The sequence below is a fragment of the Typha latifolia genome, chromosome 15 (genome assembly GCF_019914945.1).
Source record: "Typha latifolia isolate L0001 chromosome 15, TyphaL0001v2, whole genome shotgun sequence".
Classification (NCBI taxonomy): domain Eukaryota; kingdom Viridiplantae; phylum Streptophyta; class Magnoliopsida; order Poales; family Typhaceae; genus Typha; species Typha latifolia.
Window position 1 is genome coordinate 1,540,096 of NC_133100.1, and position 144,179 is coordinate 1,684,274.

Below are 144,179 nucleotides of genomic sequence, written 5' to 3' on the forward strand. Positions count from 1 at the left end.
TCCGTCCAAAGCGGACGATCACCGACATATATCAAGCCGTATTACGTGTACTCAAAATTTCCTCCAAAATAACTTGATTCGCAGAAAATCCGACGTGGAATTTTGAGAAGCACACGTCTGACAAAGAAGAGATTGATAAATATACTATCTATCGAGGACACGTGGGATTCCAGCACAGTTGAGAGATTATCGGGGGGTATTATTGGGTACGCTTGGTAGTTAGGATAATAAAATTTAGTTATTATTCGCTGTTGGGGTTCGCTCGCGCGGGTGAAAAGGGGGAACAAAAACGACTGGTGGAGGTAGCGGATGGCTGGTGCTTATTCTTCTTCTTCTCTCTCTCCTCGTTTGTGGAGAAGAGAGCTCGGGTTCTCCTTCTCTTCCTCTTTATCGCTACCGTTCCTTCTTCGTTTCAATACCAAACCCTCGCCCTCGAGCGCGATCGCCGACGCCGGGATTCAACGGTGATGGGAGCGCCGGCTCCGCGGACCCGGTGATGTCGTTGTCGGCGGCCACTGGGAGGGAAGTGAGCAGCGGTGTGGCGACTGAGGGGTCCGCGTTGTCCGGTATGAGGCAGGGGGGTGATGAAGGTGAGGGATTAGGGTTTATCTTCTTTCTTTTTTCCTTGATTTTGGGTTCTGACTACTGTAGCAATGCTGGGACTGTCTTAGCGTTCTTTGAGGTAGGGTTTCTTATAATGGATTTGGCGTCGCCATTGTTGGAATTCATATGTTTTAGGTTGGTTAAATGGGGTGCGGTATACGCAGTTTGCTGTGGGGAAACTGAATTTTGTGCCAAAAAGGGATGTTTTTGACCGAGTTTTCTTGTTATTCTTTGCTATTTTGTGCTAATTTCTGGTCCTTCTTCACCTATCTCTGTCAGTTTTCTTTAGATGTATCAATGTTGGTTCGTTATCTTGTTCTTGTTCTGATGGATTGGGAATTAAGCTAACAATTTATTGATGGTGTTACGACTGTCGGAATTTATGTTTTACCTTCTCCTTTTGTTTAGTAATATCCAATTCAATTTGCCAAATTTGCTTTCTTTTTATCTCTCTTTCTTTTATTTTCTTTTCCTCATTTTTTGTTGAATGGACTAAAGGAAGTTTTATCTGGATCTGATAGCAGAAGCAATGTGGGAACTAAACTTAAGAGGAGGACACGAGTCGATGGAATCCGGACCTTATCCCGAGCGTCCAGGAGAGCCGGAGTGTACCTATTACATTAGAACTGGGGTCTGTAGATTTGGGATGACGTGCAAATTTAATCACCCTCCAGATAGGACGCTGGTAATTTAATGTGGTTCATTTACTTAAATGTTCTTTGAAAGCTATATGCTCTCTCTAGTAATAGTATCATCTTGCTTTTGTCTTTTGCTCAGTCTCCTTCTGTTTATATCATGAACTTGTCATTTAGCTTATTTTGTTTTCTCCATTTGTGTGCATGTAAATGTGTCTGAGTTGTCTTATTATGCAAATTATAGAGATCCCATTCCCAGCTTCTAAATCAACAGCTGCTTCCCAATAGCTCTAAAGTTTCCTTTAGTTGGAACCAGCTGCCAGCAACACTTTCCAAACTGCTGGGAGTATGTGGAACACCTTTACTATTGTGATGTAGTTACAATTTTGCTAACTTTTGGTACAGGACCGCAAGCAGTTTATTCCTACTTCCAGAGCTCAAAAGTTAAACTGTAACAAGCAGAAAGCTTTCCAGTCATCCTGAAAGGATGGTGTCCTCACAATGTTTATCTTTATCGTTTTCAAAATTACTTGGCGATCCTTTTGTGGGACATCTATATTAATATGTAGTACCTATCTTGTATGGCTCCTTTAAAACTTCTTCCTGCTTTTATATGCTTATTACAATGATCTTATGTAAGGTTTCTGTTGCTCCTTTTAATTGTTAGGCTCTCTCTGCTGCAAGAATTAAGGGAGGGTATCCTGAAAGAATTGGCCAACCCGAATGTCAGGTGAATCCTTGATTTCTCTTAACCCCTTTTGAAAGAGGTTAATCTATTTTTCCCCTTCTGTTTCTATGTGTTTGAACATGTGGCATTTTTGAGGGATTATTTTGACAATTTATCATTAATGAACTGAATGGATGTTGATTGTTTGTGCAGAAGATATTTGGGTCTCAACTTCAGTTGTGTATAGCTTAGATTCTTTGTGCATGTACTTGTCATATTTAGCATACACACTGGATTTGCAGTCAGATGTGTCAAATGTTACCAACTACATATAGGCATTATTGCTTTTTTTTTTTTTTTTATCAATCTTTCAAGGAGAAAAGATTGATGGTTATTAGGTCAGTAGATGACTATAGATTTAATTTTCTACTTTAGTTACTTACATAAATAATTTTAATGGGAATTTTTTTTTATAATTTTTGGTGCAATTGTACATCAGCTCACACTTGAAAACTTGTTTCAGAACCAACGGAAAGGGATTACCTTCCATAAGGGGGAAGTTTTCCCCTTGACTGATTGCAAGAAGCCGAATCTGGCAAAATGTGCATCAAAATAATTGAAGCATATCTATGAATGGTCAAAAGTATAGTCATTCAGAAGCAAATGTAGCAAAAATGCATGATATTTACTTGAAAGTATGTCAAAAATGAAAGTAGATTAGCGACCTGCATTATATCTGAGATAGAACTGTAAATCCTTAAAATCTCTTCACTTTCATCTTGTCAAGCAGAAAATAAGACAAGGGACTTTCTAAATCATAGTTATTGTTGCTATGGTATTACTCATGAGATTTAGATTTGGACACAGTTAATCCATAAGATGATGATCCCCGAACTACCATATATCATGAAAGGATCCTTATCACCTAAATAGTGAAATGAAAGGTACTAGTTGTTCAATTTGACTGATCTTTGTAGGGCTCTCAGCCTCTGATTACTAATGGAAATGATAACTTCCTTTTGCAAAATTATTCCAGTTTTATCCTCATTTTTGTTTGGAAAACCAGATGCATGAAAGTACTAGTACTTTTGGATATACTATGATTCCTATCAGTACTGTGCTAAATAAGGAAATTAATATGGACATGCCTAGACTTCAACATGCTGTCCTTCTTTAAGTCACTAGTTTACATAATACAACACATAATGCTATGTGTTTATCGTCATGTACAAGGATGGTAATCCTTGCTCTTGGACCTTCTACAATTTTTGAGTATTCTCTCCTAATCCATAAAACTTGAAAAATAAATGGAGAAATGCAATTGAAGTTTGTTTAACTAGGATACCGAGAGAGATTATGTATATATGGTTTTGCATACTTTGTGTTGTCCTTTATAGGTAGGTATGGGCTGATGCAGGCACAAATCTAAGTGGGCCTCTTACTAACGAGGAATTTACTCCAAGAAAATTGTCCAACTAAATATTTTTAAAGTTCGAAATCTTACATCTAGTTGTCAGTCATAAGATTAACTTTCTGGTGGAAAAGTGGAAATGAATAATAATGAACAATCGAACTTCAACTTAAATTATTGACCATATGAATTTGATATGAAGGATCCAAGTATCATGCTTTACTTTGACTAATCAAATGATTCCAAAGAATTGATAATGTTCTGAAGTCATATCCATCTATTAAATCTCTCACGAGAAGCACTAGAGCATCAATACTTATGTTTGTAATGTTAGCATGAGATTTATGACGATGAAGCAACTTGCTGCAATTTGGAGCGGATTGACTGGCAAATGTGTGAAGCATATTCATAATTTTCCAAAATTAATTAGTTTGTTACTTTGTTTTGGTTAATATATTGATTGATTCAAATATGATTTCTTGTGCATTTTATGATTTTTTTAATTTCATTTTTCTACTATTATGATATTATATGTTCTATCTTTTTTACTCTTTTTGAAATTTTTAGGCCTATAATGGTTATATAGAATTAGCCTAGCTAGTTATTATGGATGGGCCTAACTTGGCTCACCCAAGAACCGATTTGGCTCGGGTCAACTCAGTTATGGCTTGGTTGCCAAATTTCCCATTTGATTTTAGTTGAGCATTTAAGATCAGCAGAGAAGAATTATTATAAGGACTTCTTCTAGCTATTACATTTTTGACGTGGAACTAAGGAACTTGCAAAGCAGAAACTTTACTTGATAATGCTAATGTGGAGATTCAAATATTAGGATCTTCTATAGGAGAGCTCTAACTACCTACATGGCTTCTGGTTGGAAAAAAATTGTCTAAATTATGTATATATTTATATTATACAAACATTTATCGAGCTCAAGCTCATCTCATTTATTAGGCAAGTAAGCTTGAATTGAGCTAGAAGCGAGCCCATCTCAAGATAGCTTGTGAGGTAACGAGCTTATTTGACACCCCTATATGTGATAGGTCAAGAGACTCTTAGATCTTTGAGATTTCATTAACGTTTTAGTGTTTTTTTATATAGGTCTTTTGTGAGATTTTGAATTTTCTAATGGGTAGTTACAGAATGGCCATTTTGAAGGTTTCATGTAGATGAGGGGATCAAAATGTTACAAAAATTAAATAAGGGGATGTTTGTGAAAATGGTCAATAGTTCGGGGGGGTGTCGAGGTAATTCTCCATTTGCTATCATTCTAATTTCTAACAAGTTACGCACATGGTCATGTGTAGACTAAATGGGAGCATGCTATGTAAGTGAAGATTGATTCTGTGACATGCTGTTCTTCTCTCTTCTTACTTGTGCTCTAAGATTTCTTTCTTTCCCCCATTGCTTTCAAGCCAGTAAAAGCTCCCTCTCCTACGATCTTGTTCCTGATAAAGTATTCTGTAATCCCTTTTTCGCTATCAGTTCTAGTCACTCTACTTCATGATCCTAACCTTGGGTTAAACATGGTTACTTACCTCCTCAGCTCTGTCTAGTCTGCTAGTTCTTTTATTGCATTCACTCTTATGTTTATATGTCCTAATTTTGCAGATATTGATTTATATTAATTCAACATCAATAGTATGATCCATGATAAGTTTTAAAGCTCTGTGCAAGTGTGCAACATAAATTGTCCCTAGTTTTACCTGCATATGTTATATTCTTATGTTGTTTGTGCTCAAAAAGTTTATCCCTGATTACAGCATCAAATTGTATGCTCTGTTCATTCGTCCATGGGCTGGAAGGACCGCTTTCTGACGTACCACTATTCTATATTCTGCAGTACTTCTTGAAGACTGGAACGTGCAAATTTGGAGCTACATGCAAATTTCACCACCCTAAAGATAAGGCTGGTATTGCTGGGCAAGTGCAGTTGAACATTTTAGGCTATCCACTTCGACCGGTTTGTGCTTAATATTGCTTTGAAATTTACTTTTCCAGTCTTCTCCATTGGGCATTTTCTAGTTCTAGTTATTATCAATGACCACTGTACATATTTGTTTGTTGTTCTGCTTTTAGATGTAAACTTCTGTACTGTTAGTTACTTGAGTTTATTATTGCAGAATGAGAAGGAATGTGCATATTATTTAAGAACCGGCCAGTGCAAGTTTGGAAACACATGTAAATATCACCACCCACAACCATCTACTGCAATGGTAAGTGTGCGTGGGTCTTCTGCTTATCCTCCAGTGCAGTCTGCTACATCCCCTAGTCAACGGCCTTATCCAGGAAGCTCAACAAACTGGCCCTTTTCAAGAGCTTCCTTTATTTCAAGTCCTCGGTGGCAAGGTCCTTCAAGCTATGCACAACTGATTCTTCCTCAAGGATTAGTTCAAATTCCTGGGTGGAATCCATACCATGTAAGTTCTTATATACCTCTTCTTTTGTTCTGTTGATACAAAAGAAGGAAGAAATCCTGAATTTTTTATAATAGAAAACATATATATATATATATATATATATATATATATATATATATGATAGTTTCCCTGATATTAGCTTCTTATATTTTATGTGCCTTTGTATGGGGGTATTTGCATAGAAAAACTCTTTAGTTTTCAAAATAGCAAAAACGGGTCCTTTTATAAATTATGTGCATTTTATTATAAAAAGATATGCATCTAGTATAAAAACTGATCGCACTCAGTTTCAATTGCCCAATCTTATTATTATTAAAACCTATAAGCTTTTTTCTACAAATAGCCTCTTTCTAGGCTAATATGATATGCATGTATTGTTTTCCCCTTAGCACTCTTACCGATAGTGGTACGGCTATGGCATGATCCCCTTAGCACTCTTGCTAATAGTCTTTTGTAAACACAGGACATGGAGTTCCATGAAGAACTCATATTCTTATAGACTTATGCATGGTACTCTTGCTTTTACCATTATCATTTTCCTACTTGTCCAACCTTTTGAGAATTGGTTAGGTTCAATATTTATGTTCTTTGCAACATATCATTTGGTTGTTGCCCTTATCTGCTGGTCTCTTTAATGTTCTTTCCCAAGTAGTAAGTCTAATCCATTTCAATCTTCAATTAGGTTCACCCTATGATTATGTTCCTTCAGGATCTTTTGATGATTTTCTAGTCCACATACTGTATTGTTAGTTGCAGCTAATTATTTGATTCTATGTGATAATTTTCTGTAATTGGAGTCAGAATACTTCATCAAAGAGCATTACCAACTCTTTGAACTTCCATTTTTTAAGTCAAAGATGTGAACTTTGTGTTGTATGGTTAATCTGGTGTTATTGAGTCTTCCAGTAGTACTTGATCAAGATTGTATATCTCAGATTCATTTTAGAGTTACCTAAACATTGGGATTTTTTGTTCAATTTTCTTGTCTTTTAGGTGGTTTAATTTAATCTCAAAATTATACAGCCCAGAATAAAAAGATCACAATTTTTCAAGGATCTGAGATAATGAATTATATAGGGCATATGGCATAATATTTCCCCATTTGTTATTGTTTTTAGGAATTATTGGGATCCCAGGAACGCTGTCTGAGAAGGAAAATAAATAGCAGTCAATTAGGTGCTCTCTCCTTTTCCACTGTTATATAATCTTTGTTAAGCAATGAGATGCCTATATTTATTGGGTCTTTGTTGGCATTTAGTATTTCTAGCAGAACACATTCAAACTGTATAGTACAATAGTAATACATGTATAATACAATATATTTATTGGGTCTTTATAGCTTTATAATATCATGTAGTGACTGATACTACTGATTCTCAATGTCTCTTTGAAATTGTTATTGCTGCTCCTTATGCTGGTTCTTGAATGATACACTTGCAGTAACTATTATTCATACTAATCTATCATCTGTTGCGGTAGACTTTGATGATGTAATGCAAAACTCTTGTATTGATATTCATGTCCTCTTCAGGGACAATTGGGTTCTTCATCTCCAGAGGGGCAGCAACAAACGCCTGGGACTTCTCAGTATTATGGTCTCTCTCGCCAGAATGAAACACCAGGTGTAGGTGCTCAGGAGGTGTTTTCTTCTTATCAATCAGGTTCTGTGCCTATGGGGGTCTATGCAGTGCAGAGAGAGAACATATTTCCTGAGAGACCTGACCAACCTGAATGTCAGTTCTACATGAAGACTGGAGACTGCAAATTTGGTGCTGTTTGCAGGTTTCATCATCCAAAGGAGAGATTAATGCCTATTCCAGATTGTGCACTGAGTCCATTAGGCCTTCCATTACGTCCTGTAAGTTTATCATTATATGCTTAAACTTTCCTTCTGGGCTGATTAAAGATTGGAAAAAAAAATTTAAAGAGAAGTAGAGAACCCCTTAACAAAGTCACAATTATCAGTTTTATGACATTCATCAGCTGCCTCTGTTCCCTGTCTGCTTGGTTATCTCTAGTGCAATGACATGCTGCTTGCATTTATCAGAGATATCAAAAACTATTTGGAGGTATAGGTGAATATTGAATTTTGGAGTAAATGCTTTTTGAATAATTGGTGGCACTTGTTTGTACAGATACTTTGTGGTATTTCAAATCCAATCTCTTGTATGATTGTATCTGAAATTGGAATTTTTCATTGTTGTAGTTTTTTCTCTTTAAGCCAAGTATTGTAAGAGATGCGATGATGGGCAAACTATACTAAACAATGAAGCATGTAGATTTATCTCTGTGCAGTTCTATAAGACTTGAAATTATGACCAACTTCCTAAGAAATCACATATGATTTAAGCACGTGCTTGATCAAGACATGTACATCCAGCAGTCCAGGCAATTTATATTGCGGACATTCAATTTCTTCTTCATGATGACTGCACTTTCTTCATATTCATAGTATCCTGTGAATTATGACAAAAGATTTTAGTAGTAAGTGATTTGGGCCAATTTTCATACTTTCCCTTGTGTCTTACTTGCTGGTATACTTAGCTTATCATAATTTAGTTATTTGCAGTAACATTGATAAAATATTATGCTATAATTTGTTGATTGCTCTGTCCAATTTTTGGTAGTTATCATTTGTTTTGCTAAAGCTGATTGCTGCAAGTTCTCCTCTTGAGTTATATCTCTTCTCTGTCCACTCCTTCACATTAATGAACCATGTTTAGTTTCAAAGGAAACTTGTTTGGGCAAGTGAAAAATGTTCTCTTATTCTGATTCTTATTTAACTAAATTATATTGTTTTCCATTGCAGCAACCAAGTGCTCTTTTGTCCTATATGCAAAAACTTACATGTATAGAAGTTAGCTTCACAAATATCTCAATCTTAAGTCGCCTTAACTGTCTACTATCATGCATGCAATATTTTGATTAGGATGCATATTCTCTTTTCTTTTGTTCTTTTGCATCACCCACATTATACACAAGTGCAGAGATGTTATTTTATTGAAGTAGGTGCCTTAAGAGGAAGGGGAAGGCCAAAACTGATGTGGGAGGAAGCATAAGAAAAGACTTGAGAAACTTAATTTGGAAAGAATCTTATGAAGCAGAGCTAAATGAAAGAGAAGGATTCATACCCAAATAGTTGTGATTATCTGTTTATTGTTGTTACAGTCGTAGCTAGCCAGAGTTGTATGATGTTCCGTATCTTTCTTTCACTCTTGTTGTTTCATGACTTGTAGGTTCTATGCTTGTCTTCACCTGAATTAATAATATTCATCTCTTTTAACTCCAGTTTTATATTGGTGGTTACATGCCCTGATCATTAGAATTAGGACATTCTATCCTATTGATGAAGAAAGGATTTATTGGCCAGGAAAAGCTTATAAGGGATATTCTATCAGTGTAGTTGTTCAGAATCATGATTTGCTCATTTATCAAGTAGTTTGTGGTAAATTATGATTAAAGTGAATAACGAAATCACAAATTTGGAGTCAGTCATTAGTGTAAATTCTAATTATTTACCTCATGCAGGATTTTGATACTTCTTTTGCAGTAATTTTTGTGTGGATACAAATTTCTATTTTCTATATTGTGCAACGATGGCTATTTTGGGATCTACAACCTTTGAGGAGAAAATTGATTGAAAACATATCTACACAATGTCTTTTTTGTCAAGAATATTTGTAGCTCTTTGGCTAGAATTGATAGATTCATTTTAATCTTATTTTGCACTAGTAATATCTAGCCAATGTGCAATAGAAAAGGTATTTCTTATAGTCCTGTTTCAAATAAATTGATTTCCTGGCAATGTAATATTTGTGCAAGTAAAATTTGAAATAATAGATAAGTGTATAAGCTTTAAGATATGTGGTTGAACACCTAAGCATGATTAAGACCAAGTTATGCATTTTCTGTGTGTGGACACATCTATAGTACCTTCTTGTTAGTCTTGCTGGTCTGAACTTCAACCTTACATAAAGGGATCTCATGGAGGTTCTGTAACAGTTTCTGGATCAAGTTACCCAGGGAACAAAATTCAAATGCATCCATCGAGAAATGTGTCCTCTTTCTTTCATTTGCATAGCAATTTAGTAATTTATTTGATTACCATTCACCGTTACCATGTCGATTATCCCTTTACATAATACCCATTGTTTTCCTATTATTGCTTCTTTCTTGATGTTGCATGTGATCCAAATAAGATGAAAGAAATGAGTTTACTTGTTCCAACTTATATGTAAAGCATGACAAGATATAAAAGATTAAGGATCAAAGATTTGGAAAACTTGTAAAACGATATATGTGAATTTTACATTCTATTTTTAATTTTTAGGCTTCTCTCATTATTCTTATCTTTTGATAAATGATGCAATCTATTTGCGCATATTCTTTACTGTTTTTTCAATCAAAATCATTGGTCACTTATTATGATATTTATGAGAGTAATGCCCATTACCTTTACTTTGTGTCATTTTCTGTTGTGATGATGCTGCTTGTAAGTTGTAACTGCTGTTTTCTTCCGGCAGGGTGAACCCTTATGTGTCTTCTATTCTCGTTATGGTATATGCAAGTTTGGTCCTAATTGCAAATTTGATCATCCAATGGGAACTTTTGCATATGGTCTTTCAACGTCGTCCACCACTGAGGTTCCAACTGTTCGTCATCTATTAGGATCTTCATCAGGGCCTCCTACTTTGACATTGCCATCAGAAGGCCGTGTTGATACTATCACGGGAAAGTCCAGACGGCTTTCTCTGTCAGACTCTCGGCAAATATCTTCTGGTGATGAAAGTATCGATATAGAGGCATCACAGACCTCTTCCAGCATTGGGCAAGTTTCTTCTTTTTCTTAAGTCCATTTGGAGAAAGAACTTATCTGTAAATGGAGTTTCAAGTGCTGGGGGTATACAGTGTTACCCATTGCGAGCTAGATTTTTTTTTCCCTCCAAAACTGATCCTTTGGCGGCAGGTTCATGATTTTCTATCTTCAGTTCTTGATCTTGTAAATCTGCATCACAAACTCAATTAGGAGTCAGAAATTCTTGCTCTCTCAAAGCCCATATCTCTCATTTATGGGCAACTTACCTTATTTATGCTTCTTATATTAAACAATTCCCTCCCTGGTGGTCTCCTTCAAATCTCCCAATAGTAATGTCCTGTAATATCCTGGTCTGTCTATTCTGGCCTTCCTTGTTACTTGCCATTGTTGTCTAGTAGTCTCTTGATCTCTCCCCTTTCTGTCAGTTCTTTTATAAATCCTCTTCCTTTCCCCTTCCTAGTGCTGTATACAATTCCACAAGGCATCTCCATATTCAAAGTCTACATGTGGAAGACAGCAAAGTGAATAAACTGGCGGTATCAAGATACTGGAATCTTGACTTGCAGCCAGTCATCAGAAGATTGTCCTTTTCCTGCTTTAGATTTTTCCAATGTGATTGACTGGAAAAAAAGACATGGAAATACATGCTGGAATGTTGGTTTTAGACGAAAAAATTGAAGTTCTGATTATGGCCCCTTCTGCCAGTTATTGGAAATACAGAATCAGTCGTAAGACTGGAAAAATTCTGTTGCAGCTAAAGCCCTTCGCTTGCAATGATTGTGTTGACAGATCAGGAAGCCATTATAGCAGGTGCCACGATAATGTAACAGTCTGTTGGTTCTCTTTACTTGGTGAATAAATTGTATCAGATAAAAAGTGTTCAACGTGACATGCATTAATCTTCATGTATGATCCAGCTGTTTTTACACATGCTCAAAATTTCAGGAAAAAAAATCAGGTACCATGTTTAATGTATCAGTCTGTTGCAATTATTTGCTAATGTTTGGAAGTCATTGTTGCAGATGCCATGCAGTATGTTAACTTCCTTGATGAATAAGTTGTATCATATTATAATCTGCTCAATGTGACATGTGCATTAATTTTTTTAAGCATGACCCAGTCTCTTCTTTTTTTCCCTATTAACGTGCAATATTCAAAAACAATTTGATAGTGAGCTGTCTTTTGTTCCACTGTTTTAATTAGAACATGTAATCAATAGTAATGAGATCTTAATTGGAGGAAATGGAAGCTTAGATATGCCTTGCAGTTATTTGCTAATGTTTTGGAAGTCATCGTAGCAGGTACCATGTTAAATTGTAACATTTATTTGGTTCTCTTTACATGGTGATGAGTAAATTGTATCAGATTAAAAACCCTCGATTCCACATGTGCACTAATATTTATGCATGGCCAAGATTGCATAGATTGCAAAAAGTTTAAGTTTGAAAGCAATCCATGCTAGTTCTGCCGATCTCATTCTGAGCATGTTGATACTATTAATGAGGTCTTTTAAGGAAATAAAATCTCAGATTTGGCTAGCAATTATTTGCTTGTGTTTCCTGGTTCTCATTGGAAGGGAGGAGAGGATACCCCTCCTTATATGAAGGACGTTATTAGTGTCTGGTCAAGTGCTTTTGATCAACTTATTTCTTGCTTTAATTGGTCGAGGACAATTATCAAATTACTATGATACCGAGTGTTGGATTAGGCCTCCCTCTTGAGGAGTCCTAGTGATTGGTAATATTAGATCAACTATGTGTATATCCAAATTTATTTTGAAGAATGAGATAAGCTTTGTAGGCCTCTGTAAATACTTAAAGCATTATGGCAGTGCATGGTGTTAGGAGATAGGGAGGTCTTAGTCCAAGTTAAACATGATTTGGAACCTAACCCGACTTAAAACCTTAAATTTATTAGGTAAAAGCACAAGAGCCTAAGTAAATTATTTTCTTTTCTTTTTCTCTCCTTAGAACCTAACTCTACTTCAAAAAACTTAGCTACTAGATGAAGGCTTAAGAATCTATATAAATCTTCTTTTCTTTCTTTCTTTTTTTCTCTTCTCAATATATGGGTTTAGACTCTCTTATGATACTCAACATGCGAAAGAGCTGGTGAGCTGCCCTATAGAAGGCCATAGGGAACCAATATATTGATGATAGTAAAAATATAGTAAGAGATAATCTATTATAGGTTGTTGTGTATGAGTTTTTATACTAACTAATTACATACATGTGAGTGTTTCTTGGATTGGTCTATCTGAGATGTTTTAGGGGTTTTCATATCAGGGTTGTTCTATTTGAGATATTTTAGAGTTGTACTTTGTATCCTACAGATATGTTGTAATCTTATAATATTTTTTTTTTCCCTATTGAGAGAGTTTTCCATGTAAATCTTTTTTGTATTGCTTTATTACTGTTATTTTATATCCTTTTCTATGTGTGGAGATTGGATCAAACATGGAGTTCTAGAATGCTTTCAATGGTTGGTGTTAGGTTGTACATAGCAAAAAGTATTAGAATGAGGGTGAGGTGAATTCATGAAATGATGGTTTGAAATCTAAGAGTACTTTTTGAAGCGGTATAGTGCAACCAATTTGGTGGCTATAATAGACATGTAGGTTTTTCTAGAGAAGTTGCGGTAATGCAGTTGAGCTTGGGTATGTGGGATTAATGTTCGAGCTAGATTATACTTGGTGGAGCAAGAGTTCTAGTTTAGGACAAGGGTCCATAAAGTTGACGTATGAGCTCAGATGAGTGGGTTTGTTGTGATTCATGAAGAGAGCAACTGAAGGCATGAAAGAGCTCAACTCTTGATACCTACAATATGACTAGAAAAGAAAGAGTTGAGAGTCACAAATTAGAGTTGAGATCATAGATCATGTGATGATTGTAAAGATGCAAAGTACAAAAGAAGCTGTTAGGTAAAAGATGTTTCTGTCATACATGATTTATGCAAAGAGGCACACAGGAGATGCAATGGTATATCAAGAGCTACTTGAAGATTTAGAGTATGCAGGACACAAATATGGTTTAACATGAGCACAAGAGCTCTAGTGTGCTCCCTATAGGAGGCTTATAAGGAGTTAAAACATGGACACCAATAAAATACTTCCAGGGAGAGTCTTCTGTGGTCTGTCTTATATGAGGTTTTTTACTAATCAGTTACATATATCAATGTATTTCTTAAATTGGTTTATTCGATAAATTTTAAAAGAAATTTAGATGAGGGTTGTTCTATCTAAGATGTCTTCTATATCTTGCATAGCGAATTTAATGTTGTCCTATAATCTTTTTCCTATCCAGAGGATTTTTCATACAAATCTTTTTTGTCTTGCTTTAGTGAGATTAGATTACACACAGTGCGAGAACATTTTTAATGATTAATGTTCGTCTATGAACAACAAGCAGTATCACAGCGAGGATGCAGTGAATCTCAACATGATTTCTTTGTTTAAAATGTAGTCCATGAATACATATTTATTGAACACACAAGTAATATTTACGTGATGAAATCAGGTGGATGAGCATTTATCATCCAAATTATGCTTTGAGAAATTTAGAGCTGCCAGCTTTCTAGCTTTTTCTCTATTCTTTTAGGTTAAGCATAAGCTTGATAATTATCTATTACCTTTCACAACCTTGTACGAGTTGATAAATATTGCAAGCAGCTGCATTTGAAGGGTGTAAAATTGCTTGTATTTGTGCACCAAATAGCCAACAGCGAGCCTAGAGTCCTCAGGTGGATGGATTTTACCTGATATCCAATTGTATTTGTGCACCAAATTCTTATTTATTCTCATCCATTGTTATTGATATATTAAGTTTTGGATTTTTTTTGGTTTTTTTGTCTATCCTTGTAAAATACTCAATTAACTTCTGACACCAAAATCTTCTTCAATGTAAATGTTTGTAAGTCTTGAGAAAGAAATTTTTTTTTCTAATCACCAAATTATCCTTATTTTCCTCTCTTGCATACCCTACTCCTATAGAGATCATCATATAATTTAAGGTATATTTGCATTAGTTAGGTTCCAATCAAAATTAACTGAGGCAATATCACAAAGTTAACCAAAGAGGTATGATTATATTATACCACTTAGGCTAATATAAGTTTTTCAGAATTAGGTTAGACCTAGCTGCATTTACACAAAATAAAACCCTTTTTATGTTTTGATAATAATAAGATTAGACTCTCATGTCCACCTTATATATAACTTATGCTCAGTTTTAGAAATCAGATTCATTTTTTCTAAGTAAAAAGTATTTATATTGATTAACTGCTACGGTTATAAAGAGTGCCGCTAATATTCAAAACCTATACTTTTAATTAAGTTTGTGAGCTAATCCGCAGACTTATTCACTTTACGGTAAATACGATAAAGAAATTAAAAAAAAAAAAAGAGGAAGGGGAACAGAGGATAACAAATATTTGCAGTAGTTGATGATATAAAATAGTCCAGTGAGCTGGATGAATCCATTGCCATTACTATAGTTTATTTTTGTTCTACAAATAGCCAAAACCTATAGAGAGAGAGAAGGGGGGGTTTTAATTCCAGTCTCCTAGTGACAGTTGGGAAGTGAAAGAAGGGGCTCATAATTGCAAGGAAGATGCCTCAAAGCCCTTTCCTTATCAAAAACCTGTCTCCTTCCCAGAACCCTCAACACCTCTCCTCTCCTCCTTAACTCCTCCTCCCTTCTTAATCCCATTCACATCTCCTTTACTAGACGTTTGTAACCTCCCCCATAGACTCACTCTTAATTACTCATTAAGACCTCAGTCGCCCCTATCTCCTCAAATAAGATAACATTCCCCTCCTCTTCAAAGCAAAGCAAAGCAAACCATAGCATAGCATAGCATAGCTTCTTTACAGAAGAACAGATGGCTTCTTCTGGTTCTACTACAACTCTCTTCCTTCTCCTCATCTTCTTTGTTGCCTTCATTGCCATTAGACCAACTGTAGCTCATGTGGGTCTCTCTCTATATATATCTTTACCATCTTTTCTCACTTCAATATTCTTTGCCAATTGAAGCATTCTTTTGACATATATATATATATATATTTTCCATTTTGCATTGTGACAGGAGGAACAAGAGTTTCCAATGAAGCCGGCGATGGGGGCATCGGGGCTGAGATCAGTCCTAATCGACGAGCCTCGCCGGCGGCGGCTGAGCAGCTTCCAGATATGCTCTCTTTGCACTTGCTGTGGAGGCCCAAGAGGCCTCTGCTTGCCTTCTCCTTGCTGCTATGCCATCAACTGCAACATACCCAACAGACCATTTGGCTTCTGCTCCTTTACTCCAAAGATTTGTAACTGCATTGGCTGCCATGTCTAGCTCTCCCTCTCCTTAATTGCCATGCTGTTTGCTTGAGTTGAGTCATAAGCAGTATAACATTGTGATTTGTGAAGAAAGGATAGATTGTTTTCTTCTCCTCTTTCTTTGATTGGTGTAATGGTTTATATGAAATGCTAATGCTTGAACTGTAAAACTTGCTGCTGGTTTTAGGCACTGCATTTGTTCTTCTTGCTATGGATAGAGACAATTTACAGAGGTTTTTGATTGAGGGGGTTGTGTTAGCTAAAAATGATGTGGTCAAGTTGGGCCAACCAGAAAGGGCAAAGTGGGTGGGAGTTGGACAGGGGGCATTAAAGCCTTCAATTATGTTGTGGGGGAGATGGGGGTGTATGATTCTTGTGAGGTAGGGTTAGTGACTCATATAGTTATTTAACAAGGGAATTTTTCATATAACACCTTACTTTTTTTTTAACAAAAATTATAATTTACCTGCGATATTTTCACATTTAATAAATATGTGCGGAGATGGGGTTGTATGATTCTTGTGAGGTAGGGTTAGTGACTCATATATTCAACTAAGGGAATTTTTTATATAACACTCTACTTTTTTTTAACGAAATTATAGGTTACTTCCTATTGAGCCTTATGATTTAGTAAATATATGCAGAAAATACTCTGGGCTAGATTCAAACTAACGCCGTGAGAATACTCGGTTAAGTAGAAATACTTTATTTTTAAAATAACTAAAAGACTCTTATTTTTAAAATGACTAAAAATTGCCCATAGTATAACTTAGTTGAGAGTATATTTATAATTCTTTTAGTACAGTTAACTTAACCCAAAGAATTGACTAAGCTTAACTAACAGATCTAACACCAAACGGGATATTTTTTATACAAGTTCACTAAATTATATTGCTCGATCTGTAGCTAGTAAAAATATAAAGTATAAATTATAATTTTGCTAAAAGATAAGGTGTTATATATAAATTTCTCTTCAATAAATGATGGCCACTTTCAAGTGTTAATTCTTATTAAATAAATTGTAAGATTGTGCAGTGCTTATGATAAATGGACTATTGTTGTTCTTGTAATATAGCTATTCATAAATCAAGAAGAAATTCTTTTGTTGTTTATATCATTATTAGGTATTTTTAACACTCTCTTTGTCTGCGTCTCTAATACTTACATACATACATGCATATAAAAAAAAAAAAAAAAAAAAAAAATATATATATATATATATAGGACATATAAAACTTATAATATCAGATAATTAGTTATCTTAAGAACTTAAAAGTATTATAGATAATAAATTAATTAATTACATACCGTACTTTTACCGACCGTGATGGTCAAGTCATGATGAGAGTATTTAAAGATTTCTCAGTTGCCGTAAAAGAGAGGTAATTGGACGTCTAATGCTAAAAGCATCTTGAAAGAGTTCTTGACTGCTGGTTTAAAAAGAAAAGTTTTTGACTACTTTAAGTTTAAATTTGGTTTTAAAAGTTAAATACGAGATTATGTGTATTTAAAAAATTGCTTCTTGGATCAGTATAAATCGTTTTCCTATTCAACGTCTTATTAATTTTTAGATAATTTAAAAAATAAATATTATATTTAAGAAGTAAATATATCTAATTTCATATTTAAGTTTTAAAAAAAAATATTTGTTCAAAAGTTTCATCTTGAAATAAATTTGGTAGCTTGCCCACGACCAAAGATATCATTAGTTCAACTCTAATCTTAAATAATATTATGAATAAATTATTTGGTGGTCGGTAGTTTAATCAGTTGATGACTCGGCAGCGCGGTTAGTTTGAGTTTGACAATATAACGGCTTGGAGTAGGTCTCGGCTACGTTTAATTCGGAGCAATTGTTCGGTGACGCATAAGTGCCTAAGTGTCTCTGTATCTAAAAAGAATTAATATTTTATTTAGACTAAATCTAGTCTTAGGGCTCATAAATGATAAAAAAAATAGTATTGGGATCTTTTGGTTGGGGGTCCACCTTAGGAGGAGATGTCCTTTCTATTAATTATTTTATTCTTTTTTAAGGGAGAGACCAACTTAGAGATGATGATGTTTATTTATATATATATTAAGTTTTTGTTGTTGGATTGGTGGCATATGGACTAACACTCACTGAAGAGGCTGTTACAAAAGTGAGTTTTTGACTAAATTAGTTCTATTTTAAATTTATTTTATCTAAATAGATTATTTCTTAAATTTATTATTAAGTATGGTCTAATTTACTGTGGTTCTAATAAAAATATTGAATTGATTACTATTTTATCCCTAGACAATATTGTCTGGTCCTAAACATTAAATATGTCAGCGTCTTATGTATTTAAATTTTTTTAACTTAATCTTTTAGTTGTTGAGGAAGATAATTGTCAGACGAAAAAAGACCGATCAATTCAGTACTTTTGGTAGAGCTACAGTGAATTAGATTCCACTTGGTAATTAGTTTGAGAGACATAATACTATTGAAAAAGAAAAAAAAAGACATTGGAATATTGATATATTGGGATTATCTAATTGAGATTTCTTTTTATAATTTAAATTTATTAAAAACAAAGTAAATTAGGGGATTTTTTAGATATTAAAAGCGAAATGTAAGATAAAATGATAGATATTTATACGGTAGGGTGTGAACGATAATAAAAGTAAAAGGAAATATATTTTCAACAAATTTTCTTATTTGTTCTGTTGAAGAATTTTTCATATAAATTAAAAGATAATCACCTAAATTCTAACTTTCATATTTTTCGACATATCTTTCCTAAACATTCTTTTGTGATACATATGTCCTGAACCATCAAAAATATTTCACCCCCTTGATCCCGTAGACAAAAAGGTTAAAAAGACCAAAATAATCCCTAATAAGATAAGAGTATTTTAGTAAACTAATTTTTTTTTCTCTCTTTCTTTCCTCCAAACATAACGGTAACATGTCATATAATTGTTCATTTCAAACTCAAGATAGGTATGGTGAAAATAAAATTTAGAGAAGCTATGTGAAAATCGAATGGGTATTTTTGAAATCATTAGGATTGAGCCAAGAACTGAGCCAAGAAATTATTAGAATTTTGCCCTCCATCTCAATGCTCAAGGAGTCTACGAAATGTGAGTCTACAAAATGATTAGAATTGAGCCAAGAAATTAAAATCTTATGGGTATTTTTAATTGGTTCGAATTATTTATGAACATTCTTAAATGGTTGAAACCAGCAATCAAAATAAGAGATTGTGTTCAAACCAAATATTCTGACTTTGTTTATTCAAACCACTCTCGGGTGATTAGAAACACTTCCTGAAAACTTATTTTTTTTATTTTTCTCTTCAATTTTTTTAAAAAATATTCATAACACTTGTGCATATGCTCATATAAAATTTCTAGACATAATTACATATTTTCATAAGATACTAGATTTATTCTAAAAGGAAAATCCCATAACCACTTGGATGAAACACAGACAAATCTAAACTTTATTCTTTTTTCTATTGGAGCCTTTCTCATGACCATGGAAGCTGTCCTAGTGACACTCAACCTCTTTGTTGCAGTCTTGTAGCTTGTGAATGTATTGCGTCTCCATTTGCATTACAAGACAAAGCATATACTAGTTTTATATATATATCACACCACTCCTATATCCATTCTATCCAGATTGCAATCTTGTTCTCAAACCAAGATAGGCCAATGATTCATGGTCATAGACTCTTCAAGAAGAGCCCAAACTTCTATTGCCACATAAAACTTTTCTGTCAATTTTTGGTTATTCTCACCATGGCAAACCCAAAATGAGTCTGATCACAGAATATTCTTCTTCTTTTTCTTGTAAAACTCCTATTATTTTCCTTCCTAGAATTCATATTAATCTTCAAGAACTAATAAGGTAGCAAACAATGGCAGTCACTCCTTTTCAATTCTCTTCTCTTATTACCACTGTTTGGAAATACTGAATCAAATAACATAACTTGCGCAAATATGAACTCAGGTTGTATTTGCATGACGAATAGTGATCACCAATTTGATCAACAGTTCAATGTATATAAATCAACAAGAATGTGCTATCTATTCAAAGCCAAATCAAGCTAGCTTTTGGGTACAGAGCGAGCACTACATACCTTGGATCAAAATCTATATATGATTCAGAAAAATCTTGCACACATGAATTCACTTCTGCACCATTTAGGATGTTGCTTGGTAGAAGAGAAGGAAAAGAAGAAGATAGAACGGTCGGCGACCGCCGGGACGATATCTTCCATCGGATCCCGACGTTGCTGGGGATGGAGTCAGGCCATGGTGTTGTGGTGGCAATTGAGATGGAGCTGGTGCTTGTTCCAAGTCATCTCCATCACTAAATTGCGAAGAATCATTGTGTTTGATCCAAACCTCCAATGCTACAATGGAGTCAAAGTTAGTAACAACATTTTAACATCTCTGAGAAGAATGCAGCAAATGCTCACCCTGCTTAGATACTGTGTAGTTCGAGTCATCAAAGCTAATAGGCCAGAGGAAGTAGCCAAGCAATTTATAACTTCGCGCGAATTCGATCTTCTCTTCGACTACTTCTAGGCTATCGAAGCTGACCCAGAGGCTGCCGGAGTAGAAGAACGCCGACACCGTCCGGTTATCGTACTCGAAAACGGCATTTGATTCTGTCAAAAGGGCTGCAATCTCTGAATATGCCATGACGCCAGTCTCATTGCTCTTCTTTTGCTTTGGACCAAAGGCAACGACTTGTGCACCTAGTCCATTCTTAGCCTTGTTCTTTAGAGACCAAGATCTCCCATAGAGTGGAATTCCCATCACTATCTTACATGGAGGGATCCCTGCATCCAACCAGGAGATGATGCCATAGCTTGCAGAGAAATGAGAAGCCTTGTCATAAAGAGGAGCAGCGGCTGCAGTAACGTTGCTGTTCTTGTGGTAGCCAAAGGTGATTACATTGATCCAGTCAAGGTTGTACAAGATTGCATCAATTGGGTAGTCATTGTTCTCGTTGGACAAATCAAACAGGTGGTCTGAGAAGTAAACCGATGCAGTTAGAAGCATAGGAGGTGAAGAATTCTCTACTTCTTGATCAATTCTATCTCTCCATTCTGCAACCAAGGCCGCGAAATTGGCCATGTCTTCGGAGGAAGCTGGAAACTTCCATGCCAAGTCTATGCCATCAAATGCATTGGCCTTGGCTAATTCTACGGTTGAGTTTACGAACACTTGGCGAAGGTTGCGGTCGGCGGCCATGGAGGAGAAGGCGGCATTGGACGCGCCGGTTTGTCGCTCTTCGGTGGCGATGCACAAGATGGTCTTGAGAGATGGATTGGTGGACTTGAGAGTAGTCGAGAATTTTGCCAAAAGGGGGACTTGATCGGACGGCGGAAGCGCGACGGCGGAGGTGGTGCGATCAACGGAGAGTGAGTAGTAGTAGAGGTGAGTGTAGAGAGAAGTGTTGATACTAGAAACAGGGGAATAGTGATTTGAAGTAGACAACCAATACCCTGCTCTTATATAACTTGGACAGTCTTGCTGAGATTTTGAGAGAGATGATAGTGAGAGAGTGAGGAGTGAGAAGAAGAGAATTTGTTGCATCTTGAGAGAAGAGTATTGGAAGTGGGCATTGTTTGAGTTGAGATTTGAGAGTGGAGATAGAAGACTTCCAGTTGCTGGAAAAGAATGCAAGGGGTGTGAATTATAGAAAAGAGGGAGATGCTTGGTTGTAGACTGACTGCTGCAATTGGATGAGTGGAAAAGGATAATGCTCCAAACTACTTTAACCATGATAAGAAAAGGATTCATATAAACTTGTCATTGGAGATTTATTAATCACTGGATCTGGAAGTAAGAAGACATGACAGCCTTGCTTTGATGTTCTTGTACTGCTTATACTGAGATCTTCCTTTGACCATCTCTTTTAAGTTTGTTTTCCTTGTAGACAAACTGAGCTACCTCCATGTGATGACTCTCTATCTCTCCCTCTCTTTTACTCCATCTTTGAGGCCATATTTGATTCCCCCACTTATCTCACTAACTTTTAAAAGAATAAGTCAAAGGTTCAAAAAGTCTCTACCTGCTCCCACTTTACATTTGCTTTTGTTCCATACTTTTACATTCAGGTAGAAAATTAACATTCTTATAACTATATGCAGGATAATGGGTTATCTTAATGAAAATTAATCTAATAAGTCTAGTTTTTCAATTAATCTTTCAAATCATATGAGGTGTCCAGTGCTTTCTCCTTGAAAATAAATTAAAAAAAGAAAAGAAAAGGAAAGAAGAATTGTATAACTCCAATTAAACATTGGTAAGTACTAAAGAAATTTAATTAGGAGGAGCATGTTAATCTAATGGGCTAAAGAAAAATTTATTTTAACAGACTGATCACCTACATGGCTTATGGCTACAAGCCATGTGCTCTCAGTACTAAGTCTGATGCCATTAGAGAGTATCAGAGTAGACAGTTGGTTGTCTTTTCTGCAAAGGAAATATTAACAATTATGCCACTCAAGATGGATCTATTGAAAAGAGTCAATATCTTTGGATAATTTCTTTGTCCATTCCTGATTCCTAGTTGAAAATTTTTATAAATCACATACTATATTTTATCTATTTTATAATTTATATTTTATCTTTAAAGTTTTTTATAATCCGAGTCTTACTGTTTTCTTATAATTTTCATTTAACATTTTCTGTTAATTTAAATGGTACCAGTAAAGTAATACTTCGTTATAATATATGAAATAATTTATAAATATCTAAATTACTCGTACCTTCTTTAGAAAAGGGGGCAAAGAGGAGAAAAAATAGTGGTGATGGTATTTTAGTAATTTAGTCAACATTAGTTAGTCAAAATAATATTTGTAACTCCCTAGCCCAGCATAGGCACGTGCACGCCCACGCGCCTACATGGCACGTGCTGCTCACGCGATACTCTTGTGCACATATAATCATCATCTGATACAATAAAGTACAAATATAACAAACAACGATACAACTCAATTTTTATACAAATTATTATCTATACCGTCTCGCATCTATAGCTCATCTCATCAATCTAAAATATCTTCTTGAAATATCTCAAGTTGCTATCACGTATCACATATCTAAGAGGATTAGAAAAGAAATAAAGAGAGTCATAAGCAAAAGGCTCAGTGAATAGATTTTACCACAAATTAGTGATGCCGAATAAAGAGTAAATCATGTACTGAATAATATGAATCAGAAAAAGCATTATGTCATGAATGAGTATATGAATATATTCTCAATAATATATAAATGAAAAGTAGATATCATGTCATAATTGATAAAAGTATATAATCCTCGATAATGAATAAATAAATCTTCATGTCATACTATCATCATAATTCTCTCTCAAATATGACACATGATACATGCCGACCATGACCATGCTATGATATCAAATACAGCCATATATGATGTATATTGACCACTCAATAATTAGGTAATTAGATGATAATAAAATTATATACATTTCTCAACATCTCAATTATCAATGTCAGCTCTATATGTCATCATCATACTAAACCACTATGCACAGTCAACATCCGATACCCGGTCTCAACATCATGTCCGAAGGCTCAGAGCATACTTTGCTACCCATAAAGAGTATCTCAAATATAACCATACCCCGCCACCCGGGTATCAACATCCATCCAGCCCGGGCACCCTCCTAGCTGATAGAAACCTCGTGAGGATAACTCGTCACATATGCCATAGCGAACAACATGCATACTCATGCTAGAGGAATAAGAAGAAGAAAGAAGAAAGAAAAAGAAAGAAGAAAGAAGAAGAAAAGAAGAAAGAGAAGGAGAAGAAGAAAAAGGAGAAGAAGAAGAGGAGAAGAAGGAAGGAGGGCGCGGACCCGGGCCGGCGGGGAGGGTGCTCGGCTCTAGCGAACCCAAGCTGAGGAGGAAGAAAGAGAGAGAGAGAAAGAGAAAAGAATAGAGAAGAAAAGAGAGAAAGAGAGAGATAGCTCACTGGCGTGGCAGTTCCAGGGGAGGTGGCAGCGAGCCGGTGCCGGCAACGAGGAGAGAAAGAGAGTGAGAGAGAGTAGAGTGAGAGAGAGAGGTTTTTATAAAGGGGGAGAGAGAGAGGTAGTGGGGATGTCGACGCTGCGATTGCGGCGCCGACAGACCCACCGGAGCTAGCTGGCCCGGCCTGGTTGTGCCAGCCCAGTATGGTCGGCCACGTCATGCCATGCAAATTCAAATTTTTTTATAGAATAGGCTGTTACAACATTAGAGTATTAAAAGAGAATTATAGAGAAAAATGAGGGATCGAGTTACAAAATTGTTAAAGACGAAGTATGAATCACAATATAGATAAAATATAAGGTAAGATTTATAAAATACCACTTTTTTTATTATCTTTTTCTTCCGGTGGAGGGCAAAAGTTTCTAATACTTAGAAAATTTTCTTTAATAGTACTGATTTTTTATATAAAAAAATTAACCGTCCCTAATACATAGAATAACTGAGTCAATTTTCTTAAGAAATACGGTGCACCCAAATGCAAATATACACGGTGCTCACATAGAATTAACTCCTATACTAATGTTGAGATTTGAATTCATAATCTTTATCGCGATAAAATAAGACTTATATATTTTTTTAAAGAAAAATAAGAATTTAATAGTGTTTCAGTTGAATCGTTGTCATTCGAATTTGAATGTAGGTACACTTAAGATAAGACTTCTGGGTTGAGCCTTCTAATATTTAGATTTGATGAAACCCCAGTGATCCTCAAATGTGGAGAAATAAGCTGGAGATGGTGAGTATGTGGGCAGTTGGAGCAAGTAAATGTGGGATTAAAGAGAGTGTTAGTAATTTCTTTTAGCTTCTAGTGAAGTATTCATTGAGGGATGCAGTTTAGTAAGAGTTACTGTCATTGGATGATTCTAAATCCAACGACTTCTTGGGTGGCGGCTGAGCCTTGGCCCTTGGGATTTGTTCTTAGCCCACATCATTCAAAAAGAAAGACTTTAAACGTAGGGTTTTAGGAGATTTTTACTATTAACTTATGATGTGGCAGCTGCTCTAGATAGAATAGACTCTCTTTGATAATAAATTTTTACTGATGCACCATTCTTATGAATAATATTTTATGCATGCCCAATTTGATAATAAAAAAACTCCAACTTCGCCTTCTCTTTTATGCTAAAGCTTGTAGGACAGACATATGTGGTACAAAATTGTTGTGCTTAATGCCAAATGAGTGAAAGATAGCGGAAGCGATTTCAAACATCCATAAACAAATTCAATAGAAATGGCAATAGATTATGGTAAACCAAATATTAGAAAAGCTAATACCAATACCAAATAGAAAATTCATAATCAAGATGCTAGATGTAGAGATTTTCTAATACCCAAATTAATCACAAATAAGAACTCCAAAATACAGACTATAAAGAAGAAAAAAAAAGAAGACAAGATTTAAGTGATTCAGTTATGTATATATATATTCACTGGCGGTGCAAAGCTTCAATCTACTAATCCAATACAAATAGAGGTACAAATACAAAGTGTTTACCCTCTTTAATCTCTCCCAAATACAATAGATGAGTACTCTCTCATAGAACTCTCTCATCTTGCAAAACTCTCTCATATTTTCTCTTTTGCAAAATGCAACCTACACATCTAATACCATAAAATCAAACTTATCTATTTATAGGGTTGACTTGAGACTGAATAAACATTGGTGGGGCGTTCGAACATCGATGGACCCGTTCAAATGCTTGTGAGTGCAATCCTGGAACACAGGAAGGCGTTCGAACACTTATAAAGCCGTTCGAATGCTTGTAGTGTGCAATTCTCTCGGACTTTTACGTTCGAACACTCTAGGGCCTGTTCAAATGCCCCGACACATGGATCTTAGAATGCTGATCTACAGCAAGACCGTTTGAATGGATCCAATCCTGTTCGAATAATTGTTTTGATTCGAGCAAATCTTTAACAAAAACATTTAAATAGTCCATGCTCAAATATTGCAATTTCATCCATAGGAACAAATCTATTATAAGTATTTAACACGAAATATATATGCTTGACGTTGAAGCAAATTTTTATTTATTTATTATTACCGTAGAGAATGAGATGTACGCTAATTATAGATTAGATAAAAGAGTTAGCCCGCTCGATATAAATTGGACAATTAGAATAATTCTATCTTTATTTAAATCGGAATATAAATAGTCTTTGTAACCGTCTTCATTCTCTAAATCTACAGGAATAAACGATATAAATGCTATAAATTTATAGAGATAAACATATAGTAAAATCTTTTACACCAATATTTCATAATATTTAAATTAAATAATAAACAGATATTGATTCGAATATTATATTTCTAACACAGAAATATATATGCATAGACTATTTTAATATAAATACGAATTCAGCTACAAATAAAAAAATCTCAACCTATGTAGGATAAATCGGACTTATACAGTGTAATGCTTTCCCTCTATTGTATATATATATATATATATATATATATTGCATAAATATATGTTTAGGTAATTAGAAATTTATTAAATAGAAGGCAAGGAAATGAATGAAAGCTTGCAACTTGCTCCAGTTGAGGTTGAGCATAAATATTTACCATTACTATAAATTTAAAAATTTACTTCTTTCTAGGATAACAAACCCAAACTCACGTGCATGACACCTGAGAGACGGTCGTGTCTCGTTTCACCCCCAAACTTCCCTCGTTCGTTCCGCCCCGCCCCCTCCCTCTCTCTCGCGTTCGCGGAGCTTCCAAAGAACAGAAACCAAGCCCGTCTCAGGAAGGAGAGACGACCTATAAATACCCTTACATACTCTCTTCTCTTCTCTTCTCCCTTCGATTGCTCCAAGTTCTCGAGATCTCATGGCCGCCTCCATCGCCTTCACTCCTCCGGCGATCGCCCCGGGCGCCGCCGTTACTCGGAGATCCGCGCTACGTGTCATCATGCCGGCGCCTCTCCGATGCGCCGCGCGGTCTCAATCCCTACGGTCCCAACTGAGATCGGAGCCCGTCGTCGCCGCCTTCTCCGGTAATCATTTCTCCTGTTTTTGAGTTTGGCGGGTTTATATTTTTTCCCTTGGATGTCGCAGTTGTATGGAGAAAGGTAATGGACTTCATTTAAATTGGATTCTTAGAACTACTGACCTGACATTTATGAAAGCTGATCCCTTGGATGCTGTTTTGGTGCATAGAAGTGTGTTTTGGGGCTGGCTCTTGGGCTTTTCGTTAGAACAAATTTGACATTAAGTTCCCGTTTAATGTATGCTGAGTTAAGTTGAATTTGGTAGTATGAGCCCTGGATATGGTGAAACAAGCCCTGTACTGAGGTTTTGCATCTAGCTAATGAAATCATTGTTATGTACATACAGCAAGAAAGCCTCTAGTGAATGCATCTAGCTTGGTTGAGCTCCTAGGAATAGTTTCACTCACCTGATTCCTTACTCATCAAGTGAAACTATTTGTACTTGGTAAACTAAAGTTTAAACTGGATGTTATGAATTCTATTTTTATCTATTATCTTCTCATTGCAGCATATATCTCAATTTTGGTAGTTCATAGATAATGTAATCCCTATAGTTACTTAAAATCCGTCTAGAAGTCAATTTGGATAAGTACCATACTATTTTCACTCCTCTTATCTTGATAGTTCGATTTGTGTGCAACTAAAATAGTATTTTTCAGTTAAAGTGTATTAAGTCTGAGAAGTTAAAACTGCTCTATTGTCATTTGTTTTTTTTTCTTTCTGTGGAACTTGTGTAATATTTTCTAGTCATATCCGCAAATTAAATATACAGGAATAAGAACTCGGGTTGCAGCTGTCAAACAAGCAGTCGTCGAAGAAGGTCAAAAGATAGAAGCTCCTGTAGTTGTTGTTACTGGTGCTTCTAGAGGGATTGGAAGAGCTATAGCATTGACTCTCGGCAAAAATGGATGCAAGGTTAGTAGATTTTCAGCTCTTTGCTGCTAAAGTAAAGATTAAATACTTCTGTATGTGAAATATCAGTGACTTAATGGCCAATTTGGCCATTTTACCAGAAACCATGAGATAGAGAAAGAAAGTTGGGAAATGATTTGAGGCCGTGAGTTATTATCTGAATAGTTTAACAGTTCAATTGGCTTGATAATAAACCAGCTATAATTTTTTATTAGTTTGTAGTATTTTGGTCTGGATTGGATTTGCATTAAGTTGTTAATGTAGACCCCTGCCCAATCCTTTAGTTAATCAGTCAAGTTGCACATCAAAATTAGCCTATTTTCTCTGTGTTCCAATTGGCAATCAGTCAGGTCAGTCTTAGTTTGAATCCAAAAAGAAGGAATTTTTTGTTTTTTTTATGATCAATAAATGTAGTGTGAAAGATAAACTCGGAAAAGCATAAAATTGAGTGTTATGTCAAAGATAGTGCAGAAGATATGATTGACCATCATATTGATATTGGAGTTGTATCATGTCAAAGGTGATACTGTATCTTGAAATAATTCTGACTTGATGTGAGAGTATTTAGGAGGTTAGTGGAGATTAGCTATCAGATTGTTAGGATATTTATTGGATAGTGGAAATATGCAGAGGGTGGATGAACAATGCTGATTGGAAGGAAGAATGAATGAAATTCACACTTATTTCAAGATACACATCAAGTCAATCCTTGTGGTTGTTCCTGTTATTCTTAACATTTCAGACACAGCTGTTAAACTTTAATTAGGCAGGATATACTGCAGAATACTATTAGTTTAGATCCTCATTTTATTCCTGAAGTGAACATGCCTTCTTATTAAATACTTAGATTCTAATTAGGATCATCTGGACATCTGGCTCTTCCATGTGTCACTCATTCTATCTATGTTTCGACATGATTGTCAAAAAAGTACTTCCTATACACCTTTATGCAAAAATGGTAGGTGATTGCTTCTCGACTGGCTTTCAGGTCCTTGTAAATTATGCGAGGTCAGCAAGCGAAGCTGAAGAGGTCTCCAATGAAGTAAGTTAATTACTTGATTTTACTTACTTATGGAAGTATCTATCTGCCCCCAAGTGTTTTTGCTGATGTTCACTGCATTATCATTCAGAATGATTATATTGAAAGCAATTGGACCAAATAATAGAGTTGACTACCGTATTTTATTTTCAATTCATGCCACCGAAATTTTCTGGGATAGGCATTTCCTTATTTACACGCATGTCCTTCTTTATGAGTACATATATCTTGCATTTTCCATAAGGAAAGATAGAAGAAAATCAGAAATGTCATGCGGTATCATGTCCCCCTTTATGTCTATTTGATGCAGATTGAGGCATCTGGTGGTCAGGCCATTACTTTCGGAGGGGATGTTTCAAAAGAAGCTGATGTGGAATCTATGATGAAAAAAGTAAGTCAAAATTTTAAAATTAGACCAAAATTTAATAATAATAATAATAATAATAAATTATTATTATTATTATTATTATTTTGAATCTATGCTGATATCATGGAAGTGCCGTGCTTTCAGGCAACTGATGCGTGGGGAAGAGTTGACATACTAGTTAATAATGCAGGTCATTGGGAAAATGATTTCTGTGTTTGCAGCTTTACAGTTTACAGTTTTATTTCTAAAACCCAACATGGAATTGTTACTAGGAATCACACGAGACACATTATTAATGAGGATGAAGAAATCACAGTGGCAAGATGTAATTGACCTAAATCTTACTGGTGTCTTCCTCTGTACGCAGGTAATTTTCATAATTTCTAGCATTACGACTTACATACCAAACTGTTCATTGGTTCATCATAATAAGTTGTTCTTTTACAGGCTGCAGCAAAAGTTATGATGAAAAAGAGAAAGGTATGTCCACTGAATTTTCCTTTTGGCTTCAATTTGATTAATAAGGGGATCTTTTTTGAGATTATCATGCTTCCTCATTATCGATCATCTTCTTTTGAAATGCTTCTTCTTAATTGGTCTGTGGGATATTGAACGATGTTTGGATTCTACAGAAGCTACTTGTCTATGATCTCGAAAGGGAAGAAAGAAAACTGTCTATACAGTTACTTCTTACTGTTTCTCACATAATGATGCGATATGTCATCTGTATGAGAGAGATTTCTACATAGTATATATACATATATAATAATAATTATTATTTTTATCATACAATGCTCTATTCCTATCATTGACAACTTCTATACAGGGAAGAATTATCAACATAGCATCTGTAGTCGGTCTTGTTGGCAATGCTGGTCAAGCTAACTACAGTGCTGCCAAGGCTGGAGTAATTGGTTTCACAAAAACAATTGCAAGGGAATATGCAAGCAGAAACATCAATGTGAACTTCTCTAATTTTTATCTGAAATGTACATGTCAGGTTTGTAGTTCTCCAATGTGACTTCAATATCCATTCACATGTTACCTAGGTGAATGCTGTTGCTCCGGGCTTCATTGCATCTGATATGACTGCCAAACTTGGAGAGGACCTTGAGAAGAAAATCTTGGAGACTATTCCATTAGGTATGCTTCAATACCTACCTACATTATTGGACACTAGCAGAACAAATCATAAATTATTATCTATAGCTCTACTATGATAATATTATTCAGATTACATTTGGAAACTACTATTGTATGTCTGCCTTTGACAGTTCATTGTTAAGAATAGAAGAACCCTTATTCATTTTTTTTTAGGTTATGATGAATATATTTTAAATGTAGGCTATTGTCTAGCCACTTTAATTTATATGATCAATGCAAAATAAATATTAATTAAACTATTTTAAATAATAATCAATCTAATAGCACTAATAAATATTTAATCTAACAATACTAAATATCAATATTAAATTTAAAAAAAATTGAGAATTTGGCCTGAGGCGTGCCAGTCACTCCTCTAAATGCAATAGGTCCTCTTGTGTAGGGTTTTCCGCCGTGATATAGGTACAAGTTCTCTTTTGATTTGACGATGGCACAGCTCAACAGTTTGGCTTATTACTTAGTGCTCCTCTAATTAAAATTAGAGTTGAAAAGAGTAGAAAAGATTTTGAAAGATAGAATAGGATCTTTTTCTTGTAGTTCTAAAACAAAAGATCTCAAATTGTATATATATATATATATATATGTATACATGTAATATACTTTGGTCATTGTAGAGAATTTAAAAATTACAAACCAACCTCACAATTTGCTCGTTGGTAACAAAGTTCCTATTGTTATGGAATTTGTTACCAACATGACTACATGAGAGGTTTTCCTCCCATTTTATTTATTTTTGTTTATTTTATAATGACTTTTTAAAATTGAAAATTTCAAATCCAACAATTCGCCGAGTGAGGTGTATCATCCATGCCACTTGAAGCCCTAACTTAGGGGAGAAGCTCCCCAACTTTAGCCAATCCGAGGACCTAAATAGTCATGTCATCGAGGGAATGGGGCTTAAGCCCATATATCCGTTTTAGCGATGAATCCTGGCTTGTGATTAAAGTCATCCACGAATAAGTTTCAATGGCTTAATTGTTGATTGATGGAGGGGAACACCGTTTTAGGAGATACGTCACTCTTTTCCATTCCTATGATGGGCTGTTCTATATGGACGAACATGTTCTGTATATATATATATCTCTTAATGAGTCCAATACAGATTTTTCTAAATTGTGTGTTCTGCTATGGACACCTTTTGATAACTCACCTAAGTGAGTAATTGTGAGGCTGTGATTATGGGGCATGGGCAAACTCTTAAAATTCTTATGAGAATCAAGACAAGCGCATGTCCAGAAAGCGCTAACCCGTAGTAAAAACTATATATGCTCCTCATACTCTGTGATTATAGAAGATTGATAAAGGACCTGATTCAAGGCATAGTCCACTATGGATCTTCGGCTCAATACAATCATAACTAAGAGTAGGTTCAAACCCAAATGATACCTATTTTGATACATAGTAAAAAAGTCAGTGTGATTATTAAAACTAATTATAGATTTTTATATTTGGTTGTTTTTCACCCATTTTGTGGGGGATTGTTGGATTTAAAATTTAAAATTTGATAAAATCATTATTAAATAAAATATAAAAAATAAAAATAAATAAAAGGGGAGAAAAACCTCCAACATGGTCACGTGGGTAACAAATTCTGTAAAAATAGGAACTTTGTTATGAATGGGTAGATTGCGAGGTTGGTTCATGATTCTTTTTTTAAACTTTCTAGTTTCTACGATAATTGAAGTATATATATATATATTTCAACTTGAGATCTTATCTTCTAGATTGATAATAAAAAGATTCTACTCTATCTCTCAAAATCATCGCTACTCTATTTTCATCTCTAGTTTTGATTGGAGGAGCATTTAATAAATAACAAGTCGATCTGTTGTGTTGTGCCATTGTTAAATCAAAAAAGGAATTGGACCTAGGTTGGATATTTGAGGTACCACGGGGAGAAATTCTATACGAGAGGGCACCTGTTGCCTTTAGGCAAGTGACTACCATGCCTCACACGTCAGATTCTTAATTTCTTTTAATCTTATATTGTCAGATTAAATATTTATTGGTGCTATTGAATTGATTAGTTCTTAAAATATTAGTTTGATTAATATTTATTTTGTATCAATCGTATCAATTGAAGCGGTTATATAAAAGCCGACCCTTTAAATCTGTTCATCATAATCTTTAAAAAAATCGAATAGGGTTCCGCTTTCTAACAATGTTACTTCATGCTAATTTTTTATTTGTTCTCTTACTATCTGATGCAAGAAAATTAGTCGGCTCTTCGCCACCACCTTTTGAGGTTTGATGAAGGCTGAAAGTTGATACTAGTATAAAATCTATTTAATAATTTAATACATGCTCTTCAGGGAGATATGGCCAGCCAGAAGAAGTTGCTGGCCTAGTGGAATTCTTGGCCCTTAATCCTGCTGCAAGTTACATAACTGGACAGGTATTACTGATCAATTTATCAGCAGTATTAATTACAACTGATGATAGACCTGGAAATACCTGGTCTACTGCTTAGTGGGTTTGGTTATTTATTATCATATCCTAACTTTGCATCTCTTCGTTTTTGTCTATGGATTTTGTCTCTTTGGGTGATCCCAGTGATCCTAGAGAAAGTTCTAATATACCATGATGACAAAATTGCAGGTGTTCACCATAGATGGTGGGATGGTAATGTAAGGCTTCAGCAGAGCTTAGAAACTTCATTTTTAGGCACCGAGACTCAGGTTTATATTTCAGATGTTATGCACTCCTCTAGGTAATCCTGGATGTGCCAATACTGAGAAAGGGTTCTACTTTTTTAATCCTTTTGTTCCATTTTGCTGTACATTTTAGGCTTGTTTCCAGAAGTTGGAAATAAGCCGGCGAGCCAGAAAATTTGCTAATAAATGTTATTATTCCGTTGCCATTTAATAGTGGACTTGTTTAAAACAAGACTCTTTATCTCGTTAACTCAATACCATATCTGTAATCTTCTCTAACGCATTTGTAGCGGTCTAAATGTAATGTTAATAAATTCCCCTTCGCATTACTGTTGTTGGATTAGCATAGTATTCACAGATTATTGATGATTGCTTGTGTTTTGGCTCTCGCTAATGGATGTTATATCCATCCTGGTTGGACCAATAAAGGTTTATTCGAGCAAATAATCTCTTATTCAACCGGATAGTTATTCAATCTATTTCTTTTTTTTAATCATTTATGAGCTCGATGATTAGATATGGGCTAAATAAAAGATTAATTCTTTTTAGATACAGAGGTACTTAGGTCTCATCTAGCTTTTAACTGTCTAGTCTAAATTTAAGCTATATAAATCGTTGAATAATTATTTTGAACTAAACTTTACCGACGTTTGTTTTAAATCGTTGCACTGTCAAGTTATTCTTTCAAATTAATCTCATTGTTGAGTCATTAATCAAATTGAATCAAACTACTAAATAATTTTACTAAATATTATTTGGAATTAGTCGAACTTATTACCTGGTACCTACCAACTAATAAACTACTGGTCGGTGTTACTCAACCGAATAGTTAACATCTTTGTCTATCTTATACCGCAATCAACCCAAAGCACCGACCGAGTAACGTTACACTACAATACTACATCAACTTGCGACGTCGATTCCTGTCATGATTATAGGAATCAATTTGATTCCAGTCATGATTGTAGCAATTTCCTACATTTGGGATACATGCCGGTCTTAACGTTAAGCTCTGGTTAACTACTTTTCCAGCCAATTCAAATCTGCCAAGTAAGCCCGAATACAGCAAAGCTCCTGAACCTTCGGCTGCATACGATCCCCTTCCCCATTAACCGAGGACCGTCCAGAGTTCAGCAAACCAAAGCGAGCGGCAAAAGAAAAGCAGAAAAGAGAGCGTAGGAGGAACCCAAAGAGAACCACTTTCCTATATTCTCTTCACCCTCCTCTCCCCTTTGATCAGGTCCTAGACCAATGGGGGCGCCGTCGGTGCGCTTACCGATCCCTCCTTCGCTTCCGCTTCCGCTCCTCATCCTCCTCCTCCTCTTCTTCTCGTGGGCGGCGAGAGGGGACGGCGCGATGTGGTGCATCGCTCAGAGCGGCGCTAACGTGTCGGCGCTGCAGGCGGCGATAGACTACGCGTGCGGCGCAGGGGGCGCGGACTGCGCACCCATCGCGGCGAGCGGGCTCTGCTACCTCCCCAACACCCTCGCCGCCCACGCCTCCTACGCCTTCAATAGCTACTACCAGCGTTCGAACGCCGCTCCCGGCGCATGCGACTTCGCCGGCACCGCCGCCGTCTCCCTCACCGATCCCAGTGAGTGGTTACCACTACTAGTCGTCGTCGTCGTCTTCTTCTCTCTCCACAATTTTCTTTTTTTTTTTTTTGGGTTTTTTTGCGAATCACCGCCTGCGTTTTTAGATATTTTTGCAAAGTCCACCTCAGACTGACTTGATATTTGCGGAAGACTACTCAAGGGCGCTTTTGCAATTTAATCAGAGTTTTTTGAATTAGCAAAACTGAGTGTTTGTATTCCGAGTACATATGGTTATTATTAATAATAAAAAAACAAAAAAATGTAATTAAATTGCAAAAGTAAAACCATTAATAGAGGTGGTGTTTTGCACATTAGAAAAAGATGTGGCGATTGGAGCAAAACTTTATTTTTTTTGGGTGTGATAATGCAAAGAGAACTCTATTCTGACGTGGCGCGAATATTGAGGGAGATGGCCGGATTGGAGACGTGCGTCCCAGCTGGAAAGCTTTGTACGTTCTGAGGAGAAACTGGGTTTCGCTGTGTGGACTGCACACTGGTAGTAGAGGGACTTTTTAGGGAAACGCTATTAGTGCAGTGAATTAGTACGATAATGTTACATCTTTTAGTTATATACATAGATTCCAATTTTTATCTTAGATGTTCGTTTTTTTAGAGAGAATGGGGATTAACTCTAATTAAATAATTTTTAACCTATCTATGCCTATCCCTTTTAGGACTTATTTTTTGTGTGATTTTTTTTTCCTAGGAAATGGATTGATTAGTAAATTGGCTGGTGATTGATAGTTTGTGTATGTTGATGTATTGCAGGTTATGGATCCTGTACGTACCCATCATCCAAAAGGTAATGATTTCACTGCTGTTCTGTTCATTTATTTACTAGTGGGAAATTGCGGTGATTATGAAGTTATAGCAACTCTTTCTCTCTTTGATCTGTATCTTACTATGATGAATAAGTAATCTGTGGGGCTCTCTTGAATCCTTTCTCCTATTGCATGAATTTCACTAACCTGGAGGCTTTTCTCTGTGCCTTCTAGTTGATTTTGAGTCTGAGAGATGGAATTTGCCTCCCTTGAAGAATTGTTTTGAAGGATGAAGGCATGAAGCCTTTCTTTCTTAAAGAGAACTTAACTGAAATCCTTCAATAATTTTGATATAATTGTCAATCTCATTCAACAATTATGAAGGTATTAGGCTGTCTTTGAATGAAAAATGAGAGGGCTAGTTTGGAATTGGAGGTGAAAAGAGGTACAATAATGCCAAAAACCCAGATAATCAGAGGTTCTATCTGCAATCCCTAGGCTTTTGCAGGAAAAAGGGCTCATATATATGTGAACAAGTTCAGATTCCAGTGGTCATTCTGAGTATCTAATTCGCATGGTGCATTTTCATTTCATTTTCTATATGGTAGTTCCGGTCTTTTTGGCAACCTCTAATAGACATTGGGTTGTCCAAAAAATTTCATAATAAATTATAGGGTTAATGTAGTGAACAAATATCTGGTAGAAGTCGTAGAAGAATTAGCGGTACATTCATGTAGACCCAGGATTTGTTTTATTAGTGATAACTTATTATAAGATACTACATATTTGTTGTTTTAATTTTTGCTATTAAAGTGTCTATAGCTGCTACTGCAAAAACATAAGTACGTATGTGTCAAGCACATGAACAGATGAGAGTGGAGGTGATTTTCTGCCGTTAAAGATTTTGCCTTGGTCAAGGAGCTTTTAAGTGCTTGTAGGGAATCAAGTCGATAGAAACATCTATAATTTATTACTTCAAAAACATTTCTGAAGCAAATTATTATCTGACATTAGCAGACAGAGTGGAGGAATGGTGGTGATTATCTGTGTCAAATTAATGAAAAAGAATATAATGATGGCCAAGTTATAAGATGATGCCAATAATTAACTTGAGGTGCTTCTTCTGTTCGTCTGAACTGTGGAAATGTTGATGGTGGTACTTAGACTTGATAGGATGCACGCTCGTTGGTTTGACGGAAAAATACTTGAATGCCTGAAAATTCTGGTTGCATGAAGCATGCAACTCTTTTCCCTTTAGTATTAGAGACAATTATTTTATATCAGGAAGACTTAGTTGCGCCTTTCATAATTAGTGGCAACCTTATCTTTTCAACCTTCTGATGAAGGATTGAAGGAGTTTTGGCATGAATACATATCATTCTTTCTGACTGAAGGATGTAGAAGGACTTTCTAAAAGATCAATAGAAGACAATTCTAATAAAGTTGCTTTCATTCTCTTCATTTTGCTTCCTACTCTTCATTATTTCATCCTCTCTTTCTGCTTGATTAAGCACCTGTTGCCTCTTTGTTGTCGTCAATTATATCTGTCTTAAGCAGTTGATGCTCAACATTATACATGCAATACTTTGATGATGAGAAGAGATTTAATTTACATCACTCTTTTATTGCCTTGTGGCAATATGATTATCTAGAACCTGTGTTAGATACAATTTAGTAATTTCTGCCTTCAAAATGTTGCTAGATGTCATCAATTCTCCATTCAGAAATAACGTCATTTTCCTCGCCTAAACTTCATCACATAGCATGAAATCTAGTGTTACACGTCTATCAGATTCATTTCTTTCTTTTTGCTATATTACTTCTCCAATTAAGGTGGTTGACAATGACAAAGGAAAAACCTCTAAGTTGATTATTTGTGGTTATGGTGGCCATTCCTAGAGCAGAATGTGTAACAAATAAAGAGTTGATAGACCTTGAATAACAAACATTTGAAATGAGGATATGAGGGAGATCATTGGATCGAGACTTCATCCCAAAAGTCAATCTATGCATGTTAGAGAAAAATAGGTCACTATTATACGGAACTTAAATACCCTCTCACTAATAAATTGTTTATCAGTGCTTATATGTAGAAATGGAGTCGTTAAAGAGCTAACTATCAGTATTTGATCTCCAATTTACTATGTTATAACTTTCTACCTCGATTTATCATTGTATTCCAATTTAATAGGAATCAAACATGGATAAAATTGTTGCTGCATCTGGCATCTGTGCTGAAGTCAATGGCCCCAAATCTACATAACTAATCGTTATTAATTTATCATGAATATATATAATATCTTCTAGTTGTACAGTTATTCCTTCTGAGACTAGTTGGTTTTCTCTATTCTCTTTTTGAATTGCTGCTGGACTTCTGAGCTGAGTATTGTAGATTGCAGTGGCTTGGCATTGTATACAAGATTGGATGCACATTTATTCTGCAACATTTACTAGAACTGGATTGTTCAACTAAGCTAATACTGGTGTATTCATTTTTCTGCAGCACTGCAGGAGGGACAACTGGCACACCCAACGGTAACACTCCAACAACAACAACGGACACGCCAGGCTTCAGTGGCACTGGTGGTGGTCTTGGTGGACTGAGTCCTCCAGGATTCGGATCGACTGTGCCTAATGTAGACTCATCTGGAGCTTCTCTTCTAATTTCTCTCAAGCTAGTGGCTTGCCTTTGCTATCTTCTAGCTTTCTCTTGATGTCAAGGCTGGCTAATATAACACTCATTTATATACGATTCCCCCACAATTTTGTTGGAAAATTAATAGCTTCCTTTGGTTAGGTCTTCAAGCTTGTGTATTGTAATTTTAGATGCAAGGAATGAAATAGTGGGTGGTTCATAGAGAGTGGGAACGTTGAGTGATAAATTTTGTGGGGCTCAATGTTAGAATATCACAGTATTCCTTGAATGTGGCAAATTAAACTGATGGTTAACTCAAATTGAAAGTAGAATGCTGATGGCCTTGGTTTTCTTTCTCTCTCTCTCTCTCTCTCTCTGATGATTTATGGTTTGCCTATGAGAAATTTTTGTGTGCACTACTCATTTATATAATTAAGACCTATATATTATGTATTATCAAAAGTTATTTGGAGAAGTGGATAATTGGAGGCTGTGGATAACTGATAATCTATGAGATCTTTCAAGCTTAAAAATGAGGAAGTGATTAGGTTAAAGCAACCTTTTACTAAGGCTAAGGTCTCAAAGGCAATATTTGAGATGATTGATTAAAAAAAAACCTAGCCTAGATGGCTTTAGTATGAAATTTTATCACAAATTTTGAGAGCTGATAGAACATGACCTGATGAAAATTTTTCATGATTTCTATGATGGTAAAGGAAGTCTGCATAGACTGAATTATGTTATGTTAATGTTAATTCTTAAAAGAATTGGTGCTGAAAAGTTTAAAAAATATAAATCTATTAGTTTGTTGAACTGTAGCTATAAAATTATTATGAAAGTATTGACTATTAGGTTGTGTAGTGTCATAGAGGACTTGGTTAAGAATTATCAAAGTGCCTTTATTAAACAGAGGTATATTTTATGATAAAGGGATATAAGACTTCTTGCTAGATGTCTTGAAGTGTAGATGTTATTTTGAGAATTAAATTCATTAGGTGACGTAGGCGATCATGATTGGTTGTTTAGCAATCATGATTAATGAAGAGTTAGGCAAGTATTTTGAGTGTCACAAAGGATTGAAATGAAGGGATTCATTGTTTTCCAACCTTTTATATTGATAATGGATATCTTATGCAAGATAATTGAGGAAATCAATTAAAAAAAATACGTTCACTATGTGATTTGGGAGAGGATGTGAAACCTAATAAGATTATAAACTTGTAATATGCAGATGGTATGTTGGTTTTTCTCATGGTAGATGAGCATGAAGTTAGTGTTTTGAAATTTATTCTGTATTATTTGAAGCAGTATCGAATTTGAAGATAAATTTTAATAAGAGCTTTTGGTTTTATTTGAATAGCAATCTTGAGAAAGAAAAGAAGTTTATTAACTTACTGAATTATAAATTGAAAAAACTATCCATTAAAAATTTGGAGCTACCTCCTCATGATAGCTAGAAAGATGTGATTGGTTACTAGTGATTAATAAAATTTCAAAGAAGCTCGTGGGTCAAAATGATAAACTTCTGTCATTAAAGGGAGAATTATTTTAATCAATTCTGTGTTGAGTTATATTTCGTTTATACGATCTATCCATTTTTAATATGTTGGTGTGGATAAAAATAATGATTGATATATTGAGAAGAACTTTTTTATGGAAGGGTATATAGGAGGTTAAAAAATATTCTTTGATCTAATAATAAACACTTTTGTATGAGAAAAGAACTTCGAGAAACATGGATTATTGATATTTGATATGAATAATGTTTTAGTTGCAAAATGGTGGTGGCAATTATTCAACTCTAAGAATTAGTTATGGGTAGAGATATAATAATGCAATGATATTATAAAAAAACTAAAGGTAGAACACTTTGAACTTAATAGCTCAAAGTGTGTCTCCTTTTAGGAGAGGAGTGCTGTAGACTAATAAGATCTTTCACACTGGTGCTAGTTGGAAAGTTTAGAATGAGAAGACTATCAACTTCTAGCAAAAACATTTGGTGTGGAGAATAAAATATGACTACTAGAGAATTATTTGAGATGAAAAAGTAACTTTGCAGAATATTTAGAACGGGACTGATTGTTTAAAGTATAAAAGATATCTCATAAGAGAAATAATTAACAAGATTTGATTGCTCTAATGGAGAGCAGTGAAATTAGTCTTAATGAAAGGAGGAACAAAATAAAATAAAGGCTTACGAGCAATGAGATTTATAATATGAAATTTTTATATAGTTTTCTGAACAATGAATGGAGATCATTTCTCACTCTATTCTAAAGATTTGGTAGTTTAAGATACCTTTAAATGTGTGCATTTTCTTGTGGCTGATATGTTAGAATAAAATTTTGACAAAAAATAATTTACAGGATAAGAGTTAGATCGAAAATACATGTATATTTTGCTTTAAAGAGGAGTATATGTATTACCTTTTTATGAGATGTACATATGTGAAGAAACTTATCGGAGGAATAACACTAATATGACTAACACACCTAAACATGTTAAGAATTGATTTATGGACACAAATTTGACACGAAATAAGAGTCTTACTAAGTGGACTCTTATCCAGGGTACGATTCTAATTTTGTGGTCTTTGGCTGAAAAGAAATAGTAGAATGTCTACATTTTACGAAGTTGACTCTTATTTGAGTTGAACTTTGATTTAGAGTCTATGGTTGAAAATGAATAATAGAATGTTTATAGATAAATCGAAAACTACAAAATAACCCTACCATAGAATAACTTGTCTATTTTTTTTTCCTAAGCATGACTTTAGGGGGATAATGCGATAGAGAAAACTAAGAAGATGACCCAAATGAAAGAGATCATTGACTAGTGGATGACGCCCTAGCAATGGAAAAGAAATCTTACTGAGTGTCTGTATACAAAATCTCTTTTTTAGTTATTTTCTTAGCTTAAATAGTGAGAGACATTTTATAACTCAAAATATTTTGGGTTTTTTATGTTGCTTGTCTTCTAGTCTAGTTGCAAGTGGATGTTAACATTTTTTATAGTGTGAGATTAATTCCAGTTTAGTGGTTATTTTGTTTGATAGATTTGATTGAAAGTAAGAGGGATACGCTGATTTTATTTTTATTGTAGACTATTATACATTTCTAAACTTTGTTGTACTGTTTTATTATTTGAAATAAAACACGACGTCTTTTGTAAAAAAAAAAAAACTTTTTATTCGTAACACATTAAATTGTACCATACTTCTCTCGTCTCTCTTATCTCAAGCATATAGTTTGTGGAAAAAGAATATCAAAAATGTCTTAGCTTGCAAATGAAATTAAAAGTAAACTAACCTCTAAATATATGCTTTCAAAAAAACTTGCAAATTAATTACCCAAAAATAAATTACCCTTTTAACAAAGTCTCTGCATCTTTACCGGGTTATCGGGTTCAGGTTAGAACTTGATCATAATCCAAATCCAACAAGCAAAAATATAAAACGCTAACCTCTTCCCGTCTCTTACCGTCTCTCTCTTTCCAATCCCAAGGAGTCCTTCATGGTGAAGACCCGGAAACCCATCACAGGCGGGGCCGGCGCTGGCGCTGTCGGAGCCGCCGCTTCGACCGCCGGCGACTCAGAGGTGGGGTTCGCGAAGCTCCAGGGCGAGGACTTTGAGTACTACATGCAGACCTACTCCATCGTGCTCGGCCGCAACAGCAAGAAGTCGGAGGTCGATGTCGACCTCGCCAGCCTTGGCGGCGGCATGAACATTTCCCGCCACCACGCGCGCATCTTTTACGACTTCCCCCGCCGCCGTTTTGCCCTCGAGGTCATCGGCAAGAACGGCTGCCTCGTCGAGGGCGTCCTCCACGTGCCCGGAACGCCCCCCGTTAAGCTCGATTCCCAAGACCTCCTCCAGATCGGGGACAAGCAGTTCTACTTCCTCCTCCCGTCACGATCCATTTTCGATGCCCGACCCGTCGCCAGAATGCCCATCTCCTCGGCGAGCCACGTGGCCTTTGACGGTGATGATGACGATGGTGATGGTGATGGTGATGAGGAAGAGGATGGGGAAGAGGAAGGGGATGACATGGAGGAACAGGAGGAGGAGGCGGAAGGAATAAGGCCGGTCGTGGGAGGCAAGAGTTTGAAGAGGGTATTGCGGAATGAGGAGGCGGGAGATCGGATTGGGAAGCAGCGGCCGTCGGGGCATTTGGGTATGTACCAAAATTTCATCTTTTTTGGTTTCTTTGATTAATTTCTCTGCAGTAGGTTAGCTGGATTGCCTTTTGTTTCTTCGATTGGCTGGCTTTGCGTTTAGATTGCTGTGTTTGCTAGTATATTAATTGTTGAATTTTGTTTTGCTGCTATCAAAATTTGTACTTTTTGGGTTCTTTCTTGAAATTTTGCAGTAAATTTATTGGATTGTTCTATTGAATTTGTTGATAGGGTTTTGTATTTGGACTAGAATCTTTTAAGGTTTTCAGTTTGTTAGATGGTTATAAAAGTAGAGCGATTGATCACGTGTTTGCCAAGGGCTTTTCTTTAATTATTTTGGTTCAGCTCTGATGGGAAATAGGATGTTTTAACATAAATTCAAGGAAGGAAATCTCGATATCAATTTTATGCAACCTGCCCAGCAACTTGACACTTTTGTAGAAGGAAAAGGTTGTTAGAGAAGTATAGGGAAGGTGATGTGGGACTTCAAAAAAACAGAGGGCTATGGATGAGGGAATTCGTGAGCTACTCCGAGGAAGCTCCACCTCCTACTCTAAAAGACAGAGTTTTGTTTATTTTCACTGGTTGATTGGCACAACATAAACATAAATAAGAAATTCGAATGGAAAAAATTAAGGAAAAGGTAAAGAAAAAATCCGGTACAATAAGCAAGATTTGCCCCTTATTTGTTTATTTTCACTGGTTGCTTGCCATTTCTTCCTTACTGGATAAAAAGGGTCTAACTTCCTTATGATTAGGAGGAAGAGGTTGTTACAAGCACGACATAAGCAAACTACTAGGGGATTCCTAAACATACTACATAACAGACTCCACAACTCCATCATCGTGGGTAGTTATTACACCTTGTCAAAGATTCATAAAGAAACTATCCTAAACATGCAAAACTACCAACTTAGTGGATGATAGTTAATACAGTTTTTATTGGAAGCAGTAAACCTATATTTAAGGCCTTCACCATGTTGGCAAGATGATAGGGAGGAGCAAGGCAACGTGGGCCACATTACATTTTACGACTTGGGGCAAGGATGTCATGCTTTCCTGCTGACATCATTTGAATGGTGGTCTATTGCTGGATCACATGGATGGCTTCTCCTTTCTCCCCTAATCTCACATTAGGGGAACCTTCATCCAAATATTAAAGCCCCTCCTTGGAAAACATTATGCAAGTTTGTCTTTGCAAAATCTGCATATGTTTAACAACATAGCTATTGACATCAGATAGTTCTAGAATCTAGTTAAGTGCCAAAATTTGTCCTTTTCCTCTGAAATCAAGCTAGCATTTTAATAACTTTGACCATCTGCACTTATATTCGATATAAAATGTTATGAAACTTGTTAACTCAACCAAATTGGCATTCTCCAATGTAATTTATTGGCTCTAATGGCTTCACTCTTGTTGCTAAGATCTTGGATAATATACATTAATTCATTGCTGTCTGACAGACTTAATATTTCAAACTTTTTGATTTGATCAAAAGTTTGCATTCATGATTGGTCTAGCTAAATGATGTATCATTGCTTCAAGTTGATACAGTTGTTTGAATAGAACCCTATTTAGATAATGTTGCATTTACTTCAATTTCTGCAGTAAAAAAGTCTGAGGCATGGCTGAGAGAAGCAGATAATCATCAGCTATTGCAGTTGGAAGAGAAAGATGTCATTTCATCTGTAGCTACTGTGCTATCTGATCTTTGTGGCCCAGGAGAATGGATGCCTATGACAAAACTTCATGAAGTGGTAAGTTGAAACTTATCTAGCAAATAATTGTTGTTTCTCATGCATTTGAGAAATTACAAATAATCTTGAAGGACATTTTCAATTTTAAAGAGCTTGTAAACTTGGATCGTATTTTTTTGATAAATTTGTCCTAATGATGAATTATATTATAGCATGTGGTTTTCTATTGGGTGAAGCATCAATTTTTAACATTCAAAATTTATAAGCTGACCACTTCAATCTTTTAAATATCTTCCAGAAATTCAGTCAAACTTTGTCTAAATATTTTGTAGGTTAGGTTCCCTGAATTTTTAAGTTGTGAGAGTCAGTCATTGAATTAATGGTCAATGATATTAGGCACAAACATGTAAGTCTGAACGAAGATTTTCAGATTCTAAATTAGTTTGCATTGTAATCTAGCTTCCATTTAGACATTTGTGGTACTTTGCCAGATTGATGCTTCTAAGAATATGCAAGACAATATTTGATGGTTTATCAGCTCTATAATGAATTGTAATGGTTCAAGTAATATTCAACGGGAATGACCCCCTAAACTGTTAGAAACTGCTCACCTCTTGACATGTTTAACAAAAAAGCTGAAAAAGATAGAAATGCCCTTCTGATTACGAAACATAAAGGGTACATTAAAATTTCTCTTTCTTTCTTCCCTCAGAATATAAATGTATAAAGATCATAAACCTACTCATGTGTGAGTTACGTGATGACTTATGGACGGAAAACATAATGAAAAATTAACGGAAAGGGAATTTGAGACGTTTCTTGTAGTTTAGGGGGTATATGTGTACTAAAAAGAATTTAAAGAATATATGTGAAAATATGTAATAGCTTATGGGGGAGGTCTAAGTGAAATTATCCTTACAACTTAAGAAGCTCAAAGAAATGGAATAGACCTTTTCTGATGAAATTTATCAAGAAATCCAAGCTCTTAGCCTCAGACATGCGCACCAAGTCACGGAAATAGCTGGGAATAGTGCACTACACTACTCCAAGCTCTCAACCTTTTGAACTTCAAAAGCGAGTGTCGAACAAGATGAGCAAATTGATATCTTTTGTCTGATTTGGACTAATACAACTCACCAAGTAAAACTTAAGTTTTGGCGGATTGTACTAAAAGATCATAGTAGGTTCTTCGTTTTGAGAAGCAAAAGAGAGGTATTCTAAGAATAATAATCAGGATATACGGCTAAATTAGAAGCCTGGATTTAAGATTGTTTTTTCCTTTTCAAATACATGTTGAAAGTTGCCGATAGGACTCCAGGGTTTGTAACTTGTAAGATTATTGAGAGCCTAAAATAAACTTTTTGGGTTTCATTATTAGCACAGTACAAATTAAACAAATAAAGAGAAGATATATGATTGTTCTATAAGTGAAAAATTATATTAACTGTGTAAATGAGCAGCATTTAGAAGTATTCAAGTAAGAATTTCACTAAATGGGCTTGTAACAGAGAGAAGGCTATTGATGTACCCAAACCTGGATTATAAAAGATTTCACTATTAAATTGGAAAAACAGATTTGTGTAACTCGTTTAACTAACCTGAGCCTTGCCAAATCTAATTAGGATGGCAAATGGAGACTAGTTAAATATTGTTAAAGTACTTAACCCTTTTGGGGGATCTATTGGCTCAAGGAGTTACTGAAATCAACCTTGGCTCCCATTTCATTCCTTGTTAGGGATTTCCTTATTCTAGATTAAGGAACACTATTCTGGATTTGTAACCAAACATCAAATTATCTCTACTTGATTAGAAACATTATTTAAATTATTTCATACATAAGTCCAAGAATAATTTTACTTGATTTAACTAAAATTATTTTACATGAAAATTGTCTCTTCTTTCTCCTACTACCTACCTATTTTATTCTTAAACCAAAAGTTTCCGTTCAATTTTTTCGCTCAGTTTACCCACATCTCCTCTCTCCTACCACTTACTTAGCTCATTTCATATTTAAGAATGTATTGCATACTTACAAGAAATGAAAACACTTTAATTTGAATTAGATACCTAATTAAGGATATTTGAGTCAATTTTTATTTCTTATTTTATGTCACATAAAAGTAATTATTACACTACTATTCTAGTTTACAACCAAACACCCTATTTTCCTACTCTAAATTAGATGTGCAATTTTGAGAGTTAGATATTAGAATAACTATTCTAGATTTTTCCCTAATTGGAATCCAAACGGCACCTTAGCTATTAGAAAGCCCTATTGAAATGCAACTAAAGAAAAATATTGAAAAGAGTATGTGACGTACTATTTCTTGAGGACATGAATGAGATTTTTTTCTCTTTCCACAGGCTGCTGTATGAGCGGTAAAGTGTCCATAGTACTGATTACATCATTTGCTTCTGTCCTTTTAAGTAAATCCTCATTAATCTTCCCATTGTGGACTTCTACAAGAAGGAAGTCTAAGGGATAGTTTTCTTTAATGTAGGAATGGGAAGTGGTTTTGAAGTTTGCCTGCTATGTTTTCTTGTATGCTATATGGCACGTGTAGATGCGATACTTTTGATGTTAGGTTGGTTTCTATTTAATGTTCAATTTAAAGCCTCAATTCAATTGAAATTAAGGATAGCAGGTCTGGCTTAATATGAATTCACATATGTATGTTGATTTTGGAAGCACCATAGATAGCAAAAACGTGATCAATGTAAGTTTTAAGAGAAGAAGCTGACAGAAAAATTCATCTGTTTTTCTATTTACCCTTTTGGTTAGTTTAATAAATTCTTCATTCCCTGTAATCAATCTGTAGAAAACATTCTTTCTAATCATTTTCCTGGTAAAGATATGACGAAGGCTGTACTACTAGTTACAATGACTAAAGCAGAAAAGAAAGAAATTAGAAGAAAAGATGCCCAATCTAGTACATGGTTAATTTGGGGCTTAATATTTCTCTTTGAAGCAATGGGGCATACTGGCATATTGATTTCTTCCTGCTCCTTTTCTCTCTCCTATCCAATGAATACAGTCCTTACTAAAAGTGACCAGCATCCATAACTTATGGCGATTACAATTTGGATTTTGTTACATGTTACTATGGCCCATTGTTTTTCACGTGTGGAACGTGACTCTTACTAAAGTACTGGTCTTCCTTCCAGAAAGAAGGTTAATCTCACTTTAAGATGTTTATTGCATTTGGTCGTCCTTGATTCTCATTGCTTGAGCAGTCTGCAGCTTTTAGGTGTTCTAGATATCAGATGGTTGAGCCATTAGCTTCATGGTCTGAGTGGGTTTATGTTCTTTATCTATTCATGTATCCTTATCTGATTATTCTGTTTTGACCCAGCTATTTGAAAAATATGGCAACATATGGCATCACAGCAGGGTGAGGAAATACCTGACATCGGAAGATTGGCCACCGAGTGAAATCAAAGGTAAACCTTGGTTTGGCCTGTTGGCACTGCTGAGGAAATACCCTGAGCACTTTGTAATTAACACAAGGACGAAGGGGCGGGTGACATCCGAGTTTGTGTCCTTAGTTTCATTGCTTTCATAGCTGCTTTCCTTGGTATCCTTTGTTTCCATAGCAATCTCCTAGAAATTTTGTCAAACTATGAGTTTGGCAGAGGAGCAGGTCACAGTAGACTTTCTGATAGCATTTACAGTTTCTTTGTGGTTGTATTTGTGAGTTTCGGTATGGTTGTATGATCCAACATTGTTTCCAAGCCTGCGAAGAACTAGCCATGGCTGCAATGTGAGAACTAGTGAAACAAGTACTATCCTCATGCTTTCACGGTGGTGTGCTTGGCGTCATGCGGATTTTACCATGAGACCCATCATGCGTGTGGTCTCAATAGGTTGTTCTCTTGAGATGCAAATGTAATTATGGGATTCATGGACTTCAAATCTTTTCTCAGAACTTCTGTTTTTAGCTGGTATCCAACCAGGCATTGAGAACCACCAACTTTCCTAGGAGGTTCTGAAAGCAGTCTTGCTACTACTGAGAGACACTGAAGTACTCAGAGCAGGTATTTGGTATGTAGCATGTTCACATATATGTAAACTTTATCAACATGCATAATTTTGTTACCTGCGTTCATGTTTAGATTTGTAGCACAGTGTCTCTTTCTCTCTCTCTTTTTCATTTTCTTTCTTCTAGCTTTCAGTTTCCTATATTAATGGATAGCCGTGCGGCACTTGTCGTGCCAGTTGGCACTTGGCACGAGGGGTGCCGCACGGCACTCCTCCTAATAGTTTCGCAGCTCGCCGTCGAGCTATCCGTTGCCGATCACCGTCGCCGTCGCCGTTGCTGTTGCCTGACCGCGTTGGGTGCCTTAGCCCGAGGGAGAGATGAGATTCGGATCCTCTCGATCTCATCTCTCCCTCGGGCTAGGGTACTCGTCGTGCTCGGGTGACGGCGATGGTAGGTGAGCGGCGGTCGGCGACGACAAATGTGAGTATCTTATTATTTTCTTCTTCTCCTCTTACGGCACGCCGGCACTGCACGGTCTGTATCATGATTCCATGTTCACTGCTTTGGAGTTGGAAATATTTTGCAATGACTTTTCTACTGTTGACATATGTGCTTATATTGCTATTGTTCTTGTTGGGATTAAATCAATTTGAGATAGAGTGCAACTGCATGGATAGACTTATTTATATGAACTGTGTCAGGAGCAATCAGCAAAGGCACTTGATTTGCCAGTAAAGATTCTTTTTAACGATGAATTTGGGGGTACTTTTTCTTCCTTCAAGAAGCTTCTTGATCTCCCTGCCAGTTAGAGTTAATAAAGCTTCATGTGATCTTGACAAATAAATTTTGCTGGTCCAGTCAGTGGTATTTTATTACATCAGCAAATTCTTACATTTGACACTTCAAATCAAAGTGATCTTTTAGTCAACTCTCAGAAAAAGGAGCAGTGGTATGAATCCTCTGTGACCTCCACCATTTTGCCCATGTGGCAAAGAGCAGCAGTGGTAACACAAAAGGTACTTTTTAACGACAGAATATGCATCGAGCCTAAGTGTTAACTTTGTTTTATTGATTGATTGATTTTTTTTAACAAATAATCAATTTTATATAAATATAGAGGTTTTTAGATTTTAAGTCATATGTGTCGCAGATTAGTCTGAACTAAACACCGTCGAGACTCTGCTTCGTCGACCCCCGCTTTCACGGTTGCTTCGCTCTTAGGCGGAACGCTCCCCTATCAATGCATTTTTACATCCCACAGCTTCGGCAGATCGCTTAGCCCCGTTCATCTTCGGCGCAAGAGCGCTCGATTAGTGAGCTATTACGCACTCTTTCAAGGGTGGCTGCTTCTAGGCAAACCTCCTGGCTGTCTCTGCACCTCTACCTCCTTTATCACCGAGCGGTCATTTAGGGGCCTTAGGCGGTGATCCGGCCATTTCCTCTCGACGATGAAGCTTATCCCCCATCGTCTCACCGGGCCGACCTTGACCCCCGTTATTTTGGGGTCATATCTAGTATTCGAGTTTGCCTCGATGTCCGGTCAAGCCGCCGCGCCTCAACGCATTTCGGGGAGAACCAGCTAGCTCGGGTTCGAGTGGCATTTCACCCTAACCACAACTCATCCGCCGATTCTTCAACATCGGTCGGTTCGGACCTCCACTTAGTTTCACCCAAGCTTCATCCCCGGTCATGGATAGATCACCCAAGTTCGGGTCAAGCGGTGACAATCGCCCTATGAAGACTCGCTTTCGCTACGACTCCGGTGGGTTCCCTTAACCAAGCCACCGCCTATGAGTCGCCAGGCTCATTCTTCAACAGCACGCGGCCGAGATCACTTTCTCCTCCCACCGCTTGGGAGCTCACGGTTTCATGTTCTATTTCACTCCCCGATGGGGGTTCTTTTCACCTTTCCCTCACGGTACTACTTCGCTATCGGTCACCCGTAAGTATTTAGCCTTGCAAGGTGGTCCTTGCCGATTCACACGGATTCCACGTGCCCCATGCTACTCGGGTCGAGCGTAAGCTAGTGATGCTTTCGGCCATCGGACTCTAGCCATCTAGGGTGCGGCACTCCACCGCTTCGCCTAGCAAAGACGACGCTTGTATTGCTCCCCCACAACCCCGTTTTCACGGTTTAGGCCGCTCCCATTTCGCTCGCCGCTACTAAGGGAATCGCTTTTGCTTTCTTTTCCTCTCGGCTACTAAGATGTTTGATTCGCAGTTGTCTCTTGTCCGCCCATGGATTCAGCAGCTAGTTCGAAAGGTTAACCTATTTGGGAATCTCCGGATCTATGCTTATTTTCAACTCCCCCGAAGCATTTCGTCGCTTACTACGCCCTTCCTCGTCTCTGGGTGCCTAGGTATCCACCGTAAGCCTTTCCTCGTTTGAACCTCGCCATTAACGTTAAGGCTATGCCATCCTAAGGTGCTGCTAAATGGAAGGATCTTATCAACGTCCATGAATGATAAATCATAGATCGAACTGCCGAATTGAAAAAATTCGGTGCTATCATAGTATCAGCTAAGTTCACGGGCTGGAGATAAGCGGATATAAATCGTGAAATGTTGTTTCAAGCCAGCAAAAGAGAAGACCAAAATAGGCTTATTTTATTTGTATATATATATATATATATATATATATATATATTCTTATTTTAGTCATGAGTATTTATGTTATTTCATCAGTTAAAAAGTACTATAATTTCAACTTTTATGCAAAAATTAACCGAAAAATATGGAAGAATAAGAAAGTTTGGTGTTTTATGCATCTAAAAAGCTCTTAATTCTAAACAAATACTAGTGCTTCATGTGAATTGATCAAAGGACTAATTATATTCCCACATCTATCTATAACAAGTACATTCGAAGGATGAAAGATAACAACAGAAAGAAACAATTTGGAGAACCATCCAAACTTAAGCATTCGTCCTACCTCCCCTCTCTCCACCTCCATCCAAACTTTAAGCAATAGCTACTACTAATTACTAACAACAATTACAATAAACCTTCTTCTCTCCATATGAACAACCATCAAAAAAAAAATTTAATATTGTCAATCAACAATGAACTGGTCCTCCGGCGCATCTCCGGCGGCGGCGCGGCCCTCCTCCGCCGCAATCCCATTCTCCTGGTGCAATCCCGGCATCATTTGTGATAAGTACTGCTGATGGTTGTGATGGTGGTGGGGGTGGTGGTGGTGGTTATTATTATTATTAGGGTTTCCGAGGGAGGCGCCGGCGGCGGCGGCGCCGTCGGGGATTCCGGCGACGACGAGCGGCGCCGCCCAGTTGGAGACCAATCCAAGTACTTGGCTTATCATGCTTTGCTGATCTTGGAGGATCCTTTCTTGGATCCCCTCCATCTCAGCTCTGTGGTGGCTCAGCATCTCTTCTATCTTCTTCCTCCACTCCTCCCTCTTCTTCTCCATCCTCTCCTCCCACTCCTCATCCTCCTCCTCCTCCGTTGCACTTCGCTTCTTCTTCCTCTTCTTCGGCGGAGCCGGCGCCACGTCAGCAGCGTCGGCGGTAGCAGCGTAGGCGAATCCATCGTCGTCCGCATCGAATCCTAAGCCTAACCCTAGATCTCCGTCTCCGTCGCAGTCGTCGTGGGGGTCTTGGGGTTTGGGAGGGAGGGGGTGATCGCCGAAGACGTCGCGGTAGCGGAGGAAGTTGGGCCAGAGGGAGACGCCCTGGTGGGCCAAGTCGAGGTCGGCGGCGGGATCGGGGCAGTCGGATCCTGGACGGGCAGCGGAGGAGGAGGAGGAGGAGGAGGAGGAGAGGAGCTTCTGTTTGACGAGGAGGTACTGGTGGCGCATGTTCTGGACCTTGGTGGAGGCGTCCTTCCAGGACCAGAGGAAGGGAAAGGCGGCGGGGTCGGCGGCGTGGTGAACAGCGTTGACGTGGTCGGCTATCGGGCGGAAGCGCCGCTCGCGCGTGCGGAGGCGGGAGAGGCTGCCGTCGGCGGACATCGACGCGTACTTCTCGATCAGGGAGCGCTCCTCCTCCTCCGTCCATTTCTTACGCTTCGACGGCGCCAACGACGACGAGGTCCTCGGGATCATCGACGCAGCCTCCGCCGCCGTCGCCGCCGGAGGTGCATCGAGGAAGAGAGAGGAGGGTGGTTTTCTCGGATTGGTTGCGATGCTCGCCTATCTGTCTTCCCCTTTCGCTGGGAGAGGGTCCGAACTGGGGGATTTCTCGGGTTGGGCAGATCCTCTCCATATCTGGATGTAAGGATTTCCGTACATCTGGGTCCGGATAAGATTACAATCATGAATGTATGTTGTTGGGAATATCTTGTCAAGGATAAAATTACAAGTTTACCAACAACTCTAATAGAGTTGGTAGGTACTTTGCTCATGACTAAGGTGGTCATGAGTTCAACTACAAACCCAAATAATATTATAGAGAAATTGTTTGGTGGTCGGTGGTTTGGTGGCTTGGCTCGATTCGGTTGATGGCTCGGTAGTGCGGTTAGCTTAGAAGAATAGCTTGATAACGCAACGGCTTGGAACAGGTCTTAGCGGCGTTTAGTTCGAAGCAATTGTTCGGTGACGCATATGGCTTGAAGCCTAGACTAGACGGCTAAAAGCTCGATGGGGCCTAAATATCTAAGGAGGGTTGGCCATTTATCTAGCCCATATTTAGCCTTCGGACTCATAAATGATAAAAACAATAACAAAATAAAATAAAAGTATAAGTTTGGCGAAAAAAAGAGAGGCTGCTATTGAGAAAAATATAAGCGTTCAAATTATACCTAAAATTACTATAATTTTTATCTGGTCAACAAATTGTTGTCTTAGATAGCGATTTTAATTCAAGTAATTACTAGACCAATATGCTAGAAAAGAGATTAATGAACCACTCTTCGTCGGAGAGAGCAATTTATTACGAAGATAAATGGATTATGAAAGAGAGGAAAGTATATTAGTATATTACATATGAATTATTTTTCGGGAGAGTTAGTATAGTAGTATATTAAAAAAAAGAATTGTTGATAATTTTCCAACGTAATAATATGGTAATTACTCTAGTAAGAATCTTTGTCTGAGACAATAATTTTATTTTGACTTATGATCGAAATTTATTTTTCTATTTTGGTAAAAAAAAATTCTAAATTTTCTTTTTCACGACATATGATAGGTTCAGATCCTTTCGTGTGAGAAGGAGAAAAGTTAAAATTAAAATTAAAATAACACCCGCCATTTTTAATAAGTTTTTTTTGCCTATATACCTTTCCACGACATTTTTGCATGTGTACAGTTTACCCCTCTAATTTATATTTTATGTATACCCTTCAAAACTCATGATTGATTGGAGATGCCCTTAGGTTTACATTTTGGCAGCTAGTAATTTAACAAATGAATAGTGGAGATACTAGGGGTGAAAAATGGTCGGATTAATTCTGACTCGATTCGCTATCCAACATAATCAAAACTAAATTCACATCCATCCGCGAATCTATTGGTTTAACCAACATAACCCTTTTAGGTATAAAAAAATTCCTAGCCGACCTAGATATAGATTCGTATATCGGTAAGATTTTTGAAAAAAGAACTCGAATATAGATTCATATACATGTAAATCTTTAAAAAATCTTACATAATTTATAGTTTTTAGTTTGCTTATTAAGAAGGTGAATACTTACATTGGTATTAATAATGTGTTTTATGTTATCTTTAGAGATTAATTTTGTTAACTTAATATGCATTTGGTGCTATTTATAGAAAAAAAGAACTCTTGGATTTCTAGTAATTGTGTTGGTGTAACACTGCTGACTATAGAGACTGGACACTAGATGATCTTAATACTATGATTTAGAGATAGGGCTCATAAGCCTAGTGTATCTGATGACACATAGTCAAAGCATCCATTCATGAGCTGTGTGCTCATGGTTTGGTTGCATGCGATGATTCTGCTGTATATATGATGATTCCACTATGTGCAATGATACCGATGTAGGCGACGAATCTGATGTGTGCGATAATTCTTATGTGTACAATGATTTTACCATATGCAACGATTCTACTGTATGTGATGATATTGTTTTAACAATGATGATGGGTTTACGAGTGAGGTCGTTAATTATGTTGTCTGATGGGTAATGAGCATGGCAAAACTATTGCTAGTTGTCTTTCCTTCTCCATAGCTGTTGATTGATGTAAGAATTTGTTGTTATTTATGGTTGTGGCTTTGCATAAGCCTAAGATAAAGAATTTGATGGTTTGAGTGATGCATACCATATATTCTATTATTAATACATGCGAGTTATAGATATAGACATGATAGACATATTGTGTGGATGTATTATTATGATCAAAGTTAGCTTTTGTATATCATGCTGGATCCTTCCTTACATTACTTTTAGACTGTAGAAGTGTATACTTGTTGAAGTTCATGCTCATTACCTTTTGGTAAAAGTATTTTCAGATTAGTTGATAATCCCGAGTTCGAGGAGAAATTAGTGAAGATTAGTTTTATTATTTATCCATTTATATTATTTTTGTAAAATAGGTTACATAAATTGTTGCTCATTTATAGGCATTTTTATCTGAGGTGTATGGATATGTATTTTGAGATTTGTTGTGACCTGTGGTATTATAGGCTTCATTCTATTTAGATTATTTATAGAAATGTTGAGTTTTTATCTTTTATATTATGAGAAAATATTGACCTATATATCATGTGAAAATCACGTGGATTTCACCTACTTGAGGGCATGTGTATTTAGAGACGGGTGTTTCAAAAATATAAAGAAAAATTTAGAGTATCATAATTTTTTGCTCAATTATCAAGAAAAGATTTATGTGCTGAAATTTTATTGCAAATTCTCCCAAAGCCAACTACTCTCAATATTTTCTCAAAAAAGAAAAAGATGATATCTCCTCCAAAATTTTAATTTTTTTATAATTTTGTAATAACATGCTGAATTATTATTTTTTTTGAAAAAAAATGTTGAACAGTTTAACATTTTATTAAAGAAACTTTTCAACATTCTAAAAGTAAAAACACCAATAAGTTCAGTGTTTTACTGAGGATAATAATAAAACAGACTTATTTTAATATTAAATTTAAGGTGTAGTCTATTTCGATAATTTTAATACTAGAGAGGGATTCTGTAGTAATAAATTCTTATTTGGAGGCTATGAGTTATTATATGATGCAATATATGACAAACTTTTCAAAATTTAGAAAATATGAATCATTTGCTAGCATTATAAAAATATTTTGATTGTGCATTTTAAGGTTGAGCATATTATATCTAGTTTGATTATGCATTGTATTACTTTTAAACTATTATAAATTATATTTGTTGGGTTTTAGGCTAACCATTTTTTGGCTGACAAATTTTTCTAGCTTATGAATATCATCATAATAATGGATCAAGAAAGGATAAATAGATTTTACATTTATTAATTTATTGTATTAATTATTATTTTTTCTCTTTATGCAAGTTGTAAACATTTGTAGAAATATAAAATATATTTTGAGGCTTATTATGGTAGGTAGATATTTGAATTATTTTAGTAAGTTTCAACTTATCTATTTTTATACCATGTGAAAATATTGACCAGCAAATTACCGGAGAACCACATTAGTTCAACCATGCGAAGAGGGAGGTAAATTTTAGTCCTTCTTAGCTATATATGATTGCCCACCTTATGCAACTACATCTTGTCTAAGCCATGCTTCTTACCCTAGGCACTATTAACCTTCTTCTCCATAGTTTGGTTGTTTGGCCTATTATTGACAAAAAGGATTCAATAAGAATGGACTATCTTGGATGTTTGTAACTTGGACTGTGTTTCCATCATGCCCTTCAACTTATAATAAGTAAGAACTTAATATTGTTCTTCTCTACAATATAAATTTTTAATGTTTTATGCATAATCTCTTTCTAGGTCTTAGGAATCTTTCTTGATTTTAGACAGATTACTAGAAAGATTCTTTAGTTTGTGTAACATTCAAATAAAAAAATTAAAAAAAAAAATAATTAAAAAAAAAAGAAAGGGGCTGCACGTGCAAAACTGTTCACTTCCTCCTCCTTTCGGAGATGGAGAGAGAGTGATTTCAGCGACAATTTTAGTTTCTCCCTATTTAAAGTGAAAGATCCTCTTGTCAAAGGGGATCTACCTATCCTTCTCTTCCCCTTTAACAGAGTTAGTTTTGAAGAAGAAGTTAATTGGTATACCATCTTGTTGGTTGAGTTAGTTTGAGTTTGTTACTACAGCTGGCTATATATTAACTTTCTTCTCAGGTAAATAAAGTAATTTTTGGAGATACAAGTTCTGGGACTTCTCCATCTTCTCTAGTTTAATACCCTTCTCTCTCTTTCTTCCTCCTCTCACCGGAGTTGGTTATCGGGGAGTCGCCTGAGTGAGAGGATAACAACGAAAGTATCGCAGGCGAGCCATCTTCCATGCCTGCTAAAGCCCACAAAAGTTCTTTTTGGGCTCATATTGGATTGGAATCCATTTTCCCGGCCCACTTTCTCCACCGACACCTAATTTAAAATACGCACCGCAGGAATATATATAAATATATAATCATCAACTCGTCCAATCGGATCTAAGAAGAATACAGTGTTGAAGAACAACTGTCTTCCACTTTCGCAATCTTAACCCCACTTTCCCCGCGGAAACAAACCTCGCTTCTCCCTAATCCCTATCCATCCCCATGGCCATGCAACCGTACTCCATTATTACCGTAACTACCCAGAAACTCCCCAAATAAGAATTTTTTTGCTAATAGAACCCTATATGTTAGGTATATACACCTTTAGATCCCCAATAGTGAGTTTTCCCATCAAAAATTTCCATCTAACATAGAAGAGAAGGTGCAACTGCAGGGGGTCAAATGATAAATTTCTTAAACACGGGGCGTTAAAAAGAAAAAGTCGTAGGATGGGACTGGAGCATGTCAAACGATACCAGAAATCCGGTCACTTTCAACTCAACGCTATTAATTAAGAGGGGAGAGAAGTATATTCCATGTACCAAGAGAGTACCAAAATTATGAGAACCAGATTAGCTAATTTTAACTTAAAACCAATACTCGATTTATTAGCTAATTATATTTAATGATTAAGTTTTATGTATATTTAATGGTTAAATATTTGAACCCCTTCCGTAATGATATATATATATAGTATAAATTGTTTGTATTTTAATACCTGGCCAATCTGGGTATTGGAGGAGAAAGCATAATTTAGTTTAAGATGGTCATTAGCACTAATCTTTATCACATATGCTCTAATCTTTACCTCCTCACTCCTCACTTTCCCACTTGAGCTCGAGATCGAACACTCGCCTCCCTCCCATCTCTAATCCTCCAAACCCTACCAATGGCGATCTCCTCTCATCTCTCTCGCTCGAACCCCCGTCGAATCCCTAATCGTAACTGTTCGCTCTTTTCCTCCCTCCTCCTCACTCTCTCCGCTTCCCTCTTGCTCATTACCGCCGCTATCTTCCTCCTATCCGGCGATCTCCCCTCTTCGCGCTCCCCGTCCTCCTCTTACCTCGGTGGCGGCATTCATCTTCTCCGTCGGTCCCTCCTGGCCGTTCGATCCGACCCCCTCCGTGCCCGCGCTGATCTAATCCGCAAGCAGGCTTCCGACCACGCTGCCCTCGCCGCCGCCTACGCCTCCTTCGCCCGCAAGCTGAAGCTTGAGTCATCTAAACAAGTCCGCCTATTCGCGGACCTCTCCAGGAACTTCTCCCTCCTCCTCTCCTCCCGCGGCGATCTCGACCTGGATGATGAGTCCTCTCTCGTACGCTTCGAGCGCGAGGTTAAGGACCGCATCCGCGCTGCGAGATCCCTCATCTCCGACGCCAAGGACTCCTTCGATAACCAACTCAAGATCCAGAAGCTTAAAGACACTATATTTGCAGCCAACGAGCAGCTTTCTAAGGCCAAGAAGCAAGGCGCCTTCTCCAGCCTCATCGCTGCGAAATCCATCCCCAAATCCCTCCACTGCCTCGCCATGCGCCTCATGGAGGAGCGTATCGCCCACCCCCGATCGCTACGTTGATCCCCCGAACCCCCCGCCCGAACTCGAAGACCCCCGCCTCTACCACTACGCCATCTTCTCCGACAACGTCCTCGCGGCATCCGTCGTCGTGAATTCTGCGGTCAAGAACTCCCGCGAACCATGGAAGCACGTCTTCCACGTCGTCACTGATAGGATGAATCTAGGAGCAATGCAGGTCATGTTCCGGCTCAAGGACTACGCCGGCGCCCACATTGAGGTGAAGGCAGTGGAGGACTACAAGTTCTTAAATTCTTCGTATGTTCCTGTCCTCCGCCAGCTCGAATCCGCAAATTTGCAACGTTTCTACTTTGAGAACAAACTTGAGAATGCTACCAAGGATACTACCAACATGAAATTTAGGAACCCCAAGTACCTATCCATGCTCAACCATCTCAGGTTTTACCTGCCGGAGATGTACCCGAAGCTCCACCGGATTCTTTTCTTGGATGATGATATTGTGGTGCAGAGGGATTTAACAGGGCTGTGGAAAATTGACATGGATGGGAAGGTGAATGGGGCGGTTGAGACGTGCTTTGGGTCTTTCCATCGCTATGCCCAGTATATGAATTTCTCACACCCTCTGATCAAGGAGAGGTTTAACCCCAAGGCTTGCGGCTGGGCATATGGGATGAACTTTTTTGATCTCGATGCATGGAGGAAGGAGAAGTGTACTGAGCAGTACCATTACTGGCAGAATCTGGTAAGTTAGTAGTGGCCTATCTCAAATAGGCTGCTTCTTAGCCAGTTATCTTCTGTAGTTTTGTAAATATGACATTGCATATAGGAGTATACTATATGACATGCTTCAAAGTTTCGGTTTTGACCCCTAGAAAAAATGAATATTTTAATCTGAAATAGAATGATCTTAGCCTATTGTGGTCCAATATAAATGTCAAAACTAGAAATCTTGATAGTTTAAGGCCATTGGGCCTTAACCAATGGGTTTCAGCTTTAGTTTTTATTAAGTTGGCCGGCACTATTCCATTTCCAGTGAAAGTTCAAACCTTGCTGTATAATAACTAATAAGTAATATGAAGTTTCCTGGTAAAGGCATACTATAAAAAGAGTTCTCTTTACTAATACGAGTCAATTTAGTCATTAGTGACATTTTCCTAATATAGAATATCTGAGACTTAATTTATCTCATTTCAAGTATGAAATACTACAATTTTAGCTGAAGTGCGTAGATAAATGCTGTTCATTTTCCTTCATTTACAAATCTACTTCCTCTGTGTTGTAATACTTTATACCATCCTTGATATCAGGTTATTGCTTCTTACTAGTAAATTTTCTTCGCCATACTTGCTTTCTTTTGTTTGCAGTTTATGTTGGTGCACTCTTTCCTCGTATTAAAATTGTGATGCTAAATACTTCGGGCTTGATGTTCTTGCAGAATGAGAACCGAACTTTGTGGAAACTCGGAACCCTGCCACCAGGCTTGATCACATTCTACTCAACGACGAAACCTCTGGACAAATCTTGGCATGTGCTCGGACTTGGGTATAATCCAAGCATAAGCATGGAGGAGATCAGCAATGCCGCTGTTGTGCATTTCAATGGGAATATGAAACCCTGGTTGGATATTGGCATGAATCAGTTCCGGCATCTCTGGTCAAAGTATGTGGACTATGAAATGGAGTTTGTCCGCCAGTGCAATTTTGGAGCGTGACGGAGAAGATCCATTGAGCAGAAGACCCCAAGTACGCTCGCAACTATGACAACCCAGCAACTTGTAATTGTCTGATGTTATTGTAGTTTCTTGATTAAACGATTGCTCTAATTGTTATTTATAAATTTAAGGTCAATTCGAAAATAATAATCAGCTGTCTCATTTGGCGTTTTTTCATATAATTGTGAAGTACAACCTTGCTTCTATAAGCTTCATTCTTTGAACAACAGATGAACTTCTGTTGTTGTGATATATTCTCTTAAGGAGAGTGCTTCGAACTTTAAACAATTTGGCTAATGCAACTTTGGTTTCTGTTATACATTTACCTCCATGAGACAGCTTTAAGCAACCTTTCCTTATCATTAATTTTAGAAGTCATCATTCCAAGGAGGCTCCTTTCTTTTGTATTCACTATTCAGTGTGTTAAGGGAGGTTATAATGCAGTCTATGCAGAGTTGATGAAATTAGAGAATATGTTGATTAAAATGTCTTATATCCTTCCTAGCTAAACCTTACTGGAGAATTCAGTGGTTCCTTGTTGTAGGTCCAATCTAACCCATGCTACAAATGAAAAAGTTTCTTCAATCGCCATTAGTTGATTTTACTGAGTTTCTCACTCAGTATCCTATTATCTTGGAAGCTTGTAGTCCAATATAAGGACCTTTTATTTAATGTTTTTATATGCCTTTCCTATAAAATTAGTAGCTCCAGATTCTATGTTGTAGTATTTGACAATGAGAACCAGCAAGAAGTAGCATGACTTAGTCCACTAAGTCATTCACTCTAAATATGATGCTTCGATTAAGAGTGGCCCATAATGCTGAACAAAATAATTTATCTGATCTTGCATAGACCCATATTGTGGTGCTAGATAGGAGCTGAATGGATATTGTGGCAATACCTAGCACACTGTCATAGAAGCACTGCTAATTATAATGAAACCTGACCTGTAGTTAAGATGCAAAATACTGCTGAATGTTTTCCTAGTAAATGTCAATTAGGTTTAATTAACTTCTTAAACGTACTGTCTAGACATGTTTCAACAAAAAAACACTCTATGAATACTTTCTGAGATATGGGATTAAGACAGATTTTGATAAAATGTGTGTTTATCTATAATTCATGATGGACCTTTGGAGGATATGCAGCTATTTTTGTATATAATCTGAAATTATAGATGTTGTGGACAGTATAATCATAATGCAAGAAGACAAAAGCCTTGCTGTATTATTACTTAATTAGTAACGTAGTCTGTCATAGAATACTTTTGTTCTTGTTACTACAATTTGTTTAATTGTAGTGAGGAGAGGGTTCTGTAAGGTTCTAGAGGTTTGAGAAAAAACTCATCTACTTGCGGTATCATGAAGGGAAAAGTTCTTTGCAAAAGGCGGTAGTGCTACACAGGTGCTCAAGAGCTGCGTGCACATACATACTAAGTATGTGGGTAGGAGTCAATATGAATTTTGTGAGGGTGCATAAGTGTGCAGACGAAGTAATTTTGTGAGGAGCATAGTCAATAATATGAAGTTGGTGAAATTATTTCATACACATTGTCTTAAAAAATAGTATATATATTTGCTGTGAGTTTTGTTTCCTTGCTTCCCTTAAATGATGTTATTTTCTTTGGATCTACTTTTTTTCTTCCTAAACTATTACTATCTTTTTCTTATATTATTCTCTAACTACCAACTTATAATATTATTGTGTAGATGACTCATTTATCTTCTGGTTGAAGATCATACATTGTCTATTTAGTTGTTAGTGATTACGGTCTCACAAAATGTGACGTTCAATTTTGTAAATCTGATATATTTTCAAAAGCCCGCTTTAGGTTCAAGGCACCTGCGATGGTTCTCGCTGCCCTCTGAATGCTTATCAATAATGTCTATGTTGCTGGCAAAATTTAGAAATGATGGGCTAGGCAAGCATTTTGTGCATACATCTAGTGGATCTTTCCCCTTTTACCTAAATCTAGTGATTTTTCTGATTCAAGATAATCTGAGTAAGGATTTCTAGGCTTCTCCAACATAGATAGTAGTTGCTTTTCTTTTGAGTAGTTAAGTAATTTGAATGAAAATTATTAATGGTCTTTCCTTTTCTATTTTTGGTCCTCATTTACTTGATCTTTGTTTTTCGTGTTCACAATAAATATTGAAAATTTCACATATGAACATCCATCCTGCCATTTCACACCATAAATTCAACTTGTATTTCATCATACTGTATCAGAAATTCTCTATAAATGTTTACTTCAAACAACACAAACTTAACCTTATTTCATTTATTGTTAAGGACTCTCATGTCTTCTGGTTCATTTACAGCTATAGTATGCGTAAGTGAGCACCATCTGGATATGCAAAATGATATTACCAGGTACATATTATGAGCTTTCTGGTTCTCGATGTCTCTCAGATGCACGAATTCTCACAGAATTTACGCATGATGTCTATCAACTGCATTTACTCCCATCCCGCAGAAACTCTGCTTGATTTTAGTTAACTCCCTAATGATATCTCTTGTTTGCATACGCTCTGTTGGTAATTCCTTTGAACACAGAAGACCAACTCTGAGGACTGATATTATGCAGTCTATTCTTCCTTCTCTGATATCAACTCTTCTCAGTGCCTCCCTACTTGATTCTCCAACTGTCTCCTCTAAGAACAGGTTAGGATCCATGATGCCAATCATTTGGTTTAGTAATGCCATCTCAACATGTGTAAAAAGGTTAAGACCTTCCTTGAAAACGTCATCAGTCGGTCTCTTCCCTGTGAACATCTCTAGCAGGAGTATTCCATAGCTGTAGATATCGCCATGAGTGGACACTTTGTTAGCCATGCCGTACTCTGAAACAGTGACATTGTGTATTAGTTCGAGTATGATAACATTGAATCGAGTAATCATAAAGTTGACGACCAGTTAAACATCACTGATGAAACTAGATTTCATAAGTGTAATTCATATAATAATATGCTCGTTTGAAATATCGTATGTTGATAGGTTGCGAGTGAACTCTAATATAGTATAAAGCTAATTAGAATTACAAGGATGGAACCAAAGTAGAAGACGCACCTGGAGCAACATATCCAATTGACCCTTTTAGAGCTGCTGAATTGGTTGATTTCTGAGAGGATACACTAGCAGATGGTTTAAGAATTCTCGCCAATCCAAAGTCACCCACATGAGCAACCATGTCATCGTCAAGAAGAACATTGCTAGGCTTAAGATCGCAGTGTACAATGGGAATTGGACCATGGTGGTGAAGATAATCCAATGCAGATGCCACATCAATGGCAATATTTAGCCTTTGGATGAAGCTCGGCACTCGGCTTTTCTCCTCCACTTGTGGATGTAGCCATTGGTCTAGACTCCCATTAGGAAAATATTCGAAAACTAGAGCCTTGAAATCATTACCTCTGAAGTCAACACTTGAACAAGCTGTCAATATTTTGACAAGATTTCGGTGTCGAATGCATCTCAGGGCTTCACACTCCGCAGTGAAACTTCTAAGGGCTCCTCGTTGTTGGAGGTTAAGTACTTTTACAGCAACTAGATTGTGTTCTTCAGCACTCTCTATATTTCCCTTGTATACAGAACCAAAGCTACCCACACCAATCAAATTAGCTGGAGAGAACCCTTGTGTTGCTCTTACCAGATCCGCGTAAGAGATCCACATGTATGGTTCAGTTGAATGTGTCATGTTTGATGGCTCCTTTCTTGACTTACGCCTCCAATATTGAACTGCAGCAGTGAAAGAGAGGAGTATGATACAAGAGAGGAGTGCGGCAGAAACTGAGATGATCACTATCAGTTTGGGAGATGGATGCTTCTTCTTCTTCTTGTTAGAAGTTTTGACGGGGCATTGAGGCAACTTGAGTTCTGAGATGCCTCCACATAACATACTATTTCCATCTATTGAGATTGCACTTGCATTATTGAAAACTCCTTGTAATGGCACTTCACCCTCGAAATTGTTGGAGGAGAGATTTAGAGAGCTCAGTTCACTAAAAGTTGCTAGAAACTCCGGAATGGGTCCAGACAAGTTGTTGTGTGAGAGATCTAGCACCTGAAGGCCTCTCAATTGGCTTAGTGAAGAAGGAATTGGTCCTTGGAATGAGTTTCTGTCTAGATATAGATATTCCAAGATCTGGCATTCACCAAGCAGGCTAGGAATTTGACCGCCGAATCTGTTTCCTTGGAGATTAAGCTCTCTTAGATTCTTTAAGCTACCAACTTCGTCAGGGAGTGGCCCAGACAACAGATTGTGTGACAAGCGAAGATATATCGAGAGAGTAGGAATAAGGAAGACATCTTTCGGTACACCACCAGTAAAACTATTATTGTTGAGGCCTAGCAGTTCAAGCGGACATCTTCCAAGGCTGGAGGGTATGTTCCCAGAAAGTGCATTGAAGCTGAGCTCAAGTTGGGTCAGTTGAGTAAGGTTGCCAAATGTAGATGGGATCTCTCCAGACAAATTGTTACCGTCTAGATATATAATATGTAACATCTCAAGCCTAGCTAGAGTGGCAGGGATAGCACCTGTGAGAAAGTTATTGTTGCAAGTCAATATGCTTAGATTGACAAGGTTTCCAATACCTACTGGTATGCTTCCTTCTAGTTGGTTGAAGCTCACATCGAAGTACTCAAGACTTGTAGACAAATTGGCAATCGCATTAGGCAACACACCGTTAAGATTATTGGTACCCAACTGCAGTACTTGTAGGTAGGTGCAGTTCGCCAAGGCAGTTAAGAAGCTCCAATCCTTCGCCTCTAATTGATTGTTATTAACTGTAAGCCAGTATAAGCTCTTCAGAGTACCAACACTTGCGGGGATGGTACCCGTGAATGAATTATAATCGAGTTGAATCGCTCCAAGCATAGACGAATTAGACAAAGATGAGGGAATTGATCCATAAAACAGGTTGTTGTTCAGATAAAGATACTGGAGACTTGGAAGCAGGCGACCTATATCTAATGGCAAAGAACCAACCAAAGTATTATTTTGCAAGTCCAGAAGTCGGAGGGAGGTCATGTTCAAGAAGAAGAGAGGAGGAATCCGGCCTGTAAGGTTGTTAAAACCCATATCAATTGCTGTGATTTCAAGCAGATTGCCAAGTGACGGCGGGATGCCGCCGACGAGATTGTTTTCAAATAATTCAAGATAAGTGAGGGAGCTGAGGCTCCCCAAAGATGACGGGATACTTCCAGTCAGATCATTTTCTCCTACGTTTAGGGTGTCAAGGGAGGAAAGATTCCCTAACGATGGCGGAATGCCTCCTTGGAGATGATTCCCTGCCAGAGAAAGAATAGCAAGAGAAGAGAGCATGCTCATAGTTGACGGAATGGATCCGGTTAGACTCGTATTTTCGACAAGAAGAAGAATCAATGATGAGAGATTCCCGAGCGTAGACGGGATTGAACCCGAGATGCCATTCTTACTCAGCTCCAGCGCGCTTAGCTTTTGAAGCTTCCCAATGGAGTCAGGAATGGGACCTTCCAACATGTTGACACCCATGAGAAGTAACTCCAAGTTGACGAGGTCGCCAATCTCCGAGGGAATGCCTCCGGTGAGGTTGTTATTCTCAAAATCAATGTACCTTAGATCGGAGCAGAGGCTAAGGTTGGACGGGATTCTACCTCGGAGGTTGTTGCTATTTAGACTGATGCTTTGTAGACTGGTGCAGTTAGAGATGGAAGCTGGGATCTCCCCCTCAAGCGAATTGAAGCTCAGGTTGAAATTCTTGAGGTGGGAAAGAGAGCCGAGTTGCTGCGGGATAAGGCCATGGAGTTGGTTACTGGAGAGGTCGAGGGAGTTGAGGAACGTGATGTTGGCTATGGACGGGGAGATGGAACCGGCCAGATGGAGAGAGTCGAGAACCAAGGCCGTGACGCGATGCCGACGGCGACCGCGCTTGCCGCAGGTGACGCCTCGCCATTGGCAGAAATCGGGGGATTTCTTAGCATCCCATGAGGCCAAGGCTTTAGAAGGATCGGATAGGAGAGACTTGAAGTAGAGGAGGGCTCGGCCATCGGAAGCACTAGTAGTTGTACCATTCAAGGCGAACATTAATGGGGTAGTAGTAGTAATTAAGGAGAGGAAGAGGATGACATACAAAAGATTTAGTGGCGAAGGTACTCGTGATGATTCTCTTCCGACGCCGCACCAGGGAGGAAGACTAAGCTCCATGTATATGTTTGTAATGTAGAACATGCACGCAAATGCACACCGTGGGGAACTGAGATAGAGTGAGAGAGGGACACCATATAAATATAATTAACATTGTCTTGTTAGGTAGATCTAGTTATTACATTAATGGGTTAAACACATTTTATCCTCCTCTATTTATGCCTAAAATTATTTTACTCTCATGTACTTTAAAAAGTTTCAAACAAATCCCTATACTTACGACTAAAGTGAACCGTTATATTGTCTAACTTAACGGGGGGGCGTGACCAAATGACTAAAATGCCCCGTCAGTTTCTTAGGCTAAACTGACGAGGTTTGCTTTATTTTTTTTTCTGTTTGGATTACATCATCTCCTTCCCTAGGGTTTTTGAGATTTGGCGCAAAAATCGTAGATCGTCGAATAGTTGGAAAGAGACTATTGGTGGGAAAGAAAGCAAAAGGAAGATAGAAAATGTGTGAAAAGAAAAAAAAAATAGCCTTATATAAGAGGGAAGGGTAGTTTGGTCCTTAAAAAACTAGAAATTAAGGAAAATAACCCCGCCAGCTGTTAAAGTAATTTGGCCGCGCCCCGTTAAGTTAGAAAGTAAAAATGACGGTATCACTTTAGTCGTAAGTATATGAACTGGTTTGAGACTTTTCAAAATACAGTGGGGTAAAATAATTTTGGGCATAAGTAAAAGGAGGTAAAATATATTTAACCCGCTACATTAATTTTGTTTGGTGGTCCCTAAGGCAGATAGAAAAAAAAATGATTTTTTTTTGGTTTTGACAAGCACACGAAGGACTTGAGTCAAAGTCTGTTTTGTTGGAGAAGAATCAATTGACTCCAAAACATTAGAAGTGAGAATCAACCTAACCCAAATGTTAAGCTAATCAGTTAAAGGCTTAAGAGTCCATATGTTCGATGGGATGTTCTTCTCTCCAAATTGTCTCATTCCTCTCCACTTTCTCTAATGCAACGTGCTAAGAAGTTCAATTCAAACTTGACTTTGGATTATTCACAAACCTAATTTTAAGCCTCATAGGTCTTTTTTCTCATTGCCCGGAGGGTTCTTCCTCCCCTCACTGTTGCCCCTGTCGTTGTTGTCCTTTATTGCTATTTCCATTGATATCGGTTGTCACCACCTCTCTTCTTTTTATCTTTTTTCTTTATCATCGATGTCTGTTGTGCATCATCCGCCTCTTTTATTATATGTGAGTCCTAAGGTTTAATATTTTATTTTATTTTATCGGAATGTTTATTTTTATAACCAAGTAGAGGGATTGTGTCAAAGGACTATCGTTTTATCCTCCTCCTCCCACCCACTCAATTCGTGTATCAACCTATTTTATTGAATAAATAAAATTTGTGCTTACGAACTTTCCCTAAAGAAAGAATATTTTGGAGCCTCTCTCAAGCTCGAGCCTATATTGGGTCACTTGATAAATAGATTCAAATATATTTCAAATTAAGCTTAATTCAAGAACTAAATTTGAATTGAAACTGGAGTGGCTTTGTAAAATCAAATTATTCGGAGCTTGATCGAGCTGAGCTCCTAGCTTGGCTTGAAATATTTTTCGAATCTAAGTGAAAGCATCAAACTTGAATTGATTAGATTAAGCTCATGCCTATCTCAAGCTTGACTCCCAATTTCGAAACAGCCTATTTAAAATCAAGCTTGAACTCAATCTTCGATAATTTACACTCTATAAAATCAAATTAAATATGTAACTAAATTAAATCTTATTTATTATGTATGTAATATATATATATATATATATATATATATATATATATATATATGCACGTAATATATAAGTAAAGCCTCTAGTAGACCTTGGACAAAAGGTACGGAGAATATAGGAATAATTTAATAATAATCACTAGGGTTGATTAGTGGGTTAGGCTTCAATCATTTCAACGACAGTTATGCAAGATTCTTAGAGATAACTCCACTTATCACCATTTTTTATATATATTTTTTTAACATTTTCTTTTACTCCATATGACCTCTGAACTAATTTTCTTTTTAGTTTAGATATCTATATAATTACTTTTTTTCTTGATTTAAGGAGATACATGTAATTTTTTTTTCAGAGGGTAAACTGTTATGAACCAGATTTGGAACGATCCTTCTATAGAATGATCATGGGGATTTTGAAGGGTAGTAATCTCAGAAGTTAGGGTTCTAATAGATTTGAAATAAAGTCAATCAGAGATCTAGAATGAAAGTTATGGTAAAAATAGTAGAGTAATGTTAAATAGGGCAGAACGGTAATTAACCGACATTGCAGCGGTCGTCGGAGGGTAGTGGACGGGTAGGGTGGCTGTTGGTGGAAGAAGGTGGCTAGGATTTGGAAGGACAGGATGCTTTTATGGTTATGATCTACTCCTGGAAAGATAAGGCGATCTAACGGCTACAACAATAAGAAATATTTGGCTAAACTCAGATTCATTCTATTATTATCATCAACAATGTCCACTCCTATTTATAGGAGTAAAAATTCCTAACGGATGGAATCAACGTGCGGATTATTATTCAATTTATTTAAAATTCAAATAATAAGATAAAGCTAACTAACTAACTTGACTTGACTTAACCCATGTGGTCGGATCGTAACATAAACATAAATAATAAAAGAGTTTAAAGAGTGTATATGAAAAATAATAATAACTTACAAATTTAAGTAGAATTATGCAAGACTCCTGCGTTCCCGTAGTTGAGCTGATTTGGTTCATTTGGCTCCCACTATGACTCCTTACTTTGGTGGAAGCTTCATTCACGCAGCTGACTTGGAGTCAACCTCCAATATTCTTTTTAATCATGAGAGAGACTAGACTTCTATCATGGATTCATGGGTACAATTAATCTATTCTATTGTGTAAGAATATTATCAACTAGGGTTTGCTTCATGAGGAGGAGTAGTAGCAGTAGTAACCAATAAAGGATTTGATTGTATATCTGAGATCTAGTGAATATATGTCTACAGACTTTTTATAAAACAATAAAAAGAATATTATCTATCAAATTGGCTAAAGTTAGTGTAATTCTAGCTAGCTGTTTTGGGTGAATATCCTTGCAAGTTGCAATCCAGATTGCAACAAATTCCTCCAATATAATTAAATGAGGTAATGTACATCTAAGTAGTTGGGTAGAAACTAATTTCTTGATAGACATACTGAAAATCACTTATTATTATTATTATTATTATTATTATTATGCCAATGATGAATGTTATCTGTGATAGCTTAGGTTGAGTTTACTCTTAATAAGTCCGATATGATTATTATTTTCTTAAAATGTGTGCTATATTAAGATATTTTTTGACAATTCACCTAAATGATAGTTGTCATGATAATATGATTATGAGACTCGAGCAAATCCCTAATATCTTATATAATAATTAGGGCAAGGGCATGACAATAATTAAATAGTGTTACCCCACATGAGAACAAAATACTCCTATTATTTGCACGAGTATAGAATATAAGTATATTGGACTCGGTTCAAAGCATAATCATAATAATTCTAAGGGATAATTTCCTTTTCACCTCTTGAACTATCGTCATTTTCTACCAATGACCCCCTGAAGGGGTCAAGTGAGGTATTTTCTAATAATTCAGGGGACCATTATGTACCAAAAAAAGTTCAAGAGTCATTGTGGAAAAGTGTGATAGTTCAGAAGGTGAAAAAGAAAATTTTCCTATTAATATAATTATTGATTCTTATCCTAATTTAATCATTGTAAGGTGCAAGTTTAAATAAAAAGTACTAAGCAGTGATATAGTGATGATACATAGTGTAAATCTCAGACCATATTGACATATGTAAATATTTATGATTTTAAATCCCTTTGCATGGCACTCTTATAAATTTGAGAATTTAAAATTTTAAAAATTAAAAAAGAAAGGAATTTAACTCACAATAGTTTCATAATTTTAATAGGTAAGTGAAACAATCATAAAATGACTATATTTTAAATACTATAGGCTAACAATTACTAAGTAGGTTACAATAGTTTAAAAGGATTTTAAAGGCTTCTAAACACCTATAGTTACTCCCACCTATGAAAAAAAACACAATAACATCAAATTAAAACACCACAAAACACTTGCTATTTCTTTTTTTTTTCTTTTTATTACATACTATTTTTTCCGGTTCGAAATGCTAATCGGCGACGTAAAAACAAAGTTTTAGACAAATAATTCTACATAAAGGATTGACTCCAAGTCTTCCTTTGTTTTAATTTTCATTTTTTATTATAAATAAAGAAAGACTTGAGCTCATATCTGGAGGGATGGAGATGAATCAAGATGTGTGTCAGTTTGTGGTGATTTTTCCACACTAGAAGTCTAGTCTGTCTAAGATTAGAAATGGATGGTGCTAATTTGAGTCAAATCAGCCCTATGAATGCTTTATAATGTGATTTTTCCACGTAGCAAAAAGTGATAATTTTCTAGAAATCTATCACTTTATAATGTTCGGATAAAAGATATTACGAGCTAAGTAGAGTCGATCTGCAACAGGGATCTGAACGTCGGTTAAGAAAAATAATAGTTCGTGGAGATAGAAGGTGGCGGATCTCGATCGAAGAAGATAAATACAGTTGGTGATATAAAAGAAATAATTTACCTATACTCTTAGATTATTCTTACAAGGCTAAAATAATTCTCAATTCTTCAATAGATCAAAAGAAGATTGACCGCTCTATATATAGCGTTCAAATATAAGTCCTACTAGGATTAGCCCTAGTGGCTTATATAAAAATAAATATAACTAAGAGATAAATATGACTAAGAGATAATTAGCCCTCTTTTCATAGGGTCTACTTCTCTGTAGGGTCTACTTCTCTTGATGCAATCTCTAAGGCTCTTATTGCTTGAATTGATCTGATTTGGCTCGGACAATGTCAAGAGAAAGTAAAATGAGAAGTAAGCTCTTCACTTTTCTAAACCCACCTAATTTTATTTTTCGTTTCACTTTTTATTCTATAAAATATAAAAAAGTTGCACTTTTTATATTTTTTTTATATACTATATATTATCATTAATTATAATAATTACTTATTTTCATTAAATTTTTTTAATTTTTACTAAATACTAATAAATTATAATTACTTACTATAAGTGTCATCAACCAAACACACAGGAAAAGGAACTAACCACTTACTTCCATAATTAATATGAAACAACAGGGAAAAATTGCCAATCTAAAATTCGTAGTCATGGTTAATTAATTGCATGACGAGTTACGTTTCACAATTCCTAGAAATCGAAATTCTAATTTTCATACATTTCTTTCGAGTAATTTTACTTACCTAATTACTAAAATTTTATCAAAGAGTAACATCAAACATCCACGTAAAAATGAGCTTTGAAGGGTGTACATGGAAAATATAAAATTTAAAAGGATATATATCCAAATATAAAATTTGGATGGTATACATACATAAAAAAAAGGACCCCTTATGCATACAAAATAATATTATAAGAACTTAATGGTGCTCTAATTAAATATGATCCAATATTATACTATAGATTGAAGGATTGAAGGATAAAAGCGTGACTATCCAAACCATAACTAATGGGAATACAGGGAACCATTATCTGAGGATAAATACTATGTGTTTTGCGGTAGTATACATTAGTATATGTTGATATTCTCTGCATGGAATTTGGAATGTTAAAAGATGATGTTATTTTTTCCTAAACTATTATGTTACGGATCTGTCATCCTGAGATTTTAGGAATAGTAATCTCATAAGTCTCAGATCGAAGTCAATCAGAGATCCGGAAAGAAAGTTATAATTAAAATAGTGAAGATAGATAGATTAGAAAGGACAGAACAGTAAATATCTGACGTTGTGGCGGTCGTTGGTGGACGGCCAAGGGTAGCATGGCTGGTGAACGAAGAAGGTGGCTAAGGTTTAAAAAGTTGGGATATTTTCACGATCTACTTCTAGAAAGATAAAGCGATCTAACGACTACAATAAAAGATAAGCACGAAAATAATAACTTAATACGATGTCCACTTCTATTTATTGGAGTAAAAATCTCTAGCAGATCAGATCCACATATGGATTATTCGATTTATTTGAAATTCAAAATAATAAGATAAAGGCTAAGTAACTAACTTGACTCAACTCGACTTGAGTCGACTTGAGTCGACTTAACCGATGTGGTCGGATCTTAACATATTACTATCATTTCTCAACTTTTTTAAATTCATATTGCTGTGTAGTATTATTGTCTAGATGAATCATTTTATCTTTTGGTTGAAAATCATATAATGCATTAATTTGTTAGTGATTATGCTTTCACTAATGTGATGCTCAATTTCTTTGAGCAGTTAAGTAATCTGAATCAAAACCATTAATGATCTTTCGCCTTCTTTTTTGGTCTTAATTTCCTTATTCTTTCTTCTTCTTTTTCGTCTTCACAGCAGCAGATATTGAAATTTTTCAAATTTTCACATATGACACATCAATCATGCAATTTTACACCATAAAATTCCACCTATAACTCATAATACTGTATCAGAAATTCTCTATAAATATTCAAACAACATGAACTTACCCTTATTATGAGATTTATTTTTTCCTTTCAATCATCCTAGAGAACACTTGTGTCGGCAGTTTTTTATTTTTATATCTCTCAGCTGTTGCATGATTTCTCATTGAATTCACGCATGATGTTCCTCAACTGTCGCAGAAACTCTCCTTGATTTTAGATAACTCCCTAATGATATCTCCTGTTTGCATACGCTCCGCTGATAATTCCTTAGAACACAGAATGCCAATTCTAAGGACAGATGTTATGCAATTTATTCTTCTTCTCCTGATATCAACTCTTTTCTGTGCCTCTTTAATAGGTTCTCCAAGTATGTCCTCTAAGGGTAGGTTTGGATCCATGACGTCAAACACTTGGTTTAGTAGTGCCATCTCAACATATGTGTGAAGGCTAAGACCTTCTTTGAAAGAGTCATTAGTGGGTCTCTTCCCTGTGAACATCTCTAGCAGGAGTATCCCATAGCTATAGATATCGCCATGAGTGGACACTTTGTTAGCCATGCCGTACTCTGAAATAGTGATACTGCATGTCAGTTCGAGTATGATCACATTGGATAGAGTAATTATAAAGATAATGACCAATTATAAAGATCAAAACAAGGAACTAAATCAAAAGGTGCACCTGGAGCAACATATCCAATTGTCCCTTTTAGAGCTGCTGAATTGGTTGATTTCTGAGAGGATAAACTAGCAGATGCTTCAAGGAACCTCGCCAATCCAAAGTCACCCACACGAGCAACCATGTCATCATCAAGAAGAACATTGCTAGGCTTAAGATCGCAGTGAACAATGGGAATTGGACCGTGGTGGTGAAGATAATCCAATGCAGATGCCACATCAATGGCAATATTTAGCCTTTGGATGAAGCTCAACACTCGGCTTTGCTCCTCCACTTGTGGATGTAGCCATTGGTCTAGACTCCCATTAGGTAAATATTCGAAAACTAGAGCTTTGAAATCGTTACCTCTAAAATCAACACTTGAACAGGCTGTCAATATTTTGACAAGATTCCGGTGTCGAATGCATCTCAGCGTTTCACACTCTGCAGTGAAACTTCTAAGGGCTCCTCGTTGTTGGAGGTTAAGTACTTTTACAGCAACAACATTATGCTCTTTAGCATCTATGTTTCCTTTGTATACAGAACCAAAGCTTCCCACACCAATCAAATTAGTAGAAGAGAACCCTTCTGTTGCTCCTACCAGATCAGCATAAGAGATCCACATGTATGGTTCACTTGAATGTGTCATATTTGATGGCTCCTTTCTTGAATTACGCCTCCAATATTGAGCTGCAGCAGTAAAAGAGAGGAGTATGATACAAGAGAGGAGTGCGGCAGAAATTGAGATGATCACTATCAGTTCGGGAGATGGATGCTTCTTCTTCTTCTTCTTAGATGTCTTGACGGGGCATTGCGGCAACTTGAGTTCTGAGATGCCTCCACATAACATACTATTTCCAACTATTGAGATTGCACTTGCATTATTGAAAACTCCTTGTAATGGCACTTCACCCTCGAAATTGTTAAAGGAGAGATTCAGAGAGCTCAGTTCACTAAAAGTTGCTAGAAACTCCGGAATGGGTCCAGACAAGTTGTTGTGTGAGAGATCTAGCACTTGAAGGCCTCTCAATTGGCTTAGCGAAGAAGGAATTGGTCCTTGGAATAAGTTTCCATCTAGATATAGATATTCCAAGATCTGACATTTACCAAGGGAGGTAGGAATTTGCCCAACGAATCTATTCTCTTGGAGATTAAGCTCTGCTAGATTCTTTAAGCTACCAACTTCTTGGGGGAGCAAGCCAGACAATAGATTGTGTGACAAGCGAAGATATATCGAGAGAGTAGAAATAAGGAAGACATCTTTCGGTACAACACCAGTAAACCTATTATTGTCGAGGCCTAGCAGTTCAAGCGGACATCTTCCAAGGCTGGAGGGTATGTTCCCAGAAAGTGCATTGAAGCTGAGCTCAAGTTGGATCAGTTGAGTAAGGTTGCCAAATGTAGATGGGATCTCTCCAGACAAATTGTTTTGGTTTAGATATATGTTCTGTAACATCTCTAGCCTTCCTAGATTGGCAGGGATAGCACCTGTGAGGAAGTTACCACTGCAACCTATAACATTCAAATTGACAAGGTTTACAATACCTACTGGTATGCTCCCTTTTATTTGGCTGAAGCTCACGTCTAACCACTCAAGACTGGTCGACAAATTGCCTATTGCGTTAGGCAGCACGCTGTTAAGTTTATTGTAACCGAGCTGCAGTACTCGTAGGTATGTGCAGTTCGACAAAGCAGTTAAGAAGCTCCAATCCTTTGCCTCTATCCGATTATTATCCACAGCAAGGAAGTATAAGCTCTTCAGAAGGCCAATACTTGGGGGGATGGCACCCGTGAATGAATTATACCTGAGTTGAATTACTCCAAGCATAGAGGAATTAGACAAAGACGAGGGAATTGATCCATGAAAGAAGTTGTTGTTCAAGGCCAGAAATTGGAGACGTGGAAGCCGGAGGCCAATATCTAATGGTAACGAACCGACTAAGTTGTTCTGCTGCAAGTCCAGATGTTGGAGGGAGGAGAGGTTCCACAGCGAGGGAGGGATGCGGCCAATGAGATTGTTAAAAGCTAGAGTAACACCTCTGAGTTTAAGCATATTGCCGAGCGACGGTGGGATGCCGCCGGTGAGATTGTTTGAATATAGTTCAAGAGTCGTGAGGGAGCGGAGGTTCGCCAGAGAAGAGGGGATTCTTCCGGTCAGATTGTTTACGCCAATGTGTAGGAAATCAAGGGAGGAAAGATTGCCTAAAGATGGGGGGATGCCTCCTTGGAGGTAATTGCCTGCCAGAGAAAGAGTAGCAAGAGAAGAGAGCATGCTCATTGTGGAAGGAATGGGTCCGGATAGACTAGTATTATCAACAAGAAGAAACACCAATTTTGAGAGATTCCCTATCGAGTGGGGGATCGCTCCGAAGATACCATTCTGAGATAATTCCAGCGCTCTTAAATTTTGGATCTTCCCAATCGAGTCAGGAATGGGACCTTGCAGTAGGTTGTAAGCCAGAGAGAGTCTCTCCAAGTTGACCAGGCCGCCAATCTCCAATGGAATGCCTCCTCCGATCTTGTTGTTCCTAAGATTGATGGATTTTAGATCGGAGCAGAGGCTGAGGTTAGACGGGATACTACCTCGGAGGTGGTTGCTATTTAGATGGAGGCTTTGTAGATAGGTGCAGTTCGAGATGGAAGCTGGGATAATCCCCTCGAGTGAATTGAAGCTTAGATTGAGAAGCTTGAGGTGAGAGAGAGAGCCGAGTTCGTGCGGGACAAGGCCATGGAGTTGGTTGTTGGAGAGGTCGAGGGAGTTGAGGAACGTGAGGTTGGCTATGGACGGGGAGACGGAACCGGCCAGATCGAGAGAGTTGAGAACTATGGCCGTGACGCGATGCCGGCGGTGACCGCGCTTGCCGCAGGCCACGCCTCGCCATCGGCAGAAATCGGGGGATGATGCATGAACATCCCACGAGGCCAAGGCTCCAGATGGGTCGGAAAGAAGAGACTTGAAAGAGAGGAGAACGAGACCATCGGAAGAAGAAGAAGTAGTAGTATCGTTTAAGGCGAGCAACGGAGTAGTAACTAATGAGAACAAAAGGACGACGTACAAAAAGTTTAGCGGCGAAAGGAGTGCTCTTCCGATGGCGCAGCAGGAGAGAAGTCTAAGCTCCATGTACATTAATGTAGCAGAACCATGAACACAACGTGGAAGAGGAAGAGGAAGACAAAGAGGAAGAGATCAAGAGAGAGAGTATATACCAGATATGATCAAGTTGAGTATCGTTTAAATAGAGTTGCATTTCCTTGCGTAGGACATGGACGATTGATTCCATGACAAACAAAGACTTCAAAGTCGATCGGAGTCTTTTCAGTTTGAAAGAAAGAAAGATTTGGTTATGATGGGGGCCACACGTCAGGACTCAGGACGGTAATCGACAAACTATAATAAATGTGATGGGCCATACCAGCCGTTGTATACATAGATCTATGACTATTTTAAGTCTGACCCTAATTCTTATTACATATTTAATTTATTTTAAAACTTAAATATGATATTAAGTGTGTTTGAAAATTACTAACCCAATAAAAGTTTACTAAATTTTAGAGAGATATTTCTATATAAATTATTTTTCGGTTTAGCAATTTATATAGGAATTTATCCCTCACAATTAATCAAATTTTTTTAGAAAATTTAAATTTTATATAAATCACTGACACATAAACTAATTATTTAGAATAGCTAGTAGTAGATTTGGAAATAATCTTTAGATTAACTATATTTTTATCCCTCTTATTTTTGAACAAAAATTAATTTAATTTTCTAGTCTTATTTTGCACTTTTGACTAAATTAAACTATTTAAAAAACCCTATCAACACTAGCAGAATAATCTTTTGATGATTTTAAGAGTCTAGTCTAATTAAAGCCTTTCAACTAGTTATGGACAATTTAAATTATTGGCAATTTTCTTATATCACAATTTTATTATTTTTAGCTAGCTTCTTTGATATGAATAATTTATTAATTAAGATTAAATATATTTTATTCATCTATATTTTGGCATAAAATTAATTTACTCTCTCTCTCTCTCTCTACTTCATTTTGTTTTACTTAATCATTCCTTACTTATAATTAATGTAAAAGTAATAATGTCATTAATAGAATATTTAAAATATTGATATTATTTTTCTCAGACAATAATCTATTAATCTATTGTGCGAGCAAGTTTTTTTATTTAAATTTGATTAAATATTAATTTCAACTTATTTCTTACCTGGTCAGCTATTTTCAGAAGTCTTTTTTGAGTGTTAGAATCATTAATTTTGACAGAAAATTTAATAGTTCCATATTAGTCATATAAAAAGGGTAATTAAGTGATATAAAATATAAGGGGATAAATAATTTTTCAATTAATTATTATAATAAGCTATGTTCAATATTATAAGACTTTTCCAATGACTGACCTTGAATATAGTTTTCAGCAAATATTTAATTTTTAAAGACGTGACAAAGGTTTGACCCAATCAGAATCCAACAAAAAAAAATTAGCGGTGGTGAATTGGATTGCATTAAGTTAAGAATATGAATTTATATTAATCTATTAGATAATAGTGACGTTTATCAAATTTATATTATTAAACAAAGTTGGTCGGTTTATTATTCAAATGATTCATAGGCCTCAACAACGTTAACAAGATGTTTTTTAGGGTTTATTTTCTTTTGCATGCATACCCCTCCAAAGTTACTCATCTACGAATATTTTATCCTAAAAAATTCATTTTTCTGTGTATATACCTTTCAATTTCTTTGAGTTTTCTTGACTATTACAAGTTAAAATCATAGTAGTTTAACAAATGAAAACAAATAGAATGAAAAGTATTTATGTCTTTTTATAATTAACTTAATAAAATATTAACTTTTTTTGTTAGGTTTAAGTGGCATCCATGCCAAAAAATAAAGAAATAAACTTTATAAGAGGTATCCTTACAAGTGTTTTGAGAAATATATATATATATATATTTGAATTTTTTTTAAAAAAAATTTAGTTTCAGTAAAGGTAAATTGGTATTTATTTGGATCTGAATCTCATCCACTTAGTCATAACAAGTAGGCTTTGTGAAAAATGCCACCAGATAATGCCGCTAAATGATCAAAATAGTCTGGTGCTCAGTTAAATTTGATAGCAAAACTAATAGTCCTACTTTAATCATAAGTATATAGACTGACTTAAGATTTTTTAAAGTATAGAGAATAAGTAATTTTGAGCATAAATATATAGTTATAAAATATATTTGATCTAAATTAATATTATCAAGTCATCTATTTATGAGTCTACTTGACCCTTTTGAACGAGAATTTAAGGACTAAGATGATGTAGGATCAAAAAATAGTAGAGTAAATTCATTATGAACAGCTTTGATCTACTAGATCTACTACTATATTTAATCTGAAACTAGATCTACTACTTAATTTAATCTGAAATTTACTCCGAGCAAAGACATCATTATGAACAACTTTGATTTATTTCATAGCATTTATTATGAATATCTATGTTCATATGCTTTATAAAGATGGAGAAAATGAGAAGAAAAGAAAACATGAACCAGGAAACAGTTTGAATCAAAACCGATCCCAATATTAATTAACCACATCTATCTCTAAGATGGAAGAACCTTCAAACATTCTCCATGACATATCCTACAGCATCCATACAGTTGTTCCACAGACCAAGAATGAGGTTGCCAACCACCTCAGATGCACCACCAACAACCTGAGTAAAAATCTCAGCCAACTCTTCCACCCCGGCCTTCGACATCTCCAGCAACTCCCCCACCGCCGACGAGGCGAGCTCGACGGACCCCATCGCCGCGCTACCGATGAGCTCGACGAGGCTCGAGACGGCGGACGTAAGAATGTCGACGGCCAGCCCGGTGGCGTACTCTCCCGCCGATTTGAATGCTTCTCCGATGCGTTCTATTACGCCGCTGCCGGCATAGGAAGGAAACTTGAGGAGTTGAAGCAAAGCTACTATAAACATGGCTGCGATCCTGAAGACAAGGAAAGTTGCCATGTCTATGAATGAGCTCAAGGACCAGAGTATTAGCCTTAGCAAGACAAGTGCCATAGCTTAGCTTAAGCCTTCTCTCTTATGATATATCTCTAAAGGAGGAAGGAAGGAGAACTGGAGTAGGATGAGAGGAAAGGAGGAGAGACCAGGCTTGTAAGCACTTAGAAAGCTTTTAATATTTCAGACATAAAGTATAGGATTTGGTGCATAGCAGCACTTCACTTTTCACTCTTATTGCCCAAAACTCTCCCTTTTTTTTCTTGGGTGTTTAGATAATTGCCTCCAAAAATTTTTAAAATATCATAATTGTCACTAAAATTAAATCATTGTGCTATTTTTACCTAGATTTGAAATAAACTATTTTACCCTTGTATAGATTATATACAATAGTTTAAATGCTATCAAAAATTATTGATAAATATTTTATGTTATAAACTTAAAAAGAGAGAAAGAGTATTTTAGTTGTTTATATATGTTTCGCTGACTTTGATAATAATATGTTAGGAATATTTTGTCAAACACTAATCATAAATTTATAATGGTAAATTTGAAAGAGTCTAACATTTTAGTAGTAATTTTGAATAAATAATGTGATGGAAAACAATGATATTTTGAAAGTTTTTTTTTTTTTTGCTTAATTAGAACAGAAATTTTTATAATTTTGCAATTCACATCCGATTAATTTAAGCGAACCAATCTATAGCAAAATAATATTAGCAAATGAACACTCTGTTAGAGATGCTAAGATTAACTTGTAAAATATTTAAAATATATACTTTTGTATGGCAGTCTTCAAGAATGTTTTTTTTTCAATCAATGGCATAGAATATACTGAGAAATGCTGCTTGCTTATCAGAGGTAGTTTCTTGCTAATATGTCTGCAAAAGGAGGGATTTTTCTGCAAAAGAGAAGAAAACGAGTAAAACTTTGTTGACCGTAGAGTACACTCAATAACCGTTGACTTAATTATACTAATTCCTTCTCTTAGTTTATTTATTTACCTTTATTTTTGCATAAATGGCACTCCGAACTTAACTATATTAGTTAACATTTTATTAAGTTAATCGTAAAAAGACACAAATAAATTTTATTCTTATTTACATTTCTTTCATTTAAGAGTATCTATTTATTTATTTTTATGTTAAATTACTATGATTTTAACTTATAGTTGCCAAGAAAAAACTAATGAAATCAGAAAGCATATGCACACAGATAAATAATTTAATTTGGAGAACAAAGAATCTTGTTAACACTGCTTAGGCCAATTAGTGATTGACTAATGAACCGGTCAACTGTGTTTAATAACATAAATTTGATTAAGGTCACTATTATCTAATAGACTAATATAAATTAGTTTACCTAATTTCATCCAATTCGATTCACATTACCAATTAATTTCCTTCTTGGATTCTGATTGGACCAAACCTTTGTCACTTCTTTAGAATATGAAATATTTCTTAAAGAACAAGTTCAAGGTCAATTATTGGGAAGAATTTATAATTCATATCAAAGAAGATAACTTACAATAATGTAATTATTATTATATAAGCAAATTGCCAATAATTTAAATAGTGCATATTAGGTGAAAGGCTTTAACAAATATGCCTCTCTAAATTTAATATATATATATATATAACTCTTATTTTTATTATATGGATACCATTTGGATTTAATTAACTGTTAAAATTTAAACAATTTATATCTAAAATGATGAAACTATACTTATTCTAGTTTCCATAAATTTTTCTTAGTTATTAGTTATGAGTATTTTTATCTTCTTTTTTTCGTAAAATAATTAAGGCAACTTGAAAATAACTAGCATTTTTTTTTTCTAAATAACATATATTTTGAGATATAAATTGAAGGGTACACAAGCACAAAAAAAAAACCCTTAATCACATGTAAAAGTTTAAATGTCTATTATATATATATAGTTTCTCTTATGTAAGTTATGTGTGTTTAAATACTTTCTTTCGCTAATAATTTAGAATTATTATTTAGTTTGAACCTCTAAATTCTCACAATTAATCTGCGTGTCTCAACTACTAGGTAATTCTTAAAAATATATTTACTACTTATTTATTATAATTGAGTTAATTATATTTTGGCCCTATCAATCTCTATATAGATAGTTTTCTCTATAAATTTACTCTCTTAATTATTCAAATCATCACCTAAGTCCTTCTTTTAGTATACTTACAGAATTTTTAATAGACTAAAATTTCATCTTTTGCTCAAATTGTAACTTAACATCGACTTTATTTGGAATGAATGTGATGCGAACCGAGTCAGATCGGATCACATCAAAAGGAGATTGAGCTTAATAGATTAAGTTTAATTATTTTATTTGGTTATTTGGTTTAGTTAGAGTATTAGTATGTTAGGATTTTATTTAATTAGTTAAATCTAACTCTGCGTAATTTTGGGAAAATATTCACAGAATATTCTACAGATATCTAATAATATCAAACTAGATAAGTAAGATCTTTAACCTCGAGATCTACAACTTTGGTATTCACGACTTCTCCTGATTCGAAATATATCTGCAGCGAAATGAAGGGTTAATCTGAGATGATAAGCGGCTAAACAAAGGGTTAATTTAAGAAGATAAGGAAGACTGGTTTAGTTGGTTTGAATTGGCTTTGACCTTTATCTCCTTCTCTACTTGTCTCTAGCCATTGGCACCCTTTCCCACCTCTCAAGTCTTTGTTTTACTACTTATTCATTAGAAATCTCTCTCCAAGAGCAACAACATATCCAAAATTCAAGAGGACCTATCGATTAGATTATTCACAGATCCCTTCGAAAGTTATGAGCTTCATCGATTTCAAAACCGTTGCGAATCAAATCAGGCCGGTTCATATCAACTGGTATCAGAGCCAACGTACCTCGGACCGTCATGGCTACAACAAGATCAAAGGCGGCTAAGCAAATAAGCAATCAAGGCTTGGAGACGAACCGTGGTAGATTGATGTGATCTAATAGCATAATAAATTTGGCTGTCATCTACATATATATAGAGGCTAGCCAGCAAGTCCTAAAATAATATAAAACATTAATTCTAGAGGATTCCCATCGATCGCGTTCGAACGCGCCCGATCGCGTTCGAACACACCAAAAGACATTCTCTGGATGTGCGAACGAGGGCGTTCGAACTCGCCCAACCGTGTTCGAACGCACAATATGCATTCTCTGTATTTGCGAACCTGATGCAGGCATTCGCAAGGGCGTTCGAACGCGACCCCTCTTGCATTCGAACGTGACCTATAAAAATTTTATTTTAATAAAAATAAACACCTAATATAATAAGAAAAGATCTTATCGAAGTGTATCATTGAGTCCCTAGAGTGAGCCTCTACAAATATGTGGAGAAAATCCTAATTGAAGTTGAAGAATCTTGGATAATTGAATTGGCTTTGATCTTTATCTCCTTCTCTACTTGTCTCTAGCCATTGGCGCCCTCTCCCACCTCTCTTCTTCCACCGCTCAAGTCTTTAGTTGGCCTCTTCCAGCTTCTAACCATCCTCTTCTACAATAACTTCTCCCTCTCCACACCAAGGAGTAAACCTAGCATTTATCTAACGATTGGAGGGCTATCAAACTAGGATCTAATTGACATTCGGCCACTGTTTGGTCGATATCTTGATATCTCTCCAAGAGCAACAACATATCCAAAATTAAGGAGGATCCGTCAGTTAGATTGTTCGCAGATCCCTTCAGAAGTTACAAGATTCATCGAGTCCAGAACCATTACGAATCGGATCAAGCCGGTTCGTAACAGAATATTACCGTTTGAAGAAAATTAAGTGTTTGATTGTAAGCTAAGCTAATGGTGTTATTATTATTACTGATATGATATAAAAAGTGAAAAGATTGTTATCTTAAAGAAAAAATTAAGAATACCTCGTATAAATGTATGAAAATGCTCACTTTGAAGGAGCATTTTTATATTTAATGTTTTAATTTTTTTCAAAGAAGTCCGTAAAATTGCAAGCTAAGCCCACAAGAAAAATGTGGTGTTTTTTTTTCATAAGAAGTCTTACGGGCTTGTAAGCTTGCAAACCCTAGTGTAAAGTTATCAAAATTTTATTGTTATTATTATTCAAGAACTTTTAGGAGTTTATAAGTATACAAGCAATTTTGGAATATAAGTGTTATTATTATATTTGATGTGATATGAAAAATTAAAAAAAAAATATTGATTTTGGAGGCAAGTTAAGAATGTTAATAACGAAATATTATTATTGAATTTGTAAAAAAAAGTATGTCAATTCAAATGTAAATTATAATTTGAGAACTATTCAGACATAGACTCTCTTTTTTTCTCTTTTCTCACCTTTTTACTTTGGTTAGGGATAAATTACTGTTTCTTTACTAAATATAGTTAGCAGTTGCTAATTAAGTTAAGAAAATTTCCTTGACTCAAAGCAAACACCACCTAATGACCTCTTCTCTATGCATGGATCATAACGTTAAAGGCATGATATATAAATATTAAGAAGATAAATTATTAATATATATACAACTTACGATTTTATATCAACCGGCAATCTAACATATAAACCCTACTATTTTCTATGTAGGTCTTCAACCTTTTGTTCTCCTCCTCTTTCTCCTTTTTCCCAAAATCTAGCCTAATTAAACATAAACCCCACCACGAGCACCAGACTAATTAACACATAATCCCAGTATTCTTCCTCTTTCTTCGTAGAGGGACGTAATTTAGATTAATATCCCAACTAATTAATCCATTGATAGCAAAAGGATTGAGCTTTCTTAAACAAAAGTACCTCTATTTGGCAGAGAAAATACTTTTCTTCTTAACTCCAATAAAACAATTATCTTAATCATGAAATTACATTTAAATTTGTATCTTGTGAGAAGGTAAGATTCGATTTGATCATTAATTTGGTAATTGGAGCTTGGCCAATGGCAATTTTCTGTCCTTGAGAATGTATAATCCTTTTGTAACAAAAATATTAAAAATAAAGTATGAAGCATAAACAGCAGATATAACATCCACAAGTCCAAGTATTATATCACTTGCTACGGATTGTAAATTTTGTACATCTCAGTCTAGTCTGTTGATAATGCTTCCAATAAACATATATTCACAATAAAGATATAACATTTTAGGTAGGCAAAGTCAGAATCTGAGGCAACAAGAGATTTTAGGTGACCCCATTTGGATAAATAGAATCAGTTGAGTTCATGACTAACCAGAATCATCTTCACACTCAGAATTCTTCAATCTTCACGATGACCGGTGAAATAAAAATGATTCAGCAAAGCCTAAAATTTCACTTTCTTCATCAGCTTCATTCAAATTTCATCTCTCTGATCAAGTTAAAAGGTTAAGCCGACGAACAATCTTGGGCCTCCCAGAAGGAGCTGGAAGTCATCATGGAAACAACAGCCTTCATTGCTAGAGAAATTACGAAAAAGAAGCTAAATTCTGACAAACCATTGCTCTGTATTTACAGATCGCTAACCATCTTTCAGCAACTTGTTCTTCTTAGCTCTCCTTTAATTTGTAAATCGTATCAACGTGCCCTTCCACATCCCAAAGAAAAGAACCGAATGCAACAGCTTCTAGCACCAACCGTTTCAGTCCGGAAGATGTGACAGTGATCACCTCATTGTTTGCAAGTGTATTCTTGTTGTGGTCTCCAAACAGAGCCCAGCTGTGATTCTCAATTAGGTTAGTAGCTTCTTGAGACCGCAGCTTTGCACATAACTGCAAAGTCTTCGAATCGAAGCCCATCATGTAACCCCTCAGCTTCTGGGCCTTTACTCTTGCATCAGATCTAGAATGCGAAGAAGATGCCATATTGGCAGAACAGCCAAGGGCCACCAAGTTCTCCTGTTCTTGGTTCCCAAGATGTGGAAATTGACAATTCATCTGTGCAAGGTTAAGATCTAGCTGATGCCTCAGGGAGACGGACTTCATAAAGTATCCATACATAATGGATGCAGCATAAACCCGGCCTAAATGTAGCCTCTTAATACCACACATCAACAAGTTCACTTTGGAGTCAGATTTACATGTCATTCTGATGACATTGGAGAGATGTTCTCTTACCATTTCTAGTACCTCCAATCCATGAATGGATTCCAAGTCTTCATCCTTTGATGACCATATTTCTAGTCTTCCATTGTTCATTATCTTGTATAGATTAGGAACCATAGGGACTTTAATTTGAGTAAATTTGTAGACAATCAACATGTACATGACATCCTGGATGGAAATCTGGCACTCCTGATCCTTCATTTCAGCTATTCTCCTGGTTTTACATGATATTATGTCAGCATCAGTTATCTTCAGGTATTTAATATGCCTCATTAAGCATGAGAAGAAAAGTTTATCAGTTAGGATGATTCATATGGTAAGAAATGACAAAAATACGAAGCGTCATACTTATCCCAATATGACCTCTATATAAAATTCTGCTAGAATATATAGTTGCATGAAATTCCCAATTTTACTTTCACAAATCAGATGATGGGAAATCCATATTAGAGTCATGCCGCTGATTGTGATTTAATGTACAGAAACTATTGGAATCAAATATCACATGCCTCCAGGACTTCTTAAATTTACACCAGGTGATGCAGAATAGGCAGCAACTATGGTTCTTCCAAGCTATACTATTGTAGGATGCGTAAAATATTAACCGATGCCAACCACTTATAGTAGACATCTTGCAGCATGACTTGGATAAGCAGATACTATAATATTTATGGATGGCACTGGACAAAGTGTCCATGACATTTTAACCAATATTAACCACAGTATTTTCACCCTGCATAACTTGAATTAAGACAAGAAGAGGAAGATTGCAAGAAAGAAAAGAAAGACATAATGAGAAAGGTTAGAATTTTGAAAGAGAAAAGAGGAAAAACTCCAGCATCTATTATATACATATATGTTTACTAATTATATGTGTGTGTGTCTTAAAATTTTAGAAAACATTTTAATGCCTTCTAAGCCATTGGTTGTGCCTTAGGATTGTAAAACATTAATCCCAAGGTGGAGAGAGAATGCTTCCAACCTTTTCCAGCTCGGAATTGGGCTTTTGAAGTCCCAAAGTGTTCTCAAAGTCTAAAATAGGTGTTCGATCTATTCACAAATATGATTACATGTTATAATGTAACAAAAATGTAAAAGAAACTAAATGCAAGAGAAAGAGAAAACTATTTTATTTCTAACAAAAACAAATTTTAATCAAGGATTTTAACTAATAGCAAATGGAGGATTTATTAAAAGAGGGCATATTTCCTTGTTGTTGTTTGGAGATTAGTTATATAGTCACTAATGTCTGGAATCCCTATCTTTTGAGGAATTGCACATGGTTAGAGGATCAGATTTGAATAGAATAGTTCTGTTAAGATGTGCCACAGATTTGTTAGTAAAGGTGCTAATTAGCATTATACAATTAGACAACTGAAAACTATAGTTATGCAAGCTAGAAATAATGAGTTGAGAGCAGGCAGGTGCACCACTAGCCCCCATGGCTTCACCTGTGTGTGCATACCTGAGTTGATAATTTTAGAACTGGGAAAAATTAAAACACTTTTGTAGTTATTTCATTGATCTCCAAATTGTAAACAGAGTTATCCCAATGTGGAGGATATAAAGTACTCATTTTATTTGATCTTGAGGTGCATCCAATGGCTATAAAAGTGTTAAATCTTTAGAGGAGGTTTTAACATATAGTTTGTAATCTAGACGTTGAACACATGCTTATATACATAGCAATTATAGCTATATCCATATATCTGGGCTAGACTAGAGATTCTACATTAAATCTTTGGAAAAAGATGTTACATCTTTCTAGCCACTGAACGCGACTCAACATTCAGAGTACCTCTGTTTCAAAGATGAGAGAAACCCTTTATTTCTGCCAAACAAGGAGTCAATGGCCTATATCATTAAATGTGGGCTTGGATGGCCTCTTATTCTAATATGAGATTGAAGTGCTATGTTTCGACTGTGTGAGGAAAGATCATTGGATGAATAATGGTTCACCGACATCTTATACTGGTCGGTGGAGCAAATATCATACTCCCTAAGTTCGCCGTTGTCACTTTTGGTGTTAACTGTTCGTCAGTAGGCATGATGGGCTAGAAAGAGGCAACGAATGTGGATCCTAAAATTGGCCAATCTCGATCCAAACCTAAAATCTGTCTTGTGATTGGTTTTGGTTTGGGATCGGCCAATTTCGGCTGTATCGGTCATTCCATCTCGGCCAAATCGGCTGAAACTAATTTTTTTAAGATTTCAGATCAAATCTAAAATATATCTAACCTAGAAAGCATTAGTAATTGATGTCCTCCAACTTTCTTCTTTTCAAATTTTTAGTTTTTACCCATAATCTCTCACACGCACTCTCCTCCCATCCTCACACTTCACTGAGCTCATTCGGTGGCCGATGCGATTAACCCCTCCGGCTACTCCACACGTTGGTGAACTCAGGTGAGTTTTTCGTTCTCATTTTTGTTCTCTCTTTTTCACCCACTTTTTAACTTCTCTTTTCTTACTGCTAATAATAATTTTCGAGTGTAGAAGCTTATCAAATTTAAGTCAAAATTCATTATAGTTTTGACTGAGTTTTTTCTTTAGTTTTTAAATTTTATATGAGTAATTTTTATTTTCTCATATTCTGTTATTTTTATAATTTTTTTAAAAAATTCTGCATTATAAATAATATTTAGAATTTTACATAATTAAAAATAGTTTGATCTGATACAGCCAATATGACTAATACAGATCATTTTTTCTAACAGTTAATCCCGATTCAAACACTAAATTTCAAAATTTTGTATACAACACCTACCACCCAAAGAGAGAAAAAGAAGGGGAGAGAGAGGAGAGAAGGAAGGGTACTACTGCAATCTCTCCTCATTTTGTCATCCTCTTTCTTAATCCAATATTATCCTCCAAACAATAGCCTCCACTTTACCTAGCAAGTAAAACCCTTGGAATATATTATAAAAATAGTTAACTCCATCAAAAAAATCTTTTCCATCGAAATTCAAATTGTTCTCTGAAGTCATATAAATTTTTTACAAATGAATTATTTTCCAATAAGCAAAGTTTTTGGACTATTCTCAGCCTATATTTTATATGGGTCCATTTATTCATTTGTCCAAAATATAACTATTTTTTCTGAAAAAGAAGGTCCTAAAAGAACATTCTTTGATCAATATTTTCCACTATGCAATTAACCGAACTCAGTTTTTTGATAGACGTATAATTCATGGAATTACAAATAGTGTTGTTTGAGCTCAAAGAAAGCCTTCGCCATGGGAACTCACCTGGGATTCCGATATTGATGGCGACACCAGATGAAGCCCACACTACAACGTAATCTGATCAATAGGTTCATGGATGAGGGAGAGCGCAAGAGGTTCATGGATGAGGGAGAGCGAAAGAGGTTCATGGTAGTGGGGTGGAAACAAAGTCCTCACCACTAGAATGCTAGTATGGTGAAGGTTGTGTGATAGGTTCATGGAGGAGAGGAAGAGAGTTGGAAGAGGTTTGATCATGAAACAAGAGTCCTTAAAAAACAAAGGAAAAGAAACAAAAAAAATGAGCTCAGATTGGACATTTTATTTGCAGGAACATGCTATTTTCTATGGGGATCTTTTCCAACAAAATGTTCCCTAAACAGCTATATAGGAGACAATTCCTATTCACTTGAAACTATACTAAATCCAGTTTGAGCTTGCCTTGAGCTCTTGTCAGGTTGAAATTTGTTGGGTCGAGGTTGGCTCAGCATAATCAAGCAGGTCTGAGCTCAACTCTTCAGGGTGAACGAGAAGCACATGCAAAGTGGGGCTCAAATAGAGAAGGGCGCTCTACAAGATTGATTGAGATATAAAATACTAACAAGTAGGAGAAATTCCTAATGTTCTAGAAGAGAAAAGATGAAAGATTGAGAAATTCCTAATGTTCTAGAGGAGACAAGATGAGAGATTGAGAAATTCCTAATGTTCTGGAGGTTTGAACAGTAGTCTTTTATAAAACAAATGAGGGTGTTACCAACTGCACTGAAACAACTTATCATACTTTGGCACTGTATAAGTATATTAATAAATTCTGTATGCACCTTACAAGCTAAATCAAACTGAGCTAGAGCAACCCAAGGCTAGCATGATCTTGGCTTGTTTATTAATTAGCTCAAAATCAGGTAATTTAATAAACGAGAGAGCTTGAGCAGTTCATGAGTCGATGATCTTTTTTCACATCCCTAATTACTAGTCAAAACTCCTTTATGCCCATTTGTATATTCTTTTACAACCCCACTTAATAGTTCATGTGGTTTCTCCAAGTTGGACACATGATTTAGGTACACTAATTTTTGATAGTGACTTAGAGAGAAATAAGAAAACTACGTATATACATAAATAGGAATGCATTTACAACTATAGACGCATGTGCAACAAAATTGGGAAAATATATGTGAAAATATAGAAATTTGGAAGTCTTCAGATACAAATTTTAAATATGCTTTAAGAACAATTCTTAGATTGAAGACCTGATAAAGAATCTATGGAAAAGAAATGTTACTAATACTGACCTATGAAGGGAAGACTCAGGTGAGCCGATGCTATTTTCCCAGCGAGCAAAGGCACTATTTCTCTCAGTCGCCAATTCTTCAAGCTGCTCTGCTGCAGCAAACGGAAAGATATGAGGTTGGCTCTTCAGTATACCACACAAGAAGTTTCCTTCTGCCGATTGCGGCTCAAGTGGTGTACCCACACTTCTTGATTCATATTCATCATGCTGTGCACTAGCAACTATACTGAGTGTTGAAGTCCTTCCGCTAGTAAAATTGCAGCTCTGATTGAATTTATAAACACCCTGTATCATCAAAAGTTCACATAGCACACAAATTAGTCATGCAGAGACAGAAAGGATAAGATGTAGGATAAACTCCATTTCTGGCTTGTCATACTTAGAAGAAAAGTGAAAAAGCTTCATGATATAGCCAATGTTTCAAGTGATATCCTGTATGACCCATTAGCTCAATAAAAGGACGGTCAAACTTGTCCTAGGACAAAACCACCCAAGATGCATCCAGCAATCCAGTCATTGTATACTGATACTTAAACTAAGAAATATCCAATTTTCCACATCAAAGAAGAGAAAATTTCTTATCGAAGAAACTAAAGATTTTGGTCAAAAATTATACAAGAATCTTCGGTCTAGAAACATAAAATCCCGAATCATTCATCAAGGAGAAAATTCCTAATCTCATGACTGCTCTCTTTGACTTCCTCAAATCCATTTCTATGTCGGAGTCGTGTCTCTCCAGATGAACTTTAAAATCTTCGAATTAGAAGAGCATTGCAACCTTGGAGGTAAAAAACTACAAACTCAATACGAATCTGACCACTATGCCAGCAGCCACCAATCATACCATCACAAGCCACAGGATGCGAAGTTGACTAAAAAGAGAAAAAAAAAAACAATAATAATCTTTTCTTCCTTCCCAAAATGGCATCTTTCTATGAGAAAAACATATGGAAAGGGGATTAGACCTGGAAATCCAAAGAAAGGCGAGCCGACCCCAAAGATCCAAGCTTGGCGAAGGAACTCCTACGAGAGAGATGAGACCTCCGAGGGCTCACCACCAAACCCAAGGAGAGAGATGCTACCTTGACGCGAACACAGCAATCCATGGGAGACCCGCAACCCAGATTGTATAAGGGAAATCTCAGAGAGATTTCGTCGAACAGGTGGAGGGCAAAGGGGCGAGAGGGGCGGATAAGAACAGAGATTAAGAACGCAAACGCAGTCTCTTTGTTGGTCTTAAAGGACTGGTGATATCTTGTCAGTTGTCACGTTACTTATACCTCGTTGGTCTTCGGCTGGGGGCATATGAAACGTGTCAAAGCTCCATTGGCTAAGGAAGAAGATCTCTTTTGGCTAAGGTAATCGCTGAGTGTATTTTATACAGGAGAGGATGTAAATAGTACCTACATACTGGAAATTAGAAATTGGGAAAATTAATAATGGGAAAATTGATTTACACTATAATTGATGCGAAATTAAAATAATTATGTTTTATATTTCATAAAAAACTATGATAAATTTAGGCTCAAATACCGCCTAATTTTATGTCTTAAATTAATTAACCCATATTATCCAACTCACCAAGCTCAAGGGTTAATCAAAATAAAATTAATTAACCCATATTATCTACAATCTATATCACTCCATATTACTTATGGAACAAATCATAGAAAGCATCAAAGCACGGCTCAAATTGGGCGTCTAGATGAAATCACATGAATTCACTAAGAAAAATAAAAATAAACCAAAAAAATAAAAATAAAAAATCCACAAGAATGAAATTTTGCTAAAAAAAATATCTATAATTTTTTCGCAACCCTCTATTTGTGATTTTTTTTTAACCTAACGTGACTTACTTTATATATAGTTTGACAAATATATATATATATATATAAGTAAGCGTTTGGTTATAAAATATATTTAAAAAAAATCTAATTATAAATATGTATTACTTATTTATTAACTAAAGGTCGGATATATTTCTTTTTTATTGGAAAAACATAAAAAAAATTCCTTATTAAAAATTAATGCTTCGGATTCTTTATAATACCGTTGTAAATATTGTTTATAACTTATTGTTTTGCTTAAATAAAACATAAAATATCTTTCTATGCATTAGAATTTATGCTTATTAATACTCGCCACATTTTCATATATTTCCCATTGTTGCTAGTATTTCCCATATGATTAATAGCGAGGAATATGTCTAAAAATTGATAGCAACAAAGGCATTATAAAGATCCATTCTCAAATAATGGGATTGTGCTCAAATGGTTATTCAAATTTCTCTACTAAGAAAAATAAAGATTGCTTTAATAATTATTTTCATTAATTCAACATTCTTAAATACACATTCCAACCATTGAGCTGAGCTCACCACCAAGGGCAACCACATTGACGGCAGCCGAAGATGATCTTCATGCAACCACGAGAGTTCGGGTTCGCCGGCACCGAGCGGCTCGCCGCCTTCTCCCATGAGCCGGAGATTGAGCACAAGTCAATATAGCTAGCGTTGAGGCTCACCGGCCTTCGAACCCTCGGCTTCAGCTTGGCCCAACAACAAAAGACCCATTAAGGCCAGGCCCAGCAAGAAAAGATGCATTTGGGCCTTAGCCATTTGGTGCAATGGGAATTATTAAAGAGGATGGAATGGGCAATGGATGTGTTTTAACTTTGATCTTTGAAGCAGCAAATGGGAGATAGTTAATAGTTGATTTAGAATGGTCAACAACTTCTCCATTTCAATAGCAATTCATTTAGAATGGCTGGGATTTATACATGGTCAAAATGACTAAAATTAGGACTCTTTTTAGACTTTTACATTTGACCATGTATGAATCCAATTCATTAGTGCTACAATTAGGAAAAGGATTAGCCATGATTCATTCATCTTGAATCCTCTCTCTGGTATGAGCTCTTAACTTAATTATATATATTTGTGATGGTATTTGTAGCAATATATAAATTAGGATGCATTTTATCAAATTATATTTTGAAACTAAATTTCAAAATTAACCATGAGCAAATAATATAGTATTTTATTTATAGATATATATATATAATTACAAATGTCTCCTATATATCAAATCAAGGAAAGGGCAACCATATCAATTTATTCATTTCCTCTCTTATCTTAATTATCCTAACGAAACATTTTCTATTTATTATAATATTTATATAAATATTTTTAAAATTTTAAAATATTAAAAATGTTTAAAATATGTGTAAGCATATGCACAACTTTTTATGAATATTTACAAAAAATTAAAATGAAAAAAATAAAGAAAATTAAAGCGAAAGATAAGTTTTCTAATAAAGTTCCAAGCATTCACATTGATGTACGAACATGAATTCAAATTTGCTCAAAATTTTATATTTTAAGTTATCCTGTTTGAACACAATTTGGCCTTGTTTGAACATCGTGAGGAATATGTTGAATTATTCTCAACTTAATATATCTATATTAGATCTTAAAAAATTATATCTCAAAGGTCACTGAAATAAAAAACTTAACCACGAGGATCGTTGATGTCAGCGAAGCAATCACGAAAAATGATGCATCACAGAATCAAATTAAACAAAGTTAGTATAGACCGAGTCATGAAGATCAACGAGTGATTAGTAATATTCTGCAACTATTAAAAGGTTTTAATAATTGATTTCAATTCGAGCTTGTGCCCATAGTTTTTCACCTTATTTTAGAAGTTTTCAAAGTAAAAATCTTTTTCTTTGTTATTATCTTTTTCACACTTTTCACATTTATTTTATTGATAATATGTAGTAAGACAAATATTATAATTTTTCAATCGATATATGAGCATACCTAAGGATTCATATTTTGTTTATTTATCAAACACACTTATTATATCTTATCCTTATTTTTCTAACCAAACACCATAGTCATTTATTTGCATCCTTGTTTTCTCATCCTACTGCTAGATTACCCTCTTAGTTAATGCTCAAAATTAAGCTATTATCAAAATTTTCATTTGTATCACATTTGCCGGAAGAGATTGTCTTCTTGAGTACCAAACTCAAATTAATTGTCCTAACTCCACCATTGCTTCTAGGATTTCGAAATTAGAAGCTAGTCAGCAATTTAAGTTTTTAGAATAGTATAATAAGTTAAATAAATAATTTGGATAAACATCTAAAATGTGAGCTCCGACTTAGGCTCAGCTCGAAATTCAAATCAAGACTAAAAACAAAGCTTAAACTCAACTTAGCTCGAGCAGAGCCAAGCCCAAGCTGTTTGTTTAGTTTGACACCCCCCTATGAACAACACTTTAAACATTTGCATTTACAAAAAATAAAAATTTCAGATTCACAGTTGTTTGAATACAACTTCGAATATTCGAAGTTCCAGAGAACAAAAGTCTAGGGTTAGTCATCCGAATGCAATGACTTGAACATTCGAACAACATCGAAAAATATTGCTAGAATATTTTGTCGAATATTTTTCAAGGATATTTTATCTTATAAGGTATTTAAGGGTTATTTAAATCTAACTCTAGCAGCCATCTTTGATCATTTTTGGAGGAGAGCTCTTGGAACTAAACCTTGTTAGATAGAATGCGCCTCAACTTCCAATCTACTCAACTTTAGTTCTTCAAATCATGAAGAATAGCTTCTCAAGGGTTAGAGAGATGATTTGATCAATCTTAGATTTATCAATCTCATAGCTCACAGAGATTGAGAGCCGATCAGCGAAGACGATTATAGATAAAGTTATAAGTATCGACAGGAGTCTGTAATTGTGTGTTGTAAACTGCTATATTAATTAGTGATTCTTTTTTTTTTTAATTTGAGTTTAGATTCATAATTTTTTAAGCAATTTTAGGGTTTTTCACCTAAAGATCTTGATGTTCGCTGCTTCTGCTTATTTTTCTGTTATCATTCCACATTAATATTATTTATAAGCAAGATATTAGGAAATTGTGCCTCTGATTTTTAAGTCTTTCATTAAGATTAATAATCATTCTAATTGGATTCAAAATAAATGATCTGTGGATAACCCATTTCCTAATTCTAGCACAAATGACCTGGATTAATGTAAAAAGTTAGAAGTATAAAAATAGTCGAACAGAACAACAAATCCCATACAAATCATATAAGTTACATCTATGAGCCAATATTAGAAGATAAAGTTAAGAATCAAACTGCCAATGAGCCAAATGAGCTTAAAATAACTTCACCAGCATAACTCCATTTATTCCATCCCTTGCCTATAAATTCTCCCATTCCTCTTCCAAGAACACAATCTAGAGAGCACCAAATGGCCGAGAGACAAATGCTCTTGCTGGGCCTCGCCTTAATGGGCCTTTTGTTGTTGGGCCAAGCCCAAGTCGAGGCGGCCAAGGCCGGTGGGCCTGCTCACTTCATCGACTGGTGCTCGCTCACCGGCGCATGCAAGCAAGAGCCGAGACGCCCGACACCGGAGAACCCCTATACTCGGGGTTGCTTGAGGCAATTCCGCTGCCGCAACGATGATTGACATTGCTACTCGAAAAACTTGTTCTTGTAAACATGAATGGTTGCAGTGATGTTCAATATATATATCAAATTTAAAGATATTTATTAGAGACAAAATTATAGATAATCGAAAGCTTTCTAACACCTACAAAAATATCACGAATACAATTGTATATAACAAAAATATACATATATTTATTATATATTTATTATTTAAAATCTAACTAATATTATTTTAAATACGTTGGAAAGATTATCTAATAAAAAGAATAATAGTTCTAGTATGAATATAAACTTAAGTAGGTAAAGTGACATAAAGGAGACTATACAAGCCATGAAATAAATTTATGCCTAACCACATAAGAGTAAAATATAATTTCCCCTATTTTAAGTTTGTTGAGAGTAACTGCTTCACATCTTTTCTAGCAAACCTCGAAAGCCAGTGCTAATCTCTCCCTTCCTCTGAAAGCATCCACTTTAGTAAAATTAATGACCATGGTATAAATTACATTTACAGGTCTTCCTGGAGTTCAACAAAGAAGAACGAGCAAATGAAGCAGAGTTGGGATTAATGTTTTCTCTTTTTTTATGACTGAAACAATGCCGGCTAATAATAGCAGGAACAAAATGAAATCTCAGGACATCACATCAGCAAGACAACAATGCTATGAAGTAAGACCATTACTACACCTTTATTGCTCAGGAAAACAAAGCTAGTATTCATGGAATACATCTTAGTTGTTAAATAGGATTTGTCGTCTTTCCAGAGACAATCTCAAACAAACGGAGGCAAAAGAAAGATCAGAAACTGAAGAAAAGAAACAGAAGAAAAGGTGAAAGAGTTGGGAAGCAAAAGCATAAGTTCTCAAAACAAAGGAGAATCGCAAAGTTGGGCCCTAATCCTTGTACTTCATCTCAGACATTTGGAAGCCAGGCATGTCGAAGGAGGAGGCAAACTTCTCAACTGCGGCCTTGAGATTTTCAATATCCTTGTTATTCACCAATCCCTTGTTGAAGTCCTTGAGGAGCTTCCCATGCTCCTTCTGGATGCTCAAGCAAATGGTGACTGCCTGGTGAAGGAACTCGGCGATCTGCTCGAAGTCCTTCTCAACCAAACCCCTTGATGTCATTGCAGGGGCACCTGGAAAGATGATCAAATGGTAAGCGATAGCATTCACCAACTTGGAAAATACCATACAGGAAATATAGGGGTGAATAGAATAAGATACATGCAGCAATCTGGTTGAAAGTTCGTTACCAAGTTTCATAAAAACATTTTACTTGCTTCTTTACTGGAAACAAACATGCAATTTTAGTTTTCAGTGACTAAAGCTTGTTTGAATATACTGCCAAATACCTTGCCCTCAATTTGCTATTATTTAAGAGGACTCCTAGATCTGCATCTCTACAAATAAGCATGTCCATATGGGGTGCCCAGTGGGGCTCATAGGGGGGACAGAGGGGAAAAAAAAGCATCCTTGTACAAGCTGTCATGATTGCACTTTTTGAGTAGATCTAGCAAGCCCCAAACAGGCCTGCTAATTGTTGGAAAGCATGCATGACATACAGATCAATGAGTCTTTTGTGACCAATGCAGTTGGTAAAATCATAAAAGCATCTTATTTTTGCAGTTGGTAAAATCATAAAAGCATCTTATTTTTGCAGTTGAATTCCACCAGATCTATAAGATAACAGATCATAATAGTTATAACTATACCAATCGTACAGATCTTTAGACAATTACTCTAAACATCAAATATAGCAGATATAAACCTGTAAGAACCTCTGAAAGTCTACTAAAAAGAGAAGAATTGATAAAAAAGTAGAATCCCAGTAAAGGGTTAAAATGTCCTCACCAATCCGAACACCACCAGGAGACAATGCGCTGCTGTCCCCAAAGACAGCATTCTTGTTCAAAGTAATATTGCACAAATCACAGAGTTTCTCAACCTTGTTTCCTACAAACATAGTAAATAGGGTAAGATTAATTGCTGAACATCAAAAAGATGATTGCAAATGAAAGTATAGTTTTAGATACCAGTCAAGCCAATAGGACGGAGATCCCAGAGGACGAGATGGTTCTCAGTGCCATCAGTAACCATTTTGTAGCCTTTGCTCATCAGATAGTTCCCAAGGGCGACAGCGTTGGCCTTGACCTGCTTGGCATAGGTCTTGAACCCAGGTGTCGTGGCCTGTTTCAAGGCCACTGCCAGTGCTGCAATTTGGTGATTATGAGGACCACCTTGAAGTGATGGGAACACAGCAAAGTTAACCTTATCCTCATAGTCATACACAGCACCCTCCGGCTGGCCCTTCTTGGGAGGCTTAGGTCCCTTCCTGTAAAAGATCATGCCAGCTCTTGGTCCTCTAAGACTCTTGTGAGTCGTGGTGGTCACTAAGTCACAGAATTCGAATGGGTTTGCAGCTTCCTACATCAACCAGGACAAAAGGAATCATTACCAAAGTTCTAAGAAACAAATATAATTACAAATAGATCAGCCAGACTCATGAATTGTCCTCAACTCTCTCAATGAGGAAAGCAGATAATTTGTTGTGTGAAAAAACGAAACTCTTTGCTATTGAATAATAATCCTTGAAAAGGTAGCAAATTATTCACTTAATTTCTCTCTTTCATATGCATGAATTCAAGAAAAGCAGAGATATAAACATTAAAAAAAAAGTATAGTTTCAAAATAACACTCGTATCAAATATGATACAAATGCGAAGAACATCTTTAGTCCCAACTATTTGGGGAAGGTCACACAGATCAATATGAACTGGATATAGAAATGCGATGATATTAAAATTCTACTGTCTACCCAATACAAGAAATCGTTTGACTAGATCCACATGACATTAGAATATTCATAGACAACATTAAGAAAATATTAAGTAAATCCAGTGAATATAAAATGTTAAATTATGAATTCATTTGTTCTAGATTTCATCTAGTCACTATGCAAGTATACTCAGACCGACGAACTCAAACAGCTTCGAGACATTTAGATCAGATCTTACAAGAATAAGAGAAAAAAGCTACACTTTTCCAAGATCAGACGCGATCTCATCTTAAAACAGCCAATTTCATAGATCTAATCCAGATCTCACAGTGAGTTAACCAAACGCACTGCTCCATTCATATTAAAAACCACAAAAACTCGAATCCCAAAATCCCATCTTACTACCAAAACCAATATCAAAAGTTAGGAAACAGATAACGAATCATTACCTGCGCGGCCACCAGGCCACTGATGTGCGCCATATCGCAAAGAAGCATCGCCCCACACTTATCCGCAATGGATCTAAACTTTCCATAGTCCCAATCCCTGGGATACGCACTCCCCCCGCAAATGATGAGCTTTGGCCGGAAATCCAACGCCTTCTCCTCCAACTTCTCGTAATCAAGGAACCCCGTCACCGGGCTCACCTTGTATGGCAAACTCTCGAAATAGATCGAGGTAGCCGAGATCTTCTTCCCGCCAGCTGTGTAGTACCCGTGAGTCAAGTGCCCACCGGAAGGGAGATCAAGCCCCATAATCCGATCATGGGGGTTGAGGATCGCGGTGTACGCCGCGAAGTTGGCGGGGCTGCCGGAGTAGGGCTGGACGTTGACCCCCCACTTGGCCGGGTCAAGGTGGAAGGCGGCGAGAGCACGGTCGCGGCAGAGGTTCTCGATCTGGTCGATGAACTCGTTGCCTCCGTAGTAGCGGTTGCCGGGCATACCCTCAGAGTACTTGTTGGTGAGGGCGGAGCCGAGGGCCTCGATGACGGCGAAGGAGGTGAAGTTCTCGGAGGCGATGAGCTCGATGCCGTGGGACTGGCGATGCTTCTCGCGCTCGATGAGGTCGTGGATCTCCGGATCGGCGGAGGAGAGAGGGGTGAGGCCCCAAGAGGCGACGGAATCCATGGCGGCGGCGGCGGAGATTGGAGGAGGGAGGAGGAGGCGAGAGGAGAGAGGAGGAGGAGAAGGAGAGAGGAAGCGAGTGGAGTGGAGGACGCGAAGAGGAGAGGAATGGAAGGGGAGATATATAGGAAGGAGGGGTACGGTGAACATGAGAGGGGTGGGGGATTTGGGGTTGGTGGTGGGAGGTGGGTGTGGAACAGAATTATTTTAGGGTGTTGTTTTGCTTAAAATTGGGGGATGGAAGAGACAGTGTGATGGATGGTTGTAATTTAATTGCATTTACTATTACACCTCCTATTTTTATTTTATTTTATTTTATTTTTTTATAGTTTTGAATTCAAGGCTAAATGTGATACAAATAAACTAGCTCTACTCCGGCGTACAGTATAGGTTGGACAACTAATCCAATTTATAAAATAATTAAGTCACAACGACTTCAAATTATGTGTATATAACACTCTCATGAAAAATCTATCGAATATCAATCAATATCTACGGAAGAATAACCATAATAAGTCGTCACGTTGGTAACTTTAAATTTATTAACTCATATCTATATGCTTAAATATTAAAGTAATACTAATATATTATATTATATGTAATTTATACTTACTAAAAATATGTTTTACACTTTGTAGTTATATAAATATGAAAGTGCCCCCATCTAATTTTTTATTTGTGTCATTTATCCATCTTGTAGTTCTAATGTATGAAAAACTATTAGTTTTTCAATCAAAACTAAATGTGTTTTTTATCAAAATTTAACTATTTTGTAACTCAATTTTATTTACAATAATACTATTTTTTTATATATATTATAAGTTTGTAGGCTATAAGTTACACAAATTGTAAGTTTTCCTCAATATATAATATATGCTAGAAAATTAACCCAATCCAAAAATAAGTAAAAAAATAAAAATAAAATAAAAATATGCCACAAGTTCAAATATAAACACATGCAGAGCTTTAACCAAAAATAACTGAATTGTATATATCTCTTTAAACTTTGAACTTGGACTTTGTATAATTACATAAATTTTAAGTGTCTCTTCTAATTTTAATTTGTAAACGTGAAGGTAATATTTTATCAAAATTATTAAACTTTTGACTATTTTATTTACTATTAGAAATTTTAGTTTTATTTTAATTTTATAAATATTAATTTTATATGCTAGAAGTTAGACAAATAAACTAGCTATTTTCAATATATAGTATAGGTTAAACAATTAACCAGACTCACAAAAAAATTAGGGTACAAAAAGTCTAAATCATATACATATAGCGTTCTACTAAATAATTTATCGAATATCAAACGTCTACAGAGAAATGATAATGGTAAAACTTAACCGTGGTGGCTTAGAATTTACTAATATCTATATATATTTGAACTTTAGAATAATATTAATGGATCCAATTATATTTATATTATATTTACAAAAAGCATATTTTATTATGTATAGTTAGGTAAAATTTTAAATTGTCTCATCTAACTTTTTATTTATGCACTTAAAATATTTATAATTCTAAATTATGAGAAATCATTAATTTTCATCATATTTATAACTTAATTATATTTATTATTGAAACCTTTTATTTCTATTTTATTTTTATAGATTACAAGCTTGTATACAATAGTTTAAACAAATATGCTAGGTTTTTTTTTATTTATAATATAAATTAGACAACTAACTCGGCTCACAAAAAAAACAACAATAAGTTCAAATTATACACATGTAACACTCCGATGAAAAATTCATTAAATATCAATCTCAATGTTTATGCATGAACAAGCCTATAATAATAACACAAGTAAGCCACCACAGTGATAATTTAGAATTTATTAAATTTTATGTATGTATTTAGACTTTAAAAATATTATTGATGTATTACATTATATATATATTTTTATAGATTACAAGTTTGTACAATAGATGTTAGATAAATAAGCTAGCTCTCCTCAGTATATGGTATAACTTAGAAAACTAATTCAACTCACAAAAAGAAAAAAATTCAAGAGCCCAAATCATATACATATAGCATTTCGATTAAAAAAAAATCACTAAATATCAATAGAAAAATAAGTCTATAATGGCTTAGATATTTTTAAATATATTTATAGAAAAAATGTCTCCCTTTCTTGATAAGAAAGTTTCAATCTTTTTAATTTCCTATTTCGATGAATATATCAATTGAATAACATTTTATTTATTTTCTCATGAATGATCATAACATGTTATTTTCTCATAACATATTTATGTTTGAAAAATAGTAAACATAAGTAGCATCCCAATTAAGTCATAAATCATCACTAATGATAATTAAGTTTTTAACAACTTTTCAGTGGAGATGTGGGTATCTCAAATACTTGGATATTAGTCAAGAAATCATATTACCAATTGATAATATGACTTTATAAGTGATTAGGGATAAAAAGAATAAATATAATTTGACTTTTTACCTCTAAAGTCAACTTTATATAGTAATTTTCTTAAAAGCATACAATGCGATAAAACTTACGAAAAAAAAGGTGAATATTAAAATTATTTGCCAAATTAGCTCTCTTTTGATCATTTCAGTAGATAATGGAGCAATTTTTTTAATAAAAAAGTTACTTAAATAAATAGTGCTTCTCTCAAATGTCCTCTTAATTTTTTTTTTTACAAACTATATTCTCTTAACTTAAGTAATAATATAACACACAAAATATGTAAATATAATAAAAATTATGCTTTAGAAATACTATGAGGCTTCTTAGCCTAAATTTTTTATATATTTGAAGAGTTTATACATAAAATGCAAATATTTAAATATTTTATATAACATGAAAGCTTAATAAGATAATATATGTTGGTTTTCACTTGCCAACCTTTTTGAAACATAAACCCTAACATATTTACATCATTTTAAGTTTTTAACAAAAGTAAATATTCAATAAAACTTAAATACCAATTTTGCTACCTCTCAAACTTATAATACCAATTTTCGGCACTCACATACTAATTTATTTTGTGATCGAGAAAAATTATTGACAAAGAAAATGGCTATAAATACAAAAAAGAAAATACTTTGGATCATTCTATGCGTCGTTGTAAATGCGCTTAATGAGTAGAATGTCATAAGTGATAAATATATAACTTATTATTTTATTTAAATGGTAATTATCATCTTTTCAGGTATTGCACATTTTTTTTTACATTCACTATCTTATTATATATTACATATTTATTTATGTTATATAGAATATCTTACTTATTAGATACATAAAATGTTAAATTATGAATTAATATTATCTTAGGGAGTGTTTAGTTCCTACAAAGTAAAGAAAGAAAGTGAATCATTTTCAATAATTTTTCTTACTTTTATTATTTAATAATAAAAAATGACTTTCTCACTGACTAAAAATAGCTTCACTTTTTTATTTTCACTTTCTTTCTTTCTTGAAAGAGAGAGAGTTACTTTATTGAAATTAGTGGGTTTTATTTTAATTGTAAGTAGCATTCAAATATCACTATCTCTCTACAAATATATATATATATATATATATATATATATATATATAAGTATGATCAATATGCATAACTTTAAGTTATACATAGTGAATAAGTGGGACACAATTATCAAACCTTTTCTTTATTACTAAATGATGTTGTGCTATTAAATACATGCAAATAGACGTCGTTAAATCGTGTACATAAAATATATAACAACGTCCAAATTAGCAATTTAGTTAGATTAAAATATTATTTTTGATCAGTGATTTTCTAGGATACCATTGTAGTTAATTTTCAATAAAATATTCCTACCATATTATTATTAAGGTTAATAAACATATATAAATATCTAAAACACCTCCTTTAAATATTTTATCTCTTATAATAAGATAACACATTTAGTTGTACTATAGTATTAGGTATGGCAATAGATAGCTTGTTTTTAATAATTTATGCAAGAATAAAATAGGTATTTTTTTTTAGATTTAACTAAGGAAATATTATTTTTTGAAATAGCACAAATATCATATAGTTTGAAAATTCTCATGGGCAATAATTATGTAGAAAACCCAATGTAATTTATTTGGTCAAAACTACCCATCATTTTCATGGACTTAATTGCATAATGTACCATTTTTTTTTCCTACAAAAAGTCTAGTGTAGGTGGGTGGGTTGGTGAGTGATAGAGGAATTTGGAAGGTTATAAAAGTCATTAACCCTGTCCACTTCTCTCTAAGGTTAGGTGAGCTTAGATTTGCTTCAAAATTCACGTCACGACGATCTAAGCACTGCCGTACGATGCGCTCTGATGTGGGACGTCCACCTCCACCATGAAGCATGGTTGGTGTATGATGACATGAAACGTTTCGATGGATGTCATTGGTGAACACCTACCAACATCTGACATGCGACCTTTGTGATGGGCCCCATGTATGTATATTTGGATCCATGTTGCTCCCCGATGTACATGCCATCGTGTGTATATATATATATATATATGGTGTCACTCTCATGGCTGGTGCAACTACTCCCTATTAAAGAAAATATTTTTTTTCGCATATGCCCCTAAATATTTGTTATTTGTATAGACACCTTCCTAATTATCTTAAAGTTAAATCAAAATAATTTAGTAGTAAAAGAATTAAAAAAAGGTCTAATTAAACAAATACTTAAAAATTATAATGAGAATACTTTTATCTTTTTTTTATATATAAGTTATTTAAATTTTAAGAGATTAGATTTTATATATAAATATTAATTTTTAGAGGATCATGTAAATAAATTATAATTTTTGAAAGATATATATGAGAAAAGAAACAACACCCAAATTTTTAATGATTTTTGATTTAAATCCGGAAATTATTTTAATCACCCTCTTGTGATTATATATCAGTGGGGTCCCGACTTCACTATTGCAAATAAATGACGACATTCCTTGGAAATCGTGTCCACATTATAAATTTTATTTTATATAACTTTTTTGTATGACTATAAATTAATGTAATAAATTTGTTTGATTCCTTACGGGCAAATATATTTTATTCTGCTGTACTTATGCAGAAAATTATTTTGCTCAACCTAATTTTACAAAGTAGTCCTTGTCCTTATAACTAAATTAAAACTAAAGTGATTTTTTGTTCGGACTTTCTAAAGTAAAGGGCAGAGTAATTTTAGACATAAGAACAACAGAATAAAATATATTTAATTATTATTTTTTTACACTTAAGAATTTGACTAAATAAAGAAAATTTGAGGGGTTAAAATAGAAATGTCCGTAGTTTTGTATATATCATCAAAGTTCTAATTTTCGAGGCATCCCAGGGCGCTTGATTAAGAAGAACGTCTTATTGTCTCGTTCATGAGCCCGAAGGCTAGATATGGACTAGACAAAAGGCCAACATTCTCTAGATATAGAGGCACTGAGGTCCCACCAAGTTTTTAGCTGCTTAATTTAGACTTAAGCCATATGCATAGTCGAACAATTACTCCGAACCAAACGTCGCCGAAATCTGCTCCAAGCTATTGTATTGCCGAGCTGTCTTCTAAGCTACCGTACTGCCGAGTCATCAACTGAATCAAGCTATGCTATCAAATTACCAATTACTAAATAATTTTTGTATAATATTATTTACGATTAAAGTTAAACTTACGACCTTCTTAGCCATCGACAAGTTAACGTCCGTCTTCGTCCCAGTTTGAATGCAAAGTGTGTATCGCACATTAAAATCCACAGCAGAGTTCAAATAGTAAGTGTAGAAAGTTATTCCGGTGTGGAATAAAGTTTACGCTTAGATTTGAATAATTTGGCGTGTACTTGGAATGTGCGGTGACAGATGGACTTCAGCTAACTACTAGACCGACAACTTTCAACCAATCACGCCTGGAGGAGACTTTATGAGTTGATACCAGATCTCCTCCTCTTTCCACCGTTCACGTGAGGAAAAAGGAATATTAAAACCAAAAGATGGCTTCTTCGTGAGTATACTAGCAATTGTAGGAAAATAATAATAATAATAATAATATAGAGCAAAATTACATTTTTGCCCCCATATGCATATTGCTTTATTTGTGTCAATTTATCCCTTTTATAAAAATTTTAATGTGTTAAAAATGATATTAATCGGATAAAAATATGACAAATATATTTTTATTATGTCCTAAAATTCGATCGGTATTATTTTTGATGTGTTGAAAATCTTATTCAATTATTTATATCTTTATCTCTAGTATATATCTTTAAATTTGATTTGTAAATTGATCACAAATATGATCAATTGAAATATAATCGCATAGGATGAAATATAATTATATATATATATATATATTCTTGAGAGTTTCTTCCTAGTATACTTGGACTTTAATTTGTGAAAAAAATGGTTAATTACACTTTATCCATTTATGGTTTGACTTAATTATACAAAACTCATGTATTTTTAATATAAGTACTATAATGTAATAATAGTTATATTAGATATTATATTTGACTAAACTAAATGTCAAAATTAAAAATTCTCATTAGTGGCAAAGTTCTAGAGAATCAAATAAGCTTTCAATATATTTAAAATAATATAAATTGGATTTTGGATGATAAAAATATAATAAAAATTTACATCCGTTCAATATATTTATCTAATTTTCTAGGTCTTTATGTTCAAATTCGACCTTTAGATTGTAAAATATAATAACAAAAAAGTAACTATGATATTTTAGTTCAGAACATACATGGTTAAATACTTAAGTAAAGTATTTCAAAATACTTTTCTGAAGTAAAGTATAATTTGTTAAATGAACATGAATATTTTATAAACTTTAAGCCAAGAGTTAAGTAGGGTCTATACATATCAATAATAGATTAATGATGATATTAAAAGAGTTCAAAAAGTATTTTAATAAAAAAATTTAGCTTTAAAATAACTAGTATGATAATGAAAAATAAATAGAAATAAGTTTAGTAAGCTATTTAAGATATATGAATGGAATATATAAACATCAAATTTCTCATAGACTTTGGGCCCATAAAAAGATACCTATTTTTTGGATAAAAGAATTTATGCAAAATTGACTCATCGTGGCATCAACCAATTTTTGCATCTCTACGTCTTAGTTATTCAATATTTTAGATAGACATACCGTGACTTTGACTTTTTATTCTATTTCTACATTCAAAATAGAGTACTGTACTGTTTTAGTTCGAGAAAGCACTCAAAATAACAACTTTTTTTTTTATGTGCAAGACAGTCAGTCACTCATTCTATGAGACCAATGTTCAGATCATCTGTTTTATGACGAATTAGTCTTAAGAAAATAGTATTAGATACAGTATATTCGACTATACAACATTTTACGTTCTATAACCTATAAATTTATTTACTTATTTTGAAGCAAAATTTGAGATTATTAAAATCTGATTGTTATCAAGAACATAATTATCTCAAAAAAAAAAGTCAGTATTTATAAGCATCTTACAAAAGACAACACTACCTTCTTTTATATATATATAAATAAGTATATATTTGTGTGTGTGTGTTTGTTGAGAAGATCACTCTCCGAAGTCTACGGATCAAGGGAAATTGTGCACTTCTATATATCCTATGCTTCTAAGCTGGGAGTAGTTTGAGGAGGGCATTGTGGGGTCAAAATATTGACCACAACCAATTCTGATGATGACGTCTCCTCTAACTTCTTCTTTATTTTCCTCTAATACTCCAAAACTACCCATGGAAATATTTTCTCCACCCTATTCTACCCCTCCAAGCTTTAGAAAAAAATTAAAATTTTTTTTGGCCTATTCATAAGTACTAAGTTGCATATTAATCACATATGCATCTTATTGCATTAAAATCTCAAGGGTTAAATATATTACACCCTATGTACTTATACCTAAAATTACTTTACCTTTCAAACCAATCTTTGTACTTATAACTAAAGCGAGACTGTTAATTTTTCTGTTAAATTTAACCAAATACCATAGCTATTATAAAAATTTGCATGTCTTCTCTACAAACACGATAGGAGTATTTTGGTCATTTTGACGTGATTCAGTTAGGTCTAACAAAAAAAACTAACGGTTTGACTTTAGTTATAAGTATAATTTGAGACTTTTTATTATATTTAATCTAAATCCCAATTATGATAACAATAGTTACATTTGAGGGTAAAATTGTAATTAGTGAGCTCATATTTAATCATATATATTCTTGACCAAAGTAAGTAACCTAACGTTTGTTCCTTCACGTAGTTGACAAGAAAGTAGTAGAGGCATAACGAACGAACACTAAATTTTGCTCCTTAGCCAACTTTCACCTACCCCCAAATCCACATCCAACTCTCTCTATGCCACCACTCTTTGCTTTGGTTTATTGCCCACAAAGCAAAGAAAGATAACATCATTTCAAGTTGAAGAACAAATGCAAATTGCCTTTCTCTCCTTCAACTAACTATTCACACTGGCTTTGGCAAAGCCATCTTGGGATAGCAAATTGAATGTTATATATAGTCCACAAAATGAATCAAAATCCATGGAGTTCTTCTTGACTAAATGAGCTAACAAGACTAGCTTACTTACTTTAGTGAGAGTTATTGTCATCAACACTATGAAAGCTCCAAAAATTCATATTATTTCTCTTCTTCATAGCCTAGAATATAATGTTAAAAGATAATTCCTCCTATAACTATCAAATCCCTATCAAAATACTCATATTAATTTTTTAATATACACATTTAACTTTTTAATAGGTTTGTTTTAGATACTAAAATATTTTTCTTTTATTACACTTTTTTTCCCTCTCTCGTCTCTCTTATTAGCATCATTATTTTAAACCCTAGGTTGATATTGAAGTGTATTATACATTAAAAGGGTATACTAGCAATTGTATTATTTTTGTATAAATAATATATAATAATTAAATAAATGTTCTTTTATCATTCTAAAGCTCGTAGCTAATACTTAAATACAAAGAGAGCCGCACATAGGCTAATCATTTTATTGTGCGCCAGTATTACACTAAACTTTCAAAATAATTACTGCACCGTTCGAGTTATCGAGCTTGAATCAAACCGCTTAGTAAAATTAAATGACTAAAAATTTTTTATCTACAAATATAAATAATCTTTTTTTTCCACCGTCGGTACTAGGACTTGACCACAATACCTTCTCTCGTCGGGCACTACCCTACAAATGGTTGGTAAATTAAAATCCCAATTAACCTTAACGGGAAGCCGCGGTGGATCAATCATGACCTCATCCGACATCCCCACCCAGAAAATATTAACTTCCATAGACATGCGTCATTTCGGGAATGGGTAATCGCGTAGTATAGCCTTTAGTCGTACACAACCTCCCTTGCACAGAATCCTCACCCACCCCCACCCCAATCTGCAAGATCCAACGGCCGAGATTCTCCCACTTCCTCATTATATACTCCCCCACCCTTACTCGCCAAACCCTCACTCCTCTCTTCTTCTTCCACTCGCCTCTTCCTTTGTCCTTCTTCCTCTAGATCTGAAGCCATGGCCCTTATAGTAGAGAAGACCTCGTCGGGCCGGGAGTACAAGGTCAAGGACCTCTCCCAGGCCGACTTCGGCCGCCTCGAGCTCGATCTCGCCGAGGTGGAGATGCCGGGTCTCATGGCCTGCCGCGCCGAGTTCGGCCCATCTCAGCCCTTCAAGGGCGCTCGGATCTCTGGATCCCTCCACATGACGATCCAAACCGCCGTTCTCATCGAGACCCTCACCGCCCTCGGCGCCGAGGTCCGCTGGTGCAGCTGCAACATCTTCTCCACCCAGGACCACGCCGCCGCCGCCATCGCCCGTGACTCCGCTGCCGTCTTCGCCTGGAAGGGCGAGACCCTCGCAGAGTACTGGTGGTGCACCGAGCGATGCCTCGACTGGGGCGCCGGCGGCGGGCCGGATCTGATCGTCGATGATGGAGGCGATGCCACGCTGCTGATCCACGAGGGAGTCAAGGCGGAGGAGGAGTACGAGAAGACGGGGAAGGTGCCGGATCCGGAGAGCACCGACAACGCCGAGTTCAAGATCGTGCTCGGGTTGATCAGGGACGGGCTTAAGTCGGATCCCAAGAAGTATAGGAAGATGAGGGACAGGTTGGTTGGAGTCTCGGAGGAGACGACCACGGGAGTGAAGAGGTTGTACCAGATGCAGGAGAGTGGTTCACTGCTGTTCCCGGCCATCAATGTCAACGATTCCGTCACCAAGAGCAAGGTGAGAAAGAGAGATCCGATCCAGATCTGGGGTTTTATTCATTTGGATTCTAGATCTATGATTTGTTTGTTTGCTAACATTCTTTAATTGTGCAGATCTGATTACACTAGTTGGATTGACAACTGTTAATGATTCTAATTTTTTTTATTCCTTTTGGTTTCTAGATCTTGGTTTTGTTTGTTCCCTACCTAATTTTGTGGCACAGATCCGATTGAGTTTGTTTTGATTAATACTGCTTCTAAGATTGCTAATATACTAATTAGTTATTAGTTTTCAATAGTATTTTCTATTAAACATTGTTTCTTTTTATTCAGTTTTTTATTTGCATTTAATGTTTAGTTTTAGAAGTTTGGACAGGTAATATAACTTTGATGCGCTTTTTGTTGACAAATCCAGCCTGCGTGTAATTAGATGAGACTCTCTTTAAGCGTGATTTTGATCAAATGGATTGATTGCATCCAAACATTATAATTCCTCATAAAAGTTGAAGATCCTTTTCTTTCTTTTGATTCTCTGGTGTGATTTACTTCAGTCTGTAACTTTACTATGGACTTGGTCTCAAATTACAAAGTTAAACTTTTTAATCTCTCATGTTATTAGTAGATCTGGATCACAGAACTGAGATCTGAAACTTCGTTGCCTCTTGGTACATATCTAATATTCCTTTTTTAAATTTAAACAGTTTGATAACCTGTACGGATGCCGCCACTCTCTCCCCGATGGTCTGATGAGAGCCACCGATGTGATGATCGCCGGAAAGGTCGCCGTGGTCTGCGGTTATGGTGATGTTGGCAAGGGCTGTGCTGCTGCCCTGAAGCAGGCTGGTGCTCGGGTGATCATTACTGAGATCGACCCCATCTGTGCCCTTCAAGCCCTGATGGAGGGCATCCAGGTTCTCACCTTGGAGGACGTCGTATCTGAGGCTGATATCTTCGTGACCACCACTGGCAACAAGGATATCATCATGGTGGATCACATGAGGAAGATGAAGAACAATGCCATCGTCTGCAACATCGGTCACTTTGACAATGAGATTGACATGCAAGGCTTGGAGACCTACCCGGGTGTCAAGCGCATTACCATCAAGCCCCAGACTGACCGCTGGGTCTTCCCTGAGACCAACTCCGGCATCATTGTTCTTGCTGAGGGGCGTCTGATGAACCTTGGTTGTGCTACTGGCCACCCCAGCTTTGTCATGTCCTGCTCCTTCACTAACCAGGTTCGAATTCTAACTAGTCTTTTGCCTGTAAATGGTAGGAAATGCTAGTGCGTTAATCTCATCGCTTATATTCTAGGCAATCATCCAAGAAGGTAATCCTGGGGTGTGTTTAATATCTTTAATATATGTATATTTGTATGGCTTCTTGTTATAGATAGTTAAGTGATCTTTTGTGAAAGATTGAGGATTACAGTTAGATAGTTCTTTCAGTATAATTAGTAGATTTGTTTAAAGATAATCCTGAATTAACCGTAACATCTACAATCTAATTTATTGTCTCTTGAATTTAACTGCTCTTGTTACTAGTGAAGCTCAAGTGATTTCCCAAGTTCTGATTCAAATTGGGAAAAAAAATGTGTGCAGGTGATTGCTCAGCTCGAGTTATGGCAGGAGAGGAGCAGTGGCAAGTATGAGAAGAAGGTTTACGTGCTGCCTAAGCACCTGGATGAGAAGGTTGCAGCCCTTCATCTGGGCAAGCTGGGAGCTAAGCTAACCAAGCTCACACCGGCTCAGGCCGAGTACATCAGCATTCCGGTCGAGGGTCCCTACAAGCCTGCTCATTACAGGTACTAAGCACGAGGCGAAGGAGAAGAGGAAACCGAAAAGGAAAACGTGGCCGCCGGTGCGAAGATCATATTTCCGAATTAATATTTACGTTTCATCTCTAGGGAATTTGTTTTGTTTGCTTTGAGTTCAAATGGCGAGGGATAGCTGCCAGGAATAATGGTATTGTTGCGAGGTGGTGTATCAGCCAGATGCAATTTTTGTGTTTGGCTCTCTTTGTTGCTAAGAATTTTGAAAAGAATGGATGATTTTTATCGTCAATTAACCCCCAATTATTCTTATTATCTTTGTGAATTCCCTCCCTGATGCTTGCAAGTTATCTCAGAAGTTGGAGATTTGGCATATACCTCAATCTAGTAAACAGATCTTTAGGCAATGTTCATTTAAGTTATGCTATCATCCCTTGGAGAAAAGCTTCACAAACTTTCTTGGTTATATACTACTTTATATATGCTAATAAGAATATACTATGCGAACGGCATACTGGTGGGTTGGGCTTCCAATAGTGCAAAAAGAGTTTTACCGTCTCTAGCCCAACCCATCAATAACATTTTCTCAGTTTTCGTGAGACAACTTCTGACATACCTCTTTAATCACCGTAATAAACATATTTCAGAATATAAATACTATTTATTAAAATTATATTTTATACTGCACATTAATTCAATTATCAATTTATCCTTAGATTTGACTATAATATTTTCTAAAATATCTTATTATTATTTATCCCATATCTTATCTCTTTCAAACGTCTTATTATAATTCATCACTCATTTCTACTATCTTTTAAATATTTTATTATAATTTATCACTCCTGTCGGCTCACTCTCTATCTCTTATCATATTCTTTTATCTTATACTAAATAAATAAAATTTAATTTAAATAATATAAAATATAAAAATTATTATTTTATGAACTTAAGCACGTTTTAAAAGGTATTATTATTATTAAATATTATTTTCATTTTATATACTTAAATATAAATATAAATTAATAATATAGTATATAATAATTTTTCTATGTACTAGTAACATTAAAAATATAATATTAATTAAACTAATATTTTATTGAATTAAATATTAAATCATAGATAAATAATATATTTACTATCTAAACTATACTAACCTAATTGATTTTTTTTTTAAAATAATAAAATAAGAAGTTTTGGAAGCATTAGAGAAAACTCGGTCTTTTCAAACGCTTCCATCCTTTTCCACAAGTGGGAGATGAGAGATAAATACTAGGCCTGTCAAAATACTCTGGCTAAGGCTCAAACAAGCTCGCTTGAGCCGATTCAAATTTGATCATAAGCTAAGTTAGCTCCATCAAGCTCAAGCTCTGCTCAATAAGACTCAAAAATAATAATATAATATTTAATTATATATATAACACATATAGCTAATATAAAACTTTAATAAAAAACCTAAAAGCTCATAGTAGTATTATATTAATTTTGTATTCCTTTACTATTGAATCATGCATTATTTCAACCTTAATTTAAGCTCGAATCAAGCTTGATTCTCGATTTAGGCTTGGAATTACTTAGGCTTGAATTGGTTTAGGCGTTAAGTTATTCAGACTGAATCAAGCTTGAATCAACCTTATTTCAACTATTGAATCAACCTTGATTTCAATTTTCAGCTCCTTTCACTTTAGAAATATCTTCTTTTTTTTCTAATTCATGCTACAATTTACAATTCAAAAATAATATAATTTATTATTATTAAAATAATTTTTATATATACTAATAATAAAAATATATAATATTAATAAATTAATATTTTATCGGTTAAATATTTACTCATAGATAAAATAATATATTTACTATTTAAAATATGTTTTAGCATAATCAAATCTTTGTTCTTTTAAATAGTAAAATAAGAAATATGGGGAACAAATAAATATAATATTATTAATGATCTCATGTTTTAAGTTAAAATAAAATGTTTTTTTCATGGAATAAAATTCTATTTTCAACTATAAAATATAATAATAGTTTAACATATATTTGTACCATATGAAAAATATTTGTATACCTAAAGGAGCACCATTGCAGTGCATACTTAATTGGCATTGCATACCAACTTTAGCATCACATATTTAGTTAGCATTATACACCTATTTAAGCATTGCATACTTACATACTTAGTTGCATTTTATCTATCTCATTAATTTACTTTATATCAAATCAAAGGGTATTTCAATAATTTTTTTCACCTTCACTTTATATTACATCAAAAATAATTATTATACATTTATTTTAGAATAAAAGTGAATAAATGAATAATTTTTTCTAAATAAATCTTTTTTTTGATAATAACAAAAATAAATTATTGTTTCTATTTGAACTATATTCTACATGTAAATGTCGTTCAGACTTGAACTCGAAATTAAAATATATTTGAATTGAAATTATTTTAATTCAAGCTTTGATAAGAGCCGACTAGATCCAATTACACCCCTAAGGCTGTCTATCTATGTTTGACTAATACTATTGTGAAAACTTTAATCCATATTAAACCAATGCTGATGTGATCTAATTTTGTTTCATTCATCTATGATTATAGATGTTAAGTCCTGCTTTCCATTGCAATATTATTCCAAGTATATTAAGATAAGACACCCCCCAAAAGTTATAATATATATACATATATGACATATAGGGCTAACATTAAGGCTTAGGATTCATAGCTTTGTTTGTTGCTAGTTTCTTCATTAATCTTTAATTCTAGAGTTTTTGACCAGATTAGGCTTGAACAAGGAAAATATGTGACTAAATGATTGAGGTTAAAACTTATTTAACTGACTAAAGTTGTTAGGGCTGACCACCAAAAAAAAGAAAAAGAAAAAAAAGAAAATCCTAACCTATAGAAACTCCTTAATTCTATATAGAGATATCCAAAAAGATAAAGTACAAAGAACTAGATATCTGAATTGTACCATAGTAGGAGGGGAACCTTTCCTATAGAATAAAGTATTTATTAAGCTAAATTACTCCATGAGCCTTTGATCCTCAAAGGTAATGAATGGAAAAAACAGCATGACTATCATTTATACTCTCTGAAGAAAAAAAGAAGTGATCTTAAGACTAACCGAACTATTCAAATGTTTAATTCAAGATGCCCATTCTGTTAGCCTATCATTTGCTTTTCTTTTTTTCTTTTTAAAAGAAAATCCGTAGACCGATGATTCATTCATTTTAGCAAATACAACTTGATACAATAAAAAAAGAAGAAAAATAAGGTGATAACCCTTTTACAAGTCCTTCACTTGGCTGACAAACAGACTAAACCACGAATAAGTACTATATCAAGTTAAGCATGATACAAACTATCTTGCAAAGAAATAGAGGGGATAGGACAACAATCCTGAAAACAAGCCTTCCACTTCATCAACAGCACCACAAAAAGAAGCATCAAGAAGCTTAAAAAACCTCTGCATGCACTGCTTTTTCAAACTATCATTTTTTTTTTCTATCTGAACGTAATATGTGACTATCATATTATCAATTTCTTACCTTATTTGTGCCGCAATTGCTCTTATTATCCTCTTTAAACTTATAATAAGGCATTTATTTTCTCCCAAATCCCAATCAATCATCTCCCTCTCATTTTCCTCTTCTAGGAGCAAATTACTCTCCTTCATATCAAACTCTCAATCTCTCTCAAACTTCTCTCCTCCTTAACCATCCATGCATTTTATCTCCCAATCTCAAGCCAAATCATAAGTTCTATGCTGATATTGTTTCCATTTTCTCTTCTTCCTGGCAATTTCTCACAATTCTCTATTTTTCAGTCTCTTTCAAACTCTATCCCTTCTACTACAACCCAAATAAAGTACATGGCCAGAGGGAAATTTTGTACAATTAATTTTGCCACTTTATAAAGATTACTATAGTTTATGAGGTATTAATGTCACATTCTCTTTTTCTTTAGAGGGAACAAGTGATATCAGATCCTAATTCAAGAAATCTAAGTGTAATTTAGCCAATTTAAAAATTCTACATTGCCTACAAAGCATGTGAAACAACTCAGCTAGTAACTTCCAAAGATAAATCCACAAGATCTCATGGATTCATGACTTCTACCACTGCTTACTCCATCTAAGAGAAACAACTGCTGGCTTTGATACAACAATCTGAAAGAATCCCTCAAACTAAAGTATCACAAACATACACAAATCCATCAATTTGAAATTGCAAAATGAAAAATAGAAACAAAAATCATGAAGCACATAAAATTGTTTGTCATCTCTGGTAACAAAACACAACTATGAACATGTTAAAATGTTACAATCCAAAGCAGACCCACCATGAGTTTTCCCTCTCTCAAGGATCCCTAGCACAGTCAGTGATGATCTCACACCCTCTTGAGTAGGTGTTGGCTCTTGGAAGGGCTCTGCAGTTGTAGTAGGAAATCCCTGGCCTTGAGCATGGCACCACATCCCCCCTCAGAGCATCATAGCTAATGTACCTCTTCCTGGTAGCCCAAAGCACCCTTCTATTAGCCTCTGAGTCCATCTCCATCTCCATTTCTTCCTCCATTGAAAGGCACTTCCCACCTCTCCCACCACACCCCATCTTTACCACAACTTCCTCCTTCCCTGCACTGCACTCCCTTGAGGCAAAGATGAGCAGCATTGCCACCACTGACAGTAGAGTGAAGCAGCTGGTGAGAGGCCTTGCCATCTCTCTCTTTCTCTTCTTTTTTTCCTTCTGGTGATCTCTTCAGATCTCTCTCTCTCTCTCTCTCTCTCTCTCTCTCTCTCTCTCGTTCTCTCTTTTGTTGAGCTCTCTTTTCTTTATCTGACTCTGAGTGAGAGGGCTCTTAATGTGGTGTGTCAGCTGTTGCACCTGTTTGGGCCTTGCTGGGCAATGAAATGAGACAAGCAACTGTATTTGCCATTATTGAGTTCACATTTCCACTAAGGACTCTCTCTCTCTCTCTCTCTATTCAGGGGACCACCCTGAAAGGGAGAGAGATATTATAGGGATGCTGAATTGGTTGAGGAGTTGTTAAATTTAAGTGATAGATATGGTAGCTTAGTTGTTGAATCTTATTAATTTATAATAAAAATTATAAATTTAATATTAATTTTTTTATAATATTATATGTATATGGTTTGAATTTTTTTGTTGCCATTTATCTAATCCATATATCAATGAAGAGTAGTCTCTGTAGACTATGAGCTCGTAATCAATAAAATAAAATAAAAAGATCAGCTTTTTGCAAAATAACTTTGGTTTTCTAATTTATTGAAAAAATGGATGAGATTTCAAATGAATTTAGAATAAAAACTTCAATACTCCAAGTGAAAAGGACTCCTCTCAAAGTCAACAGCTTTTAACTTATAATTGCAACATGATAATAAAAGGTAACAACTTTGGGTGAATTGAATATTTGAAGAATGTTTGACTTTGATGAAGAATCGCTTTTAAAATAAATAGTTTTATTTTTTTAAATAAAAGTTAAAAAATTTCTAAAATAAATTAAAAAATGTATATATATCTTCGTAAAACTTAGTAATTATGATATGCTTCTTAAGAATTTTAATCTAATTGTTCAATCTATATATCAGTAAATATTAATTTTTTTTATTTAGCTTATAATATATTTATATAAGATTGATAAAAAAAAGGAAAAAGATCGACATATTTACTTCAAATTTTTCTTCAAATATTTTTTTTTACAAATTTACTAAATTAATAGATGACATTTTGTTCTCTGATAGCGAATCGCTGTCATTAAAAAAACAGTTTAGTTTGAAAACTTATCAATTTCTCTAGTAATTTTCAAGTCTATGACATATTTCTCTAACATTTTTTATAAGCTTTTGATGACATTTTGTTTGATGCATCAAATGATGTTAAGACTAATATCACTATCACTTATTAGTCTAACCAAAGCATGATAACAATCCGACCTAGCTAGTTCAATGAGCACATGTTACTCATTAGACTAGTTTTTTTCTTAACCCCTGAAAAATTAAATTAAAATAATTTATATACATAAGATACTAATCAGTTCAGCGTTTTAGGATCGGACAAAAACGTTGAACTGATTATCATTTTTGCTTAGAGATAAAATACTGATTAGTTTAGTATTTTTTATTAGGACTGCAATAAGGTAAACTTTATTCAATAATAAGTTTAAGGAGTAATCGATTTCAGTTAAAATAAATTTGAACAAAGCTAATTTGGTCAAAAACTCCTCATTAGACTACAAGATATATGGGTATACTTCACCCTTTTAACACTTTATATAGAGCTCTAACACTAGTGGAATGAGTTTGGGACCATAAGGAAGAGACACAATTATTGATTTGTTGACTCATTCCTCACTAAAGATTCCACTGGTTTTTTCTTTACATTGGAGCAAGAACTGGGACTCATACTTGAACACACATTGATGGCAGAAAGCCTTTGGTTGTTGCAGTTCATCTTGTTCCAGAGCAGTGCAATGATATTAAAAGTTTAAAACCCTTGTACCAGAAAATTTTGTCTCTCAGTAGAAAGGAAAGAGGTGAGGGATGGTTGGCCTTTACTCATTGTACTCAACATCTCTTCAGGTAATAAAAGCTTTTAATAGCTGCGGTGTGAAATAAGAATATGTTTGCTTTGATATAAATAGTTTTATATTAATATAGCAAGTAATAAATAACTATTACTCTTTTCTCTTCTTTTCCATCTGATATTTGCTGTGGAAATATTAGATTTTCTTTTTTAACATGAATATTACATGCACTTTGAGCTCAAATTTAAGTGGGTTCTAGTGATGAAATTAAAAGAACTCAAAGAATACTTTAGTGAAGAGAATTGAATAAAAATTAGCTTTAAAATGAGTTTAGTACTATATAAGTTATTTGAGAAAGGTTGGTAGGATATATAATGTTAGGTTTTATTTATACTAATATAATTGACAAATTGTGTTTCAAATTATAATTTTTTATTTATGTAATATGTCTATATTTTATGTATAAGCATATGCACAAGTTATGACAAGTTATGAAATATCTGGTGAAGAATATTAAAGTGGAAGATTAATTTTAAAGTCAAAATATTTGAAACGATTTAAAAATGGTTATTGAAGTGCTTAAACAGTGTCATGATGATTGAATAAGTATAAAATTTTACCAAAAGGCACATGAACAGTCACTTTGCATTCAACTGTCTAGTTTGCTGTTTGAACAGGGCGTTCGCGCACCATCGCATTCGCACTGCGTTCGAATGTGAAATCAGGCGTTCGCACATACATAGAACGCGTTTTGGCCGTTCGAATGCACCCACGTAACATGCACGTTTTTGGACTTCCAAGATTTCTGTTTTGAAATAGATTAACTTTATTTTTCGCATATTATTATTGATAGTGTGCGATAGATCCTATCTCCTACGACATTTCTTATGTTTTTCACTTAGTATCATAGCATATTTAAGGATTTACGTAAATTTTAATTTTTTCATATAAGTATCAAACTTCTCGTAGGATTTGAGCTCCAAAAATAGTATTTATTTTGTCGGTAAAAAAATCTATGCTAATTAACTCACACAAATACACACCACTCAACTCAAGCGGGCTAAAAAAGACACTTAATTAATAGTTTCCTTTTATGTGCAAGACAGTCATTATAGAATTTTATATTTAGTAATATGTAAGTCTACTTAATTTTTTTATTTATTTTTGATAAGCTTTTATGACTATTAGAATTGGATTGTTACTGCCAGCAATATTTATATATTAGACTAGAATACGCTTATTCTAGTATAGATCTCTCTCCTTTTCCTCTTCTCTCTCTCTTTCTCATGTCCTCGTCTATCCATTAAAATAGTATTTTAATTATTTGCCATCATAATTTAAATTTTATATCATATTAAGTATAATTATTACATATTATACTGATATAAAACTAAATACTAGAATAACTTATACAAGTATAAACTCTCTTATATTAGCACAAGAATTAGAATAGCTATACTAGTATCAGTGTTACGCAGTTTAATCATAGTATCAAAGGATATTACAAAGAAAAGGAAAGCATATATAACAACAACAATCATCTTATATCTTATCAATTTCTCTTGAAAGGAAAAAAAGAGAAGAAAACATCTCACATCTTCTTTACACTGTGACAACAGGGGTTAATATTTGATGGATTTACTATCAAATTATTGTATGTGCATAATTTGAGCCTCCATTGGTTCATTGTTATTAGTAGAAATGTTATCTTAAGAAGAGTTAATCTAGTTGTCCAACTATACATATGCTCATATAACTCATATATCCTATATAAATCTAACCCATTAAACTAACTTATTAAACAAGATATACGGCAACACATCTAATTAGTTTAATAAATAGATTGTGTTGGTATTCAAAATTTCCCATGTTTAATAAGTGATTTGTTGGTGTTAGCTTAAATTTGACCATATTCAACTGATTGCCATCTATATATGGATGTAAATGAACCAAGCTCGGACATGCTTGGCTCAAAATCAATTAGACCTAAGCTCGAGCTCAAACCAAGCGAGTCTATCACTTGCTCGAGCTTAGCATGAGCTCGACTTAGTCAGCTTAGTTTCAAAACATATAGATATAATCATCAGACGGGCCAAGACGGGTTTTGATCAGGCTGACTGACCTTTTGCTCGCTTGGGTTCACGTCAAGTTACATTTCTTTAGCTCAGTGCGAGTCAATGGATAGACATTTTTATCACCTTCTCCGTGTAAAATATAGATGTTTATTACTTGGTCCTTATATTTTGCTTAAATACCTCAAAACATCCTGCTGTTACTATATAGATGAGTTAAAATAGCAATAGATGTAAAATGACCATAATACCCTTGAGTAAGTTTTTTTATAGGTTATTGTTTAGTATTATATAAGACTAAAAATATAAGAGGGAGAAAAGATATTAAGAAAAAGAAAGTAGAGAGTAAATATTATGAGGCTAAATTGGTAAATTTATGGGTAACCATACTTTGAAAATAAAGTATTACACAAAACATCCTAATTAAGGGCTCTTATTTTTGAGATTTGATTTTCAAATGCTATCACAGCCCGGATTGGATGTTATTCGAATTAAAAAGACAAATGAAAAGAGTTCGAACAAACACATAAAAGAAGCAATATCTATTAAAAGGATAATTTTAGCTACACCTTCTAAACCATCACTAATTTATTTTTATATGCACTCTCTAAATATTTTATTATCTATATCTTCGTGGAGTAAGGAAAATAACAACTATACGAATCTCTAAACGAAACCATAAAAATAATGATGGTTCAAAATGTCTAAGTAAAATTATCTCTTTTATAAATGATTAGAAAAAGTCCTAGCGAGAACGGCACTGGTTTTCGTATGTGCAAGGACGAGTATAAGATCCACCCCTTGCAGGGCACGAACCACCGCAAGCCGGTCTATTCGCATTACCTGTGTTTCTTGCATCAATCGTGCCGGCAAGTATCCTCCTATGTATCCTCAGATCAAATGGCAACTCCATCTCAACCACCTCTTCCACCGCCGTCCTCATTGCCATCGCCGCACACTCCATGTCGGTCCCGTTGCACGCGCCGGACTGTGTGAACATGGATGCCGAGCCGGCGACGATGTCATGGAGGTGGAGGAGTAGGAGGGAGAATAGGAGAGATAGAGCTCTAAGCTTGTTAGCCTTCTCCATCTTTAATTAGTTAGCTGTAGCTATTCTTGGCTCTATACATGGATGGATGCTAGTTTTAGGAAGATGAATGAGTGCGTGTGCTTAATGCTTTGATGGAGATGGAGGAGCTACCATCACTTGTGAGTGTTCGATGGAGTGGGTTTCCATGATAGCAATGTTGGGATTCATGTCAATAGATTGCAAGAGGTTTAGTGGTGATAATGGTTGTCAGAAAGTGAGGAAAGAGACGTGATCTTGAAAAATAGAAGTTCCTGAGAAACTTACTTCCTAACATAAATTTATCATTTTATAATGTTTGATGCCATCGAGAATGTGTGTTATTTTACTTTCTATTATTTGGTTGAAAAAAAATTAAAAAAAATCTAAAGTAGAACATCAAAGTCAAAGCAGAAATAAAAGAATTTGTTTACGTCTATAAATCCTTTAAAATTATTTATTTGTATGCATTGATTTTAAATTTTAAATTTATGTTTATATCCTTTAAAATTCATAATTTATATATATATATATGTGCCCTTCATATTAGTTTTCTACTAATATAAGTTAAAATATATAATACTTAAATATAAAGGATATAAAATACTATTCACTAAAAAGACTGTATAAAAATAAAGATAAGGATATTTTAAGCTTTTTAATCAAATTGATGAAATTTTAATGATTAATTTGATTTGAGGTTGGCTAAAATGAAACTATTTAAAAAAAAAACATCAATGTAAACAACCAAGAATTTTAAAGAAGATAAATATAAATATTATTTTTAGAATGGTATACAGAAAATAATAGATTTTAGAAGAGTATACATATAGAAAGAACTTGAAATAAAATAATATGAGTTATCTTAGAGAAGTGGACTCTCCAATTCTCCATCTTTCAAAGAGGAAGTTGATTTGACTAAAAATAGAGAACTCCTAAAAGTTGGATGAAGTCAAACATAAAACTGCCCACTTCACTAACATGTAATTTATGATGATAAATTATAAATCATAGTTGTCTATTTAAGAGTTTCGGTATTTTTTATTTCTATCATTTTAAAAATAATAATAATTCAAAGAGATGTACAAAATTCCAAAAAGTAGCAAAAAATTAATATAAAAAGAGCAGAAAATATCATGTTTAAAAAGGTATAATGCCGTTGACTAGCCATTTGATTTCCAAAAGCCACTCCAAGTAGGATTTTATTTGAATTAAGGTTCCATACTACGCGACAAGAGAGGAGAGTAAATATATGTTATGAATTAGATCTGGACTAATCTGGATATAAGAAAATTATAAAAATTTAGGTAGTAGTATACTCGTGAGTTAGGATTTTAGTGGCTCTAGTTTCACTTAAATCAGAGATCGGAATGAAAAGATAAAAATAAAATATTAGAGATATATCAGAATAGGACAGAACAGTAAAATAGAGGAATGAATCTACTACTCCTCGATATCCGCATCCTCTATAATCAGCTCTGAAATATTTCCACCAAAATGACGGTGAGCACGGGGCCCAGCAAGTAAAATCCAATAATAATCTAAGAATATTATATGATAAATAGAAATACAAACACACAACATGTCAGGAAAAATGTACATTATGACTTTTAATAACTTTCATAATTATAGCTCATTTTACATAGAAATCTACACAGAAGTCGAGTCGCAATGATATATCTCACAAAGCACCATAAAATCCAGGGGGACTAGTCATCTAGCAGTATTATCGCCCATACATGCCTGGCGACGCTGGATATGATCGGTTGTCTATGGCTATCAGACTAAGGACCCCAGTCGTAGGCCCATCAACACCGCTCTAGTAATCATCGCATAGAGCGGAATCATCACATACGGCGGATAAGAGCACACAGCTCGATAAACGCCCTGACCCTGCGTCCTCGGGTACCGCTAGAACTATAATCCCTACCTCTTAATCATCTTTTCTAATATCATACTAGTCTCCAACTATGGCAGTGTAATCACTTGAATGCTCCACCAGCTACCGACCTCAGCTGTAGACCGCTAATATAATACTATATAATACACTCTACCCTTAACCCCTGGTTGAGTGGGTGAAAGGGGCACTGCCTAGCTGGGACTTGACTAACAATGATACGTGCATGTGGTGCCATGACCTCTATTATTTATTTAACATAATCATCAAAATAATAGGTATTATAAACAAGCATAGAGTCTATTATACATGTGCATTAAGCGATAAATAATGCAAGCAAGAATTGACATGTAATTAAATGCAAGTATGAAATGTTATGTAATTTTTACAAGTAAGAAAAAACAACATTTAATTAATACAGGTAAGAAATGACATAAGTATGCATTTTTCGTAGACTATTATAGAATTCTACTCGCCTGGAATATTTCTGGAATCCGTCTTACTCTCCTAATCAGTCGGCTCTTCTTGAATTTCAAGATCCTTCCCACACAATAATGAATCTAATAATTTATAAATAAAATAAACATAAGATTAATGAACTTCTAAGACTAACTATCTTATTGTATAAATTAAGTTTGATTTTTTAGGTCCGAATATATTATTTTGTCTTAAAAAAAGGTCATTTAGAGTCGTTCACATTGTAAGTGTGAGATAATTGAAAAGACTAATAAATTCAAATACCTATTTTAATTATGTATAATTTCTAATTTTATTAATAACATAGTTGAGAAAAATTATAATAATTACAATTTATGTAGCTAACAGAATTTAAGAAAAATAACAAACTAATAATAAATTAGTCTAGAGTTAAAGGTTGGGCTGGGCTCAAGGCCCAGCAAATTTGGTGAGAGAGAGTAGGCTGCAGTCCTACCTGCAACCCACTAGACTAGAGATAGTGGACTGGGCTCAAGAGCCCAGTCCAACAAAGTGAGGAGGTGGGCTGCGGGCCTACCGCAGCCCACCAGGTTCTAAGGCGCTCTAGATTGGGCTCAAGGGCCCAGTCCAACAAGGTGAGATAGTGGACTGGGCTCCAAAGCCTAGTCCAACGAGTGAGGAGGGTGGGCTGCGGGCCTACCGCAGCCCACCAAAACTTAAGGGGGTGGACTGGGCTCCAAGCCTAGTCCACCGAGGCCTTAGAGAAGGTCTGAGGACCTGGGCTGCAGCGCAGCCCACGCCATAGCCCAGAGAGAGAGAGTGCGATGGGGGTTGGGCCAACCCCTATCTTCTCCTCGTCTCCTTGCCAGAGAAGAAGAAACAGAGGAGAAAGGGGTGTTGCTTCCGGTGATCCTCATCACCGGCATCCCCTAGCTCCTGCAACTCCTCCCCAAGTCGACTAGGTCGACTTGGGTGCAAGAGTGATCAGAACCTCCGACCAGTGCAGCCGGAGGGTGAGAGTTGAGGAACTCCATCCCCGACGGCCATGGAGCTTCCCGACTCAGTGCTAGGTGGGCTCGAAGCCCATATCTCGAGTACCTACCTCTTCCATGTGAAGAGGTGGGTTAGTCGAGGTTGACGAGCGAGGCCACCACGTCGGTGGTGGCCACTTGCGCTAAAGAAACCCGGCGGTGGGAGGCGACATGGCATCGCCTCCCTCGCGCTCCGTGGGTACCCAATTCGGGTACCCATAGCAAGCGGTTGAAGTGGAGAAACTTTCCGGACCGGTGGGTGGTCGACCCGAGGTCGCTAGCCGTCATATTTCTCTGGGTGAAGGAGACATAAATAAATTCCTAATTACACATGATTAACTAGGCTATTTTCAAATTAAACTAAAGAGGGGATGGAGGCTAACCCGAGGATCGAGGTGAGGGGTTTTGGTTGGCTGCTGGCGCTCCGGTGACTCGCTGCCCGCGACGAAAGCTTCGGCGGCTCGGGAGAGAAAAGAGAGGAAGGTAGAACGAGAGAGAGAGGAATTTCGAAGAGTGAAACCAACCTAGAAGGTGAGGGGGGAGGGGGTTTAAATAGGGTGAGGCGGAGAGGGCAGCGGAGTGGAGTTAGCTCCACGGCGCACTTCTCTCCCATCACTCGTAACCAATTGCGAGAGGTGGGGGAGGAGGAAGAAAGGGTCAGCGCACGCGCCAAGCGCGTGTGCTGCGGTTAGAGTGCACGCGCATGGCGCGTGCGCTGAATTTTTTTTTAAACGGGTGTTACAGTAACTAACTCGACTTGACTAGACTTGACTCGACTTAACCCATATGGTTGGATTGTAACAATCCACCACGCTTTTGACACCTTGTCCTCAAGGTGACTGGTCTCTCACGTCTTTGTACTCGTAGAACTTGTTGTGCCAATCATTGGATCCAGGTTTGTCTTTCTCGAGTCAACCTAGGAACATGACGTGGGCTGGCTGGCACTTGCATTTATGACTTGGGGTAAATCGATTATCACAGTAAAAATACAAGCCTTTTCTTCAGCGCTCTTCCAAATCGTTGGCTACGAAACAACACATGATCATCTGTGGATTAGGCTGAGCAATTGCTGCAGGCTGAGTCAAAGCAGATGCCGTCTCTAGTGGGCCGTGGGTTGGGCCGTTACTCTTCTCTCCTCCTTACGGATCTGGTTCAGCTGATCCAACTTGGACTCCATCAGAACAGCTAAGGAGAAGGTCTCATCAGAAGTAGTGGGCCTCAAAGCCTTGACCTCAGCCTGAGCCCACAATGAAGGTACTCTTCAAGGCCGAGTCAGACTAGTTAGTGACTCGGTTGCATATCCGCTCGAACTCCTCTAGGTAAGGTCGAACTATTGTTGACTAAGTCAGCTTAGTTTACATGGCCTGAAAGTCCTCGTACCTGGTCGGACCGAACCGAGCACAAATTGCATTCGCAAATCCTGCCAAGACTCGAATGGTTGAGTTCGCTCAACCAACTGGTACCACTTAATCGCCACGTCCTCCAAGTGGAATGAGGCTAGCTGGACCTTCTGGTGGTCGGGCGTGCCATGGTATGTGAAAAACTGCTCTGCTAGATAGGTCTAGTTTAGCGGGTCTCCTCTAAAGAATTTTGGGAAATCAAGCTTGATGGTCTGAGCTTGGATCCCAAAATGTGGTCTATTATCGCGGGCAAAGTGACCTCGGGGTCGAGGCTGGTCTCGTTGGTCATAGGCCTATAGGTTCGGCTCAGTTTGATGACGCGGGCCCACCAAATCATTCCACCATTCATCCTCGCTCATACTTGTACTCAGGGTCATATTCATGGGTCCCAAACTAGTTCGCATGAGGTGGTCGACCCAATTCACGAAAATTTGGCTTGCCTTAAAAATTGTGCACTTCATCACCTTTATTTCAATAAATTTAACCCTAACCCTAGGGCTGAATATGGAATTCGGCCTAGGGGCGACGCCACATGGTGCATGGGGGCCAGCGGTGGCTAGGTTCGATCGTGGGTCGTCGGTAGTCGACTCCTGGCTTGTCCTTGCGATGGTGGAATGGCGACAAGCGGCGGAGGAAGGCTGAACTCTTGCTCGGGCTCGAGCTGGTGCAACGGCGGCCATGATGCATCGCCGATAGGCCCACCAGCCCCCGATGGCTGTAGAAGGAGCCCGTGGCCCCACTACAAGGGAGTGGCGGCGGTAGAAAGCCGCGGCGGAGCCACCCTGTCGTAGGGGTAGCTTCCCACGATGGTGGCTGTCGGGTTCAGTCACCTGACGGTCGTCGATGGCTGCTGGCAGTCGGCCCAAGGAAGCTAGCTGCGGCCGTCGGTGGTCGTAGAAGCACCAGACCCGCAGCCACCAGCCGCGGGTTTGCTGCAGCATAAACCACTGTCGTTGGCAGCCTTTCGGCCTGTGCTAGCACGAACAGCAGTCGTGTCTCGGGTACTGTTGGTCAAAGGAAGCGAGTGGATGTGGCGGTTGGTGCCTATGGGGGCTGGATCACCGTTGGTGGGAAGCTAGGGTTTTCGACCCTAGCTCCCACCGTGGGTGGGGAAGATGAACCCGCGGCCACTGCTGTAGGTGGTTTCGGCATGGTAGCGACATCTGGGAGGGTCTGTAGGGCCGGAGGAGTCTCCATCGCTGCGGAGGGAGGGGTTGAGGCCACATTTTGGGTGGCTCATCCCCTCCCTCACGGTTTGGTATTGGTGGCCGCGACTGGCCTGATTTTGCCATGATTTGTGGTACTGGTGGTGCGAGGTGGCCGTGCTGAGTTAGGAGGGCTATCGCTAAGGCTTGAATAGCCTTTTCCATTCTCTCAGCGGTCTCTGTGATGGATCTAGAGACCTTGTTAGAAAAATCTTTAAAAATTGCCTTCGCCTACGCCGGCGGCTTGTCGTCTACTGTTGGTGGTGGTGGTCTTGGTCCTCCATGGTCGATCCCTCTTCGTTGGTCTTGGATCGCATGTCAACCATCTTTCGAGGAACGTCGGCTCTGATACCAATGTTACAAACCAAATTTGGATTGATCTGGATGTAAGAAAATTATGAAAATTTAGGTGGTGGTAGCCTTTTGAGTAGGGTTTTATTGGCTTTAGTTTCATCTAAATCGAAGGTCGGGATGAAAAGTTAAAAATAAAACAGTGGAGATAGGTAAGAATATGCAAAACGGTAAACATCCGACGTTGCGACGGTTGTCGGAGGGTGGTGGACGGCCGTAGGGTAGGGTGGCTGTTGGAGGAAGGTGGTGGCTATGGTTTGAAAGCGTTGGGGGTTTTACAGCTATAATCTACTTTTAAAAAGATAAAACAATCTAACGGCTACGATAAAAGATAAGGACGAAAATAATAACTCGGCTAAACTCAAGTTTCTTCAATGATAATTATCACCACATGTCCACACCTATTTATAGGAGTAAAATTTCTAGCGGATCGGATACACATACGGATTATCCAATTTATTTAAAATTTAAAATAATAAGATAAAGCTAAGCAACTAATTTGACTCGACTTGACTTGACTCAACTTAACCCTTATGGTCGGATCGTTATAATATAATTTCGACAAGAACTTTTAAGCAACTATTAGCATCTAATAAAATACTTTTGATCACTTCCAAGGATATGGATTGGGAGAATTTGGTTGAGTATTTGACTAAACTAGTCATGTTATAATTTTTTTTTACTGAAATAGAATACCTTTTAAAGTTATTACCAAATAGAGTCTAATTCATTATAGCTATAATAAAAATGCTAAACTGATCAATTTGATCTATATTTATTAGATTTAAATTCCATATAATTTATGATGATAAATTATAAATCATAGTTTAACGTTTTGGTTTCCCTCCTAGAAAAAATATCATGTTTTAAGAGTTTCGGTAGTTTTGGTTTCTGTCAAAATTTCAAAATGTAGCAAAAAAAATTATAAAAAGAGCAGAATATACCATATTTAAAAAAGTGTACTGCCCATTGACTTCTTTTATTTGCCATTTGATTTCCAAAAGCCACCCCGAGTAGGATTTTATTGGAATTAAGGATACTACACGAAAAGAGAGGAGAGTAAATAAAATTATAACAAGCACTTGATGCTACTAGCATCTATATACTGCTGATCTCTTGCAAGGATTGGGAGTATACCGCTCACCCTTTGGAGGACACGAACCACCGCAAGCTGGTCGGTCTGCATTACCTGTGTTTCCTATTTGAGTCGTGCTGCCTTTTAGTATCCTCCTGTGGATCTCCAGATCAAATGGCAACTCCATCTCAACCACCTCTTCCACCGCCGTCCTCATTGCCGCCGCCGCACACTCTCCGTCGGTCCCGTTGCACGCGCCGGACTGCGTGATCTTGGCCGCCGCCACCATCACCGCAGCAGCGGCCGAGCCGGCGACGATGTTATTGAGGAGGAGCAGGACGACGGAGAGTAGGAGAGATAGAGGTCTAAGCTTGTTAGCCTTCTCCATCGATCTTTAGTTACTTAGCTGCTGTAGCTATTCTTAATTGTTGGTTCTTTTACGTTCATTGATGCTTGTTATATAGCTACGAAAAGGAAAAGGCTTGGAGTCGATGATCATTATGCATGACATTGATGTGGATGGAAGACCGACAACCATCACATGAAGGTATTCGATGTAGTCAATAATAATAATAATAATAATAATAATAATAATAATAATAATAATAATACTAATCAAAAGACAATATATAACTTTATGAAAATAAATATCAGAATAATTTTATCTGAAACCTCTACTGTAAACAATAATAAGACTATAAAATTTTGTTTAATTCTAGATAAAACTATAGGACTAATGATCACTTTAGAAGAAAAGAAAGCTCTTTATTCTCTGAGAGGGTGCTTTTTTTTTCTCTTTTTTTTATTTATCTTTTTTTTTTATTATTATTTTTAAATTCGCACTAACGCTTTCTTTTTCTCTGTTACCAGCATAGCCTTTATTTTGATTCACTCTTGGTGAGACCCATACACCAACAATGTTTTTAATGTTGAATGTAATTATCCATTAACTCGAGGTTAATGCAACACTCCAATGTGAAATACTTATAATTCTATTTTGGGAATGATTAAATTTATAAAATTTTGCATATAAAACTCTATATTTTAACAAAATTATGGTTTAAATCATACATTTTCACTATTTATAAATCGAGCCTTATGATTTAGTAAATATGTATATAAAATATCCTGGGTTAGATTTCAACTAACACCGTTTAAGTAGATGAGAATATTCTATTCAAATCTACAGGAATCGAGACGAGATGAGAAGAGTGCTTAGGTAATGACCCCATCACTTTAATAGGACTTGATGCTTGAATGGAAGAACAATAGCGTGGAGAGCCCGTGGATGAATAAGAGGTTGCAAGGCTTTCTAGATCTCACCATCGAGAAAAGGATCCTCCCTTGTTCGAGCCAGTGAAACAGAAAGAGTTGCCTGACTGCAATGAGGCTGAGAGGTCAAGGAAGTTGGGTTGTAGCATGGAGAGTAATCGGTCGTGCAACTGGGGAGGATATTCAAGCCTTTTTGTTAGCCGCAAGAGATAATTGAAAGCTGCAATCGGCAAAGGCATGTCCAATATGTCCACAGAAAGTACATAAACGCGATAGCCGCTCGTACCTCAGAGAAATAGTGATTTCGACACCATTAACCAGCTTGGTTAGCGTAGATCTATCAAGAGGGTTGGTAATATCAACCACAATGCAAACCTTTATAAACTTCGTCTAGGAAGAAACATTATTTGGATTGTCCTCACTCCAAAAGTCTTTGGGCAACAGTGAGTTTAGCCGAGGAGATCGACATATAATTCGAAGGTAGCCCATGAATTTGAACCTAGAAGTGCAAGTGGAGAAATCCCACACCTCTACTTTCGATTGAGGGAGGAAGGGTGCAAACACAAAGAAGTCACGGGAGAAGCAGCAAGGACTACTGGCCCAAACCCACCATTTGTCATCTTCCGTTGGAAAGGTGGTGGGGAAGACGTTAGAGTCTATCTCCTCAAAGGAAACTCTTTCCTCTAGCCCCCAAGCCTTGGATAATGTCAGCTTCAAACCTTGAGAGTTGGCCAATTTAACCAAAATGAGTTTGCCGACCAAACAAGTTTTCGACCTTTTATCAGGGATAATACATTCAGCCAGAAGACAAATCTCACAAGGAGCATTTGGGGCAGGAGCAAAGTCGCAAACTTTTTGAACACTTCTTCTGACTCTTCTAGAGGAAAAAGTAAAAGAACTTAGAAAGAAACCCTAGGAAGAGAAGAAACAATTTCACGTCATGCAATCCGAGGCATACAAATAGGACATAGGGTAAAAATGATATGGAGAAAACAAGGGGCGGTGGGAAAAATAGGGGGTGAGAGAGGGAAAATTGATGAGGAAATAGGTAATGACTTAATGGCGACAAGACAACAATGGGCAGGTGAGGAAAACGTGGCGATCGGGGGAGAAAACAAGGAAATATCAGTAGAGTAGGGAGCAGGAACAAAAGGGTGAGAGGGTTGTAGGAAGGCGAGGGAGAGAGAGAGGAGGCCGACGGAAGACTGGTTTTGGCTAGGGGAAAACCTAGGCGGCGCTAGGGTTGTCGGTCACTTGAGGATGTATTGCTCATGTTAGGAGAACTTAATGCTATGCTACACAACATATTTACATATGGCCATTAATAGGAAAAAAAAACAATTATAAAGAATAGACGTCGTTAATAAACAGTATTTATAGTAATTAGGGAAATTTGTATAACACCCTTCTTTATAATATAACTATGGTTTACACCCTATATTTTCACTAGTTACAAATTGAGCCATCTAATTTAGCGAATATGTATGAAATACACCTTGGATTAGATTTAAACTAACACCATTAGAATATTTCATTAAGTAGAGATATTTTATTTTTAAATAACTAAAATACCTTTATTTTTAAAATGACTAAGATGCCCTTGGTATGACTTGGTTGGGAGTATTTTTGTAATTTTATTAGTTTACTTAACTTAACTCAGAGATTTGATTAAGTTTAACTAATTGATCTAACGGCAGAGTGCTTTCTGCACATATTTACTAAATCATAGTGCTCGATTAGTAAAAAGTGAAAATATAGGGTGTAAACTATAATTGGATTATAGGAGGACAGGGTGTTATATGCAAATTTTTCTAGTAATTATCATGCAAGGTTTTAATAAATTTATGTTTAACGAGGCTCCATTATTGAGAGTTAGATTCAATATTACCTAATAGAAGCCATTTATAGGGGCAATTAGGAGAAATAAATGCTGATTAGTAATGGAAAGAGATACAAATTAAGTAATCAATGCTAATTTCGAACCTAAAGCTCAATCAATTATCTTACCGTCTAATGGACTGCTCCAACTGGATACCATCATTTTTTGTTCCGTTATCAAGTCCTAATTAATATTTCATATTTGGATTGGCTGATCCTGATTTTTTCGACTAATTTTTCAAACCATGCATGTTATAAAGTACTGCATGTCTATGGTTGTGTGTAAGATTAAATTAATTTGTATCAATTTACCTATTTATAATCTAAACCAGCATGAAAGATTGAATGGCTCTTAATAAAACCATCAAATCACTAGAATGCCATTGTAATATAGTTTGAACAACCATGAATAAAAGAGGGTGATAGTATTACGAACCGGCTTGATTCAATTTGTAACGGTTGAGATTCTGGACAAAATTTGGGATTCGTGAGTGGAAGTACGGATTTCTAGGTATAGGATGAACGTGATGATGGAGTGGAGGCCGAATAGTTGATGAATGTGGCTCAACAATAGATGATGGTGGTGGTGATTTGCGGATGCAGATGCGATAGATGGATAAAGACCATGATTGGCCTATAACTGTGGTAAAAATCGTACGAGAGATAGAGACGGTTAAGATAGAGAAACGAAGGGGGAGAAGTAAGCCTACCTTATGGGACTAGGGGATCAACGAAAGAGGGAGATTAGAAGAAACTAGAGGAGACCGTGCCAACGGAAGAGGTGGTGCTGGTTGGTAACGGAGGTGGAGGGAGATGTAGAGGCTGGGAGCTTAGTTGAGAGAGATGCCATGGCAAAAGCCAGTTAATCTTTCATTCTAAACATGCTTAAGATACAAGTCATAAGGCCATATTTATAGATATTAAATCAAAAAGTCCTAAACAAATATAACTAAGCCAATCTTCATTATCTTCTCGGATTAACCCTTCGTTTTGCAGCACATAGATTTTGAATCTGAAAAATTTATGAATAGAAAAATTGTAGATCCGGAGGTTTGCGATCTTATCCAACTAATTATCCAACTGTAGAATATTCTACGAATATTTTTCTAAAACTACGTTTAGTTTAGATTTAGCTAATTAAATAAAATCCTAACATACTAAGGCTCTAGTTAAACCAAATAAGATAATTAGACTCAATTCATTGAGCTTATTGTCTTTCAAGATAATCTGATTTAGTCCGAATCACATCAAATAGTAGAGAAATGCTAGATAGGATTGGGCGCTCAGAAAAGACACTAGTGAGTAAATATCACGAGGCTAGATTGGTATAACGAGTATTTGATTTTAGACATATCTATATCTAAACGGGAAGAACAATTCATAATTTACGTGTACGTATTTGCAAATAAAGTAATATCAAAACACTCAGAATTGAGGACTCTTGTTTTTGCAATTTGATTTTATTCGAATTAAGCTACACTACCTATGGTTGTGTGTAAAACTAATTCACTCATAAACTTTAATTTGTATCATTTTGCCTCAAGTAGTCTAAATCAATATAAAAGAATTGATCGGCCGGTGTGATGTAGTTTGAGCAACCATGAAAATTTTACCCATGTTTAGAGATAAATGAGAAGGTAGATGATGGCAGTAAAGCGATGCTAAAGTCCTACTCAATCACACTTTGAGCCCTGCATGGCTAAGACCCGAGAGTCTAAAACCTAATCCGACCCAAGCTCATAGGGCTCAGCCCATTTATTAAAGTCCTTATATAATGACTCCTCCTTGGAGGCCTATCCTATCCATCAGCAATTAACTTGATTTATGTTTATTAAATTTAAATTAAATATAATTTATGATTATAAATTATATTTCGTCCGATAAAAATTATCATGTTTTAAGAGTTTCGATCGTTTTGGTTTTTGTCAAAATTTCAAAATGTAGCAAGAAAATTATAAAACTAGCAATTAGGAGAAATTTATATTAAAGTAAAAATAATTTAATTCCTTAATTAGCGAATAGTCTTTTATTTGCCATTTGATTTCCAAAAGCCCGCCCCGAGTAGGATTTTATTGGAATTAAGGATACTACACGAAAAGAGAGGAGAGGAGAGTAACTAAAATTCCAACAAACACTTAAAGCAACTAGCATCTAAATAGTTTTGATCTCTTGCAAGGATTGGTAGTATCTGATCCATGGTATGTTATGGACTTGCAAGAAGATGCGGTTGCTTGCAATGGTTTTCGTACGTGCAAGGACGTGTATACGGCGCACCCGTCGGAGGGCAACGACTACCACAGACTGGATTGTCTGAATGAAGTGCGTTTTGTCCAACATTCGGGCCGCTTAGAAGTATCCTCCTATGTATCTCCACATCAAATGGCAACTCCATCTCAACCACCTCTTCCACCGCCGTCACCATCTCCGCCGCCGCACACTCCCTGTCGGTTCCGTTGCACGCGCCGGACTGCGTGAACTTGGCCGCCGCTGCAAACACCGCAGCAGCAGCCGAGCCGGCGACGATATTATTGAGGAGGAGGAGGACGGAGAGTAGGAGAGATAAAGCTCTAAGCTTGTTAGCCTTCTCCATGTTTAATAAGTTAGCTGTAGCTATTCTTGGCTTTATACATGGATGGATGCTTGTTATAGGAAGATGTATGAGTGCGTGTGCTTAATGCTTTGATGGAGATGGAAGAGCTACCATCACTTGTGGGTGTTCGATGGAGTGGGTTTGCATGATAGCATTGGGATTCATTTTAATAGCTCGCATGATGTTTAGCGGTGATACAACTTTGCAATAATTTTGCTTAGATGCTTGGAAAGCCATAGTCAATAACGCAACCTGCAACCAAATACTAGGGCGTTTTTGGTTATCAGAAAGTGAGCAAAGTGAAGGTTAGTAATGAGAGTGTTTATTCTCTTCCTCGCTAGATCTTTCATTAGATTTAAAAAAAGTAATATTGTAGAGCATTTGATATTATACTATGCAGGTAGTGAAAAGTAATATTGTAAAACATCTTTCCTGCTATCATGTTTCTTATATGGTCCCTATGTACTACATTTAAATATGACATGTTTCATGTTGCCAATTTGTGTGTCGGTGTGATCTCTCTCTAGAATTTTATTAATTGTATCTCTTGTATGATCCCTATTACAAGAAATATAATTTAATTCCCTAATTAGCAAATAGTCTTTATTTACCATTTGATTTCCAGAAGCCCAGCCTTATGTGTTACGATTCTAATGGCTCTAGTTTCACCTAAATCGATAGTCGTGATGAAGAGTTAAAAATAAAACAGTGGAGATAGGTTAGAATAGGATAGAACGGTAAATATCCGACATTGCGGCGGCTGTCGGATGGTGGTAGATGGCCAAGGGTGGTGGTGGACGGCCGTAGGGTAGGGTGGCTACTGGAGGAAGGTGGCGGCTAGGGTTTGGAAGCTTTAGAGGTTTTACGACTATAATCTACTCCTAAAAAGGTAAAAATAATCTAACGGCTGCGATAAAATAATAAATACGATAATAAGAAAATAGCTAAACTCAATTAATTTTCAATGCTTGGATGCTTAACAAAGGAGCCCAACCCCTCTAAATATAGAGGTCGGTAGGACTAGCCCTAAAAACTAATACAACTCAAATTAGTACTTGCCTTAAAGGCTTACATGGTTTAATTAAACTTGTCTCAAATGCTTATTTGACTTAATTAGACTTGCCGTAAAGGCTATCGTGACTTATTTGAACTTGCCTTAACTAAACTTACCTTAAGGACTGTCATGACTTATTTTAACTAGTCTTAATGGCTCACATAACTAAATTAGACTTGCTTAAAAGACTTACATCATAAAATAATTAAAAGATAAATATACTCAACTCGACTTAAGCAACGTGATCTGATCATAACAAAAAATTCCAACAAGCACTTAAAAAAGCAGATTATAGCCTGCCTACCAACTAGAAGAAACCTATATTAACATAAAAATAATTTAATTCCCAAATTAGTGAATAGCCTAAAGCAACTTAGCATCTAAATAGTTTTGATCTCTTGCAAGGATTGGGAGTATACGGCGCACCCTTCGGAGGGCAACGACTACCACAGACTGGACTGTCTGAATGAAGTGCGTTTCGTCCAACATTCGGGCCGCTTAGAAGTATCCTCCTATGTATCTCCACATCAAATGGCAACTCCATCTCAACCAACTCTTCCACCGCCGTCGTCAATGCCGTCGCCGCACACTCCCCGTCGGTCCCGTTGCACGTGCCGGACTGCGTGGTCTTGGTCGCCGTCGCCATCACGGCAGCAGCGGCCGAGCCGGCGACGGTGTTATTGAGGAGGAGTAGGACGACGGAGAGTAGGAGAGATAGAGCTCTAAGCTTGTTAGCCTTCTCCATCGATCTTTATTATACTTACTTAGCTGCTGTAGCTATTCTTGCTGCTTCTTTTACGTGCATTGATGCTTGTTATATAATAGCTAGGAATAGACGACAATTATGCATCACATGGCTCAGCTGGATTGACAGAGAGGGTCGAAATCATGTCCATATGTACGAGATTAATTTCTAATCTTTTTTTGTGTCGATAGAACGATCGAGTTAATTATAATAATTTAACTAAATGGTCTTGCTTATGTTAAACAGATGTGTATTTGATCAACGAGAAACTTGAGAGTAACTTTCTTCTTTCTCTTCTGTTATAAACCTTTTAAAGATCTACGTACAGGAGAAAACATCTTCTATCCGTCAATAATTAATTTTAATGGCTTAACTTTACTTTACTTTGGATGCTAGTAATTAGTAGTTCTCAACATTTCTCCCGTGGGTTCCAAAAAGCAACGACATCGATCCAGCCTTGTTAACAGCTTGACTTTTTTGGCCGGATTCATCAAGAGCTCTCCAATGTGGACCTGCAATTTGCTACCTGCTGATCCACATTAGTTACTGTAGAATTTAAGTAATGGCCATTAATAGGCTGAATTTATTTAAGGGGTTATAAATGTTTAGAGAATTTAGAAGCCTCTAAGAGTCTATATATACGTCCGTTTGCCTATGAAAAGAAAATAATAATGATATTAAAGCTACTTTACTTCTCTGCTTCAATCTTTTTTTTCTCTCTAGGATTTCTAATCTTTTATTTTATTTATACTAAATAATTTTTATTTCTAAACACGAAACTTAGATTTACTTGTTACATAAATTTCAGAAATGATTGGGAGAAAATGGCATAACAGTTTGAGCAGTGAAACAGATGAAAGTTTATGGGCACAGCTTAATTTTAGGTATATATTCTCCTATCTTTAGTTAGCTCAAATCACGTTAATTATTGGAAGACAAGGCTTGGACTCAACGATAATTGTGCATGGCATTGATGTAGATGGGGCTATTCGATGAGTACGTTGGATTGATAGAGAGTAATTGGAATCATCTCGACGTGTATAATAATTCTTTTTTGGATTTATCTTTGCGTGAATAAAATGAGTTAATAGGCAAAAGATAATAATTTTATGTGAAAAAGAAAACATCACACCTAGTTTTGCCTTTAATCTTCACTATAATTAATGAGATTATAAATCACAAGCTAGCATTAAGTGTCATTTATTTTTATAAGCACAACAAGATAAAAATAGGTAGAAAAGTTGTTCCTCTTCTTTCTCACTAGATGCTCTCTTAGGTGCGATCCACAACCAGCATTGGATTTTTATGTTGAGCATAATAAATTATTAATAAATAATTTTATTTATTTTGTGATTCACACTCGGTCTTTAATAACCTGACGTTATTTTGACTAATTGATATCAACCAAATTACTAAAATACCGTCACCACTATTTTTTCTCCTCTTTGCTCCTCTTCTGAAAAAGCATGGATAATTTAAGTATTTATAAATTATTTTATATATTATAACAGAATAGATTTTTACTGGTACCCGTTTAAATTAATAGATAATATTAAATGAGAATTATAAAGAAAAAATAAGCGTCGGGTTATAAAAATTTTAAAAATAGAGTGTGAATTATAAAATAGATAAAATATAGGACGTGATTTATAAAATTTCTATAAATATATAATGAGAGCGGTGAATATGTAAATACTATAATGAAAGAGCATTAACACAAGAAGATATTTGCTTGGATGATTAAAGAGGCTTGTATTATATAAGGATTTCCAATTCAAACTTAGATAGAGGCTGATTGATTGCTTACACCCCCTACCTCGGAGGAGTAGGGTTTTATGCGAATAAATTAAAGATAGTGCACGAAATAAAGAGAGGAGAGTAAATAAAGCAACTTAGCATCCTCTGTTATGGTTTTGGTACTTGCAACCATTGTTAGTATACGATCCACCACTTGCAGGGCACGAATTACCGCAAGCTGCTCTGTCTGCATTACCTGTGTTTGTTGCATCAATCGTGCTGGTGAGTATCCTCCTATGTATCTCCACATCAAATGGCAATTCCATCTCAATCACCTCTTCCACCGTCTTCGTCGTCGCTGCCGCTGTCGCTGTCGCTGTCGCTGTCGCCGTCGCCGCACACTCTGCCTCGGTCCCGTTGCACGCGCCGGACCGCAAGAATTTGGCCGCCGGCATCGCCGCACCGGCGAGGATGTTATTGAAAAGGAGTCCGATGAGGAGGAGAGAGAGAGCTGTGAAGTAGTTGTTAGTCTTCCTCTCCATATTTAGTTATAAGGTAGATCTATTTTTTGGGCTCAGTAGACGTTACTCTCTCTCTCTCTCTCTCTCTCTCTTTATATATATATAGATAGATAGAGGGCTTAAAGGCATTAAGGATTGGAAGACATTGATGCAGATTGAAGACCTACCGTGCCACGGGGATGTTAGGTAAGTAGCGTTTGGGTCAGGTGAGGGTTGCAATCCTGTCCACATGATTACCGACGATAATATAAAAAGTCCCATCGACTTCCTTCTCTGCTCCTAATTTGAACTTTTAAGACAGGGGAAATTAAATATCTCCAATGCACCCTTTGTAATGGTAACAGTTGTTTTTAATGGTCTCTGTTGTCATTTTGCATGAGATTCGTCTCCTCGCCGTAGCGTTGTATCACTCTGATGAATTTCTAGTAAGAGTTTTGAGATTCCTCTGGTTGGTGGCCCATATGTTGTCTCTTGAGGATCTTCCTAATAATATTTGACCTTCATAGTGACTAGCAGGAGGAAGCTTAGTTAGACGTGATCATTGGTCGGGCCGAGTTGAGTTCGGGCCAGATTTTTCGAGCTAACTAGGTTTAGATATTTGTTTACGGTCCGACTCACCAATTACTCGAGCCGGGCTAGAATAGTCTAGCCCGTTACTGCCCGTCGACCCGTGAGAGATCAGACTAGTCGGGTCGGGCCGGTCCGACCCACCTTTTAGTTATTTTTAGAATTTTCTGACCGTTAGCTTATTTTTTAAAAAATATTTATATTCCTCCATTTAAATATATATATATATATATATATATATATATATATATATTAAAATTTAGCTATATCAATTTCTGTAATTCAAATCGAGCGTGAAAGATAATAAAATACATACCCTTTGAATCTCACTGAATATTCAATAATATATGTAGCTTATCTTCTACTAGACACAGCATGTGTGAAGGTGGTTTAAACTAGATTTCCTTCCTGTCCATAATTGATAAGGAGTTTTAGATATACCATTAGAAAGAAAGAATCATATTTAAGAAATAAATAGCAATCTTTAAAATTTCTCTCTATAAAAATAAAGTAAATAATTACTTATCATACTCCTAACCATATCCATTAGTATAAATACATAATTACTTATCATGCTCCTAACCATGTCCATCAGTATTCAGTTCCTTTTTTCATTCAGCAACACCATTTTGACTTTGATCATTTTACTCAATTGGTTTTCAGCACTCTTTTTGATAACTTTAAAAGGTTCTAAGATCTTCTGAACCTTTTAATTATATTTGGAGTAGTCATTAGTAATTATATGATAGAAATATTTTTTTCTCTCTGCCAAAGTGCATAAAAGATTTCTCATTTTATATAACCATATTTAGAGTAGTCATCAATATTTCTATGCAAGTAAATAGGTTTGGTGATAGGAGCTATCAAAATATAATATATAATAATTATCAATCAAAATTCTAGAACCAATAAGTTAAGTTAGGAATCAAAATGAAAGGTAAAATTATAATTTTTAAAATCAAATAAATAACCAACTAGGTGTAATGCATCATTCACTTTCTAATGGAGTTCTTCGGGAAAAAAGAATTCTCTGCAGCTGCAAGAAGTATATATTGTTGCTCCCGAATCAATCTAATAAGAATAAAAATGGAACATATATAATATCCAATTCATATAAAAGAGATTCATTGATTATATGATCTCTTAATGTTGAAATTTGGGTCATTAACATTAGGAATATTGCTATCGATACCAAAAACTAAAACAGAAAAATAGCTAAAAAGAAAATAAACTAAATATTGCATAACTATTATCACTACAATTGTTTAATTCATTCGAAAATCTCAACTAAGATATTTATGACAAAAATATACACATAAAGTAAACTAAAATTATAATGTAGAAATAAGTAATCGCTTGTTGAACCGATTATAGCGATTAAGTTTTCTATTATACTCTTAAGTATATCAACCGTATTCTAAAAAGATAGATAAGAAGGGAGGAGAAGATAGCTCAAATATTTCACTTTTTTAACATAGTACAAATTTCTTTATGTGATGATAGATAATTCTTAAGTCCTAACTTAATACTAGTATTAAAAGAGTGAGTGAGGTTTTATTAACCACTTATTTTATGGTGATGTGGCCCTCTGTTAGTGTAAAATTTTGGTTAAAAATAATAAATCACAGTCTATTTGACAAAACTTTAGCCTCTGATTAAGTCTCAATAATTTAATAAAATAAAAATATAAAAAGTACCCTTAACTAAGATAAATGTATGAAAACTAGAATAAAGATATTGTTATCTTTTTATATTTAAATTATTAAAATTTCAATGATTAGTTAAATCCAAGGAATATCTATGTAAAAAATAAGAATTTTGAACGGTATACATGCATAAATTTTTTTCAAAAGAAATATATCTTTTTCTATTTGATCCCCTTCCTTACATCTCAAGTATATGTTGCTGGGTCAACAATATCATACATACTTCACCGATGTCGTCTCAAACATAGATACACTTTAGGAGTGTTTTTACTTTTTGTTTTAATATTTAATTTTTTAAAAAATAAGTTTTCTGTATGTCGCGTTCGAACGCGGGTAGAGTGCGTTCGAACGCGGTTGTGAACGCCTGCATCACGTTCGCACATCCAGAGAAGTGGAAAATAGGTGCATTCGAACGCGGTCGGCGAAAATGTACTATTTAGGGTTATTTTTGAATTGTTTGGTTAGCCTCTAAAGAATATGGATGGCAACCATGGAGTGATTATTGATGAATTGAGTTTTTGCATTGTCTCATTCATCTTCTTCACTCCCGTTATCTCAATCTCTGGCGACGCCGCTTCTAATCTCCCTCGACTGGCCAATCACCCTAGTTCCTTAGGGGCGGGCGGCCCACTCCTCCCCCTTCTTCCAATCTATCTAACTCTTGCCCTAACCCTACCATCACCCATAACTCTTCCACCACCACTTATTCACCAGTGCCACCCCATTAGCGTCGGTCCACCACCATCCTATAATCTAGGATCTCGTGTCTCCATCCACGGATCCTAAGATAGACCCCTGACATTCGTCCACTAATCGGACGATATATCGAGATCCCTATATTCGATTCGCCTGAACTTAATTTGTTGGAAAGCTCTTTTCCAGAGCTACAACATATCAAAATCTCACGTCGATCCGACGACAGCATCTTTTGGGATCTATTTTCAAATTTCTGTGTCAGATCTTGTCAAAATTTGAAAATCGGAATAGATCGAGCATTAGCCTAAAAGGGGAGATCGTATCACTGTATGACTAGTTTTGATAACAAAAATCAAATAAGAATTTAGAACTAATTATTATCTTTGATAATTTTAGCCAACACTAATCCAAACGACATTTACTGTTCAATGATCTCTCAGTCCCATTCACTTGTGGAATAGTAATAGATTTATTTTAGAATAAATCTCCTTATTCTGGTGTCGTAATTAACTGACATTTTAATTTATTCTAGTATACTAATTTAATATTTTTTATCATCTTGTTCCATACAACTTTCTCAAAGTCATTTATTAATAACCCAAGATTATCATTTTATCCTTTGAGATGATAATATATAATTACTGGTCACATCAGCTACAATTGTTATCTCCTCTCTCTCCTCTCTAAAGGCAGCTCTGCAGACTAGCACAGTGTATAGATATAACCCTGCACGGTGTGGGATATTATCCAACTACCCCACACATCCGAGTGCGGGGTTAACCCCGTATACCCGCATACCTAAGTGTAGGGATATTATCCCGCATGCTTGAATACGGGGTTATAATCCCGCATACTTGCATAGTGCGGGAAATTTTTTGAAGTATTATTTCCCACCGGCTCAACGGTATTTTTGTCATCTAGTTTAAAAAAACGTCACCAATTCTTAATATAATTTTATTATTATTTAATATTTTAATATCAATTTTATGTCACATCAAATAAAATTATTACTTCCTATACTAGTATTAAACTAAATATTAGAATAAGTTATACTAGTATTAGTTCTTTTCTTCTAGTATTAAAAATTAGAATAGTTATACATATTCCACTCTTATTTAACAAGTGAACCCAGCCTTAGCTTGGTCAGCATTAATTACCAAGATCAACCGTATTTCTCATTTACATTTCAGATTACATTTGTATATAAGATTACACTAAGATTATGACTCAACAAACTTCTAAAACCTTAGTGTATACTTGAACAAAGTCAAAAGAAAATATCATGACTACCTAATTAATGGATAAATGAAAAAGAATTAACTTTGTGGCCCAAATAGTTCCCACTTGCACTTTCCAGTAGTATTATACTTCTATATTCACTTCTGAAGATTGAGAGAATGAGATGGATGAAGCAAGGATCTCTCGCTTGGTTTGAGCAATCTAAACCAAAAAGAAGAGCTAAAATTAGCATCAATAAAATTTATATAAGAGATGTTTATAATAATAGCCACCAAAATCTTCCAAAATATTATAATTAACACTATATTCTTTAAAATATCATAACTTAGTCGCTAACTTTCGACTCTTTCAGAATTATCATTATAGTTAATTTTTAATTAAATATTCATAACAAATTATTATTAAAATTAATATATATATATATATATATATATATATAACTAATATTGGATAGTATTTTAATTATTTATGCAAGGAAAATAAGTCTTTTTCGGATTTAAGTTGTGTTCTAAGAAAAGCAATTTTGAAATAATACAATGATTTCGGTGAACTATAACATAACATGATAGAAGAATATAGTGATAATTATAATATTTAACAAAAAAACTTTCATCGGTAATTATATAGAAATTTCTTTATATTATATAAAATAGAATATATATATAAAAGATAAAGACCATAGTATCAAACCATGCCAGATGTATTCCTCCATGCTTTATCTAGTTCATCAATGACATCCTTGATCGTCGGACGCCCTTTGCTTGAGCTAGCAACGCAAAGAACAGCAACTCGTAGGATGGATTCGAAGTCCCTTAAGCTTAGTTCTCCATTAAGGCGTGGGTCTATAAAATCTTGGAGAGGTCTCTTTCCATTCATCACATCCTTAGCCTATATAAATCAAGAAAGACTCTAAGAAATAGATAACCAGATGACTTAAAAGTTCTCCGTAGTTACTTAAACCGACTAATAATGTATATTATGTCTTTCGTCGGAAAAGAAGACAATTATCGGATTGAGCATGTCTGAAGCACAGAGTAATAAGCGACAATAAGTACCATATGGATATTTATCATTCAACTCTAATATTTTGCGCTTTTAGTGCCTTTGCACAAGCTTTTTAGGGTTAAGGTGAATCAAAATTAAAAGTCAAGTATAAGGTATTTTAAGTATTTTAATTTTCTCTTTTAAAAAAAAATAACAGAATATTTTATATTATGTCAGGTACTATTAGTTTAAAATAGTATAAAAGAATCATACTTAATGTAAGGCAGAAAATACCTTCTTTGTTAGAGAATCTCTGGCCTCTATATTCAACTCAATCACTTTCCTCCCTGATAGAAGCTGCAAAGCCACAATTCCAAAGCCATAGATGTCACTAGCACAAGTGAGCTTTGCATGTGTGATGTATTCAGGATCCATATAGCCTATGGTCCCTCTGATGTCTGTGTACACTTTGGTTTCTTCTATCTGAAGCATCTTTGCCAACCCAAAATCTGAGAGCTTTGCCTCCATATTCTCAGTCAATAGTATGTTTGTTAGCTGAAATACCCCAAGGAAAAAAAAGCAATTAAAATAGTTAGGTATTCCAAATTAGTAACAATGTTGAGTGGCTTGGTTATTATAGATTAAAGTGATTTTTTTTTTAAAAACTTATAAGGGTCAGATGCTGATAGTTTTCTTATTGATGGTATGGAAGTTAGCATAAAGTCCCTCAGAATGGGGATTTATGTGTTTAATTTGGAGATTGCTTCTTACCTTGATGTCCCTATGAACAATACAACCATCAGGGTGAGAATGAAGAAACCTTAGAGCAAGTGCACATTCTCTTAAGATCTTGATTCTTTTATCCCATGAAAGCACAGAGTCACTCCCTATCAAGAACAAAATAAAAAAACTTTAGACTATATCATAACAAGATATATAACATTTCCATAGTAATTTAAGAGGAGTTTTTAGAGATTACTCAATAGATTCTGAGCAAGGTTTCCTTTGCAACAATACTCATAAACTAAGTATTTCTCATCATCCTCATCACAATAACCAAAGAGACAGACCAAGTTCGGGTGTCGAATTCTCGACAGACCTTCAACTTCTCGCGTAAAAGATCCGTTCATCGCAGTCTTATATATGTGCTTGATTGCTACAAGCTGCCCACTTGGAAGAACTCCTTGATACACTTGACCTGCACTTCCTGAGCCAAGGTTTACTTTGCTATTACCAAAGTTTATGGCCTTCTCAATCTCTGCTTTCGAGA

At 35.7% G+C, this 144,179-nt stretch overlaps 12 protein-coding genes across 13 annotated transcripts in view; 6 read left to right on the top strand and 6 right to left on the bottom strand.

Moving 5' to 3' along the window:
* The first annotated feature begins 274 nt into the window (after nt 1-274).
* Nucleotides 275-11,527, top strand: LOC140801822 (zinc finger CCCH domain-containing protein ZFN-like). 2 transcript variants are annotated; one of them, XM_073157135.1, is made up of 7 exons: nt 275-590; nt 1,125-1,288; nt 1,906-1,968; nt 5,160-5,279; nt 5,440-5,736; nt 7,268-7,594; nt 10,260-11,527. In XM_073157135.1, the coding sequence occupies exons 1-7, from the start codon at nt 497-499 to the stop codon at nt 10,584-10,586; spliced, it is 1,392 nt and encodes a 463-aa protein (XP_073013236.1). In that variant the 5' UTR covers nt 275-496; the 3' UTR covers nt 10,587-11,527. The 2 variants fall into 2 exon arrangements, with proteins under 2 accessions (XP_073013236.1, XP_073013237.1); XM_073157136.1 differs by having other exon boundaries at nt 1,128-1,288.
* Nucleotides 11,528-19,826: 8,299 nt separating this feature from the next.
* LOC140802063 (nod factor hydrolase protein 1-like) lies at nt 19,827-21,739 on the bottom strand. The gene is made up of 2 exons (XM_073157479.1): nt 20,319-21,739; nt 19,827-20,252 (listed from the first exon to the last, which is right to left on the bottom strand). Exons 1-2 carry the CDS (start codon nt 21,649-21,651, stop codon nt 20,041-20,043), a joined length of 1,545 nt encoding a protein of 514 aa, XP_073013580.1. The 5' UTR covers nt 21,652-21,739; the 3' UTR covers nt 19,827-20,040.
* Nucleotides 21,740-26,514: 4,775 nt separating this feature from the next.
* Nucleotides 26,515-33,364, top strand: LOC140802242 (3-oxoacyl-[acyl-carrier-protein] reductase 4-like). Its single transcript, XM_073157700.1, has 11 exons — nt 26,515-26,905; nt 27,672-27,814; nt 28,800-28,853; nt 29,161-29,241; nt 29,362-29,407; nt 29,490-29,584; nt 29,665-29,697; nt 30,044-30,178; nt 30,267-30,360; nt 32,694-32,776; nt 32,980-33,364. Exons 1-11 carry the CDS (start codon nt 26,740-26,742, stop codon nt 33,010-33,012), a joined length of 963 nt encoding a protein of 320 aa, XP_073013801.1. The 5' UTR covers nt 26,515-26,739; the 3' UTR covers nt 33,013-33,364.
* A 792-nt stretch (nt 33,365-34,156) lies between these two features.
* LOC140801903 (PLASMODESMATA CALLOSE-BINDING PROTEIN 2-like) lies at nt 34,157-38,378 on the top strand. The gene is made up of 3 exons (XM_073157269.1): nt 34,157-34,629; nt 35,399-35,432; nt 37,895-38,378. Exons 1-3 carry the CDS (start codon nt 34,287-34,289, stop codon nt 38,103-38,105), a joined length of 588 nt encoding a protein of 195 aa, XP_073013370.1. The 5' UTR covers nt 34,157-34,286; the 3' UTR covers nt 38,106-38,378.
* Nucleotides 38,379-41,509: 3,131 nt separating this feature from the next.
* LOC140801902 (FHA domain-containing protein FHA2-like) lies at nt 41,510-48,010 on the top strand. Its single transcript, XM_073157268.1, has 3 exons — nt 41,510-42,199; nt 43,810-43,958; nt 47,252-48,010. Exons 1-3 carry the CDS (start codon nt 41,539-41,541, stop codon nt 47,459-47,461), a joined length of 1,020 nt encoding a protein of 339 aa, XP_073013369.1. The 5' UTR covers nt 41,510-41,538; the 3' UTR covers nt 47,462-48,010.
* Nucleotides 48,011-57,141: 9,131 nt separating this feature from the next.
* Nucleotides 57,142-59,753, top strand: LOC140802112 (galacturonosyltransferase 8-like). Its single transcript, XM_073157547.1, is given in 3 exon segments — nt 57,142-57,889; nt 57,891-58,607; nt 59,301-59,753. Coding segments are annotated over 3 exon segments (1,662 nt in total). The 5' UTR covers nt 57,142-57,220; the 3' UTR covers nt 59,577-59,753.
* A 2,008-nt stretch (nt 59,754-61,761) lies between these two features.
* LOC140801644 (receptor kinase-like protein Xa21) lies at nt 61,762-65,838 on the bottom strand. The gene is made up of 2 exons (XM_073156859.1): nt 62,646-65,838; nt 61,762-62,419 (listed from the first exon to the last, which is right to left on the bottom strand). Exons 1-2 carry the CDS (start codon nt 65,782-65,784, stop codon nt 62,010-62,012), a joined length of 3,549 nt encoding a protein of 1,182 aa, XP_073012960.1. The 5' UTR covers nt 65,785-65,838; the 3' UTR covers nt 61,762-62,009.
* Nucleotides 65,839-72,216: 6,378 nt separating this feature from the next.
* LOC140802148 (receptor kinase-like protein Xa21) lies at nt 72,217-76,028 on the bottom strand. Its single transcript, XM_073157591.1, has 2 exons — nt 72,932-76,028; nt 72,217-72,818 (listed from the first exon to the last, which is right to left on the bottom strand). The coding sequence occupies exons 1-2, from the start codon at nt 76,026-76,028 to the stop codon at nt 72,439-72,441; spliced, it is 3,477 nt and encodes a 1,158-aa protein (XP_073013692.1). The 3' UTR covers nt 72,217-72,438.
* A 7,907-nt stretch (nt 76,029-83,935) lies between these two features.
* LOC140802375 (UV-B-induced protein At3g17800, chloroplastic-like) lies at nt 83,936-90,747 on the bottom strand. The gene is made up of 3 exons (XM_073157887.1): nt 90,470-90,747; nt 89,506-89,789; nt 83,936-85,206 (listed from the first exon to the last, which is right to left on the bottom strand). Exons 1-3 carry the CDS (start codon nt 90,608-90,610, stop codon nt 84,438-84,440), a joined length of 1,194 nt encoding a protein of 397 aa, XP_073013988.1. The 5' UTR covers nt 90,611-90,747; the 3' UTR covers nt 83,936-84,437.
* Nucleotides 90,748-95,644: 4,897 nt separating this feature from the next.
* Nucleotides 95,645-99,137, bottom strand: LOC140801791 (serine hydroxymethyltransferase 4). Its single transcript, XM_073157074.1, has 4 exons — nt 98,207-99,137; nt 97,015-97,405; nt 96,833-96,934; nt 95,645-96,117 (listed from the first exon to the last, which is right to left on the bottom strand). Exons 1-4 carry the CDS (start codon nt 99,029-99,031, stop codon nt 95,873-95,875), a joined length of 1,563 nt encoding a protein of 520 aa, XP_073013175.1. The 5' UTR covers nt 99,032-99,137; the 3' UTR covers nt 95,645-95,872.
* A 9,168-nt stretch (nt 99,138-108,305) lies between these two features.
* LOC140802066 (adenosylhomocysteinase-like) lies at nt 108,306-111,147 on the top strand. The gene is made up of 3 exons (XM_073157487.1): nt 108,306-109,092; nt 109,775-110,311; nt 110,675-111,147. Exons 1-3 carry the CDS (start codon nt 108,382-108,384, stop codon nt 110,882-110,884), a joined length of 1,458 nt encoding a protein of 485 aa, XP_073013588.1. The 5' UTR covers nt 108,306-108,381; the 3' UTR covers nt 110,885-111,147.
* A 30,901-nt stretch (nt 111,148-142,048) lies between these two features.
* Nucleotides 142,049-144,179, bottom strand: part of LOC140802152 (probable serine/threonine-protein kinase PBL28) — a 2,994-nt gene continuing 863 nt past the window's right edge. Inside the window, exons 3-7 of the mRNA XM_073157596.1 lie at nt 143,889-144,179; nt 143,681-143,796; nt 143,204-143,464; nt 142,616-142,813; nt 142,049-142,126 (exon numbers count right to left, since the gene is read on the bottom strand). The exon at nt 143,889-144,179 is cut by the window's right edge and continues 36 nt beyond it. Of these exons, the coding sequence (XP_073013697.1) occupies nt 142,049-142,126; nt 142,616-142,813; nt 143,204-143,464; nt 143,681-143,796; nt 143,889-144,179 (944 nt within the window). The remainder of the gene's footprint in view (nt 142,127-142,615; nt 142,814-143,203; nt 143,465-143,680; nt 143,797-143,888) is intronic.

Bases quoted from the DNA above. Each gene is read 5' to 3' on its own strand.
- LOC140801822 (XM_073157135.1), top strand. From the start codon at position 497: ATGTCGTTGTCGGCGGCCACTGGGAGGGAAGTGAGCAGCGGTGTGGCG. The intron at 591-1,124 runs GTGAGGGATTAG...TGGATCTGATAG, and splicing joins GAGGCAGGGGGGTGATGAAG to CAGAAGCAATGTGGGAACTA. The intron at 5,280-5,439 runs GTTTGTGCTTAA...TTATTATTGCAG, and splicing joins TAGGCTATCCACTTCGACCG to AATGAGAAGGAATGTGCATA.
- LOC140802063 (XM_073157479.1), bottom strand. From the start codon at position 21,651: ATGAATCCTTTTCTTATCATGGTTAAAGTAGTTTGGAGCATTATCCTT. The intron at 20,253-20,318 runs GTGAGCATTTGC...ACTCCATTGTAG, and splicing joins CTACACAGTATCTAAGCAGG to CATTGGAGGTTTGGATCAAA.
- LOC140802242 (XM_073157700.1), top strand. From the start codon at position 26,740: ATGGCCGCCTCCATCGCCTTCACTCCTCCGGCGATCGCCCCGGGCGCC. The intron at 27,815-28,799 runs GTTAGTAGATTT...ACTGGCTTTCAG, and splicing joins TCGGCAAAAATGGATGCAAG to GTCCTTGTAAATTATGCGAG. The intron at 29,698-30,043 runs GTATGTCCACTG...ACTTCTATACAG, and splicing joins TTATGATGAAAAAGAGAAAG to GGAAGAATTATCAACATAGC.
- LOC140801903 (XM_073157269.1), top strand. From the start codon at position 34,287: ATGGGGGCGCCGTCGGTGCGCTTACCGATCCCTCCTTCGCTTCCGCTT. The intron at 34,630-35,398 runs GTGAGTGGTTAC...GATGTATTGCAG, and splicing joins CGTCTCCCTCACCGATCCCA to GTTATGGATCCTGTACGTAC. The intron at 35,433-37,894 runs GTAATGATTTCA...ATTTTTCTGCAG, and splicing joins ACGTACCCATCATCCAAAAG to CACTGCAGGAGGGACAACTG.
- LOC140801902 (XM_073157268.1), top strand. From the start codon at position 41,539: ATGGTGAAGACCCGGAAACCCATCACAGGCGGGGCCGGCGCTGGCGCT. The intron at 42,200-43,809 runs GTATGTACCAAA...CAATTTCTGCAG, and splicing joins GCGGCCGTCGGGGCATTTGG to TAAAAAAGTCTGAGGCATGG. The intron at 43,959-47,251 runs GTAAGTTGAAAC...GTTTTGACCCAG, and splicing joins TGACAAAACTTCATGAAGTG to CTATTTGAAAAATATGGCAA.
- LOC140801644 (XM_073156859.1), bottom strand. From the start codon at position 65,784: ATGTTCTACATTACAAACATATACATGGAGCTTAGTCTTCCTCCCTGG. The intron at 62,420-62,645 runs GTGCGTCTTCTA...TCACTGTTTCAG, and splicing joins AATTGGATATGTTGCTCCAG to AGTACGGCATGGCTAACAAA.
- LOC140802148 (XM_073157591.1), bottom strand. From the start codon at position 76,028: ATGGAGCTTAGACTTCTCTCCTGCTGCGCCATCGGAAGAGCACTCCTT. The intron at 72,819-72,931 runs GTGCACCTTTTG...TCACTATTTCAG, and splicing joins AATTGGATATGTTGCTCCAG to AGTACGGCATGGCTAACAAA.
- LOC140802375 (XM_073157887.1), bottom strand. From the start codon at position 90,610: ATGGATTGCTGTGTTCGCGTCAAGGTAGCATCTCTCTCCTTGGGTTTG. The intron at 89,790-90,469 runs GTCTAATCCCCT...TTGATGATACAG, and splicing joins GCCTTTCTTTGGATTTCCAG to GGTGTTTATAAATTCAATCA. The intron at 85,207-89,505 runs GTCAGTATTAGT...ATGTAAAACCAG, and splicing joins CCTGAGTCTTCCCTTCATAG to GAGAATAGCTGAAATGAAGG.
- LOC140801791 (XM_073157074.1), bottom strand. From the start codon at position 99,031: ATGTTCACCGTACCCCTCCTTCCTATATATCTCCCCTTCCATTCCTCT. The intron at 97,406-98,206 runs GTAATGATTCGT...TGGTTGATGTAG, and splicing joins GTGGCCTGGTGGCCGCGCAG to GAAGCTGCAAACCCATTCGA. The intron at 96,935-97,014 runs GTATCTAAAACT...CTATGTTTGTAG, and splicing joins CCGTCCTATTGGCTTGACTG to GAAACAAGGTTGAGAAACTC.
- LOC140802066 (XM_073157487.1), top strand. From the start codon at position 108,382: ATGGCCCTTATAGTAGAGAAGACCTCGTCGGGCCGGGAGTACAAGGTC. The intron at 109,093-109,774 runs GTGAGAAAGAGA...AAATTTAAACAG, and splicing joins ATTCCGTCACCAAGAGCAAG to TTTGATAACCTGTACGGATG. The intron at 110,312-110,674 runs GTTCGAATTCTA...AAATGTGTGCAG, and splicing joins CCTGCTCCTTCACTAACCAG to GTGATTGCTCAGCTCGAGTT.